General features: G+C 38.8%; 1 protein-coding gene across 4 annotated transcripts; it reads left to right on the forward strand.

The window, feature by feature from the left end:
- Nucleotides 1-712: 712 nt before the first annotated feature.
- On the forward strand, nucleotides 713-74,496 carry ENPP1 (ectonucleotide pyrophosphatase/phosphodiesterase 1). Of its 4 annotated transcripts, none has more exons than XM_047860107.1 (25): nucleotides 713-955; nucleotides 32,886-32,958; nucleotides 35,913-36,029; nucleotides 36,850-36,975; nucleotides 38,115-38,175; nucleotides 40,709-40,806; nucleotides 43,536-43,615; nucleotides 44,519-44,638; nucleotides 45,696-45,805; nucleotides 46,874-46,939; nucleotides 47,247-47,319; nucleotides 50,126-50,234; nucleotides 51,171-51,302; nucleotides 52,844-52,875; nucleotides 53,838-53,965; nucleotides 55,129-55,198; nucleotides 56,127-56,214; nucleotides 57,649-57,818; nucleotides 59,269-59,320; nucleotides 60,854-61,008; nucleotides 62,532-62,661; nucleotides 63,758-63,838; nucleotides 64,695-64,827; nucleotides 66,933-67,095; nucleotides 70,402-74,496. In XM_047860107.1, exons 1-25 carry the CDS (start codon nucleotides 716-718, stop codon nucleotides 70,570-70,572), a joined length of 2,778 nt encoding a protein of 925 aa, XP_047716063.1. In that variant the 5' UTR covers nucleotides 713-715; the 3' UTR covers nucleotides 70,573-74,496. The 4 variants fall into 4 exon arrangements, with proteins under 4 accessions (XP_047716063.1, XP_047716064.1, XP_047716066.1 ...); XM_047860110.1 differs by lacking the exon at nucleotides 713-955 and adding an exon at nucleotides 10,979-10,999; XM_047860109.1 differs by lacking the exon at nucleotides 713-955 and adding an exon at nucleotides 30,875-30,934.
- Nucleotides 74,497-115,962: the final 41,466 nt, after the last annotated feature.

A 115,962-nucleotide genomic window follows, 5' to 3' on the forward strand; every position in this document is an offset into this window, starting at 1 on the left:
ACAGAAAGTCTAAAGGAACTAGTAAGTAAATATATTAAAGCCGGATCAGCGATAAAAACCCAGAAACAACACAACACCGTGAAAAACTAAGTATCCATTATATATGAGCACTTTTGTCAACTAGACATGTTAAGGTTGGCTATTCCTGTCTCAGAGTAGAGTCGTAGTGGGTAGCGGGGCTTTGAGGGAATCCTCGCTCGCTTCTACGCAGGAGAAAAAGGTGGCCCTGTCCCACCCTCGACCCTCCAGCCGATTTGCACGTCCACGTAGAAACACAGGTCGGCCCGACTCCACTCCCCCGGCGTTAAGAAGCGGCACCAGCCCGGGCTGCATCCTTCTCCTCCTCCCGCTCTATTTTGGGGCCCCATGATCTCATGCCCTCTGCAGACCACATTCGGCAATTCCAGTCCAGGGCGATTGCTGCAAGTGTTCGGAAGGTGCCCGGGGCGCGGCGAGGGGAAAGCTCTGGGGGAAGTTAAAGACGCGCCCACGTAAAGGACCCAAAATAACCGACACGCAGAGTGCCCGAAATCAGACAGGAAGCCAAATAATCCGGGGCGTTGAGTTGCTTTCCCCTCACTTCTAGCGCGGGGCGGCGGGCGCGGCGCCAAGGGTCTGGCGGCGAGGGGCGGGCGCGGCGGCGGGCGGGGCGGGGCCGGCGCGGAGCCTATTAAAGGCGCAGCGAGGCGGCGGGGCCGAAGCGCCGGGGGCCACGATGGAGCGCGGCGGCTGCTCGGGGGGCGGGAGCAGCGGCGGCGAGGGCGGCCGCGGTTCCCGGGAGGGCCCGGCGGGGAACGGCCACGACCCGAGCCACGGCCGCGCGGCCCAGGCACCCGGGGAAGGGCAGGCGGCCGCGTCCTTACTGGCCCCCATGGACCTGGGGGAGGAGCCGCTGGAGAAGGCGGCGCACGCCCGCACGGCCAAGGACCCCAACACCTACAAGGTGCTCTCGCTGGTAGGTCCGCGGCCCGGCGCCGGGGAGGGCGGGGAGGGCGGGGAGGGCGGCGCCCGGCTCCTCCGCTCCGTGCGCGGTCAGCACCCGGGGCCCGGAGAGAGGCAGCGTTTCTGCCGCTCCTCTTCGCCTGCACGCGCCCCGCACTGTTCTTCTCCTTACTCCGGGGGAGTAGGTCACGTTCACGTGTGCCACCGATGCTTCTAAGGGCCTGCTTAGGAAATCACAGTGTTCATAGTGTGATCTTTGGAGATACCACCTCGCCCCCCACCCCTCCCCATGAGAGTACGAAGTTTTTAGAAGGGAAAAATGACCAGCCCGCCAGCCCGAAAGTTGTGGGTCTTAGGAAGGACCAACTTTTTTTTTTTTTTTTTGCGACTGCAGTATTGATGACTTTCTTTGCATTAACTAATTTCACTTGAAAAGATTTAACAGAGCTCTTCAAGTTTTGTCAGGAACTTTAGGAAAAACCTTTTCTTTTGGCTCTGCTCAGGAATTTCCTTGCAGCTGTTCAGAAATTCATCAATATTCATGTTATGCGAACGTGAAGAAACGTTTACCATTCTTTGTCTACTCTTTTAACCGTAGGTTACACGGTTTTTGTTGCTAACAAAAGTAGCCATTATTCCTCTGCTATTTGTTAGGACAGTTGCAAGATCCACAGTCACTTTTATAAAGTGTTGGGGGAGGGGGTGGGAATTCATTCTAGATGGATGGTAGGAAGTGCTGGATGGAGTCAGAGCCTGGGTTCCTGGTTTAGTTAGTAGTTGCTAAGGCCTTGTATAACTCTCCCAAACCTCAGTTTCTTATTTGGTACAATGAGGATATCGTCTTCATTGCCCACTGCATAGAATTATTGTGAGGATCCAATGGGAACAACGTCTGTGGGGAAGTAAATGGAAACTTGCAAGGAGCCATAATTTTTATTGTATCATGTGGAAGTAACATTATCACTTGCTATGATTGAACAATGCTGTGTAGAGAATATCTTTTCTGATATATGAAATCTACTTTCCTTTCATAAGCATTTCCATTTTCGCTATGTTTTAGGTTACATGGAGAGGTTATAATGCTTTGAGGAACCAACATTCCTAAAAAGATGGTGTCATATGCTTAGTACTTAGAAGTTAAGCCTAAGATTGGAAGGGTTGCAAAGCACATAATGTTTGTATCTCAACATATATTTTTGCATCATATATCACTGTTGGAGTCTAGAACACGTGTTATTGATGAGAACCTAGGTTTTATCTATTGAGTCACCTTTTTTCTTTCTGTTAATGTGAGACTTTTGTTTCTAGAACATGATCACTTAAATGATTTAGTGTCACTATTTTCACGTGTTTAACCCACTACAGGTTATCCAATAATTGTACATTGAATCTGTGCATGAGTCTAATGTGAAATCATTTCTAAATGCCTGTAGTCCTGAAAGGTTGCTAAATTGCCAATTGCTATATTCAGTTTTTAAATCTTTCCTACTCATTTACTTATAGATCCATAAAAGGTATAAGCAAAGTCCTATTTTTGAAACCTGCATTTCAGTCTATGACACGTGCAATCAGCTAAACAGCATTCCATTGTGCTCTGATGGTGCACCTCTAGGGATTGGACATGGAAATGTCTTAGGTCTTCCATAAGTAGTACAATCATGAATGTCACTTACCCCATTAGGCGTGGTCTTTTGCTGTAACACATATTGAATTGGCAGAGAATTCTTACCTCATGACTTTCGATGAAATACTGTGGGACATTAAATATACACCTAAACTCATTGCTGTATTTTTGAAATCTTAATTAGTAACTAAAGTGTATGTGAAACCTTTTACCCATTCTTCTTTCTCTTCCCTACTTCAGTACCCTTCTTTCCCCCCACTCCCTCCTCCCTGAGCTTGCCCAAATGATACACTTCCAAAGGGAAAAGTCTCCAAAAGGATTTTGACAGTTGACATCAAAGAGTTCTGGAACATGTCTTCTAGACAGGAGCTGCACTTATGGGTTCCTTTTTTCCAGTTGAACATCAACACACTTTTCATAAACTTGGGGAAATGGACTAGTTGCATCTGGTGTTGGGATTACTAGAGGCCAATCACTGATATGGTCCTCAGCCTCATGGTTTTTATCTAGCAGGATAATCACAAGAGCTGCCTTCCAGAGAATAATCAGTGGCAACTCTTGCATTTTTCTGAACATACTTCGGCTAAGCTTAAATGATGCAGTAAAGAAGGAAAGATCCGGGGCGCCTGGGTGGCGCAGTCGGTTAAGCGTCCGACTTCAGCCAGGTCACGATCTCGCGGTCCGTGAGTTCGAGCCCCGCGTCGGGCTCTGGGCTGATGGCTCAGAGCCTGGAGCCTGTTTCCGATTCTGTGTCTCCCTCTCTCTCTGCCCCTCCCCCGTTCATGCTCTGTCTCTCTCTGTCCCAAAAATAAAATAAACGTTGAAAAAAAAAATTAAAAAAAAAAAAGAAGGAAAGATCCTGCTCTACCCTCCCTTCTCTTTAAGTATGGTGTTTGATCCCAGGGAAAGAATTGCAGTCTCTGGTGGCTTTTGGCCCTGGGCCCTGGAAAGGCACTGAGCCAGACTGCGGAAAACTAAGAGGGCAAATACAAGTATTATTCTCTATATGCTTCAGTAGATATGTTAAATACTGAATGCCTTTCCCTGGTTCCAAATTAAATTTTGAACTGAAATTTTGACTTCAACTGAGGTCGACTTGAAGATTTGAAAAAAAATTCTTCTTGTTCCTGGTATTTTAAAGAGCAGAAAACTTTCTTTAAAAAAAAAAAATTATTTATTGTGAGGGGGGAGGGGCAGGGAGAGATTGGGGAGGAGGGAGAGAGAATCCCAAGCAGGCTCCACACTGTCTGCACAGAGCCTGACACAGGGCTCAATCTCACAAACCATGAGGTCATGACCTGAGCAGAAATCAAGAGCCGATGCTTAACTGACTGAGTCACCGAGGCACCCCAAGGGCAGAAAACTTTCAGCCACAGTGCAGTACATTTTTCCATTCTCCAGTGAGTTCCTCTACAGCATTACTTTGTGTTTGTGACCTTCTGCTGTGCTTATGAATAATACATACACCTGCATATGTGTACAGGGCTATATGTGTGGGTGGTAGTTATGGGGGACTACTTTCACCTTTCAGTGAAAGAGTTCTTTGTAAGTGGCCGTGGTTGCCCTTGTTTATCAGAAGTTTGGGCATGAAAATTATTACTTTGGTTAGCTTTTCTCCCCTTTTTACAACACATTGTCTTGTCTCTAAAGTACAATGTGGAGAACAATCAAGATGGTTCTCTGCTCTTAATCATATTTGGACTTGGCATTATTCTTTGGTTTGTAAAATTTAACATCCAGCCAGCCATGGTTTTGCATATTTCAATGTGACCAGAGCATCTTAGAGGTCAAAGAAGGCTCCTGTTTGCCTCTTATGGTTTTTGTTTCACACGTTGTGATAAAATGCATCACAGATTTCTAGCAGCCAAGTAAGATGGTTGTGTTTACTACTGGACCTAAGAAGGTGCCTTACACTCAATGTTGGCTTTTAGTTGAATGAGTGAATGCGCTTCATTTTTGCTTAGACCAAGTGACACTTTACCTTGGCAAAGGGCAAGATGGGAAGACAGAATATACAACCACAGACCCACATGACCAATTGAAGGTCAGGAGTCTCAGGAATCTAAATATAGATGCACTAGTAGGTAGGGCGCTTGGGTATAAATTCAGGGATAAGATCAAAACTGGAATATCATTCCATTAGGGCGTTGGGAGATGGAAGAGGCAGTGAATGAGCTATGAACAAGTTTCCAGCCAAGGCCAACCTTAGGACAGGCCAGACAAGGCCTCTGTGATCACTTGCACTCAGACTCAGGATCTCACTACTGGGCATTCTCTCAGGTTCAAATGACCCAAGTGTGGCCATCTGACATGCATAAGGTAGGTCATCCTGCAGGTACAAAGGAAAGTCTACTTCACTTGTATCGAGGCCTCTTCTGTTTTGGTGACTTTGCTATCATACCCCAAATTCAGTCTTTGTGGCTTTTGTGGGGTATTGTTTTCTCCAGCATTGCTTTCTATTACTTCCTTTCTTCTGCTTTGAGTCATATTCTGGTCTCTCTCTGTCACCATTGATACGTCACCTATTTTCACTCCATGGATGCACAGCCATCCTTTGAACATTTTCTTTTTTCCCATCTATTCCACTTGTTCAGTTAACTCTGGACACTCAGTGTTGCTGTCCCCCACCCCCATTATTTCCTAATCATGATTCTGAAGACAATCCCTAGTGGCTGTGTTAAGAGACCTTATACATTGTGTATAATACAGAACTGAGGACCATTGGCTCATAATATTTATAGAAATTCTTACCGTCTTCTCATCTTCCTCCAGCTAGCTTTTTTCTCAGATACTAATATTAAAGGTAAATGAAAATGGTTTTATATTCGGTTTGAGTTTGATAAATTCCACTGCAAAGTATCTGTGTGACTTGTAACTCATAGCAAATGTATTTCATCTGTGTTTATGGGCTTTTTGGACAAGCTAGAGAACTTAATTATGATTCATAATTGGGGGGGGTAGGGAGAGAGACATTTCATGTTTCAAACAACTTAGGAACAAATAAGCTTTTGGAATACAACTTGGAATTAGAGAACTACCTTGGTTAAAATAAACATGCCTTTATCTACCATGAAACCTTTTAGCAAACGAGTTCAAGGCAGAGCATAGATTACTCTTTTAAGCCTAACAAGAACTGATATTCAGAAAACTGACTCAAAATAAAAATCCTTTGACATCAAATCAAATCTAAGTGATGTATTTACCACGGAAAGAAAATATAATAATATATTTGAAAGGGCTTTTCTAAAGTGACCAGAATGTCCAGCTAAATATTAACTAGAACACTCTGTTTCCTGAGTATTTTAGTTATCTGAGGTTTAATTATAAGAATTAAGATAACATCTATAATAATCTTTATTTTATCCTCGCTCACTTTTAGATGTTAGAATAAGATTTGATGGAAATGTAGGTGGTAAAAGTTTATCATTCACAAAGCACTTTGCAGTTTTAGAAAACATTTTCCCAGATCCTCAACACGTCAGCAACTCTGAAACAGTAAAGTATGGTGACAATTAATCCTACTTGATAGATTAGGAAACTGAGGCTCACAGGCATGCAGTCAGGTTTCTCAAACAGCAGAGTGCTTAGGAAACAGCCCAAAACTGTTAAGGACAACAGATTGCTGGGCTCCAATCCCAGTGGTTATGGTTCAGAAAGCTTGAAATTGTTATGGACTAAATGTCTGTGTCCTTCCCACATTTATATGGTGAAGTCATAAGCCCCCAATATAATGATATTTGGAAGTGGGGTCTTTGGGAGTTGATTAGACTCAGATGAGGTTGTGAGGGTAGGCTGTCATGATGGGATTAGTATCTGTACAGGAAGGGGAAGAGAGAGGAGAGCTGAGCCGGCTCCCTCCCTTCCTTCCTTCCCCCATGCCCATCTGACACTGAGGAAAGGTCCTGTGAAGACACAGTGAAAAAAAGAAGCCAGAAAGAAGAGAGTCTTCACCAGAAAGCAGTTTGGCTAGCATCCTGATCTTGGACTTGCCAGCCTCTAGAACTGTGAGAAATTTCTGTTAAATTACCCAGTCTATGACATTTTGTTACAGCAGTTTGAGTGGCACTAAGATAGGAATGGACCCAAAGAATCTTGCATAATTATGACATGTACCTTAAGTTATTCAGGTGTAGTTGGTGTATTTACTCTATTTCTAGAAAGAGTAGGTTAAATTTATAGGCGAAAGTCATCTGCCATCTGTAAGTAGAAAACTATGCAAGGACTCTTAACTACAGATTTTTATTCTGTATTAATGGCAAATGGCATCCCATTCATATGCCTTTTTATCAGTGTGATGTCAATAGTCACATGTTATTCTGAACTTCCAATGTATACAAATTTTGAGGAAAACGATTTTCATCTTCTTAATTTGAGTTTCCTTATTTATTTATTTATTTATTTTAGTTTATTTGTTTTGGGAGAGAGAGAGCATGAGAGTGGCAGAGAGAGAGAGGGAGAGAGGGAGAGAGAGAGAGAGAAAGAGAGAGAGAAAATCCCAAGCAGGCTCTACACTGTCAGTGTAGAGGGAGATATGGGGCGGGAACTCAAGCCGTGAGCTGAAATCAAGAATCGGATGCTTAATCTACTGAGCCACCCAGGCACCCTTGAGTTTCCTTTTTAATACATTTTTAAATGTACCAGAATAGGAAAATAGAGTCATGATAGAAGGGAGTAAATTTTCACAAGCATGTCTCATTTGTGGATCGATCGTTTTCTCCCCATATCATAGGATTTTACACAGATTTAAGGTGGCAAACATTCTATCACAGGCATGGTCTGAGATCCTCAAAGAGCATTCTAGCTTGGTTTTCAGGAAGTATTTCAGAGAAAGTAGCTTGTTTCTAAAGCTGATTTCTTTCCCTTGAAACACTTTTTGACATTAGTAAGCGTCTGGGGCCTACGGTCTGTCGTGGAGAGAGAAATGGAAAGCAACTCAAGTAGTTTTTTATGATGCTGTTGTGCAGCAAAAGAAAATGCAGCCGTCGTTATGACATTTTTCCAGATAGAGTCTCTGTTGCTCCAGAGTACCTTTATTTTGAATAGATATGTTTCTAAGCAAAAGACAACACAAGTAGAACAAAGTTTCAAGAGCCCACATCCACATAGTTTAGACCGCAGCCCTCAACCTGCAGTGGGTGGGTCCCTGGGTGGCCAGGGGGCCATGGGTTGCAAACGATTTTAGCAACAGTAGTCAGATGTCACCTGCCCTTTGCACTGTGCTGACCTTGACACTGAGGGCATGAAAGCAGTGGCAGGGACCACTGCTGTCGCCTTAGCAGGGATCAAGGCAATGAGTCGCACCAGCAGCTGCCGGTAGCCCTGCACTTGCGACTAAAGCACAAAGAAGTCAGTTTCACTTAAAAGAATGTACTGGATGAGGCGGTAAAAATGTCCTTGATGAAGCAGATTTTATTAAAGCTCAACCATAAACTACCTACCTTTTTAATAGGTGGGAAATTGGAAGTACGCACTGCCGCGTCTGAAGTGCTTTTGTTTTCTGGAGGGGAAACTCTGTGATTGAGTTGTGAGCTGGACTGGTTGCTTTTTGTTTTTTTTTTTCCTGGAACACCAGTTTTCATTTTTATTTGAAAGAATGGCTGACACGCACTGGTTATTCGGATTTAGTATTTGGCCCACATTGTCTCAAAATGAATAATGTTAGCTTGTCACTTCAAGGAAAACAAATTAAGGTACCTGTTGCCTATAGTAAAAATCCAGTCTTTTCAGTAAAAATCACAATTTTGGGCAACTTGTACCTGTTATTGTATGATTGGTAGCTTCCCAACTTTTAAAGACTTTTCTGAAGAAATTGATGGAGATAGTAAGGAGTTCGACTTTTTTTTCCCATAAGGTATGATGACTTGTGTCAACATTTGAAAGAACTACGTAACTCAGTGAACCAGTATTTTCCAAGGGACCAATGGATGATTTACAAAACTAGGAATGGGTGTAAGTTTCATTCAAAGGGCAAGAGAGATTAATGGATTTTAATGTAACAGTATTGAACGTTCGTTAATATTGTTTCAAGTTTGTGTCCTAAATACGTGGTCATTTTTCTTGTGGTTATTGAGAAGCTTTAGTGTGACTGAATTTTTTATTTTTCCTTACTCAGGAGACATTCACATCCTTGCTACTCAAGGTGTGGTCTGCAGACCTCAGCCTCACCTCCTTGGCACCTGTACAAAATGCAGAATTTTGGGCCCCACCCCCCCAGACCTTCCAAACCAGAATCTCTGTTTTTGCAGATCCCCAGGGATTGGTCTACACGTTCAAGTTTGAGGAGCAGCACTCCTTAAGGATCATGAACTGGTAGAGAAGGCACACCAGCCTGAATTTCTTGAGCTGGGGCTGCTAATTAGCCTTTGTTCTTCCACAGACCTCATACATGATGCTACGATTAAAAAAAACAAATCCTGACTGTTCCTTAAAGACCTCAACTGTGTTGGCTTTGGGTTGAAATGGCGCTGCTGCTGGTTGCATTTGGCCGCTTTCTTTCCTTGGACCTCAGCGGCGCCTTGCTTAAAGGTGCCCATTCATTGCTCTTGTTGCGTGTACAGGACATGACATACACTGTCTCTTCCCTCCCATCACGTGTGCAGTTTCCATGTAGCAGGAGCTGACCTGCGCTCTCATTTGTTTCTTGTACTTTAACTGCCTTTTCCTCACTCTGTCCTGGCTTGTCCTTTAATTGCTCTTTATTGCTCTCAGCTGTGCCAGCTTCTGCCTTTGCTGTGACCTGATAATATTTGGATGTTCCTTCCAATTCAAACATCCATCTGAATACCCAGCGGGTTTCACTTTTACATCACACCATCAACAGAACTCTTCAGTTCAGACTTTCCACTGCCAGTACCTTCTCAACGATCAACAATATACTTGACACAAAACCAAAACAAAGAAATCTTGGACCAGGGCATTTTCAGGTGGCATTGAGTCAGGTGAAGTGTCCTTGGTGCAGAGTTTATTTCATAATATTTCATCATCCAAACACATAGGCTTCCTATAGAGAGCCATCCAGCATCACTTAGATTAGAATCTCCTGGAAACTAGGAAACAGGTGAATGGAGTCTATTCAGGTGGGAAGGGTGTGGGTTAGGAGCATTATGAATAGACCATGTTGTTCTTGTCTCTCTTTGAATTAACCAAAGAAATAAGTACAGAACAACTCTACCTGTACACTAAAATACCTTACCGATCAGCTCAAAAGAAGTAAATGTGAGGAATGTTGCCATATAAAAGTATTTATACATTTGTCATCTCTTGGAAAGTGTTTTTTGGTAAAAAAAAAAAATGTTTACTTATTTTGAGAGAGAGAGAGAGGTTGTGGGGGAGGGGTGGAGAAAGAGGGTGACGGAGAATCCCAAGCAGGCTCCATGCTGTTAGCACAGAGCCAAATGCAGGGCTCAAACTCAAACCGTGAGATCATGACCTGAGCTGCAGTCAAGAGTCAGACACCTAACTGACTGAGCCACTCAGGCACCCCAGGTCTGGAAACTTTTAAAGGAAAAGGGGACATTGATTTTTCTGGGATGACTCAAGCAAGTTTTAAGAGACAGGGGTCATGTAAAGAGCCTGAAACTTGGAGTTATAGGAAGTAGTTGCTGTGTGACCTTTGAACATTTGCTCTGCTTCTCTGACTTTCAGTTTCTTTGACCATGATACAAGGGGTTTGGAGTAGGTGGCTTTCTTCTAGGTCTAAAATCTTTGTATAGAGAGCTTATAATTTTCCCCATGTTATAAAAATACTACATGTTACAGGTAATGTAAAGTTCAGAAAATGTGAAAAAGTGCAAGAAAATAAAGATTGCATTCTTTTTATCTGCTATTAATCTTTTTTTTTTAACCTCAGGATTTTTCCATGTGTGCATTTCACTTCCTTTTCTAACAAAAATGAGATCACCTTACAGATACTGCTCCATTTCTTTTCATTTGTATTCTACCACGAGATTTTGTCAGTGCTAGACAGTTTTTCAGCCTTTCAAGAATAGGATTTCAAGACTTTTATTTTACTAGTTCATGGGGTAAACTTTGGAGGCGTCTCTACTCATACCTTAGTCCCCAGTAATCAAAACAAATTTTTTTAGAACACATTTTTTGTTTTATTCGTTCATTCATTCATCCATTCAGATTTTTTTTAGAGCACAGTTTTTGTTTTTGTTTTATTCATCGCTCAGCTTTACCTCCACTGCTCAGGCTTCTTTCTTATGGTTCAGTTGTTAGTTTTCCTAAACATAATACACGAGGGGAAGTGTGTGCCCCTAAACTCCGCCTTCTTTTTGCCTGTTTCTCGCTGCTTGAGTACCAGTGTTACCACTTGGGGACTGGGCGTGTCAGCTTCATCCAGTCACAGCGGTCCTGGAGGTCTGTGATGTATATGTGTGGCCATGGGTCAGGCAGTATTTGTCAAGCACTTAAAGTGGACCTTTGTGCATGGTAAGAGCTCTGGAGGTATTTGGCGAATCTATGCATGCCTTAATGGAGTTGACTCTTCGTCAAACTCGATGCGAGGCACTTTTTCTCCTTTGATTGGCAAAGTTGTACGATGTAAGAGGCAGCACACGTGATGGCTGGTAAGTCCGGTCTGGGACCCACCTGTTAGGGGGACTCTGTGTCTCTTCTGTAAGATGGGACATGTGTATGTTATATGCCTAATTTGGATTCAGATGTTTGAAGACTCAGCTTGTTTTCAACTTCTGTTTTTATGCTACTGGGCCAGTTGAGAGAGTCAGACAGGGTCTCAAGATGCCTGCCCCCCGGTGTCCCAGCTCTGCTGAAACATACCTTCTATTATCGTCGGCTCAGATTTGTACTGTTTTCCAAGTACACTTTGTGTTAATGATTTCTGTTTTCTACCCCAGGAATGATTTTTTTTTTCTTTTACGGGAAACATTTTTTGTTTTACGGGAAACATTCCTTAGCTGCTCTTTGTCTCAATATCCCCTGTCCCTGAAGGTCTCAGTTGCTACTTCATCATAGAGAGGTCATGGAGCTTAGTGGTTACGGGCCAGACTGCTGGGATTGAAACCTGTCTTTCCAGTAAGTACTGTGTGCCCTTGGGCAAGTCCTTTAACTTCTCTGTGCCCCAGTTTCCTCATCTGTAAAATGGGGATAATAACAGTAGCTAGCTACCCCAGAGGTTTGTTTTAAGGGTTAAATGAATTAACATATGTACACTAATGAGTAAAGTACCTGAGACAGTATAGATGCTAGATTAGGGTTTATTGTTATTGCTGAGGTTGATAACTTACTAAACAAATATTTAGAGTTCCTACTGTGTGAGCAATCTTGTGTAAGAAGCTGGGGGCTAAATGGAGGCTAGGGGAAGGGAAAGACTTCCTCCCTGTTCTCATGGTCCACCCCCACAGGACCAGAGAGAGTATCAAAGAATCCCACAAGACTGTCTCATGTTGACGCAGTGATACGTGCTGTCTAGAAGCTAGGGGGTGCCCTGAGGGAGAGTCCTGAGGGGGAGGGGACCTAGTCACAGAGGTCGAAGGTGTCCTGGGGGAAGTGACCGGTGAGCCAAGAGGATTCTGCTGTACACAGGCCCTGGGATAGCCAGGAGTAGTGTCCATTCCCGAATTGGAAGGAGACCAGGGTAGGTGGTGTGCACCGGTGTGTGATGGGTGATGAGGCTGGAAAGGGGGTCTGGGGTCAGGTCCAGGCTGGGCCTTGCAGACAGACTATTGGACAGATTTTGCTTTTTAAGAGCAATTGGAAATCACTGAAGTGTTTTCCTGTCTGTTTTTGTTTCTATTTTCATTCTTAATGACAAAATCTGATTTACGTTTTGGAAAGACCATTTTAGTTTCAATGGGAGGAACAAATTAAAAAGGATGGCAGCTGAGTAAAGTTTGCTTTTACTCTCTTTTTACTTGGCTGTTTCATAACTGCTTTCTCTTTTCCTGCTAGATGTAAGTTCCGCATGTAGCTATTTAAGTTAAAATTTATATCAACTAAAGTCCTATGAAATAAAAAGGAACTCAGGTTTTCAGTCACATCAGCCACTTTTCAAGTGCCCAGCGGTGAAGCTATCAAAGGGGGCAATTCAGGCAAATGCCACAGTAGCGTCTTAAAAACTTCTGTGCTAGGACTTGAGGGTTGTAATATTACAGGTTTTGTTGTTGGGTTTTTGTTTGTTTGTTTGTTTGTTTTGTTTTTACTTTTATAGTTCTTCCAGCAAGTAATAATGAAAATGTATATGGAACAGATGTTCTTTGTTCAAGAAACATTTGTTAGAACAAAATAAATTGCTCAAAAGGCTTAATTTTGTGATTGTTCATACAAATGTAATTTTAAGATTTTTTTTTCCCAAATGAATGAGTGTAATGAAGTTGACTTAAGCCTAAATATACACATTAAAAGGTGACACATTTCTAAAATTATGTTCCCTCCTAAATTATAAGCCCTTGTATTCCCTTATAATTTTTAAGTTCTGTCTTTAAGTCTCCACTGTAATTGTGACCGAGTAACTACTGTGTCTCTACTGAAAATAAGTGGTCGTTTGTTATCTCCCTGTTATCCCGTTTTCTGTCCTTGGGGAGAATTACCAGGAATCCTCTGGATAGTTTTTTTTTTTTTTTTTTTTTTTTTGCTGTTTATTTCCCTCCGGGCCCATCTTTCAAGAATAAATGATCTTCTGACCATTATGTTCCAAAATTTATTTTGGAAAAAACACAGGAACAAATCACACAAACCTAACTGAGCACAATGTCCTGTCTCCACCTTTTGTGTTTTATCTCTGATCTACCATCTGTGAAGGCAAGATACCTGCCTAGGCAAGAAAAACAGTGTACGTTGGATAAAATCCATAGTTCCTTACCTTTTAGTCCATCTGTTTTGTCCGCAGCCTGAGGGTATGTCTTATACCATAAAGGAGCTGCTTTTCCCTCTTTTTTCTGTCTCATGAGCTTAACAGACTTAAATTTTTTTTGTCCTAAAATCATTTACGAGTACTTTTATTTAATGACTCCTATCTGTCTTGATCGTAGCTTCAAAAGAAACACCATTTTCAGGATTCTTTTGGCAGACATTTTTTTTTCTTGAAATCCAACTGAAGCAAGATCTAATTAAAAATATATATTTTTGTATCTAGGAGATTGAGAATGAAAAACAAATGAATCTTCAAAATGGAAAGTTCTTTGCCCATATTCATTTTAGTTTAGATTATGCCTTTAGATTATGCCTTGGTGTGTGTGTGTGTGTGTGTGTGTGTGTGTGTGTGTGTGTGTGTGACAGAGAGAGAGAGGGAGAGAGAGAGAGATCACTTGCTCTATTCACCAGGGTCCAATCACAAAAAGGCCATACTTGGTAATTTAATTAAGAGAATTTAGTATAAGAAACAAGTCGGAAAGGTGTTGGGAGGACTGGACTGAAAGCCAGACTGGATAGTGTGGCAATGAGGCGGCCACATGAAGGGGAGCTGGAAGGAACTGCCACCCCCTGGAGGGCAGGAGGGGCAAAGGGAGAAGGTGGTGCAGCCAGAGCCCGGATGATTAACCGCTTGCATTAGTCTGGTGCATTTGTCACAGCTAAAGAACCAATATGGGTATAGCCTTTTGGACTAGAGTCCTTGCTCTATTTGCATCTCCTTAGTTTTTCCCTGATGTCCTTTTCTGTTTGCTGTTCCCGTATCCCATCCAGGAGCACCACGTTACGTTTCGTTGTCTCATCTCTGTAGCTTCCTCGTGGCTGTGTTTCTCAGACTTCCTTGTTTTTGATGCCTCTGACAGTTTTGAGGAGTGCTAGTCATGTATTTTGTGGAATGTCCTGCAATTGCGGTTTGTCCGACGGTTTTCTCATGAGTAGAGTGGGAACGTTCACTTTGGGGAGGCAGACCACTGAGCTAGTGTTTTTCAGCGTTCTTCGCTGTAGAGATAGTCTTTTTTTGTACTTGTCCATCCTGTACTCTTTGAAAGCCCAGCCCACACTTACAGAGTAGAGTATGTTCTACTTCGAAGGTGGTTCATCTACATAAATTATTCAGAATTCTATACTGGAGATTGGTCTGTTCTTATTTATACAGTCATTTATATCAATTTGAACTCATTGATATTTATTTTATGCTTTATATCCAAAAATATGTTATTTGTACTTTTGCTCAAATTGTTCCAGCTTTGACCATTGGGAGTTGGGGCCTGTGTCCCTTTGACACACCCCCATCACTCTGTGTGTGTGTGTGTGTGTGTGTGTGTGTGTGTGTGTGTGTAACACTTCCTTTACTTTCTGTACTACAAGAGGATTCAGACTTTCAGGCTCATCTTGTCCTATTTTTTCCCCCTAAACATTTACTAATATTCTTAATACTATAAACTAGTGAGTATAACCCAGTCTACTTTTCCACTTGAAAGTTAGAAGTGGACTTGCGTAAATGTTTGCGCCTAAATTCTCTGTGCATCTAGCAAAGGGAGTAAAGTACTCATCACATCGCTCACATCCCCGTATCACTGTGTGGAGTATTTTTCAGGCATTTCCCTTCGTCCAGTGAAGTGCTGAGGAACCAGGTCATTACCCTGAATGAAGCTGGCCATTTGTGTATTTAAGCAGAGTCAACTCTTCCATTGCTTCATTGATCATTTTACCTTGGGAATGATTTAGGCACAAAATCTGGGAGACGTGTGTCCTCTCCTATGGTCAGAGAGGCATACTGGTTGGTACTACCAACTTGATTGATAAATTCATCCCTGTCCAGCATCTGGTCATCAGTTGTGCAGATTCAAAACCCTCTTATGGTATTTGATGAATCAGGAATTTGGAAAAAGCTTGGCCGGGCAGGTGCGGCTCAGGGTCTGTCATGTGGTTGCAGTCAGATGGTGGCTGGAGTTGCAGCAGCATGGAGTGGGGCATCTGCTCCACTGGCCAGGCATCCTGCTGGCCAGGCACCCTGCTCCCATGGAGGGACCTCTGCCTGTGGTCTGTATGTATGCATGGGATAGTTTGCACATATGACATGATAGCCTCAGAGTAGACTGCGTACATGGGGGCTGAAGGCTTTAACAGGAAACACACTGGTGATGGATTTACCTAATTTCAAAATAATTGATCAGTGTTTTCTATTGTTTGGGTCTACCATGATGTATTGTATTTATTCAGTTGTTTATTAACAGAAATTTTAGGTTCTTTGCATATTTTTTTGCTGTTATAAATAATGCTGCAATAAAGAAATACCTCTGTATGCATATCCTTATACGCTTATGTGAAAACTTCTAGCAGATGAATTATTAAATTCGGAATGGCAGGAGTGGCGATTCTGTACATTTTGAATTTAGGTAGATTAATCTAAGTGACCTTTTGGAAAGGAACATATGTTTTTATGAAGATAGTGGGAAAGTGCCTGTCTCTTTTTACATACTTGCCAACACTTGTAGTTACTAATCTGTTTAATGATTCTCAATTTCATTGGCTAAGAAAGGGACTCTGATTTATAGTTCTTTGATTTTTAATGAAGGTGAATGTCGTATTTTTATTAGCTGTTTCTCTTTTTTGCCTAGACTAGTTTATTACTTTTGGTATTTTAAAACCGTGGGTTGTCTTTTCCTACTTGGTTTTTATGCACTCATTATCTATCATCGACATTAACCTTCTGTTGTGTGTTGAAAATGTTTTATCCTAGTTCCCCCACTCCAGTTTTTCTTGTGGTTGATGTTCTTTTTCTTTGGCATTACAGACATTTCTTATTTTTATGGATCAAGTACGTTAACTTCTCCATTCTAATTTTTGGAGTTTGTGCCATCCTTGTGATGGTGTTCACCACCCTAAAATTATAAACATTTTGCCCATGGTTTTCTTCTAGTGATTTCACATTAAACCTTTAAATATTTACTCCATCAGTCATTTTATTTTGTTAGAAGGCAAGAGATAGAAATCCAGTTTACTAAACATGCTCCTGAAGATCTTTTCTCAATTGCTTTTCTTAAGAAACCAAAGTAAGTCAGATTACATAAAGAAAAGCCACAAAAATGTAGTTTGCTAAGTGAAGGTAAACAACAGTTAAATAAGCCATCAGACCAAGAAGAGAGTGTTGATATTTAATAATTCTGTCATCACTGGTGGGCATGATCCTTGTGTGGGTGTAAACAGAAGCCCTCATGGCAGGAAGCTGCATCTGAGGAGTTGCCCTCCAGCCTTTTGAAGAGCAACCCCTGCTTTGTTTTGAGGTGTTTTCTGTTCCTGAAAACCTTGTTCATTAGGTGCTTACCTCTCAAGATTCCGTGAGGGCGTACAGGTCATGGAGTGAAGGTTGCCATCCGAGCTAAATCTCTATTGAAACCATCACTTTTTACTACTGAAACAGCCACCAAATGCACCAAATGACTGTTTTACCCTTGACCTTTAACTTCAGAGAGAAATGGTCTGTGAGAGCAATTGGTGAGATCTTAGAGAAGTGATTTGCTGGATATTCTTTCCTTTGAAGTGCTTGGTACTTTTTGAAACAAAAATAAACGGACAAGTTTTTCTTTTTATTGTATCTCTGTGAGATGATGGCTTTTAGCCAAACCGTGGTGATCATTTCACAATATATGTCAATCAAACCATCGTCCTGTGTGTCTTAAACGTATACCGTGATGTATGTCAGTTATTTCTCAAACTGAAAAAAAAATTAAATGAACATAGTAGGAAGGGACACTTGAGAATTCAGCTCTCTGGAGGCCTTGCAGCATCCCAGGAAAAATTGTAACTATGGAGGATATGCTCAGGTGAGTTTCTGATCCCCTTTCTGCTTTGCCTGCAGAAGTAAGGCTCCAGGGGTGGTGTTTCCAGTTCTTTTTATGATAACAGGCCTAATAGTTATTCCACTGGCCTGTGTTCAGCCAAGAATTTTTTTTTTCTTTTTCAAATTTTTATTTAAATTCCACTTAGTTAACATACAGTTTAATATTAGTTTCAGGTGTAGAATTTAGTGATTCATCACTTACATATAATACCCAGTGCTCATCACAGGTGCCCTCCTTAATCCCCATCACCCATTTAACCCATCCCCCCCCACCTCGCTTCCGACAACCCATAGTTTGTTCTTTATAGTTAAGAGCCTGTTTTGTGGATTGCCTTTCTTTTTCTTCTATGTTCATCTGTTGGGTTTCTTAAATTCCGTATATGAGTAAAATCATTATGGTATATGTCTTTCTCTGACTTATTTTGCTTAGCATAATACTCTCTAGCTCCATCCAAGTTGTTGCAAACCTTTTTATGGTCGAGTAATATTCTACTGTGTGTGTGTGTATATGTGTGTATGTATATGCTGCTGTAAACATTGGGACCATGTGTCCTTTCAAATCAGTGTTTTTGTATCCTTTTGGTAAATGCCTCGTAGAGCAATTGCTGGATCATAGGGTAGTTCTATTTTTAACTTTTTGAGGAACCTCCATACTATGTTCCAGAGTCAGCCAAGAATCTCTTTTTTTGTTGATGTTTTTTGTTTTAATGTTTGTTCATTCTTTGAGAGAGAGACAGCGTGGATGGTGGAGGGGCAGAGAAAGAGGGAGACACAAAATCTAAAACAGGCTCCAGGCTCCAAGCTGTCAGCACAGAGCCCAATGCGGAGCTTGAACCCATGAACCATGAGATCATGATGTGAGCCGAAGTCGGTTGCTCAACTGACTGAGCCACCTAGGTGGCCCAAGAATTTTAATACATTTACATATACGGAGTAATATTCCTTAAGAGGGGAGGGTATAGGAGATGGGGTCAGGAGTGATCCAAATAAAGGTAGGATCAATTGTCAGAGAGAAGTAGATTCTTAGGTATTTTAGGTTTATCAGGCACCATAGAAAATATTCCATCCCAATGTGGGGACTATAGATGATGTGGCTTCCTTGGTATCACAAAACTCCAAATGTAATGCACATCCTTATTTGAAAATAAAGGCGTGAGAGTTATTGCTCTTTTTGTGATTAGGGCCACAATTTTGCCATACTTATATCTTTAATTGAAAACAGTTATGATTTTAATGATTTCCTCATGGTTTATGGCAAAGTACTAACATTGTTTCTGTTTTCTTAAGCAAGCCTTTTAATTTTATATTTTATTTTAATCTGCCCTAAAAAGATTATTTTTCAATGATCATCACCAGCCCTATTGGCTATTAATATGAGCTTTCTTTGAGACTTTTCTAAAAATGCTTGCTTAATGAGGATAGGTATGTCATGGAAAATCAGGGAATTGTTGAAATGACTATTTGCTTAAGTATTAAAGATGCCAAAAGCTCTTTTCTGGACTACTAATTCTAGTTAAGGGAAGAATCTCATTGTTTTATCAGCCCAAGAGACTAGTTCAACCAAATGTGAAATTTGTTTATTCAACATAATTGTTTTGAACTGCACATTCTTTTATCAGCAGTGCCCAACATATTTATGTTAGACTGGGGGCATTGTCTTCTCCATCTTTCATATACATACTATGAGACCTGAATGTTATAAAATATCTATTTGCTATTTTCTTTCTTTCTCACCTAGGAAAATGTTAAATACCCAGAGCCCTGGAGTGACAAATGGTAGCATTTAAGAGAGCCAGTATTTAAAATAGTAATAATTTAAGGATTTCTATTTTGTGTCCTACTACACTGCTCTACCTCCTTCTGACTTTATTTCTCTCTCTCTCTCTTTTTTTTTTTTTTTTAATTTTTTTTTTCAACGTTTATTTATTTTTGGGACAGAGAGAGACAGAGCATGAACGGGGGAGGGGCAGAGAGAGAGGGAGACACAGAATCGGAAACAGGCTCCAGGCTCTGAGCCATCAGCCCAGAGCCCGACGCGGGGCTCGAACTCACGGACAGCGAGATCCTGACCTGGCTGAAGTCGGACGCTTAACCGACTGCGCCACCCAGGCGCCCCTCTCTCTCTCTCTTTTAAAGATACTAGAAAAAGAACCTAAATCTTCCAAAGAAGAGTGTGTGGTTTTTCATTGTGAATATACTTCCCCTTACTCACAACAAGAATCTACTTTGATAAAGTCTGTTAAACTAAGCCTGCTCTTGATTTCCCCTACTTACTAAATATGAGAAGTGTTTGCCATTTAAAAAAATGTAACAGATTCATAGCACGATTTCTGACAAATTAGAAGCAAGTACTGTTTGAAATGGTGGCATACATTCAGCAATTCTGTTAATCAGTTTTGTAAAAAAATGTGTTGATGATGGAGTTTTAGAAGGTCAAGCAAAATTTCTGTGATATGTCTTCAAAGATTGTTTTTGTGGACTCCTGTCTTAATACCTCTCACTTTATTTATTTTTTTTTTAAACTTTTTTTTTTTAACGTTTATTTATTTTTGGGACAGAGAGAGACAGAGCATGAACGGGGGAGGGGCAGAGAGAGAGGGAGACACAGAATCGGAAACAGGCTCCAGGCTCTGAGCCATCAGCCCAGAGCCTGACGGGGGCTCGAACTCACGGACCGCGAGATCGTGACCTGGCTGAAGTCAGACGCTTAACCGACTGCGCCACCCAGGCGCCCCTATACCTCTCACTTTAAAATTGATATTTCCCCCTTTATGTTTGTGGAAAGTGCTGTACTGGTATCCATGGAGCAGATTTATTTATTGATTTATTTATATTTATATTTGTTTATATTTATATTTATATTATTTATATTTATATTTATATTTATTTATTTAAATCCACAGTACTAGGAATGTCTCTGAGGGACAGTGCTGTGGCTTATGATCTTAGCTTGCTTGTAATAGAGTGTTCCTAGAAGTGCTTTAGCAGCTGGGTTTGAGCAGGGAGTAGTAACAAGTTGTGCCTCATATGCGGGGATCTTTGTAGATGCAAAGGAACCACAATAGTGTCCCCTCTGTTGGGTTGTCATTAGTCTTCCGATTGGTCCTTCTAGTTACTCTTCGAAGCAGTGGTTTGATAACAATTGGTTTTGTCCACCAAGACCCTAGGGATTTTTTGGGTTTTGTTGTGTGTGTGTGTGTGTGTGTGTGTGTGTGTGTGTGGTTCAATAAATTGCTAGTTATTCCTGAAAGCTTCATAAAATGACTGTTCTATTTCTCTTTTGTTCTAGCACCTGCTCCTCATTCTGTCCTTGTAGTCGTGCACCTATACTAGCTATAAGATGATAAATATTACTATAATGATTTCTGCGACTGTTAATTGAGACCTATTAATGAGATAATAAAAATATCACTATTTCCATAAGTGCCAAAATTGACCTAATTGTGAGGATAAAGGACATTCTACTTAAGACAGTTATCATATTAGATGTCCCCTGATACAGTAAAGGCAAGCATTAATATTTCTTAAACTAATTTGATGAGCTTGACCATTGGTAAGAGAGACAGAAATATAAAAGGTGTATTTCTGGAACATATCATAAATCAGAAATAAAGTTTGGAAGTCATTCTTTAAAGGAGCTGTGCATGCTTATATATCTTATATGCTATGAATTATGTTCTAAATATATTACATTTGTATTATGTTATATGTAGTTAGAACAATCTGTGAAGGACCTAGCTACTGTGTAATTTATGGTATATTTCCCATAAATAAAGATATATGCAAGTTGATCTCACTTTATCTACCTCAAGTTGTGAAGGTGGTCTCAAACTTGAAGTTTCTCTAATGTTTTTTGGCAGGAGCAAATATAAATTCTATCTGGAGGAAAACACTTTTATCCTAGGCTTTAAAAACTCCTGAAAATCTTTAACGTCAATAAACAGAACACAGTTAAAAACAACCAGGCACATGGAGGAAAATGGCACCGTGAGCAAAAGCCAGCAGGAATACCACACAGCAGAAGCAGACAAGCAGTGACTTCAGATGGTAGTGTTATCAGACACAGGTTATAAAAGCCTTGACTATTTTTGAAGAAAATATGGAAGAAATAATATTGAATTGGAAGAAGGGTAATTTCTTGTCATCTTTCTTTTTGTGATATATATCAGATAATGTCTTCTGGACTGTCTTCCAGCTTACAATTCTGTTTTTCACTGTGTCCCTTTTGATGTGAAGCCTCATCACTGAATTAATTTATTTTTTTATTTCTAGACATTTTATAAACATTTTATTTTTTAATGTTTATTCATTTTGAGAGACAGAGAATGAGTGAAAGAAAGAGTGTGAGTGGGGCTGGGGCAGAGAGAGAGAGAGAGACACAGAATCCAAAGCAGACTCTAAGCTCTGACCTGTCAGCACAGAGCCTGATGCAGGGCTTAAACCCATGAACCATGAGATCATGACCTGAGCTAATGTCAGATGCTCAGCCGATGAGCCACCCAGGCGCCCCTATTTCTAGAAATTTTATTTGGTTTTTTAAAGACTTTCTAGGTCACTTTTTGTAGTTTAATATTTTCCTGTTAATATTATCCATTTTTTCCTTTTATTTTGAATACTATCTGAAGAGATGGCAATTTTCTAGAACGGATGAAAGACACCAATCCTCAGATTTAAGTAGCACATTGAATCTTAAGCAGAATAAATTATATATATATATATATATACATACATACATATATACATAAACAAATGACAGAATAACATTGCAGAATGCAAAAGTAAAAGTAAGCATTTTTAAAGGTATTAAAAAAAGACATATTTCCTTCAAAAGTACAATAGACTGACAGCTGAATTCTCAATAGCAATGATTAAAAGCATAAGATAGTGTAATGATATCTTCCCTGTGCTGAAAGAAAATAATTGCCAAATTGCAATTATATATCCAGAAAAGAAATGCCTTTCAAGAATGAGAACAAAATAAAGACACGTATAAACTAACAAATACTGAGAGAATCTGCCATCAGGAAAATTCCAAAAGATATATTTTAGGTAGAAGAAAATGGGTTCTAGACGACTCCAGATGAAAGGTGCAAAGGAAAACGCATTAAAATGCATAAGGTCATAAATATTTGGATAAATCTAAATGAACTTATAAAACAACAATGACTTAAGGGGTTTAAAAATTAGAATAAAAGTAATATTAAAAAAGAAAAAAGTCTATAAAGCTATAACCTAAGTGTCTATATCTATAACTTATTAAAAGAAAAACAGAGTAAAATTAAACCTAGGCTACAAAAGGAAAGAAAAAAATAAAGACAAGACCAAAAATCAGTAAAACAAAAAATAAACATATCAAAGAGAAGATTGACAAAGCAAAGAGTAGATTCTTTAAAATAGAGTATTATTTCTGGTGAGCCTAATTAAGCCAAGAAAGAAAGAAGGCACATTATATCAGGGAGGAACGAAGGATCACAAATACAAAATGTACAAACACTGAAAAAATAACAAAGGGCTACTATAAATCACTTTATACTAATGTATTTGAAAATGTAGGTGAAGTGAAAAATTCCAAGAAGAAATACAACTTACCAAAACCGACTCAAGAAAAAATTAGAGCATCTAGATAATTCTATAAACCCATGAAGGGATTGAACCAGAAATTAATAAGCTTACTACACAGATCTTTCTAGGCCCACAGAGCTTTACCGGTGAGTTCTACTAAACCTCTAAAGAAAAACTAACTCCAATCTTATACATCTTTATTGTTTTGTTTTATTTTGTTTTGTTTTGTTTTTTAAATGAAGTTGGCGTAGCTTTTCCTTTAAGGTCTTTTTGTCATTGGTGTTCTGGAATTTGAAAATCATGTAAGTATGAGCCTTCTTTGATATATCATCTTGGATATTTGACATTAGGACTTTTGGATTTGAGGATTTGCACAAATCTTGAATCCCACTGAGAATACTAATTATATGTTTGTTTTTAATATTTTTCTCTCTTCCTCTCCCTTTTTTTTCCTTTGTGTTGATATTACACTTTTTGTTTATCTTATATTGTAGGCTTACCTCAGATGAGTGGTGAATCATGGCTGTTGACTGATATTTAAGAATGAGGGAGGGGTGCCTGGGTGGCTCAGTTGGTTAAGCATGAGACTTCGGCTCAGGTCATGATTTCACAGTCTGTGAGTTCAAGCCCGGTGTCGGGCTCTGTGCTGTCAGTTCAGAGCCTGGAGCCTGCTTCGGATTCTGTGTCTCCCTGTCTCTCTGCCCCTACCCCACTCACTCTCTGTCTCTCAAAATATAAATAAACATTAAAAAAATTAAAAAAGAAAGAATGAGGGATATTTAAGAATGAGGTTGAATGCAACGCCTGGTGATTCAGTCGGTTAAGCATCTGACTCTTGATTTTAGCTCACGTCATGATCTCCCGGTTCATGGGTTCAAGCCCCACATCAGGCCCTGCGCTGGTGGTGCTGAGCCTGCTTGGGATCTTGGGATTCCTTCCCTTTCTCTCTCTGCCCCTCCTCTGCTAGCTCTCACTGTCTCTTAAAAAAAAAAAAAAAAAAAAAAAAAAAAAAAAGGTTGAATGGAATCAGAATTTGTTGATTGGAGTTTGCTTAGAGTATGTAGGCAGGGAGGAGTTGCCTTTTATGCTGAAAGATCCCTAAAATGACAAAATGGGAAATCTTTACTCTGGGTCACTAATACCCATCTACTAGCCCCCTTAGTTCTCCTGCATATGGGTTCACTGTGGAAACTTTGGAAAATAAAGGTAAGTACCAAGAAGGAAAAAAAAAAATCACATGAGCCCATCAGGCAGATATAAGACTATTTATAAAAAATATACATGTATAGCAGAAAATTAGGACTAGACTGCCATTTTATTTTATAATTTATAGTTTATAGTCAATAATGTGTCTTTCCCCATGCTATTAAATTTCTTCTATGTCATCATTATTGGCTGTATAGTATTCAATTACATAAGTATTTCATATTTAGCCATTTTCAATTGCTGGAGATTGCGTATGTGTCTATTTTTTTTCTTGTAAGTAATGCTACATGTAAATATTTGTAATACATATTTATAGATAATTTTTTATCTTAAACTGCAAGAAGTGTAATTTTTGAGTCAAACAATATGAATATTTTAAGGTGTTTCAGAATTTTTCTATAGCTTCTTATTCCCACAGCGTTTGAATCAGTCTAAGCATACTTTGTTACATGTGCAAACGTGGATCTGAAGTATTCTTTAATATGCAGATTGGTGTTTATATGGGTCCCTTTTTCTTTTTTATAAAATTTTTTTTTTCAACGTTTATTTATTTTTGGGACAGAGAGAGACAGAGCATGAACGGGCAAGGGGCAGAGAGAGAGGGAGACACAGAATCGGAAACAGGCTCCAGGCTCTGAGCCATCAGCCCAGAGCCTGACGCGGGGCTCGAACTCACGGACCTGTGAGATCGTGACCTGGCTGAAGTCGGACGCTTAACCGACTGCGCCATATATGGGTCCCTTTTTCATTAGCATGGTTTGGAGAGCTGTTGTATAGATATAACTCAAATTACTGCTACCACCATCCCCTACAAAATACTACTTTGCCTTTTTTCTGTTTCGGTTGCATCCTTTGGATAGGGTTCTTTTTAACCACTGCATGGTCTTCAACAACTGTTGAAAACAGATTAGTGCAGAATTAGAAACAACAACAAAAAAGAAAGAAGAAGGAGAAGGAGAAGGAGAAGGAGAAGAAGAAGAAGAAGAAGAAGAAGAAGAAGAAGAAAGCGTTAATATAGTAATTTATGGCATTTCTTTTAACAGCATATAAAAAAGAATACCCTGTAGTTTACTTAACCATTGGTTATATTGTGGCTGTGTTAGAATCTATAGGGTGCTCTTAGTGAGTTGTTCCTAGTAGGAACGGTCATTTATTGAGCACCTCTGTGCCCCCGTCACCAATCCGGACACTTTCTGTACATTATGCTCAAAGCTTGTGCCTACTTTGTAAGGTAGGTATTGTCACCATTAGAAATGTTTCTAATGTTTAAAACATTAGAAATGTTTTAAAAATGAGGTTTAGTTCGGATATGAAGCATTCCCTTATCACACGTTTCGTGGTTGTCTAGAAGTCACTGGAATGTAAGCTCTATGTAAGCGCTGAAATCATTTTGTTCACTGGTGTATTCCCAGCATTAGTTCAGTCTTGACATGTAGGCTCTCAAGAAATGTTTGTTGAATGCTGACAAAAATGAATTGAGAGAGGTAGGATTTGAACCCTAGCCATTCTGAACCTGAAACTCTACCAGGAAGAAGCCAGCTTCTTCAGAGGTTTAATATTTTACTCAGAGATTGAGTTTGGTTTGCCCCAAAGTGATAGACTTGTTCAGTGCTTGGTGTCTTTTTTCCTCATTTTCATTTGATCATTTATATAAATTACATAAAATATCACTGCCATTTGGGAAAACCTTCAATTAAGTCAAACATAACTAAAATGATAGAGAGGGTATAAGGGCCAAGCAAAAGTGAGAACTCTTTCCTTAAAAAGTTATTTAATCCACTCAAGCAGTTGTTCTAACGTGTACTTTAAACTTTGTAATACTTAAAAGCTCTTCAAGAGTACGGCATTTCCTTTGAACCTCCCTTTGAATCTCCTGTGGAAGTTTCTGAGTATCTAATCCTCATCTTCTGGGGGAAAAAAAAGAAATCCCTGCAGACTCAGCACTGTGTCGATCTGAGTTTTTACAGAGTTGTTTTCAGAAGGCATGCAGCTTTGGCCAGAGGCCAGAGGAGTGATAGGCAGTGTGGTCAGCTAATTCATCTTCATCGGATAGGCGTTTATATGACACCTGTCACATTTGAATACCAAATCCAGCAATATACCGTTTCCTAAAAAAAGGTTTTCATGGCTACGTATTGTAGGCATCCTTTATATAAAGCAGATATGAAGGTACTTAAACTGGCTGACTTTGTGAAGTCATATGAAGAAAAGGGGGAGGATTATGGTTTCCCCCAAATTATGTTTAATGAAGTCACAGTTTGCTGATTTTCAGCTCAACAGTTATTTGTCGAATGTCTGCAATGTGCTAGGCACCATGCTAGACATGGAAAATAGAGAAATAAGTAAATCACCTCCCCTGGAACTCACAGTCTGGTCAGCGACATAGATCTCCTAGAACATGGTGAGGGCCGTAGTGGTTGGGATGAGGAAAGACGGAGGAGGACAGAGCGTCTCCTGAGAAAGGAGAGGCAGGTAAGACCAAGCGCTCATTTCACTCTTGGACTCATACCAGAGCTTTCCATAATGTTGCCAAAGACTCTTTTTAGAATTTGTAAATCCAGGGACACCTGGGTGGCTCAGTCGGTTAAGTGTCCGACTCTTGGTTTCTACTCAGGTCATGATCTCACAGTTGGTAAGTTTGAGCCTTGCATTGAGCTCCGTGCTGATAGCGCAGATTGGGGTTCTCTCTCTCCCCTCCTCTGTTTGCCCCTCCCCCCGCTCGCTCTCACTGTCTCTCTCTCAAAAGAGAGAAACTTAAAAAAAAAAAAAGAATTTGTAAATCCAGTCATGTCAGTTTCATATTTTAATGCCCCAGCAGCTCCCTGCTGACTGCTCCCAAGACACAGCCCTCTTTCAGGCACTCCCCTCTCCCCCTATTGCCCCACTGCTTACAGCCTGATTGCCTAAATTCGGATCTTGCCCCTGCCACTGGTCAGCAATCTGCAGCTCCATTTTCTTAAACCGGGTTAATCTCAGTAATCTGTGTCATAATGTGAAGATTAAACGATTTGATGCAAAACTCTGAGAAAAGTGCCTAGCACGTAGTACTGTAGAAGCCATGCTTAATGTTGTTACCACTCTCCTCCTTTCTCCCAGACCGCGGTGGTTTTCTGTACCTCCCTGCCTTTGTACAAAGTGCCATTGCACGGATTGTCACTACCCCGTGATTTAATTCTTAGGCTGCTTCTCACCATTTCCTGTCTTTGTCATTAACAAATTCTAAAGTCATCACCCTGATTGGATGGTAAACTCTGAGATTAGGGATTTCACCACAAATTCTTTTTTTTTGTTTTATTTTTGGACCCCTCCCTCCTCCTCAGAATTTAAGTACAGTGCATATTGCAGACACTCAAACATTTGTTTATTGACTGAAGGGGAAATCCCTTTGTCTCCAAATCTGTCTTTGTGAAGTTCTTTTAATCACCATTCTTTCCTTTTTTTCTCTCCACTGTGCTATTAGCGTGTTAACATTTTTTAAAAATGTTTTACTTATTTCTGAGAGAGACAGACAGAGCGTGAGTGGGGGAGGAGTAGAGAGAGAGGGAGACCTAGAATCTGAAGCAGGCTCCAGACTCTGAGCTGTCAGAACAGAGCCCGACACAGGGCTTGAACTCGTGAACCATGAGATCATGACCTGAGCCAAAGTCAGACTCTTAACCTACTGAGCCACCCAGGCCCTCCAGCATGTTAAAATTTTTTTACATATATCTGCTGTAGCTCCATTGTAATCATTAATTTTCATGACCTCCACCACCCTCCCCCCCCCCCCCCCCCCCCCGCCCCCGCCCCCAGCTTCATTTCTCTGTCAGGGTGTGAGTTGCTTTCATTTGTCTCTCTGGCCTTTAGCAAAGGGTCTGTGTAAGTAGGCACTCATATTTAAATGAATGCTCAATAAAGAATAATACATGTTGTATTAATACGTTTTAGGGAATCTGTGAGAAAAAAAATGGAGTCATTTCTTTATATCTATTTCTTTTGGTTCATTAAATGTCCAAGAAAGGCCAAACGATTTAGGTACTCTAAACAAGCAGGAAACTCCCAAATCAATAGTCTTCTAACGTAGAGGCAAAATATTCTGCCAATTTACTTGTATGTCTGGTGGCTCTATGTGGTCTAAGGTAAAATGTCTCATCTTTAGTTTCTAAGAGAGTATCAAAATATGAAAACTACCTAAATTGTTATAGAGGTAAAAAATGAATAGTGGATTTTGACATTGCTGTTTTAATCTACTTTGAGAAGAAATTAAAATTGAATTAGATTTCACAGCTCTGAAATTTCCTACTAAAAACTATCCTGAGTGGGAGTTGGGTAACACAGTAGTAGGTGATGTAAGTTTCATCTTTTATAGGCGTGATTATAGATGAGAATTGATTGTTCCTCTTGTCATACTTCTGTTTCATTTCCATGCTCTGCATTATCTTATAAAAGTTAAATCTAGGGGCGCCTGGGTGGCTTGGTCGGTTAAGCATCCGACTTCGGCTCAGGTCATGATCTCACGGTCCGTGAGTTCGAGCCCCGCGTCGGGCTCTGTGCTGACAGCTCAGAGCCTGGAGCCTGTTTCAGATTCTGTGTCTCCCTCTCTCTCTGCTCCTCCCCTGTTCATGCTCTGTCTCTCTCTGTCTCAAAAATAAAATAAACGTTAAAAAAATTTTAAAAAGAAATAAAATAAAAGTTAAATCTAAGTAACATTTTTTTAGCAATGAAGAGGTAATAAAAAAAATAATCATGCCCCTGTTGCAGTTTAATGAGAGGAGAGACCTATATATACTGGGTGTGTTTTAAACGCATGCTTACGATTTAAAAGACATTTTTTCCCAATGTTTATTTATTTATTTTGAGAGAGAGACACAGAGCATGAGCGGGGGAGGGGCAGAGAGAGAGGGAGACACAGAATCCGAAGCAGGCTCCAGGCCCTGAGCTGTCAGCACAGAGCCCAATGCGGGGCTTGAACTCTCAAACCATGAGATCATGACCTGAGCCAAAGTCGGATGCTTGACCCACTGAGCCACCCAGGGTACCCCCGCGTGCTTATGATTTAAATGCTTGCTTACCACCAAATCTTCCCATAGTTTTCATCAAGGTGAGACTTAATTGTAACAGAACTGTTGGCAAGTTCTTTTTTATATTTGGGAAGGACAGTACAGTTGTGGGTAATACAGCTCCATGACTGAATTTCTTACAGCAGTGAGGGAGTATGTCTTTTAAGGCAATACATTTCTGAATGTAAACAAGTTCTCTCACTGTGATTTGTATTTGTTGGTGTAAACTTAACTCTGATTACTAGTGCAAGTACTTGGACTTTTGGGCCATCTTGCTTCCAAGGAGTGTTTTCTGCCGATTTCAGGTTTCTCCCTTTGGTTTCACCTCCATTCCAAACTGTCCCACTTCAGAGCGCTCAGACTCTGAAATTGCTTTCAGGCTCGTAACTTCCATCCCTCCTCCTTCCTTGCTCCCTCCCTTGTTCCCATTTCCACATGCACCGGATCCCCTGTCTTCTCCCAGTTCTCGAACCTCCACGTGCACATGGTCTCAACCCTGTTCAGCCTTTGCAGCCACCTTTTGACTTTATCAGCTTTTCTGCTCTGTTTCCCCTGCTTCCCATCCCCCATGCCATGTTATCTTTTTGTCCCATCTCCCTATTCCCAGCCCTGGAATTCCAGGCCACTTGGGTCCATTATAATCCACGTATTGGGGTTCAGCTGGGCTCCCAGAGCTTGAAGGTCTTTATGCTTTTGTTGACTCTGTCTCCCTTGTTACCACATATTTGCAGCCATCCCCACTTAGGATGTCCTGCACCCCCTCCTTACTACAGAGCCCAAGGTAGACTTCTTCACTCTCTGGAGATATTCTTACTTGCCCAAGGAGATTGAGGGGGTGCCTCCTCAGCTTCTGGCTTCTTCTGACTCTATCTCAGTTTTGTTGCTGTTATCGTTGTCTTTATCTTCCTCTCTGACTTCTGACATGCCTATCTCTGAGGCTGACCTCCTGAGATTGTGTTGATGAAACTGACTTTTTAAGCCAGTTTCTTAACGTGATGAACGTGGGTTATAGTTCTTGTTTTTTTGTTTGTTTTCGTGTCTGTTCATTGTGGATACAAGCGGTTTTGAAATGAGCATCTTTGGACAGCTGTATTGCCCACTTGTACGAGTACAGGCAGCCCAGGTTTGCAGGACTCTGGCATGCTCAGTTTCGGTCACCACAGTTTAATTAAATAACACCCGTCCCCAAACAACATGGTTCAAATTTCAGTTCCAAGATTTATTAACTGGGGGGAGTTGCGTAGAGTGCAGCCTTTGCTGCTAGCTTTTTCAGTCCCCAGATCACTGCGTACATAACACATGCGTATGGTGGTCAGTGACCAATGTGGCTCCTTTTAAAGCCTGTCAGTGATTGGTTACTGTCTGCTTCTGTTGCTCAGCAGCTCACAGACAGCAGGGCAAGTGGTGGGTTGCTTCTGTGTCTCCTGGTGGTGAACATACGTGACAGTTTATAAAATGGATAATTGAAAGAGAATTGGCCGATAAAGATGCAAACTAAGTAAAGTGATAATGCCAGAAGTGAAATTCAGTTCAATAGTAAATGGGGTTATGGAAGGAAAAGCAAACTGCGGGAATGTTCACACTGCCTCTGTTCAGCGGCCTCCAGCTCTGCGGCCAGAGGAACTCGGGGATGGCGAGGTTATCCCCCTGGTGAGGAGTGTGGTTGTGATGAAAAGGATGCAGATGTCCCAGAGGAAATGACACTGGCACAAGAATTCATATTAATCGAACTCCTGCAGATACGTGACGATATTGAAAGTGCAAAGGTTACAACGTGGGGAACTGATCTAAGCTTGTGAAGGAATGTGGTGGTCTGTGAAGGCACGGAAAAGTTTCTCACTATGGAGTGTAAGTAATGTGACGAGAAGAAGAGAAAGACTGTTCAGACTATTCTTGATAAGTTTGTTACTAAGAAAACTTTAACCCTCCATGTTTTAAATTACAGTGTAGGAAATACAGATGAGGTTTGCAATTTTTTCATTTCCTTGTATGTTTATAATTGACCGTAAGAGTTCTTAATGTTTTTGATAGAAACGTAAAAATTACCTCTCATGGAGCGCCTGGGTGGCTCAGGTGGTTAAGCCTCTGACTCTTGATACCGGCTCAGATCATGATCTCACAGTTCCTGAGTTTGAGCCCCATGTCCGGCTCTGTGCTGACAGTGCAGGGCCTGCTTGGGATTCTCTGTCTCTCTCTCTCTCTCTCTCTCTCTCTCTGCCCCCGCCCCCACTTGCACTCTTGCTCTCTCTCAAAATAAATAAGCATTAATTTTTTTTTAAATTACCTTTCATATGTTTATGTTAGTTTATACCTCAAAAGGTTTAGGAGAACCCCTTAGTGTTCTGGTACTTTGTTCGATTTGTCATTATTTGCATATTTGTTCGAGCTTTTCCTCGGATGACTCTCTATTTGAATGGACGTGTGTACGCTTAGGTTTTTTTTATTTCCTTAAAAAAAGGTTTCACCTAGACCCAGTTGTGTTTGAGACCCACTTCACTCTTGCTTTCCCTTCCCTTACCCCATTTCCTTCTGCAATAAGTTAGACCTGCTGATTCAATTTACTTAGGGTTTACTTTCTCTTTAGTTTTTACAGTCACTTGACATTAGGCACCTTGAGGACAAAGGTCGTGTCTGTTTTTTTACTGAGTATTCAGTACCTAAGCCTGGGGACTGGTATATATGGTCAGTACTTGATATGTTTTATTTGAGGGAGTGAGTTCCTAAAAGCCTGCACCCAACACCCACCCTGCCCCATTCACCCATTTCTCTTGTGGAGCCTTCTCTGATCTCCCTGTCCCCAACCACCCCAACCTTTCTCCTTCTTTAAACAACTATGTAACTGCAGGTGCCTCCTAGAGCCTGCCAAATATGAGCCATTTATGCTGTTATTTTTACCCTTGCCCACACAAATAGCAGCTCCCTGAGGTATGTCTTTCCTGTGCATAACATAGTCATTACACATAGTTGGTACTGAATGTGTATTTTGTTGGATTTTCCTGCAAAGTGAGATTCCAGAGAGCTGTCAAGGAAACTCCATCCCACTAAAAAAATTAAGGGTTGTTCTACAAATCTACGTATTCCACCCGCCCTTTCTTTTCTAATTCTCAAACAAAAATTCTGTCTGGTGTATATACTTATTTTAAAATCAAAGGCCACAAGAGTGGGGAATTGAGAAAGTGGCAAAATGTTAGAGCTGGAAAGATTTTTAGAGATCCATATAGTCTCACCCTTTAATTTTATAGGTGAATAATTTGATGTCTGGAACACTTAAGTGATCTTCCCCAAATCACACAACTAGTTTGTGGTAACATTTGGGGCCACAGTGCAGTTGCCTAACCCTGTCCAGTGCCCGTTCCCATAGACTGCCATGGGGCATACGAGAATATTGTTCAGGTTTGTGTAGTTGACCTGTTCAGAGAGGCAGCTAATATTCTCATATTGCGTTTTGTGGATTAGCAAGTAGGAAATTGAATCTGTAAATTGATTTTCCTCTCTCCATCCCTTAATTATTTCAAGTTCTCTGACTAGATTCATTTGCATTAACTGGGAAATTCTGGAAACATTCGTCCTGGATGGTACAGATTTGTTTGCTGACATGTAAGCAAACTTTTTCTTGAAGTATAACATACATGCTGAAAAGTGCACAAAGCGTAGGCGTGGGGTTTGAATTTTCACAAAGCACGCACATCCACGTGACCTGTACCCACAGCAGGAGACAGAACGGCCCCAGCACGTTGAGAAACATTTGAAGAACTAGAAGGGTTTTGAAGCTATATAATTTTCTTTTTTCTCCCCGCAGGTATTGTCAGTCTGTGTGTTAACAACAATCCTTGGTTGTATATTTGGGCTGAAACCAAGCTGTGCCAAAGAAGGTAATTACTACAGTATAAATACTGTGTGTGTGTGTGTGTGTGTGTGTGCGTGCACACATGGGTGTGTGTGGCTACTTAGTCCTCTTCAGAATGTGACTGAGAAAAGTGTCCTGTCCTAATCTGTGCGTACTCCATAGTTATTGCAAATGTGATAATGGTTTGAGTCTTCTTAAAACTCTTTTATTATTTTAGCCATGTAATGTTTTATTTAGTTGTAAAACTTCATCCTAAAACAATGAGGAGGGGCTATCACCAAAAAATCAACCAAAGAACAAACCCCCAAAACAACAAAAAATAAATCAAGAGCAGTGAAACATACAAGCCAACATGGCCTAAATGTTTTGGTGCTGCACCCTGGAGCCCTTCTCCCTGGACTCTCTCCAGGAACTCTGAGGACACTTTTTTTTTTTTTTTTTTCCCAAGGAGTTAGTTGCTGAAGCAGCCTGGAAAGATTACTTGGTAACCAGTTAGCATCGCTGGGCAACCAGAAATTTATCGTTATGTGCCCTAACAGCTTTTAAAATTACGAGCATTTGTGGTTTCAAAGCTATAGTGAAATGACAGTTTTAGGCTTCTACATATTTTTTTTCTTTATATTGAGTGCAGAAATCTATCCAGCATTGATGAGATTACTGTAACTAACAAAACTCTGAATCATAGTACATTGCAGTAGTCCTTATTTTGGCTCTGAGGTAGGTTTCTCCCCCATGTGAAATCACTGATGGTCTTCCTAGGGAATTCAGTTTAAAAAAATTTTTTTTAATGTTTTTATTTCTTTTTGAGCCAGAGAGAGACAAAGCATGAGCAGGGGAGGAGCAGAGAGAGGGGGAGACACAGAATCTGAAGTGGGCTCCAGGCTCTGAGCTGTCAACACAGAGCCTGATGCGAGGCTCGAACTCACGGAGTGTGAGATCATGACCTGAGCTGAAGTTGGATGCTCAACCAACTGAGCCACCCAGGCGCCCCGGGAATTCAGTTTTGAAAATTGAAAAATTATTTTCCTGTTCAACTCTTCTGTGATTGTAATATTGGTCATTTAAACAAGTGTACTGATTTTTAAGTTTTCACTTATTGCTTAAATTAAATGTAGTAATTAAATGTAGTAATTTCATGTGTTTGGTCAGCTGTCTATCCAGAGCAAAAGTGTCTTAAGTTTAACAAGATGAAATAGCTACAGACTTTAATGTTCATCTAGGCATAGGTATGAAGTAGTTTAGTTTGAGTTTAAACTTTGAGTTTAGTTTAACACATAAAAATAAAACTGAAGGTTTAAAAAAAGTAATTTTAATCTAAACCTAACATAGTATGTGCAGTATTTTACAAACTACTAGGTGCTTAATAATGAGCCTCAAGTAGTAGCTATTATTCTAACAGCTTTCCCTGGCCCTGCCCAGGTCAGGAATGTTAGTATTCCTGACCTTAGAAATTACTGTTGTCATTTCATGTCTTTAAAATTGCCAATTTTCCCAGTGTCATGAGGGTTAAATTCTATGGCAGTGTCTTCTTGGGTTAGGAGATCCCTAAAGTCAGGAGCTAGGATTCTTTTTTTTTTTTTTTTTTTCTGTTGGACTTTCATTATTTTACAAGTGGGTTTTTTTTTTTCCTCACCATCCTGATGTTTTAGTAATCTGATGAGAACCTAGCTTTTTCCAGGTATATAGTAAATACAACATAAAATTATTGTATTTAATTAAAAGTTTTCCTTCCATATCCGCCATTTATCCATTTAACAAAAACTTACTGGTACCAGCTATAGTCAAGCATCTTGCTGGGCACTAGGGATGCGGTGTGCTGGGTACAATGCAGGTGTGGACTTTGCTCTCAAGAAGTTGGTAGTCCAGGGATGATGCCTGAATGGCTCAGTTGGTTAAGCGTCTGACTCTTGATTTCAGTTTAGGTCATGATCTCACAGTTTGTGGGTTTGAGCCCCACATCTGGCTCTGTGCTGACAGTGCTGAGCCTGCTTGGGGTTCTCTCTCTCTCTCTCTCTCTCTCTCTCTCTGCCCTAACCCTGCTTGCACTCTCTCTCTCTCTCTCTAAATGAATGAATGAATGAATGAATGAATGAATGGAAGTTGGTAGTTCAGTGTGAGACTGGGATATTAACCAAATATTCTAGTTCAAATGGAATTAGTGACTGAGGGGAAGGACAAGGTTTTACAAAAGCTTAAACAAAGGAAATTGGACCTTGACTGGGGAGTGTAGGAACCAGATCTGAAGGTGAAATGCGTACTTTAGGTGATGGTGGGAGGGACAGTCCTGCAGAATGTCCTGCATAAGCACATTACTTCTTTGATACACCCAGAGTGAGAGTACGGTGGGGCAGGTATTCTTTCTCCTCCTGAAATATTCAGATAATCACTTTTAAAGTCTTTTCTCACAGTTTGGAATTTTAGAGAATGTTATATAAGCATAAAACTTTCAGAACAAGTCCTCCTTATTCAGAGGGGTGCCTGGGTGGCTCAGTCTGTTAAGCGTCTGACTCGATTTCTGCTCAGGTCATGATCTCATGATTCCTGAGTTCGAGACGTGCATTAAACTCTGCTGACAATGTGGAGCCTGCTTGGGATTCTCTCTCCCTCTCTCTGCCCCTCCTCTGCTCGCTCTCTCGCTCTCTCTGTCTCTCAAAATAAATAAATAAACTTAAAAAAAAATAAAAAGAACAAGTCCTTATTCTGACTTTTCTTTACCATGCCATAAGTATTGAAGTCTTATCAGACCCGGTAAGGTTCGTAATAAATTTTAAAACTTCTTTTTTTCCCCCCTATGACAAGAGATAGAATTTTCTTTTTGTGCCACTTCCTATGTGTATTTGTGAAAAGATTCTTGGGTAACTTCATTACCCCATCTGTATTTTCTAAGGTAGGATTTGAATCTAACTTATGTATACTAGTTGATGTTTGCTTCTTGATTCTGTGATTAGAAACTTCTAACTCATTATTCGATATTTTCAGTTAAAAGTTGCAAAGGTCGCTGTTTTGAGAGAACATTTGGAAACTGCCGCTGCGATGTTGCTTGTGTTGACCTTGGAAACTGCTGTCTGGATTACCAGGAGACGTGTATAGAACCAGGTAAATAAAAATACGCAGGGGAAAAGATGATGTCATGGGCACTAGTCAAAGATCAAAAAAAAAAAAAAAGTTCTGCATTTTTTAGAAATGTGATTTATTGAACTCACTTGAGGCTTTTTTAAAAAAATTGGCCTTTGCATTTCCTTAGAGAAGAAATTTCATGTATTTTGCCTTTGTTAAACACTTTATGGATAGCAAAACTGTGCTTGTGTTTAACGTATGCCGAGAGCCTGCGTGATCGAACTTGCACTTACACTTCAAAAAGTCTTCTTGAAACATACGAGTACTTTCAGTGTGGGCTCGCTAAAGCAAGAGTTCTTAGACATCCACTTCTTTTTACTGAAGTGTAGCTGGCACAGAATGTCACGTTCATTCCAGGTGTACTTAGAAACCTGCTTAACACTTTGAAATAAAACCGTCAGAATGTGTATATTTTCTGTTCCATTCGGGTTTGTCTACATAGGACATGTTTCCTATTTAAGTGGGAGTAAGCCAGTTTCAGATTAAATGTTGAGAACCCTGAAAATGGCTGGTGGAGAAAGCCAAGATCTGTATGTGAATTGTATAATAACCATGTTTGCCCATGTTTTCAAATGATGAAATTCTGTTTTCTTTAGTGAAACAATAACAGCTGTTGCTTGCATGCTTTCTGTCTGTTAGTTCAGGTCGACCCCTGTGGTGGCAGATTCTGTGAGTAACTGAGTTATGAAATAGTTCGTTGTCCCTCCTGGATCATGTTCCAGAAGAGAACAGTTCTGTGTCTACTTCGGATGTGTTAAATTGGGACCATAACACGTCTTTTGTTGTTATTTGTTTCTAGAACACATATGGACTTGCAGCAAGTTCAGGTGTGGTGAGAAAAGATTGCCCAGAAGCCTTTGCTCCTGTTCTGATGACTGCAGGGACAAGGGTGACTGCTGTGTCAACTATAGCTCTGTGTGCCGAGGTCAGGTTCCCATGCACCCATCGGGCTCTGCAGCAGCCCGACATCCTTCTAGGTGTTAGCTGGGTTTTGCACAGGTGTCATTTTTTACATTAGGAGTCATATTTGTTGACCAACTGTCTTAGCTGAAAAAATACTTAAAAAACATCTTATTAGAGTAAAATTCAAATAAAGAAAGTATGTAATGAATCTCGTACTCATCAGTCGTTTAAGAATCACTATTTACACATGGCACATCTTGTTCTGTCTATAGTAGTTCACTCTCCTGCTGCCACCCCTTCATGTTATTTTGATATTAGCTACATTTTTAAAATTTTTTTTTAATTTTTAAAACAAAATTTTTTTTAATGTTTATTTATTTTTGAGACAGAGACAGACAGAGCATGAATGGGGGAAGGTCAGAGAGAGAGGGAGACACAGAATCGAAGCAGGCTCCAGGCTCTGAGTTGTCAGCACAGAGCCTGATGCGGGGCTCGAATCCACAGACCGCGAGATCGTGACCTGAGCTGAAGTTGGACGCTCAACCGACTGAGCCACCCAGGCGCCCCGATATTAGCTACGTTTTTAATGCTGCTTTGTGGAAAGATCACTTTTTGTAGTCCTGGCTATCTTTACGTTCCAGGTTCCCTCGTAATGTAAATGAGGGCAATGTATGCCATGTGTTGAAGGAGTAGATGTGAAATTACTGCCCAAGGTTACATAGGGTATTATGTAAACTGATGCTATTGTGAGGTTTCATCCAGTTGCAGGGTTCTTTGAAACTGATAAGAGGAACTAAGACATCAAGGATTTAATACTAGAAGATGTTAGTGGATAAAAGGAGGGTTGTAAATGTTGGCTGAAAATATGAACAACTTGAAAATGGAAAAGATGCCTTTAAGTTCTCACAGATACAGTCACATGTTTGAGTCTTGCATTTAGTTTTCCGTTCATTGTTTTTCTTCCTGATATCAACTGGCGGTTATTTTGAAACACAAAGACTTACTGTATTTATTGTATTTCCCTAGAACCATGACCCATATTACGTATATATGTGTTAACATGTTTTGTTTTTGGAATCTGTCCTAAGATGTCTCACAGCATCACAGTTATTGTCACTATTCAATATGTTCACTTTGTTTTATTTCTTGAAAATATTTTAGGAGAGAAGAGTTGGGTAGAAGAAACATGTGAGAACATTAATGAGCCAAAGTGTCCAGCAGGGTAAGATGATATTCTGAGATACTATTTTGTTAAGGTACTATTTTTTTTTTCTCTTTCCAAATTGAAAAGATAAAAGTAATAATTAGTCATTGGTTCATTAAATGTTATTTTTAGTCAGGCCCTGTGGTGGGCACTTGTGGCATACGGTTGATTATGGAATGTTCCCCACTCTGGAAGCTAATGGAAAAAAGAGAGGCCACGACTATTTAGTCTTTAGTATTCATGAGGGTCGCTGGAAGTGTGTTGTCTTTCTCCTTAAGAAGAAAGGCCCTTTACTTAGTTTTGAGAATCAAACCTGTAGCAAGTTACTTTACAGCTTCCTTTTTATTTTTTATATTTTGGTTCACTTATAAATTCGGGGGATAAGCAATGTGTCTGTGAGAGAATGTTGCATAAGTTTTATAATTCATCTTTGTTCTTTTTGTCCTTAAAGTATTTTGCCCAGTACCTTGTGTATACTAGGCCATCAAAAAATCTTGTGTGGAATTCAAAGGGGGAGATTTTGTGAAGATGTAACGTAAATTTTCTTTGCTCCACTTGAGAGCTACTATTTCATATAATTTGACTTATTCATCTTCAGAAACATATTTTTACCTTTTTAAAGTAATGAGTTTTTCCCCAAACCATTCAACATTTTAAAGCTGTACGTTAGCTTATTTTGTTTGTGTATATAATTTAGTTTTGCTTTATAAGATGGGCGTTTTTTTTTTCTTTTGGATGAAACAGTACTTTTTTTTTTGTTTTGTTTAAAAGAACAGTAATAGCAGCAGCAAAAACTAAACCCAAACCAAAAAATTCCAACAGAAGAGACTTTTTTCAAAGGGTGCGCTCCTGTGCCTTGAGCTGTCTTTTAAGTTCAAGATATCTGGGAAAATTTAGACTTAGTGAATTTTTAATCTTTCTTTTCCTTCTACATATTGATCATTACTTTTCAGTTGTAATGTTGATCCTTGTAGTGGATATGTAACTCTTCCTTTCTTTACAATAAGATCATAAGTTAGAACATGTATCATTCTACTGGAAGTTATACCAGTTTATTTACCTGATGGCACAATAAACTGTTTATGTTTTATGTTGATTGAATACAAATAATTTTATACAGTGATGGACCATTGAGACCCTAGGCATTGGTTCTGGAATCTTCCAACTGAGCTATGATGCAAATACTAGTTAGTGGAAATCACATACCAATATATATATTTTTTTCTTCTTCCTTTTGTGTTTGCATGTGAGAGTAAGCTGAGGAGGAGGTAGAATTGAAAAAGGCAAGAAGAGTTTAGCATTTGCTCTCAAATTTTAAATTACTGAGTAAGCTTTAAGTGGAAAGTTTTTTTACAGTTATCCTGCAGTGTTCAACTCCCTACAGTCTCCCAATTATCATTAGAAGTTCAAAATTTCTGAACCATGCCCATTTTGGTTTGGCCATGTAACAGTTTTCCATAGTTATTCACTTTGACTGAGCACATCATTGTACGTGTTTTTTTTTTTTTTTTTTTTTGCCTCCTTTGGATTAGTGCACCACATACATCGTGTGTGTGTGTGTGTGTGTGTGTGTGTGTGTGTGTGCGCGCGCGCACGTGCATGCACACGCACATGCTCTCATTGTTCATTTCTAGCTTTGGATCATTTGTTGTTTATTTATTTAAATGTAGTAAATACATCTCAAACTCCTCAACTAAATAGTAACATCTTTCAAATACAGTAAACTTAAAAACCAAATGTTATGGGGGCGCCTGGGTGGCTCAGTCGGTTGAGCGTCTGACTTCGGCTCAGGTCGTGATTTCGCTGTCTGTGAGTTTGAGCCCCGCATCGGACTCTGTGCCAACAGCTCAGAGCCTGCAGCCTGTTTCAGATTCTGTGTCTCCCTCTCTCTCTGACCCTCCCCTGTTCATGCTCTGTCTCTCTCTGTCTCAAAAAAAAAAAAAAAAAGGAATAAACGTTAGAAAAAAAGTTTTAAAAACCACAAATATTATGTATAATTTTTGTGATATGGGGTACCATCTATTAGATTCATGTAGACAATATCAAAAGGTGGTTGTTCAGGAAAAATCTTAATGGAAATAAAAACATAATTTAGAAAATGCTGTTGCTAACATTTATTCTCCTGGAGATTGGGAAAATATTATTACATTTTAGTAGCATTTGGTCCAGCTTTTGGAATAGCAGGAACCATGAATGATGTTCTCCATATGGTGGCTCAAAATGGTGTAAATGCTTGAAAATACTATTAGACGATATATGTGTGTATATATATATATATATATATATATATATATATATGTGTGTGTGTGTGTGTGTGTGTGTGTATGACATATATATATAGTGAAATATAAAAGCATATATATGAATATAAATGTAATATCTCCTTTATAAGAATGCTTGTTGAACTTGTTAATTTACTTTAGATTACATACTGACCTCAGTGAAAAATTTTCATTTTTCATTTTTCCCTGTGCCAGGGAAAAATCTTCATGGGATGTGTATCCTCCTTCTGCTTCTTTAAACATTGTTTTTCTTCTTTCTCATTACCCAGGTTTGAAGCGCCTCCTACCCTCTTATTTTCTTTGGATGGCTTCAGGGCAGAATATTTACACACTTGGGGTGGCCTTCTTCCTGTTATTAGTAGACTAAGTAAGTAACTTCGGAGTTCACTGTTGAGGTGTCACAGTTTCAGTGAGATAGACTAGGGAGGCAGTCTTTTTTTGGAAAAATACTGGTAGAATGTGTTTTACCAAACCTCTCTATGGCAAAGTAGTTGAACCTGATGATAAGGAACTAGTCTTCAATATTGCAATTACTTTGAAGCTGCCTTTTAAATACTTCTAAGATAATAGTTATACACACACACACACACACACACACACACACACACACACACGTGCGTACAGCATGTGTATATATACAGTTATATATAAATATATACACACGCATATAAATCTGTATGTATTAGAATTTTGGATTCCTTTTGTGGAAAAATCATTTAATAATTATTACATCATAAAATAGAATTTCAAAAACTGAAGGTATTTCTGATATGCTTCTAGTACTGTAGACATTGAATATTTGCTAGTTATCCTATAGTACCATGTAGCATCCTTCCAATTTCTTTGCTTCACTCAAGGCCTTAATTGGATGATTATTCTGTAATCAGAATTGATTACAATTGATGCAATAGTAGAATAGTTTGCAATTATTGATGCAATAGTAGAATAGTCTTTTCTTAATATTAATGCCAGAGTTTTAAATCACATTAACCCCTAGTTATATGGGTATTACTTGTATCATCGTTACTGAAAAAGGAAAAAAAAATAGTTTATGGGTATAAAAATTAGAGAACTTTGCTCATTATCAGTGATCAATAATTAAGTAGTTCCAGTGGAATGCTAAACTGAAATGGAAGTAAATACAACTATGTTGGAGTTTTTGTTTTTTTTTTTTTTTTTTTTTTTTCCAACGTTTATTTTTTGGGGGACAGAGAGAGACAGAGCATGAACGGGGGAGGGGCAGAGAGAGAGGGAGACACAGAATCGGAAACAGGCTCCAGGCTCTGAGCCATCAGCCCAGAGCCCGACGCGGGGCTCGAACTCCCGGACCGCGAGATCGTGACCTGGCTGAAGTCGGACGCTCAACCGACTGCGCCACCCAGGCGCCCCTGGAGTTCTGAATTGTAAAATATTATTTATTAGGCTTGAGTGTATGAGATTAGTTTAAACATTAAAATCACTCTCAGTAAATACATGTGCACATTTATTATACTTCTTTTATGACAAACCAAAATAATTTGGGAGTATCTTTTTAAAATTTCAGTTTTTCTAAATGTTTATTTATTTTGAGAGAGAGAGAGAGAGAGAGAGAGAGAGAGAGAGAGAGGGAGAGAAAGGAGAGTGTGAGCAGGGGAGGGGCAGAGAGAGAGGGAGACACAGAATCGGAAGCAGGCTCCAGGCTCTGAGCTGTCAGCACAGAGCCTGATGCGGGACTTGAACTCATGGACTGCGAGATCATGACCTGAGCCAAAGTGGGATGCTTAACTGACTGAGCCACCCAGGTGCCCAAAATTTCAGTTTTTAATTTCTACCTAAAAGAAAATCGTTTTTGTAAATAATTATTTGACTTGGAAAAAAAAAGTCTTTAGCAAAAAGCATGCAAGAGCAGGGAAGGCTTTATTCTTACCTGTTAGGCCCATGATGGGCTTTGAAGCTTGAATCTGGCCCTTTGTTGCCATTAAAAGGAAAGTTTGTTTCAGTGGCACCAAACATTGCATCCTGAGTTCAGAATTAAATAGCTGTAGCTACCTGTATGTGACGTTTAAAAGAAATCAGTACACCATTTGCCTAAGCCCCAGCTTTGGATAATTGAGGAACATACTCTGTAATTCTGCACTGTTTGGAAGGCATTGAGATAGACACATGCCAACCTGAGGGGCATTTTTTTGGCAATGACTTATTGAGATGCTAGAATCATTAGGTTTATGTATTTTTTTTTTTTTTTTTTAATAGTAGAGGCGGGAGAAAAGGAGCGTGACACCAGGGCTAAATCTGGAACAGTCTGACTTCTGTGCCTTTCTCTAACTTGAAGCCAGAAGATGCCTTTTTGTCTTTAGAGCAGTGTTGAGTATGTCCAGACTGAGCTGATTCTGGATTTTCAGACTGAGACACTGCCACCCCAGCTACTGCTTCACCGTTGTTTTAATTTTGCAGATTTTGCTACTCGTGCAGTTTGTTTTTTCTCTCCTTTATTTTCTAATCAGTGATTCATCACTTACATATGACGCCCAGTGCTCATGCCAACAAGTGCCCTCCCTTCATGTCCATCACCCATTTAGTCCATCCCTTCACCCAACACCCCTCCAACAACCCTCAGTTTGTTCTCTGTATTTAAGAGTTTCTTATGGTTTGCCTCCCTCTCTGTTTTTATTTTATTTTTCCTTCTCTTCCCCTGTGGGCATCTGTTGAGTTTCTCAAATTCCACATATGAGTGAAATCATAGGATGCACTTTGCTTTTTTTAAATTATCTCTTGTAATTTAGGTATGTGACCACCAAATAATATCAGACAAAGATCTAGTAGGCATCATTATTACAAATGGTCTACCCGGAACTTAATGTTTTTGATAAGTATGGGATAATTATTTCATAGACTTAATTATTTTGTTTAACATTTATCTGAGGAAAACTAACTTGAACACTGAATTTGAATCTGCAGTGTTGCTTTATAATTAACCCTAAATTTTCATATGGTTATAAATCCCTCCTGGGTTAGTTTTTTTTAATACTATTTAGACTTACTTCGTACCAAAGCTAGATGAATTAAACAGATTATTGATTGCATTTAACAACAATCTTTGATTTTTTTCCCTTATAGAAAACTGTGGAACATATACCAGAAACATGAGACCAGTATATCCAACAAAAACTTTTCCCAATCACTACAGCATTGTCACTGTAAGCTCCACATTTCAATTTTTATATGTTCACAGAAGTGAGATGTAAAGGTTACATTTTTCGAGGGAATAATTAGACATCAGATCAGAAAAGAATAACTTTTTTCCAAAATGTAGTTAAGCAAGGAAACCTAGGTTTTGGTCTTTGCCTCTGCCACCAACTAGGTGTAGTTCGGGGAGGATCCCTTTCATTCTGGTCTCAATTTTTCCATCTTGAAAAGAGGTGACTGAAGACTCTAAGAACTGAGTTCTTGGTTTCCTTTCAGCTTTAAGATTCTCCAATTTTTGTGTCTTGTTTCTTCTTATGGTTTTGTAGCTTGCTTTGTTGGTACAAATCTGTCCTACACTCATGGATTCTCAACCTGTTCCAGTCATCTTGATGTGTGAATTTAAGCAAGCCACTTTGCCTGACTCTAGATAGGATTACAGCCCTGTTTTTGTTTCAAAGTTTGCCAATTTAATTGGAGTCCAAGAGAAAAGTCAAATTCATTAGGTGTTAGGGTTCAAGCCAGAAAATGAATTCTTTAGCTTGTATTAATGCAAGCTCTTCTCAGACTGAACCAGAACATAGTTTGTTCTACAGAAATTCCTTACTCAGCAATGCAGTGGGAAAATAGGGCACTTTTTTAGAAATTGAGGAAGCTGCCTATTAATATAGGCCCTTATCCATAGCATTCCTACTTACTTTCTCCTGTTAAATAAAGTACAAATACTATATAAAATCTTGAGTGGTTGGTTGTATTTTAAAAATCCCAAAGTTTTGTTCTTCCCTCCTTAACTCTGCTGAGTTCCCTGTAGCTTCAGTTACATGTTTCTCTTTGATGATTTTGTTTTGTGATTTTATTTAACATGAAAACAAAAAATACCTCACAACTTGCATAAAACCTGTTTTTATATTTTTTAGGGACTTTATCCAGAATCCCATGGCATAATTGACAATAAAATATATGATCCCAAGATGAATGCTTACTTTGCACTTAAAAGTAAAGAGAAATTTAATCCTGAGTGGTACAAAGGAGAACCAGTGAGTTGTTTGTTTGTTTTGGCTACTAAGATTTTTTTTTTTTTAAATTCTCTTCTATTTCAATCAGAGTAAACTACCAGATTCTCTGGAGCTTTTAATAACCTACTTCATTTATTGTGTCGTGGCCATCCTTTTGTAAATGGAGACAGATGCTGATCATCCTGAACACAGCTTGTATCATTGCGTAATGAGAGTAGTTTATTTCATAACTGGGTTTGGGTAATTCTGAACCATTTTTCTTTTGTGCTTCATTCCACCTTCTATACACTAGGAGTATATAGAAGTCGTCGGGGCAATCTTTTGATCCACATAACACTAATGGTTTCTGAAGGAGGTAAACTTTGACTTCATTTGCACTGGCTAACACAAAGATTCTTTCTGGCCATGATTTAGATGTGTTTCTTTGTATTTTTCAGAAATTTCCACAAAAATCCCATGGGGTCTTTTTAGATAGTCTTGATATTCTTCTTAGAAAGAAAAAGAGCATGATGGGTAATTTACAGGGTATAAATTCAAATTTTAGTGCTGACACTTAAAGCTATGTGACTTTGGGCAAATTATTCTTTCTCTGCCTCCATTTTCTCATGTTTATACTGTAGATAATACTGTTAACCTTACGGGGTTATTGTGAGGATTATCTAAATTAATAATTGGGATGCTTAGGGGGATGCTATTTAGAACTGAAATTGGCAATAAGTGCTTAATAAATGTTAGTTACGTAACAAAAATGTCAGCAAATTAAGCACATGTATATTTGGGGTTTTTTTCTTCTTTCCAGGGGAAACCCCATTAAGTAGGGGTGTGGCTCTGAAAGTTGCAGAGATTTCTGAAAACGGACTGTCTATATTTTTTAGGTTAATTTAAGTTCTAATTATTTCATTTTGCTGCTGTTCAGAGTCATATTAAGTGATTATTTTATAGTCTCACTGCTGGAGCTCATTAACCTCAAACATAGTCTAGCACTTGAGAGAAATACACTGATGTTACATGAGTGTATACTTTGCTAAGAAGTGAACAGTTGTGTAATTTTCTGACTTGCCTTCATTCTCTTCTCCAGATTTGGATCACCGCTAAATATCAAGGCCTGAAAAGTGGTACATTTTTCTGGCCAGGATCAGACGTGGAAATTAATGGAATTTTCCCAGACATCTATAAAATATATAATAAGTAGGTATAGATGCACTTTTTCAGAATTGCTAATTTATTTATTTTTTAATCTCAGCTTCTCCTTTTTATCAAGTTCTAAGTTCTAGCATTTGCATAGTGCGTTAGCTGAAAAATGAGAATGGCCAGAATAAGAACTCTATCTCAGATAGCTTTTAGGTGGAGGGTAGGTGAGTTTTGAAGGGATGGATGGACAGTGAAACTAGACAAAGTTTTTTCTGGAGGTTTTCTAGAAAGTGCTGGTTACATGTTGCAGTTTGCATTCAGATCTTTGGGCAGGAATAAAAAATGAAGTCATAGTGACTGACTCCAACTTTTTAAGAGTCACGAGCAAATGAGTTCTCCATCAGGTACCTTTTGTGAAATGTATGGTGGACACATGGATTATTCATGTGGTAGCAATTGCTATTCTCAGATACAGGCATAATATCATCAGGTAGATGTCAGAAGCACATTTTTATTTTTTATTTTTTATTTTTTATTTTTTATTTATTTATTTTTTTTCAACGTTTATTTATTTTTGGGACAGAGAGAGACAGAGCATGAACGGGGGAGGGGCAGAGAGAGAGGGAGACACAGAATCGGAAACAGGCTCCAGGCTCTGAGCCATCAGCCCAGAGCCCGACGCGGGGCTCGAACTCCCGGACTGCGAGATCGTGACCTGGCTGAAGTCGGATGCTTAACCAACGGCGCCACCCAGGAGGCCCCAGAAGCACATTTTTAAACCTAGTTGCAGCTTTCATTGGGATGCTTATGGGGACACCATTTAGAACTGTAATTGGCAATAAATGCTTAATAAATATTAGTTACATAACAAAAATGTCAGCAAATTAAACACTTGCCTTCATTCTCTTCCCCAGATGGAAGCTTCCCCAATGTGAGCCTTAACTTTTGGTCCTTTATTGGGAAAACAAGTTAGAGTTTTCAAATAAAACTTTTACATTGTTTCAAACACAATTAATGCATGTAATTGCTTTAGTCTTTCAGTGTGCTTGTCAATAAGAAACACACTGATATTTTAAACTCAAACGATGTCACAGACTATTTAATTTTGTTTATCCTTAATTTTAGTTCAGTACCATTTGAAGAAAGGATTTTAGCTGTTCTTAAGTGGTTGCAGCTTCCTAAAGATGAAAGGTATGTAGATGACTAATTTGTATGGTAACTACTCCTTTGTTTTATAGATATCACAGAATATTTAAAAATAAGCAGCAAGAAAACTTTGCAGTTGGCTCTGGCATTTTATATCCAAATAAACTCTTTAGGGAGCTCTTATGGCTACCATTTTGAAGAACTCCAAATCTGCAAATTATTTCTCAGAAAGATTAGAAATGTTACCCCAGTGTTGTAGACTTTTTAATCACTATCAATTGTTAAATTATTGTTTCCATTCTGTTCTACAATGTGTTTATAAAATATTACATTTTGATGCTGTTTGATTTAGACCACACTTTTACACTCTGTATTTAGAAGAACCAGATTCTTCAGGTCATTCATATGGACCAGTCAGCAGTGAGGTAAGTACCTTTTTATCAGTGATTACTTCATGAAACCTGGTGTCATGTAACTAAACCTGCTTTGAAGCAGGTTTCTAGACCATTCTAGCAAGATTCCATGATTCTGGGAAGAGTAGTAAGCATAGTTTTAACTAAACCAAAGGATGCACTCTAGTAAAAATAACAGTAGTCTTTTCTATACTTTCCACAGTGCTCAGTTGAACTGATGGTAAATTAAATTCCATATTCTCATTTCCAAAGCCTTTATCCACTACATTTATCCCTACATTGGCTTAAAAACTAAGGGTCTTTGGAAGTTTTGTAAATGGGTAAGACTCCAATTTTCTTTTTTTTTTTTCTTTCTTTCTTTTTTTTTTTTAAATCTTGACTTATTTTATTCTGTGTTTGAGAAACAAGAGTGTGGATAGCAAAGGTTCAGGTAGCCAGGGTTCTGGCCTGTCCATAGACTGGTTTCTTTTTTTTCTTTTTTTTTTTAGTTCTTGTTTTGATGTTTATTTGTTTATTTATTTATTTATTTTGAGAGAGAGAGGCAGAGTACGAACAAGGGAGGGGGGCAGAGAGAGGGAGACACTGAATCCGAAGCAGGCTCCACGCTCTGAGCCGTCAGCACAGAGCCCAACGTGGGGCTTGAACTCACGAACTGTGAGATCATGACCTGAGCCGAAGTTGGACGCTTAACTGACTGAGCCACCCAGGCACCCCTAAGTTTTGTTTTTTTTTCTTCTTAATTCAAGTTAGTTAACATACAGTGTAGTCTTGGCTTCAGAGGTAGAACCCAGTGATTCCTCTCTTACATATGGCATCCAGTGCTCAATTTTCTATGTAAATAGAGGAGAATTAGTCAAATAACACAAGAAGCCTACTATGATCTCTCCACCTTAGGAGATCTAGCTCTGACCTCTGAGATCATGCTTACAACAGAGCTTGGGCATTAAAGAATAGGAGATTTTTGTCAACACTATAGAAAATTTCAAATAACCATGGTTTTATTGAACAGTTACTAGGAAGTTAGAGATGGGGAAATGGCTCATGTACTAAGGCTGTCAACATGAGATCTTACGTGACCTGACACCCTTTTAGGAACTTAGCCCAACCCTGGCTAGGTTTGTAATCGGTATAGTGCTTTGAAAGATCAAATACTGCTTTCAGTTTTTGTGCGGCCATAGAATTTTTATATCTTGGAGCAGAGGAAGCATTGGAACAGAAAACGATTTGAGCTTCTTTCCTTGTACTTCTAAGCTGACTTCCCTTATGCCGTATATTTTATCTGTGACCCAAGATCTGAAAAGAAACAGGGAGTAAGGATCTAGGAATATTGGTGGTCATGGTGAAAGGAAGAAGAGGTATAGCCAGGGTCCCTAATCTCAGAATCCTTGTTATCTTTTCCCCCATGTGACTGTAAGAGATAAAAGACTAGGAATAGCTAGAATTTCACCCTAGTCTGCATAGTTTGTGAGCCTCAAAGTCTCTTTAGCACAGAGTCCAGACCAGAGCCTACCATAACATGTCTATTAGCTCCTAACACCTCCAGCAGCTCTAATATAGTTAGTAATTCCGTGTGCCCTTGCTTTGCTCTTTAGAGGTGGGGTAAGGAAGACACATGGTCAATAAGGTGACTGGGTCATAATTGGTGACAGGGAAAAGTTTTGTGTCAGTGTTATCTTGGTTTGACAATTGACCAGATGCTAGTGTAATTTTTATTCTTTCACTAAATTCACTGACATAACTCATGTCTAGGTCAGTCTGGCTACAAGGAAGTCTGAGGATCATTTTGCAATTGTTTGGTTATCAGCTCATATAAATTATGAAATCGGTGCTGCCTTTTCTAATTTCACTGAAGATTTTCCAAAGGACTATTTTTGTGATTCATCTTCATTCAAGATTGAGCCCCTTGCTTTTTGTATCATAGTCACCAGCTTGTAAACTCTGTTAAATTCTAAAATTACTGGCACATCAAAACCCACTTGATTTTAATACTTGAAAACTCCAACTTGCATTACTTGGGTGGCTTTGAATGAAAGACCATATTGAAGGAGGTTGTTTCATTATTACAGTGGAATAAATTGACTATAGAGATAAGACTGATTTGATACATTACAGAAAGCACATGTAGAGCTGCAAAGAATTTTCCTGGTTTTGCAAGGAGAGCCGAAAAGAGAAATGTCAAAAGCAAGTTACTAAAACTATTTGCTAGTCTGTCCTCGTGATAGATGTGTGCAAAGTACATGCAGTTTGCAAGGAAATAATGGGTTCCTAGGAGTTCTAATTTAAAACATTTTTGTCAATGTTTATTTATTTTTGAGAGAGAGACACACACACAGAGTGTGAGTGGGGATGGGCAGAGAGAGGGAGACACAGAATCGGAAGCAGGCTCCAAGCTCTGAGCTGTCAACACAGAGCCCGATATGGGGCTCGAACCTACGAACCGTGAGATCATGACCTGAGCCAAAGTTGGAGGCTTAACTGACTGAGCCACCCAGGCACAGCCTAGGAGTTCTAGTTTTAAAAATCAAACATAATGAACTATAAAATATTTCATGAATAATTTTAACATTTTTGGCAATTTAGACGATCAGGTCGGCTAGTGACATTTCCAGTACTTAGGATTGAGCATGTACGGGATTTGGGCCCTTCTTTTTATTAATGGGCATTGTCTTACCTGGCTTGTCTTAGCCTAATGCAAATCATATGTAGTTCATCATAGTAGCTGCATCCACTGAACTTTTCCTTTATGAACAGAGAGAGCTTTACATAGAAATAGCCGTTAATATGGAATCCATCACATGAAATTGCTTCCCTTTCTTAGGTCATCAGAGCTTTGCAGAGGGTTGACAACATGGTTGGCATGCTGATGGACGGTCTAAAGGAGCTGAACTTGCATCAGTGCCTGAACCTCATCCTTGTTTCAGATCATGGTAACCTGAATTTTCATCATTTACCCTTCAGGTTAAATGGTGCCCCAAAAAAGGGTTCCTTGACTGGTTATTGTTTCATTATTTCTTCTGATTGTTATAGCTAATTCTTTTTTTTTTTTAATGTAGTTTGTTGTGGAAAATGTTTAGGAAAAAATTATATAAAATATAAAGTACAAGTAAAGCACAGAATTCACAGCTATCAATGATAATGCACCCATTTCCTGATTTGAGGAAGGTTTGTACCAGGAATTTTGAAAAGTTAAAAAAATTTTTAATGTTTAATTTTGGTAAATGTAGTGTAATAATTTTAGATTTAATACATTATTATGTACGTCTTCTATTTAGCATAAAAATCTGATTTTAGAAGCAGTATGTATTAATTTTAGCACTATGTTAATTTCACTTTTTACTTATTTGGCCTTTAGAACATGTTTGTGTAACAGCCTTGAGAGTGCAGAGGCAATGAATGTACAAGAAAATAGAAAACACGCCCTTTTCGTTTTTTTTTTCTTGTTGTTATTGTTTGTGTCAGAAATAATTGCTAAAAGCTATTTCTAGAAATAGCTGTAAGAAGTTTTGTTCCAAAGAAAATGCAGTTCTGGAATGAGACTGAGAATTTTATAATACCAGTTACTATTCTAGGTGATCTTATGAAAACAACTAAGCTTTGCTATTTGGTCTGAAGCTGTGATAATTCCTCCTCACCTACCTAAATTAGAAGAAACAATAAAATAATTGTGGATGAAGGGGAAAAGATTTTTTTTAAGTGAAATGGTGGATACAGCTGAAGTTCTGTGTCTTACCTACTAGATGTTTAACTCACATGAGCACTGAGCACATATTTGTTGAATTAAATTCTGGAAGTGAAGGAAATTCTCTTCTATGTGTGAAATTCTTTATTGAAGTTGTAACATATTTGGGAATTTTTTCTCCTAGGCATGGAACAAGGCAGTTGCAAGAAATATGTGTATCTGAATAAATATTTGGGAGATGTTAAAAATATTAAAATTGTATATGGACCTGCCGCTCGCTTGAGACCCTCTGATGTCCCGGATAAGTACTTTTCATGTAAGTATATATGGACGCTAACTTTGAATGTGATTACATTCTGAATACATTCCTCTAAATTATTGTATCTCCACACTAAAGTGCATCAAGTTAATTTCCTTTGCATGATTAAATCTCCAATGCAGGTCTTCTGCACCCAAAGGGATTTTATTCAAGACATAGATCTAACCACTTATTTTTGTTTTTTGTTGCTAAGCATATTATGTGTGTGTGGTCAGTACATTTTTATGTCGTAGTGTGTGTTTTACTTGTATTGGGTTCGAGATTACTTGTACTAAAAATAAAAACAAAAACAAAAAACAAAACAAAACTTAAAAGAAGAGTTCATCTGCATTTATTCAAGTTTCATTAATGACATTCCATTGAAATAACTTAGAGCTCTTATAAAATAATATTCTGTCACAAGGAGGAATGCAGGAAATTCTGTAATTCTTATAATTCCATAAACAGCTGGTTTCTGTCCTCAGAAATGACTTTCTTTTACCATTCTAAAACACAGTGAGAATGTGTTTTGTAAACAGAGAAGAAGAAATTTCAATTCTGTGTTGACCACATGTGCAACCCAAATTGCCAAGGAAGTTTTTTAAATGTTAATTCTTTTGCAAGTCAAGTGCATTTCCTAACTGTTTGCACCTCTGTTATAGCCTGCTTAAAAGTCATATACAATTGTTATAAAACCTGTTATAAAACCATATAGGCGGAGGCAGTGCCCAGAGATGTTTAGTATGGGATGACTAAGCTTTAACTTTCTCTCATTAGGCCTCTGTTTCCCAAATTAAGGCAAAAATATCTATATTTATTTATCAATATACATACATGAAATATATATACAAAACATTTATTGTATCTGAAATTTTTTTTCAAACTTTTATAAAGTATGGCTAGAAGAATCTTTGGAAATCTAGACATATATTGATTTGTAGCACAGAAGACACTAAGTAAATCTGTGTGGTCTTGCTATGCAAATTCAGTTACAAAACTATCTACTTGCTCTCTCTTCTACGTTCTCCAGTGTCCTTTTTATTTGGAAATTCTGGAGTTACCAAATATCAAAATATATAAAATAAAAAGTAACGGTTTCCTTAAATCTCCCTAATTCACACCTCATTTCCTCTCTCTAGAGATTAAACACTGTTAGGCTTGGAATGTCTTCCCAGATATCTGCTATGCGTATATAAAACACTATTTTTTTTTTAATTTTTACACATGAAATCATACTAGATCTAGATGCATGGTCATATTTATGGATGGCCAGGTGAATGGACACACATATGGATGAACAGATGGATGGATAGATAGATACTCTTTAACTTGTCTCTTCATTTAACAGTATGACATGATTTCACAGGCATGGGGTGGTTCCTAAAGATCTGTCTCATTCCTACCAACCACTGATATATAATGGTTTAAATAAGCTGTTTGGAACCTGCTTTGATATTTAGATACAGAGTTTGAGTCTGACATTCAACATTTTTGTTTTATTTTTATTTCTAATTGTAGCATAACATCCATGATTAATTCTTATCTTTGTCCCCCTTCAGTTGATTATGAAGACCTTGCCAGAAATCTGTCCGTGAGTGTATTTATTTTTCCATTATTTACTTATTGTTAGTTTTAATATATATTTAGAAAAAAAGTTCAGTATCTGTTCTTGGGATTTTTTAGCATTAGAATTTTTGAGCTATGTGGGCCAACATTTAAATGCCCTATAATTTTTAAAGATTTTTAAGGACACACCCCAATAAACCAGCATTGAAAGTTTTTAAGAATTCATTTATTGTCATCAATTAATTTTTATAACAGTAAAGAAATAATTGGAAAAAATAGAAGGGAAAAAGTCTATAGCTATCTCAGCATAGGTACTGTTGGCATTGTTATATACCAATCCTGCCAATTGTTCCTGCCAATCCTTTTATGCCCATTTAAAAAATAAATTCTTGACTTGGTGATGAGTTATCTATAGTACTTTTTTTTTACTTGATATGTTTTATTTATTTATTTATTAAAGTTTATTTATTTGTTTTGAGAGAGAGAGAGAGCACACAAGCAGTGGAGGGACAGAGAGAGGGAGAGAGAGAATCCCAAGCAGTCTCTGCACAGTGTGAATGGGGCTCCAGCTCACAAAACTGTGAGATCATGACCTGAGCCGAAACCAAGAGTCAGACACTTAACTGACTGAGCCACCCAGGGGCCCCGAAGTGTTTTAAATATTGAAGAAAATGATTACCATTGCAGTTATAAGAATGTTTGGAAATGGTATCATCGATAGTAACCCAAATATTAATGAATGACATAGTCTAAGAATTTTAGTTTTTTTTTTTTATGTAGCAATTATGATTTCCTGTAAAAAATATGAATATTGAATCGTTGGGAATAGAGGGACTCCGTTATTTTTGCATCTGTGACTTACTGAGCAGACTGGTAAAATTTTTAACAGAAAAAAAAATCTTACGGAATTAGAATACAGTCTCAAGAGAAGTTTACACCTAAGAAAATATCAAAATAAGAGTTTTTCTTTACCTTCTGTAATATCAGTGCCGGGAGCCAAACCAGCACTTCAAACCTTACCTCAAGCATTTCTTACCGAAGCGTTTGCACTTTGCCAAAAACGACAGGATTGAGCCCTTGACATTCTATTTGGATCCTCAGTGGCAACTTGCATTGTAAGTTCTGATGGTTTCCAGGTAAACCTCACCTGATATGTTCGTCATTCAGTGTAACCATTGGGCCCTTTTCAACAGTGTTGTTGTATGAAAACTGTGCACAGATGATTCTCTTCACTCTGTCCTGGGGCTTCTCAACCCGGGATTGACCTTTTGGGGTCAGACCATTCTTTGTTGTGGAGGGCTGTCCTATGCATTGTGGGATGTTTGAAAGCATCCCTGGCTTCTACCCACTAGATGAAAAAGCACCCTTTCCATAGTTGAGCCAACCAAAAATGTCCGCAGACATTGCTATAGGTTCCCTGGGGGGGGCCATCCACCCCCAGCTGGGAGCCACTCCTCTGCCCACATCCATATTGATTATTTATGTTCCACGTTGGTGTTACCACTTGCTGCTCTTATCTCTTCTGCACATTACAGTTATCCTAATAATACCTTCAGATCCAGCGAATAATTGGTAAAACCTCTTTACGATAATGAGCAATTGCTTTCTTCATTTTACAAAGTTGTTTTTTCAGCTCAGTTTATTGATGTGTTGGAGAATTATTTGGATGGTTAATATTGTTAATATCTCAAAACCTGATAATTAACTCTTTGGATGGTTGCCGGGAAGCCAGGGACAATAAATACCCCTGTCAAACAAAACCTAAGCAGTGAACCAGGATTCACTTTAAGAGTTTCACTGTCTCTACTTTTACTAGAGGGCTGTGCTTTTCGTGTTTGGAAGAAAAACATTGAAAGAAGGGATGGTCCTTGCCTTCATGGGAGAACCAATATTTTACGAACATCTATATTCCAAAGATTGCTTTAGGCTAAGCCATTTAATTTGTACAGACAACCCAATACAACAAGACTGAAACGAAGATAACTACATGGCCAGTGTCACAGCTAACAAATAGCATAGTCAGGGTTCAAAACTAGTTTTGTGTCAGTGCTAGTGGCTTTTTTCCTCTATGCCATCCTGCATTTATGGTTGATTTGTCTGCAAAATAAAAGATAAGGGTGGCCTCTTACTGCTTTGCAAAGCCAGGTGGTTTTGTTTACCGTTTTTTGGTTTGTTTAACAAAATAGTTACTTATTCTTGATTAACAGAAATAATGTGACTTTAAATTTTGCACTATGAATAGACTTCACATCATTAATTCATACTATGTCAAAATTAGGAATCCTGCAGAAAGGAAGCATTGTGGAATTGGATTCCATGGTTCTGACAATATATTTTCAAATATGCAAGTAAGTAAATCTGATATACTTAAAAAAAATAGTAGTTTGTATCTGAAGAAAAACTAATATACAAAGTTTAGATTTATTTATTTATGTATTTATTTATTTATTTAAATATGAAATTTATTGTCACGTTGGTTTCCATACAACACCCAGTGCTCGGTCGAAGAGGACGACCTTCCCCGATAGAGGAGGACCATTCTTTGGTCAAGGGTATACGAGTAGCTGCGCTCCCCTGCTAGAACCTCCAAACAAGCTCTCAAAGTTTAGATTTAGAAGCACGGATTGTGCTTACATGTCTTGGATGAGAATTAATGAAGCATATGATTGCATATAGTCATTTTATTTTGAGCATGGTATTAATAGAATTTGTTAAAATATTCATGTTTCAGGCATGTATGATGTATTATATGACTTATACCTCATACTAAATTTCTAATAATCATTTTGCATATGTTTGTGTTCCGTTAAGAATATTGCTTTCACAGTAAATGAAAGCTGGTGATTTAAGAGGAGAAAAGATATCATACTTGTTCTAAATGAAGGTAATGCCTTACATTCATCTAGCAATTTAAAAGTTCAAAATATACGCACAACAGTTATTTAATTTGATCCCTACAGCACTGTGTAGGGTGGGCAGAGTGACATTTATATCCCATTTCACAGTTGAGAAACAATTTCATCATCTGTTCTCTTCTGACTGTCAAGTCAGGAATCACAGTAAAGCTGAGAGAAGTATCCTACATGTCCTTAGATTACATGTGCAACAGGGGTTAACACCATATCCTATGAAGCCTGTGGGCACGGTATTTTCCTGATATCTTAACATAACCAGTTTATATATGTACAATATGGATAATATAAAATAATTTTTTTCACCAGCTGCATACATAGCTGATATGAACTGATAAACTGTTAACTTTTCTGGCCAATCTAGGCTCTCTTTATCGGCTATGGACCTGGCTTCAAGCACAGCATCGAAGTCGACTCTTTTGAAAGTATTGAAGTCTATAATTTAATGTGTGGTAAGTGTGAACAGGCTTCTTTCATTTCTTCTGAAAACAGAGCTGGAATAGGATTATGAAAAGTAAGTCACACGGTGGGCATCTCTGTAGAGATGATGATGATGTGAGACAGATCACATTTTTACCTTTCACCTTCCTGACCCAGAGTCATTGAAAAAAATATGTGGATCATTGCCATCTGATTACTGGTGTCTCTTCCACGGGTTTGCACACAGGTAAACTGCAATACCCCGAGCTGTGAGGTCTATACATCCCGAATGCCTAGCAGTTTGCCAGGCCTTCGGCTTAATGATACGACGATTGACTCAGGCGTCAGGTGGAAGCCGGGGGAAAGAGTTTGGAGTCTGTGAAGGGAACACAAAAGAGGCAGAACCTCTGGTAGCAATAATAGTTGAATGGATGACGATGTCACAGTTGTAGAAATGGAGGAGGACCCATTAGATATATTACTGACTTACTCTGTACTTTCTTAATTAATACCTTTATGGTTGGATATTATGTTTTAAGTATTACTTCCTTTTTCTGATAATGATACTAGACATTTGCAAAACCTTAAATATGTCCTGAGTATGATTCTTTCATTGGGGGCCTATACACTCAAATGAATTAATATATACTAAAGCACTTAAAACAGTGCCAGGCATATCCTAAGTGCTTTACTGTTTAAGTGTTTGCTATTGTTATTATCAAGAGCATGAGTTTTGTTTTATTTTATTTAAAAAAAATTTTTTTTAACGTTTATTTATTTTTGGGACAGAGAGAGACAGAGCATGAACGGGGGAGGGGCAGATAGAGAGGGAGACACAGAATTGGAAGCAGGCTCCAGGCTCTGAGCCATCAGCCCAGAGCCCGAGGCGGGGCTCGAACTCACGGACCGCGAGATCGTGACCTGAGCTGAAGTCGGATGCTCAACCAACTGAGCCACCCAGGCGCCCCAAGAGCAGGAGTTTTAGACTCAGACAAAGCTGGTTTTGAAGCATAGGTCTTACTACATTAGTAGCTTTGAGGCCTTGAGCAAAGCACTGTGATTATTCATCTACCAAATGTTGACAATAACTTATTAAATTGTTTTGAGGATTAATTAAGAAAAATATATTGGCACAGTGATTGGCATTAGTATGCAATGGTGGTAACTATAGTTATTATACACTTTAAACTTCAGAAGTTTCATTAGAGACATACAGCAGAATATCAGTAATTCCATTAAGAATAGCATAGTCATGTGCTTGCTTCGGCAGCATATATACTAAAAAAAACCAATAGCATAGTCATAAATGCTCTCAAATTCAAGAGAGTTTTATAGTTTTATTTTAGGTAGAGAGTGAAGAAGCCTTACATACATTTAGTTCTAAAAAGATAAAAATAGTGTAAGTCTACCATTTATTTGATTTTGAAACCTCAAGGTAACCATTTACCATTCTTGGCATTATGCAGATTTACTGAATTTGTCACCTGCTCCTAATAATGGAACTCACGGAAGTCTTAACCACCTTCTAAAGAATCCTGTTTACACCCCAACGCATCCCAAAGAAGCCCACCCCCTGGCACAGTGCCCCTTCACAAGAACGCCCAGACATAACCTTGACTGTTCATGTGATCCCTCCGTAAGTATTGACAAAGAGTGTAGCCCAGTTTGTGTGATTCTGCAGCACCCTCTGCATAGCATGTGCTATAGAAACACTTCATGATCAAATTAAAATGTATAAGTGAGCATAAATATATATTTATGTTTAATTCCAAGTAAGCACGCACGTGCAGCCCTTTTATTATTTATTTTTCCTCTTCCTGGTTTTTGCATTTTCACATACTTTTTAATTTTTATTTATTTATTTTTGAGAGAGAGAGAAAGTGCAGGCGGGGGAGGGGCAGAGAGGAAGGGAGACGGAGAATCCGAAGCAGGCTCCACACTGTCAATGCACAGCCTGTCATAGCACTCAAACCCACGAACCGTGAGATGTGACCTGAGCTGAAGTCGGATGCTTAACTTTGCCCAGGCAGCCCTCACTTCTGTTTTTATCCCTTGGTGCTGTGACTTGACTTGGGTGCAGGTTGGGAGAAGTCCAGCTAAGTTCTGGAGCATCCTGAATCATGGAATCTGTGCTACTGTCCTAGCAGTGAGGTCTTGATTATAAACCAGTCACAGTATTCTTTTCCTAAAATATATCTCAGTTTATTTTAAAGTATTTTTTAATGTTTATTTATTTTGAGAGAGAGAGAGTGAACTGGGGAGGGGAGAGAGAGAGTTCCAAGCAGGCCCTGCACTGACAATGCAGGGCTCAATCTAGGAACCTGTGAGATTATGACTTGAACCAAAATCAAGAGTCCAATGTTTAACTGACTGAGCCACCCAGGCACCCCTCCGTTCATCTTAAATTTAGAGGCAAAATAACATTTTTTGGCAAGAAATGGATATATGGCACTTGACTTTTTAAGTTTATTTATTTTGAGAGAGACAGAAACAGTGCAAATGGGGGAGGGGCAGAGAGAGAGAAAGAATCCCAAGCAAGCTTCAAGTTGTCAATGCAGAGCCTGATGCAGGGCTCGGTCTCATGAACCATGAGATCATGACCTGAGCCAAAACCAAGAGTCAGACGCTTAATGGACTGAGCCACCAGGCGCCCTGGCACTGTTTTCTTTTTACTCCTATCTTAATATATAGTTTTAAGAAGATAAAAATTTGTGATAACAAGTGAACAAAATTGATAGTGTCCATGAAGATAGAGATTTGGGGAACAGTTGATTTTATGCCTTCCATTTTGTTTTAGGCTCGTAGAAAGACTGTCAGAGTAGGGATAAAAATTATAAAACAGCAATTCTTATTTTTCATTGATGGTGTTGTGCTTATGTAACAATTTTGTCTTCTTGCGGCTGTCATCCGAATTTTTATCTTCTTCATCAAAAAAAATAACTTTCACTTGTACAAGATGGTTTTATCATTGTCCCACGATGGAACAATGAGGCTGTAGAAATTGTTACAAAATTAAAACACATCTCAAAACAAACAAACAAAAAAACATGTCTCTCATCGCTTAAAATAGTATTATTAACTTTTAGGTTTTGCCGGTTGTGGATTTTGAGATACAGTTGAATTTGACTGTGGCAGAAGGTAAGGAAGGCATCCTTACTCTTGAGCTCGGAATGTGGAAACAGCCTTTTTCTCAACAGTGTCAACCACAGAGAACTGGTCTGGGGACATTAGCTGAGAATAGCCAGTAACATAAAGATAGTAGGGGAGGACGACCTGATGAAACATGGCAATGTCCTTGCTCAACAGTCTAGACTGCTAGTCATAAGGAAGGAAGGGATAGTTACAGCACATCATGCATTTAGTGGAAGCTGAATAACTCTTTATGAACAGAGTTGAGGTGGTTTGAGATTTTGGAGATTTTTATAAGTTTATAAGAGACCCTCAGATTTCCATTGAAAATACTGTTAAATTTCTATCTCACCTGGGTCTTAGTTAATTACAGGAGAGTATAAGTTGATTGAGTTATCTAAAGTTATTTTTTCATGATTTTTTTTTTTTTTTGAGAGAGAGTGTAAGCTAGGAGAGGCAGAGAAAGAGAATGAGAATCTTAATTAGGCTCCATGCTGGGCATAGACTTTGGGGCTCCATGCAGGGTTAGATCCCATGACCTGAGCCAAAATCAAGAGTCAGACGCCTAACTGAGTAAGCCATCCCGGTGCCCCTCTTCATAACTTTTGAGTGAAAATTAAGCATATTTAATACACAGACAACTGAGAACATTTGTCAGCTGGGACTTGGATGCTCAGTGTCACTTTGATATGATCTCTGATACACTTTGATGTAGTCTCTGATCCCTAAGTTACTTGGCTCAGTTTTTTCCTTCTGGAATAAAAAAGTGAAGTCTACATTATTCCCAAATTGAATTTGCCTATATAAAATCTCTGTACATGTTTAGAGAAATCTTTGATGGCCCATGGTGACAAAGCATAGTGAAAGATGACACTTTTGGAATTGAGTAGATCTGTGTTTGAATATGAGCTTAGGAACTGTATGTCCATTGGAAAAGTATTTACTCCCTGTAAACTGCTGTATTCTCATCTGTACAATGGACATATAACCTTAATTCATAGGACTATTTAAGAATTCAATTAGACGATGTCTACAAAGGACTCTACAAAGCACTTGATGCTTGGAAAAAGCGCAGTAAACAGTATATATACTATCACTGTTTCATTCAGCTTTATCTCATAATTTCAGTTCTGAATTTTTGTTTTCCAAGCACATACATCATCCTCAAATGTTTCTTTCTGGAGATTTGCTCTAAAGAATAAGTCATTAAAGTAATGTTAAAGAATTTTAGTAATATTATTTAAGACCTATTTGCTGAAATTTCTAGCAATTTCACAGTGTCCCCTTGTGAGATCTTGATATTACACTGATCTCTCAGAATTTTCATAGGCAAAAACTGTGGTGAATCCCTTTTGTTTTCTAAATCATTTATGGTTCTGCTCTTTGTAATTAGTTTGTGTTTTTTTTTTGTAGTAAAAAATAATTTTTCAATAGAGTCTTAAGGAGAGGAAAGAATTAGATGAATGTTATCATTATATATTATCATATAGTTCACAGTAAGTTTGTTTGAACGGTGGTTTCATTTTTCCCCTATGACCCAAGAGAAGGTTATTAAGCGTGGCACTGTACCGTTTGGAAGACCCAGAATTCTCCAGAGGGACAGCACAGTTTGCCTTCTTTACCAGCACCGGTTTGTGAGTGCTTACAGCCATGACATCCTGATGCCCCTTTGGACATCCTACACTGTCGACAGAAATGCAAGTATTGGTCACCCCTCTAGCTACGTGTGATTATTTCATTAATTATCATTAAGCAGAACATTAAAAGCATGGTTAATTTGGGCCAAACTAATCTTGGCTTCATAATCAGTTCCTAAATTAGGAGATCACTGAATTGGGAGTTGCAGGAATTAAGTTCTGATTCTAGCTCTGTGACTTTGAGACTCCGAGCAAATTTCTTCTTCTGGGAAATGAGGAATGTTCATGAAAGTGTCTCCCTTGCCTTGTGTTTGTTTGTTTGTTTTCATGTTTTATGATTCTAACTTATGTAATCAGTTTTGCAGTCAGTCACAAGTATTCGTCTCTAAATGCATAGATGTATGAGTATAAGGACTTTCCTTGGCTGTACTCACCTTAGGGGGTCCTCACTGATGGGGAAGGCCATTAAAACTCAGTAATTTTTCAGTGTGTAACACCTATGGGAAGATCCTCAAATCAAACTACAGAGAGGCTGGGGATCCCGTCCACCTCCCAGACCACAGGAAGCCCTTGAAAGGAGTTGTGGGTAGGCGTGGTATGGAATATCCCAGAATAAGACGGCCATTCCCCCTCATCCCTGTCCCCTGGCTGCTGTAGTAGAAAGAGAAGCAGAAGATATGCCTTGAAAGAGAGAAGGGGGGAGGGAATGAGATTTAGATTTTGATCAAATTAAAGTTTTAAACTTGTCTGACCAAATTTTCAAAGACCAAATGCCTGGCAAGCTACAGGAAGCCCTTAAGGGACAGAAAGGGGATTTGAGAGAGCTTAGTTGAGTCTAGCAGTTGGATTTAAAAAATAAAACTATTGTTAATACTTACTGAGAAAGGTAAATAAAAAAGGTAGGGATGTGTGCATGTATATATGTAATGTCTATGTTACAAAAATATGTATATATTACACACCCCCACATATTCTCATATTTACATAAAGTTTCAGCCATAAATTTGTTCTAATTTTGACGACTATCTTCAAACACTACGAACATGTTTTGTACTTGACTTTGTAATATATAGGAGTCTAGCCAGTATTGTGTAGGTCCCCATCAGATTTATTGTTTAATGCCTTAATTACGGTGTTCTTTGCTTTGGTTTGAATGTTCTGTTTTGTAATACAATCAAAGCAGCATAAATTCAGTCATCAGTGCTCCCGAGGTTTTCATGCTGCATTGTTAATTCAGTGGCTCCCCCAAGCACCAGCTTTCAAGTCTATGCAGTTGTCTTTGGAAGATAGGCTCAGGTCCCCCCAGCATATAGGCCCATATTGAACCCAGCATAATAGGCCAATATTTGCACATATGACAAATGACTAATATCCTTAATAGTATAAAGAGTTGTTGCCTTTCAGTTAGAAAAAAGATGAATACACTGTTAGAAAAATGGGAAAATGGAGTAGGACCTAAAGGGACAAGTAGGGTGTTGTTCACAGACCTTGTAGGATGTGGTTCACCCTCAACTCTTCATAAAGCCGTCTTCTTTTCTTTTATATGCCTGATACCTCATGGCTCTTTACATTTTGTTTTTCAGGACAGTTTCTCTACAGAAGACTTTTCCAACTGTCTCCACCAGGATCTTCGAATTTCCCTCAATCCTGTCCATAAGTGTTCATTTTATAAAAATAATGCTGAACTGAGTTACGGGTTCCTCTACCCACCACGTAAGTTTCTTCCTCCCTGACCTGCCCTTTCCCTGGTCTTCTTCTCTCTTCCTTCTCCTTTTCTTTCTTTTGGGGCAATGGACACCATCTTTTTATTGTTGATCATCACGAATGAGAAGTATAACTCTTAGGGGAAAATTTCTAAAGCATCTAAAACTTGAATTTTACAAAACCTTTAGCTTTTGTTTGGAGGGTAGTTGATTTAGTGCAGACACTGTAGATAGGACATTCTTCATTTTTTCTACCTTTCTTTGACACAGAATTTGAGAAAACTTGAGTCAGAAGGATACAGCAGGGGTCTTAGGAGGGAGATATCATTTTGTTTGTTAAAAAGAAAAATAATTTGTCAAAGAATTAGAAATAGGCAGAGCCCAAGTGTGCTTGCCCTTTACGGGGACAGAGCCACTAGGGAAGATTTTTCTCTCCCTCTCTTTTTTTTTTTTTTTTTTTTGAGGTTAAGTGTTCTCTTTTTAATGTGGCAAATTTGTATGTTAATGAGAAGACATTTTGAGGCTGGCCTTAAAAGGCAAAAATCAGAAGTCTCCAGGTGCTTAAATACTTTCAGTATCCAGTCCAGTCCCCAGAATAAGTGTCTGAAGTCAGAACTTGGCTATTGCTTTATGAAAATAGAGCAGATCCAAGCTGAAAATCCATACAAAGAAGCCTTGTACAGCATTTCGAGGCAGACGTCCTGTGATGTTTTTTTAGGGCAGTAGGTGTTGTTCTGAAGCCAGATATCCTCTTTTTTCCTTTCACTGTAAAAGAGTTGAAGGAAAGAAGATTGTCCACACAATACATCGTAGTTGAAATAAGGCAAATAAGGTAAAAATTGAAAACGTTTATTTTGGGGCTCTTATTAAGCTTTTGTTTCTTTGCTAAATTCATCTTGAGGAAGAAAACACTTAAATATTTTCCTTTTTTTTAAGGGACTTGACCAAGCACATTGCCCTTTCCCTTGACCCAGTACCTGGGAAACTTTTATGGGTTTAAGGTGATAGCTAATTTTTAAAAATGCTACTCCCATGAAAAAGTATAATGTCTAATGCTACTCATGAAGAATGAAATAGTTGTCTTTTTTATTTTTATTTTTTTGTAGAACTAAATAAAGGTTCAAGTCAACTATATTCTGAAGCATTGCTTAATACTAACATAGTGCCAATGTACCAGAGTTTTCAAGGTAAAAAATTTTAACCCTATATTTCATAATCTCAATGAATTTCTGTGTATTATAGGTATAATTTATATTAATAAGGTTGACCCTCTAAATTAAATGACTCTCTGATATATTCTTATTGGTTTAACTTGGACAACACCAATACACAAAAATTCTACAACTATTAAAATCATGATATATTCCAACACCATTTATTCTACTCTGTATTCAAATCTCTATAAATGACATTTTTTGGTGGAAAAAGTATGTAGTCTTCTTGGAAAGTTATCCAGTTAATATAATCTACAACATTTACATAAACTTTCAGTATGTTTCCTTCTTTAACTTTTGGAAGTTCTTGATAATTGCTTTTGATCTTAAAATGTATGGATTTTACATCACTATTAATTATCGCAGCATTTGGCTCTTACAGGGATAAATATAAATTTATACTTCAAGTGGCATATAGGATTTCACAATATAGAGCATACAGGAGATTTTGACTCCAATTTACATGTAGAGTACTTGTGACTATTTCAAAAGGAATGTTCAGATATTAACAATAAATCTGAATAACCTGCCTCGTTTACTGATGTTCATGGTTTTTTATGCTTTGTGGTGGTCTGTGATCACAAATTCATGGTGATGCACATGATCAGTCATGTCCAAAATAGTCTTGAATTCAACATTTGTTTATTAGTTCTGCCAAAGGCCAAAGTTGAGCAATGGATTTTTGGCCTCACATTAACCCTGAAGCCAAATTTGACTTTGTCTCTGATTACTACAGATGCTGATTTCAAATGAGGTTGTTGAGTTTTTGTAACACAACAGCATGGCACCTTATTCTTTTGAAACTGCACTGACTTCCTTCTTGTTTCAGTTATATGGCACTATTTTCATGGCACCCTACTGCACAGGTATGCAGAAGAAAGAAATGGTGTCAATGTTGTCAGTGGCCCTGTGTTTGACTCTGATTATGATGGATGCTATGATTCCTCAGAGACCCTGAAGCAGTAAGACATATTTCATTTCCTCTTAAAAACAGCTGTCAAGTGGGATTACCATCCAGTTGAGTCACCAGAGCCTTTTCTGTCTGATAGTATTCATATTGATGTACGTGACATTTCCGATTACACTGAGAGCCCCTTGAAATACCTGATTAATTTTGATGTTTTGCTCAGTGTTCAGTAAAATGTTTTTTGGAGGAAAGAAGGAGTGTTTCTCTCCCACGCAGCTTAGATAAGTAATTCTTGAGCTCAGATTAAGCACTGAACTCACTGTATGTTAAGAAGGTAACATCCATGTTTAAAATCTCTATGTGTGGCTGATTGTTAAAATACTGTCTTAATTAACATACTGCTGGCTAGAAGATGAACACGTGCTGTGGCTAGAGGCATCCTGAAAGAACCAACAGGGTTATAAATCTATAGTGTCCAAGCTTAGGCCTTGAGTGAATGTCACAGCTTTTACCCAACTTTGGTTAGAGGGAGATGGAGTGACCATCTTGAAAAAAAAAACCAACAGTGGTTTTTTATAAAGGAGAGGGGGAGAACATCTTATTTTATTTTTATTTTTATTTTTTTTAATTCACATCCAAATTAGTTAACATATAGTGCAACAATGATTTCAGGAGTAGATTCCTTAGCGCCCCTTAAGCATTTAGCCCATCCCCCCTCCCACAATTCCTCCAGGAACCCTCTGTTTATTCTGCATATTTAAGAGTCTCTTCTGTTTTGTCCCCCTCCCTGTTTTGATGTTATTTTTGTTTCCCTTCCCTTATGTTCATCTGTTTTGTCTCTTAAAGTCCTCATATGAGTGAAGTCATATGATTTTTGTCTTTCTCTGACTAATGTCACTTAGCATAATACCCTCCAGTTCCATCCACGTAGTTGCAAATGGCGAGATTTCATTCTTTTTGATTGCCGACTAATACTCCATTGTATGTCTATATATACCACATCTTCTTTATCCATTCATCCATCGATGGACATTTGGGCTCTTTCCATACTTTGGCTATTGTTGATAGTGCTGCTATAAACATGGGGTTGCATGTGTCCCTTCGAAATAGCACACCTGGATCCCTCCATTTGATCTTTCTTAAAAAAATAACATGAGTTTTGGAAGCAATTTTGCTATTAAGGCTCCAGGATAAAGAAATTGAAACATCGGCTGAGATTCACCTCTTCCCTGAGCACTGTTCTTCCAGGCAGGCTCGGAAATTACTCTTCACACACATATATCTGTAGCACATTAGTTTGTAAAATGACAGAGGTTTTTGTTTGTTTGTTTGTTTGTTTTAAACTGTATCCCTTGAGGAATAAGGGTCCTAACATAACTGCCTCAGAGGTCACAGCAGTAGAATGGGTAAAGAAGGGAACTTTATACATTTTGCATTCTACCAGAGCTCTCTGTTTTAATCCATCTTCTATATTATGGCTCCACAGAAGACTAAAATTGAAAACAATGCTCCCACTACCTTAAATTTTGAAAGATGCTGAAAAACAAACAAACCTAGCTTTGAGCCCCAAGGAAATAGAATTACGATGAGGTAAAAGTGTTACTTGGGACCTCTTCGAGAATATACTACAGTTTAAAAGAAGTTATTGGGATGGGAAAGGAAATGCCTTTAAAACAAAGAAGAGTCACAGCTTACATCAAAATGTAAAAACATATGACTTCTCTGGAGGGGATGGAACAGAAAAAAATCCCAAACTAGTTTCCTCTCTGTCTACTATCTGCGCAGTTGCATAGGGTTGAAAATACTTATCAATAATGCTTTAGAATTTTGGCTGTAGGTATTCGAGAATGATACATATTTTTTTTCTTTAGCATCTCCATTCCAATGTGTTAAGGTAGAAGCAAAAAAAAAATCCAAAGTTCAATAAATTCTTATAGAAAACAAAAAGTATTTAGTGTATGTTTATCTGAGTGTCTTCTAATTCATTGTCTCAATCTGGCAGGATATGTTGAGGTATCACAATTACTAACTTCATACTAACATTTAATTATTTGCATTGTATTTTTAGATGCATTGCATTAAAATTATACTTTCCTGAAGTATTCATTAAAAAGAAGATAGTTATTTCTTTCTTAAAGTGAATATTGCCTTATCTTACAGAAACAGCAGACGCATCCGTAATCGAGAAATTCTGATCCCGACTCACTTCTTCATTGTGCTAACAAGTTGTAAAAACACATTCCAGACTCCCTCACAGTGTGGAGATTTAGACACCTTAGCTTTCATTTTGCCTCACAGGACTGACAACAGTGAGAGCTGTGTGGTAAGTAGCCTTTGTTAGCTTACCTGACACGTTGAAAATACAGAGATAAATATATTGGTGTATTGTATCTAACAGTACTCTGGGCAAAAACGGAACTTGAATATGCATATACTTTGAAAGGATGCACTTCACATGAACTTTGCAGGATGGTTTTAAATCTGATGCTCTGAGATGACCTATCTCTGGAGAAGGCCACCCTTGTCTGTTAAAAACACAAACCAGGGGTGCCTGTGTGGCTCAGTCAGTTGAGCGTCTGACTTTGGCTCAGGTCATGATCTCATGGTTTGTGAGATCGAGCCCCACGTTGGGCTCTCTGTTAGCTCAGAGCCTGCTCGGGAACCTCTGCCCCCTCTGTCTTTGCCCTCCCCCCTCCCGCCCCCGCCCCATGCTCACGTGTGTATGTGCTGTGTGTCTCTCTCTCAAAAAAAAATTTTTTTAAAACACAATAAAACATCAAAATGTAAAAACATACGAATGCCTTCATATGGCATAGCCACTAAATTCTAGGTTTATTTGAGCTATGAATTTATTCTTGTTCCCAAACTGGATTTATAATTCCCAGAGTGTTAACATTGTTATAAATTAGTCTTAAAGTTATAGTTCTCTAGTATTCCAGATTAATTTTCTGTATACGACTTTATTATAAAATTCATGTTTGTCTTTAATTATCTTTTCTTATTCTATGGTCATTCAGCATTTAGAAATAATTGTTTTATGTTACCTTATTTGCTCAGAATTTAAAATACCTAAACTCGTATTTGAACATCAAGACTCCATTAAAATTTTAGGAATTTTAAAGTTTTTCCTTATGGTCAGCCAGATTTTTTTTGGTTTTTTTTCAGAACACTTCCCAGATTTCCCAGTAGATTTTTTTTTTCACTTTTTTTTTTTGTCCATTGAACTTACACACTCTAAGTTTAGATCTAAGTTGGCAACAAGATGTGGCTTTCTTACCAGCCTCATTTGAATGGGTGGTGGATATCTGGAGTCCTGTGGTCAAAAGGATGAGTCTGAGCTCAGCAGGAATGAGTGCTATGATTGCTTATTCACTCCTCCCTTTATTTATTCATGTATCCCTTCTTGGATCCAGCCATTCTTTTCTTTAATAACTAGGTGTTGCCAGGGACTCTTAGTACAGAGAACACAGCAGTGAACAAAACAGATTGTGGTTTCTCCTGTGGGCCCAGGAGTGGAAAATAGGGATGTATTGCCCTCCTTGATCTAGGAGTCTATGTATCATTCATTAAGAATTAATGAAGACATTTCACTCTTTAATTGTTTCCCTGATAAACTTTGAGATTGATCAGTTCTCATAGAAGATATTTCTCATTAAGTTATTTTTCCTTATTCTTCAGAATTAAGTACAGAAGAGCAGGATTTTACCTTTTTTACCTATGCCCAACAGGCATCTAAGTGTGCTAACGTTCAATGTTCAACACTGTATGAGTATTCCCTTGTTCATTGATTTCTTTTTTCCCAAGAGATTAAATGATCACTAAAGGTATCAGTTAGTGTTCTGCAGAAAATAAGAGGACCATGTACAGTGACTTGAGCAAGTCCTCATGTAATGGGCCATCCAGAGGTAGATAGTCTTGGGTCAGCAGCACCATTAGGGACCCAGACCTTTCCTGTGTTCCTTTGCTGCTATTATTAGCATGTAGCATATGTGGGCAGAAGATGGTTTCTACTTCTCTAGACATCATGTCTGAATTCTGGGCCCTTTCCCCCCAAAAGAAGGCAGCAACAGACTTACGCTTACATTTCATGACCAAAATAATGTCAGGTGTCATGAGTTAGGCACCGAGTTCCTTTCCTATCTCTATCATTCCAAAAGCTCTTATACAAACATTTTATCAAATTCTATAATAGCAATGTGCCTTGAAGACACTAACTATTGGACTTGAACCAGAGAGAGGATTATTTGAACGTATATCACCCATACTTACTGATTCCTTCTGTTTCGTCTCTGAAGTAGTGACTAAGGATCAACAGGATATTGGCCTGAGAAAACAGATGTCTTACATGTACTTTGCATCTATTCCTGTGTATGTTGGGACAGATGAAAAATATCTACTGGCCAAGTAATGCACTGAGTCAGGGCTATTCCTTTGAGGGCCAGAGTGAAGATTGCTGCAGAGAAAAACTGAGTGGGGCAGCAATTAGTACTGGGTATAGTGATGATTGGAGGCTAATGGGAAAATGGAAACTATTGATCCATTCCCTTTTTATGTGAAAAGTCTATATTTATCCTTTCCAACTAATAGTGTCCCAAGGGTACAGGGATCTTTATTGAAGGATGTCTTTAAAGTACGATCATAGGGGCTCAGTCAGCTAAGTGTCTGACTCTTGATTTCCGTTCAGGTCATGATGTCATGGTTAACGAGTTCGAGCCCCACATCAGGCTCTGTGCTGACAGCACGGAGCTTGCGTGGGATCCTCCGTCTTCCCTGCTCCCTGCCTCTCCCTCACTCTCTGTCCCTCTCTCCAAAAATAAATAACGTTAAAAAAAATAAAGTACAATTATAGACCACCAATCAGTGGATACTTTCTTCACCTGACCCTCTCCAGGAGCCAGATGCAGAAAAATGGTACTTATGCATGAATGTATGATTTCTATCTCTGTTACCTGCCTCAGCTACCACTTCTGCTTCCATGTGCCAGAGCACATGCCTTTACTTCTTGTCTGATCTCATGTTAGCTGAGACTTCGCTACCAAACCAGATGAAATTGTGTTTCACCACTTCCCCCAACGCTCTCTTCATTGCAACTGTGTAGATAACGGATTCTGATAAGAGCTGGTGTTTTTATAGTGTGCACACATCATTACATTTGATCCCCAAAAACAACCTTATAAGGAGGGTGCAGGTAAGAGAATCGGGATTCAGATGTTAACCAACTTGCCTCAGTTTACGTGGTATGAAAATGATGGAACCAGGACTTGAACCCAACTTTCTTGCTACTAATTCCCACATTCTTTCGGCCATGCCACATTGCTTCTGTTTTCCGGCATTTTTTTTTTAACCTCACACTGATCCAGTCTCTTGCACCAATGCAATATATGAGCATCTATTCCAGGTGTACTTTCCTTTCCCCAGATTTGAGACATCTAATTAAACAAGCGTGCATAGTATATGTTAGATAGTGAGCTACTCAAGAGCAGGGATTGTACCTAACAAATCTTGTGGCCTCTGCCACCTGGGAGCCAAAGTGCCATAGCTGATTGAAATGGGAAGACAAAGTGCTTGTAGAGAAAGTGAACGGACTGTTCTCCAGTGACTGTTTGTTTTACATTTCCCACCTTCATAGCATGGGAAGCAGGACTCCTCGTGGGTTGAAGAGTTACTGAAGTTACACAGAGCTCGGATCGCAGATGTCGAACACATCACTGGACTCAGCTTCTATCAAGAGAGAAAAGAGCCAATCTCAGACATTTTAAAGTTGAAAACACAGTTGCCAACTTTTAACGAAGAAGACTGATATTTTTTATTCCAAAAAACACATCATAACTGTTTTTGAAAGAACCTTCTATTTTATACAGCCCTCTGTTCACGCTGTCACGTTGTTTGGAAACTGTCGACCAGAGTTAGAGCTGAGAATCCTCTGTGATACGACCGTCTCAGGGAACCCTGTGGCCTCGGCCTGGCAGTAGGAAAATGTTCTTCTTGAGTCTCGCACATGTTTGAATGTGTCAGAATCGTTCCGATTTGGGAAATAAAGACAGACCATACCTAAAACTGCTCTTCTATATTCTCTTAAGGGCAGAAGTAGCTGTGAACGTTGTCTGGACACCAGACATTTGAATCTTCCTTTCGTTAATAAACTTCTGTGGAACTGGCAAACAGGGCGCTAATGGATAGGATTGGAATAATCCGTGTTGCAGCATTAGTATTTTCGTAAGAATTTAGAAGTGATTCCGGATTCTTTTTAACTTGGAGTTCTATTCATCTGAGTTTTAACCAAAAAATTCAGTGGAAGTAGAAATATCTCTGAGGCCCTCTTTCTGTCTTTTCTGTATACCCTTTCAAAAGCCAAACTATGCAGTCCTGTGGGTTTTTGTTTTTAATTGTGATTTAGCAATTTCAGATTTAATGTCTTTAGCAAGTTAAACTTGAGGCAACATCTGTGAATTATCTAGCATATCGACCTGCTATAAAATTTTACCCTACATTTGTATTTTAAAAAAAGAAAGATATTCCCATCCTGCTCACTGGTAATTAACATAGGTTGAAAATAGCTCTAAAGTAGTTGTTTTAGACTGTTAAAAATGTCTTGATGAAACTTCAGAGAGCTTGTCAATACATGCAAGGTGACATTTTTCATCAAGGTGGTAGGAACATTTTCCTCTGTGCATAAAAATGACCCCACCAGTAGCAGAATCATGCTGAATTGTTCATTTTGAAGTTCCCTAGATTTGAAGAGAATGTGTAGCCATTGCTTTATATCTTCTTGGTGGTCATGATAAATGAACTTGATCCACTATATAGACTATACCTGTTAGTCCCGGCCTGTGGACCTCCAAAGGTTACTTTCATTTTTGGCTACGTGGGTTTGATTTAGGTGTTACATTAGTACACCACAATTTTTATTTGTCGTTCATATGATGATCATTCTTCAACAGACTATGGACCACAAAATCCTTTAGATAATACAATTTATATCTAAAAATTATTTAATAATTTGGAAGATGTCATTGATTTTTGTATTAGTCCCATTGGCCTGGAGCGTTTGTACATTGTATTGTTTTGTTTATTTTTTTTTCTTCCAGTCTGTCTTCTCTCTGTTGTTCCGTTTGGGTCATTTCTATTGTTCTAAGTTCACTGATTATTTTCTCTCTCTAATCCATTTTGTTGTTGAGCCCATCCATTGATGTTTGTATTTCAGTTACTGTTTTTGTTTTTGTTTCTAAAATTTCCATTTGGTTCTTCTTCATATCTTTTATTTCTTTGCTGAGAATTTGTATTTTTTTTTTGGCTGAGACTTTGTATTTTCTCACTTATTCCATGCATATTCATAATATTCACTGAAGCATTTCTGTGATGGCTGCTGTAAAATTCTTTCAAATAATGCCAGCATCTGCATCATCTCAGATGTCGGCATCTTTTGTCTTTTTTTCATTGAAAAAGATTTTCCTGGTTCTTGGCATGATGGATGATTCTTGATGAAAACCTGAATACTTTAGGTATTATGTGGCTAGGGATCTTAGTCAAACCTTCTGTTTTAGCTGACTTTCTCTGTCATCAGCCTAGCGAGGGCACGGGGGCCTAGTGTGGGAATGAAGGACACTGTCTAGTTATTTCCAGGTGTAGCTACAAGTCCAGGTTTTCCATTCAGCTGCCATTGACACTAGGGGCGAGATGGGACCCTTGTCACTGCTGGGCAGGGTGGGAGTGCAGCCCCCCACTGGGTCACCATTGATGCCTCCCTGGCTGGGATGTGTAGGGTGTCTTGTCACTGCTCCCACGTCGTGTCCACTGACACTATTGGCAGGAAAGCTGGGAAGACTTTATTATGACCAGGTGGGGGTGAAATGACCAATTCCCTGCTCAGCCTTCTCAGAAATCACCCTGTCAGGGGAGTGAGGGCACTTCATTATAGCCTGCCAAGAGTGGAAGTCTAGGCTCCCCGCATGGCCTTTGCTGGTGTGGGTGGGGCCGTGGCATTTTCTGTGGGGTTTGCTGGAGTGGTACAATTACTGTTCTCTCTCTTGCTAGGCTGCTTGTCTTCTAGTCCTTTGGCTAGAGAGCAGGACTTTCTTAGGACTTCTTTTTGGCTGCTCTGTTGGCATTTATAGGTTGGGAACTCTTCAGTTCCAAGTCTGGGACATTTGAGCAAAAGAGCAAACTCAGGAGAACTTATCACAGTTTTGTTCCTTGGGTTCCAAGATCCCTAGCCTGCCTGCCTTGTCTCTACCTTTCAGAATCTTCCTATTTTTGTTTTATGTATATCTAAGCTTTTTATCTGCACTTAGCAGAAGGATATATACTTCTTTGTAGAAGTGTCTCATTGATTTTTATATATTCTTCAAAATACATGCAGACACATGATTGCCTCTATGTAAAGCATTCTAGCAGATCTTAATTAAATGGGTAGGTGTCTCTTGCCTTTGCCAGTCACCAGGAATATGAAGAATGACAAGTTATAATCCTTACAGTTTGGGGGAGGGAGAGAAGGCAGCAGAAGTGTATGTGATTCCTAAGGGGGGGGGCAGTAGATTTTTTAATGGAGCCACGGGCAGGGTGCTAGGGAGGACAAAGAACACACTGGGTGGGACTTGACAGGTCTCAGCAGTAACTTCCTAGATGTGGTGGCATTGGGCTAGAACTTGAAGATGAATTGGAGCTCTTCAGGTGAACAGGCAAGGAAAGGACATTCTAACATCCCTTGGATAGATGTGTTTTTGGCATTTTCCCATTTACCACTACTTTTGATATTTTCTACAGGTGTTGCTATGACCAACTTATGATTTACAACTTTTATTTTTCCTACACTGTTATTATAATCTCCTGTTCTTAAAAGTCAGAGTGTAAGTGAATGCTATGCTGACTCTTTAAAGGGCATCCACCTCTGTTCCTATTAGTTTTTTTTTTTTTTCAGTTGCTCTTATGCAGTATTCTTATTCTTATCTTGAAAGAGATCTCTCTTCTTACTATTTCGTCAGTTGAAAACATGTGACTGGCCTACTTCCCCAGTTTGAATGGTAAATTCACACGACTATATTTGAAAATGTCTGTACCCTACTGTGTACAATAAAGGCTATTCTTGGCTTTTCACATGCAAAGCAAAACCTTTACTTATCCCTAACTTTATTGCCCTGCCTCTGATCAGTACTTCCTTAATGAGGTAAATAACTTCCATATAAGATTTCATAGCTAAGTCAGCTCATTCATGGCAGAGCAAACAACCAGGTGGAACTTAAAAATATTTCCAAGTTTCAGAGAAAAGAGGCCAAAACTTAGGGGGAAGAAGGCAAGTGTTCAGGTCCCAGGAGGGCAGGTCAACGTTAGGCTAGTTGGTCTAGTCCTGTTTTAGACCAAATTGGAGCTAAGACCACCTACTTCCCCAGGAGAGGCTGTTACCCCCTGCCCTTTACTTTTTTCTGTCGTTAGCTACAGTAGCTGTACTGCCTTGACCTGTGGGTACGTGCTTATCTATAATAGGAACAGGCATTTGAACTTTGAAACTAAATGTGGTGATTACACTTCATGCTGAAACCTATCACAGGAATTTGGTGTGTGGGTGCTTTCGTAAGCATTAAGTAAAATTTTAACATGGCTACAGTCCAAGGATGTTTTCCTTGTTTTTTGGCAGTCTCAATATTATCAGGGAGAGGGAAGAATCTACAGAATATAAGTCTCTAAACTAAGAAATGTGGATTTACCAATAAAAGTTGTATATACAGAAGCTTGGCTGCTTATGTCTGTGTGTGTGTGTGTGTGTGTGTGTGTGTGTGTGTGTGTGTGTGTGTTTGGAGGGTGGGGGCAGGGAATGGGTGGTGGTGTTTTCTCAGGGATGATACTGAGTACAGGGGTTGTAGACAATTAACCACAGCTGTATTACTGGAAGGAGAAAAAAGTTCCAAAGTTCATTTCAAATTCACAGAGTAAACATCAGCTTCTGACCTATATTCTTGTTTTTGTATTTTAATTATTTGCAATCATACTTCCAGGTGAAAACAAGACAGGCATGTATAAATTTCTTTCCAGTATATAGAACTGTCTGAAACCAGAGGGAAAGCATCCAAATTGTAACTTCCATAGATTTTTTTCAACATGAAATTTTTGTACTTATCCTTTCCATTCTACATAAATAACAATTGAAGGAAAAATAAAGATTTTACTAGAAATGATAGCCATGGAAGAAACTAGAGATATGTAAAATGTGTTTTAGTCTTCTAGAAATGAAAGAAACTCTGGAAAAGGATTTATCTTCATAAGAAGTCAAAAGGAAACAACAGAAAAGATGCACCTTTCATTCCACCCCAGTGTCATTGTTTTAATGTTTATTTTTGAGAGTGTGTGAGTGAGGGGCAGAGAGAGAAGGAGAGAGAGAGAGAGAGAGAGAGAGAGAGAGAGAGAGAATCCCAAGCAGGCTCCATGCTGTCACTGCTGAGCCTGATGTGGGGCTCAAATCCATGAACCCATGAGATCATGACCCAACCTGAAATCAAGAGTCAGACATTTAACAGACTCAGCCACCCAGGTGCCCCCACAATGTCATCATTATAAATTTAACTTCATGCTTGCCCATAAATCCTCAACTCGGGGGGCAGGATTTTAATAAAAATAACACATTCACTTTTAAAACTCTTGTAGGATTTCTGGGTGCCTGGGTGGCTCAGTCAGTTAAGCATCTGACTTTGGCTCAGGTCATGATCTTGTGGTTCATGGGTTCAGGCTTCATGTCGGGGTCTGTGCTCAGAACTCAGAGCCTGGACCCTGCATTGGATTCTGTGTCTCCCTCTCTGCCCCTCCCATGCTCGCATTCTCTCTCTCTCTCAAAAATAAACATTAAAAAAAAAAAACAAAAAATAAAGGTAATAAGTCTTTAAAAAAAACTCTTGTAGGATTTCATTACATATCAAATTCAGATCTCATAATTAGTATACACTTCAGCCTTCACAGAATTGAGATACAAAGCAATATAATAAATATCCAGGAAATGAGGTTTTTCTATCTCTTGATAATTTTGCCCTAGGGCATCCAGGTACTTTTTACTATCAAAATGTTTTATGCCAATGCCTAGATAACATTGTGCTGAATATAATACAAAGATGGTGAAACAAAGATCTCAGGACTGAAAGTTCATAAGTTAATAGAGACTGGAAATGATTTTAAATAAATGAGACCAAAATTTCCTCAGTTCAATGAATAGATCTCATTGCTCGAATGTTTATCATTTAAAAAAATCTCAGATAAAACCTATAATTTTGAATCTTCCATCATAACCCATTCTAGACCTTGACACAATTTCACTGTTTTGAAGAGTCGCTCACTTTTATGAAAGTCCGAACAGAAAGAGTGGTTGATCTGTGAGGCCTTTGTGCCCTTGCGTGTTTTTCAGATCCCACCCCTGTTTAACTCAATAGAACACTTTAACACATTCCACTAGATTAGATTCAATTAGATCAAGACTGACAACAGATTTCAAAGCTGTGTTTACTCTGTGTCAAGGAAATAGGCATTAGGGCTAAATCTGGGGAACAAGACAGATGGGATACCTCCCCCTTGGTGCTTACTTAGCAACAGTCCATCTTGATTTCAAGATCTCGCCCAAGGCCTATATCCTTTTGACACCAGTCTTCTCTGTACCCCTAAGCATGGTCATGTGATCTGTGGTCAGACCCTCCCAGACCTTGTAGGTGACAGAGCACGGGCCCTCAGGCGAGTCATTGTTGGTAATTGCAACCAGCTGTGTGCGTGATGCATTTTATTGCCCTATAATCTGTATACAATGTTGTTAGATGGCCTTGCAACGTCTGTACTCAGCCCCTGATGCTAGATCCAAATGCATGGCTTGCTAATGGTGGATGGTCTGTGACCATAAAAGGGAATAGTTTCAGGGTGGGGTGGTTAGTGGTGTGTGAAGATTGTTAGCTTCCATGTGGGGCTTCCAGGAACCTGGGAGTATCTTATCCTAAAGAGAACACATTCCACAAACCTCATAAGAAAATTAAAAAGTCCCAAGAAGCTGTATTAGCTGAGCATTTCCTAGCCTGTGATCTTCTGTTAAACTTGCTAAGGCTGTACCCTTTGAGTTTTTTCCCCGAAACTGTAACTTCGGTGAGATTTATGTCAAGAGTGCACTGTTCCACAAGGAATACAACTCAATCCTGTGGGATTTTCCCCTGGTTGTTGTAACTCCCATTTAACATTAAGCAGATATTTTTTTAAATTGATAGATTTCTTCTCATGTATTGTCTCCAAAATCATCTGTCACGGAGAACAGAAAAACTCTTTATAGCCGCTGTTTCTAGTATGGTGCCTGGCACATAGTAGTTGGTCAATTAAAAAAAAAATGTCCAGATGAATGAGACTCAATAAGATGATCCTACTAAAACTTCCATTTAAGATAGCTCAGGAATCACAGGTTACAGAAATGTAGCTAGAAGACAATCACATTGACATTAATTATTCTTTGCCTCCCCACCTTTTTTAAGTGCTAGATGGTATTTTCAATGGGGTATTTTTAAAAAGCAGGGCATCTATAGATATCTTCCTAGTACATAAGGCAGAATTTTAAAAATATTATAACACAAATATAAAAATACAATAAATATACAATAAAAAATTCCTTTCAAGGGCCATTCACAGTTTTCATTCACCACATCCTACGTCAACTATCATGCCTGGTGAACTTTTCAGAGTTTTGACATCTCCAATGAAAAACCTCTCTACAAAGCATATGGTGTTATCTCCAGCAACAAACTGCTGTCATAAACATTCACTGACAAAGGTAGAGAAGCACAGGAGCATCTGTTCGTTCTCACTTCCATCAACTTCAGGTAACACTTCTGCTGTGAGGAAAAGCATATCAGCCTGGAAGAAAATAAGTAGGCAGTAGCAACCATGCCGGAGCTTCTAGAACAAATATTTCAGGCAACTTCACTTTACTAAAAAGGAGAGACCTACCCCTTCTTACTATCTTTGAAATTCCGGGCAACAGAATTTAGCACTGGCTGAGATAGTCATGAACTAAGTATTAGTGATGTGAAATCATCTCTCTCCCTCATGGAAGGTTGACAGTAAACAAATTAAATATTTATATACCCTATGAATCAGTCACATTATTATGATAACAAAGACATCTGTGAAACTAGATCAAATATGATGACAATTATAAGAATAGCTACCCTTGGGGCGCCTGGGCGGCTGTGGGTTGAGCGACCGACTTCAGCTTAGGTCATGATCTCACGGTTCATGGGTTCGAGACCCGCGTTGGGCTCTGTGCTAATGGCTCAGAGCCTGGAGCCTGTTTCGGAATCTGTGTCTTCCTCACTTTTTGCCCCTCCCCCACTCGCACTCTGTCTCTCTCTCAAAAATAAATAAACATTAAAAAATTAAAAAAAAATAGATACTCTTCACTGGGTACGTATTTAGTTCCAGACATTGTGCTAAATGATATATATTTTCTCAATTATTTTCTCAACAATTCTGTAATGTGAAACTACTAACCTTTACCCTGGCTAGTAGGTTATCCCTGGCAGGGATCCGAGCCCAGGTCTTGCTAAAACTCATCTATTTAAACAGCATGTCACATTGCCTCCTTGAAAAGCACACTGAAAATGTTCAAATTCATCAAAGTCTATCCCATCAGCAGTTGAATCCCAAGCCAGTTCTTGAATTAATATTCAAGCGTATTAATAGCTTGAAATACCATCATTTAAAAAAAAGCGCTTATAAACAAAATAAAGGGGTGCTTGGGTGGCTCAGTTGGTTAAGCGTCCAACTCTTGATTTCAGCTTAGGTAATGCTGTCATGGTTTGTGGGATAGAGCCCTACACTGTGCTCTGTGCTGACAGTGTGGACCCTGCTTGGGATTCTCTCTCTCTCTCTCTCTCTCTCTCTCTCTCTCTCTTCCCTTTCTCTCTCTGCCCCACCCCTGCTCTTTCTCTCAAAATAAACAAAAACATTAAAAAAAAAAACAAAATAAAAAATGTTAACTCTCCACTGAAAAACTGGCAAAAGTCTGGAATAAAACATTCATAGGAAAGAACTGTAAAAAAACAAATTCACCAGCATGTTTTAGCTCAAAAATTAAATGCAAATGACATTTTTGTGTTTACCACGTGGGAAAGTTTTAAAAGGCGCAGACCCCCAGTGTTGCAAAGTTAATCGGCAGTGCTGGGGTTTGGGGTGGTCCTCCCTTTCTTGTTCCCCTGTAAGTCATTACTTTCATAATCTGGAAAAAAAAGACACTAGTAAAATTTGTTTAGCCAAAAAAATACTCCTCAATCATAAAGTATTTGAAGTGTCTTCACCCTTATCTATTTATGTGGTGATGCACATCCAAACAGCAGAAAAGGTCCCAGTACCTAAGGATATCGCTTAGGTGTTGATTAAGCGGTGAGTGATCCTCCCTCATTTCATTGCTCGTCGCCGTGGTGATGTCAACACAGTTCAAAAGGCCCACTGGGACTTGAATTCCACCATACTACACAAAACCTTTGTCTTTGGTCATCTTCCTTTCCCTTCCAAGCTTCTGGTGTTCACACCTGCCCACCTTCCTTCCAGTCCTTCACGGAGAAAGTGTGATTCTTTTGTTTTTTCAGAGCTGAGTTCTCATTTCCTCCCAGGCTCTGTTTTCTTCGTTATTGACCTTTCTTTCTCATGCACACTTCTGTGATTCCCATCTCTCTGCTGCTGCCGTCTCTCTGCTTTGAGTAGGTACTTGTCCTTCCGTTTCCCAACGGCGTCCACCCTGTTTTGTCTGTCCCTCGAGCTCTCACCGTGAGACTGGACAAAAGGTGCCTGGTTTACATCTCCTCGCTTTATTTCCTTGTTAACTTCTCCCGTTTTTTGAAACTCCGGTGAGTTGGTTAATGACCGCTCCCCTCGCCCCCCTTCCCACAACCTCTCTTTTTTTAAAAAAGAACAATGATTTCCTAATTGACAGATTTCATTTTTATTTTGGAAATGACAAAATGTGCTGCAAATTATAAGGAGAGAAATAACCATCATCCCACGCAGCCTCTCACTGTTAACATCCCAGCTCCCTTATTAGCTTCTTGATTATTGCATTAATCTTTCTTGAATATATTTTCAATCACTGCTACTGTCTCAAACATCCCTCTGTGCCCCTGATTCGAGTTTTCAGCATGTTTGTTCTCTTCTTTACTATTTGTAAGTTATTATTTTTGTATTATTATTTCTTTGGGCCTGCCATCCCCTCTTTTGAAATCTCCTTTTATGGTTTTACCCTATCTTCTTTGAGATTGTTTTTATTTATTGGATTCATGCGTCTGTTTTCTTCTTCTTGTTTGACCTATGTTGTCTTCTAGGTGAAACTGATGGAATGACTTTTCCTTCCTTCCCTCTCACTCTGCCTCCTTCCTTCCTCTCTTCCTCTTCCCCATGCACCTTCCTCCTTTTCTAGCCCATAGTATATTTGCTGAGTTTAATGCCATTTCTTTTCATCTTACTCCTGTTTGACATTCCCTTTTACTCTGAGATGGAGTAGGTAACCATCTTCCAATTGTATCTGCGAGTCGTTTGTTTTTTTTCCTTTAAATTGCAGTTTCAGGGAGGAATATTTTGCTTCCTGTCCACTGTTTTTAAAGCCCAAGGGTAGAGTAGTGGTGGGAGAAAAGACAGTTTGAGATTGTCTTAGACTTTCTATGATATTTGGGCTCCTTCCCTCTTCCGAGATTGTGCCTTGTACAAATGTTCACATCATCTGGAGTGTAAACAATTCCAGTGTTGGACACTCATGGACTTTGGTTCATTTCCTCAATTTAGTTCATGCCCAGGAGATTTCACAACTCTGTCAACCCTTTTTTCTCTTTCCCTGTTTTACTTGTAGTTTCCATTACATTTGCCAGTTCACCACTATAGTAGATTGTTTGTTCTTTTTGTCCTGCATGCTTCTCTGCAGTGTGACTTTGTTCCTCCAACGCACAAAAGCCTTGTGACTTGCTCTGACCATTAGAATGTGGCCAAAGTGACTTTTTTTCACTTATGAGGTTGTCCGTAAGGGTCCTTACACCCTATGCTTTGGGCTCTGAAAGTTCTCCTACCACCAGGTAAGGAAGCCAGGGCTAACCCGCTGAGTGATGAGAGACTGTGTAGAAGAGAGGCTCAGCCCACAGCCGGCTCCAAGGCCCTGTAAGAGAGGGTAAGGCCATTTATGCCCTCCAGGACTAATGGAGCTGCCTGAAGGCTGCAGTGAAAGGTGTGAGTGGCCCTAATGAGACCACCAGAAGAACCACTCAGCTGAGCACAGCCAGAACCATGAGAAATATTGAATCATTCTTTTAAGCTACTATGTCTTGGAATGTTTTTAGGCAACAATACATAATTGCAACCTGAGTAATACTAAGTGCTACTTGAAAGATGTGGCATTGGCTTTGGCATCAGGCAGTGGGCAGAGGCTGGAAAATGGGAGAGTGACATACTGTTGAAGGCAGAGGAAAAGAGGACTACCTTTACGATATGCTGTATAATGTTTGGATCCTTCAAAAATCTATCTCCAGTTGTTTATGAAGGCAGCAAGGCTGAGTTAAAAGTTGAGATCCAAGTCATTCGTGTGTGTGTATGTACTGATTCATATTTAAAAGGCCAGGTTGATGCATACCATGTTTGTGGCGGAACTATTCACAATAGCCAAGAGGCGGAAGCAACTTAAATGTACATTGACAGTTGGATGGATAAGCAAAATATCGTATACGCATACAGGTAAATATTATTCAGCCTTAAAAAGGAAGGAAAATCTATCACGGGCAACAATACAGATGAACCTTGAGGACATGGGGCCGAGTGAAATAAGCCAGACAAAAAGCCAATCTTGTACAGTTCCATTAATATGTGGTATCTAAAGGAGTCAAACGGATAGGAGAGGATGGAGAGGGGAAGGCTATGAGAGCAGTCTAGGTAGAGAGCTTCAACTTGGCAAGATGGAACATTCACAGCAAAATGAATATATTTACCATTGTAGAACTTTACACCTAAAAATGGCTAAGATGGCAAGTGTTATGCTATATGTTTTTTATTTTTACCAGAATTTAAAGAAAAATTGAGAAGGGAGAGGACATGGTGACAGATTAGATAGTAAGTCTTGATTACACATGGGGAATTTGCAGGTTTATGAATATGCTTCACAGCAATAATAAATATAACAGTAGTAAAAATAACAAAAACAGTCATCACTTTAGAAACATCTTTAGCTCTATAAATGTAGGCATTGGATAAAATCAAACATACCATAGCCACAAATACAGGTTTCCCCCACTCTCTGAAAGTAGAGCAGTCCTGTGAACCTTTTCTAAGTAGAAATGGCATAAAGTAAAGAAGCAATTACCATTAACTTCTGGGGGAATTTTTTTGAGCATTCCCAGACTGATACCTTAGGACACATCTTGCTAACAGGAGCACAAACTAAACTGAGAGAAAGCACAGATGTTCACAGACACAGTTCAAAGCTATGGGATCTTGGTGCTGAAATGCTGAGTGCAGTTCTGGGGCCAGGGGCTTGACGGGGTCACTCTCGAGACTGGTGCCTGCTGCCTGGGTCAAGGCTGCAAACACTGCAAAGCAAGTGCTGAACGCTATTTTTGCTCTTCGACATTTTTGTAAAAACAAAAACCCTCTTCGCATTTCTTTTGGTTCGCGAAAACAGGTACTAATGTAGGTTGGTTGGTTTGTTGTAAAAGCAAGGAGGCGTAACGTGCACATCGGAAAAACAGGGGTAACTGTTGAGTAGTTTGGATGCCAACTCTAAACTGAGGAGTAGTTCTCCCCCTGCTGGTCATCTTGGAATTGTTCGGTTTTAGGAAAAACTGGGACTGCTGGAGTGAGAACATGCCCCGTAAGATTCTGCTGTCATTAAAATGTGGACAAAAAACAAACAAAACAAAACAAGACAAAAAAACACAAAACACACACACAAAATAAATAAATTAAAAAAAATTAAAAAAATAAAATGTGGACAACAGATGAACATAGGGGAAGGGAAGGAAAAATAAGATTAAAACAGAGAGAGGCAAGTCATAAAAAACTCTTAAATACAGAGAACAAACTGAGGGTTGCTGGAGGGGAGGTGGGTGGAGGGATGAGCTAAATGGGTGTTGGATATTAAGGAGGGCACTTGGGATGAGCACTGGGTGTCCTACGTAAGAGATGAATCACTGGGTTCTACTCCTGAAGCCAAGACTACACTGTATGTTAACTAACCTGAATATAAATACATAAATTGAAAAATATGTAGACATTTTCATTCACCAAAATATTTCCTGTAAACTCTCATAGCCATTATCTGCAAGTATTCACTCATTCATTCTTCCATTTATTAAAATTAACATCCAGTTTATTTGGATATAGCTCATTGACTGACCCATATATAATCTTAACAGTGTCAGGAACTGTACTAAACACTGAGGTTTCAAAAGGTGACATTGGTGCAGACCTGGGTGTGACATTTAATGGAATAATATACACATGTGAATCATTAAATCAAATGCAGTATAGAGTTATGAGTTGATAGTCACTCATGTACTAGAGTATAATAATTGGGGCATAAATAAGGCAGTAAAGCAATTCAGCAGAACTATAATTAGTTAATTGAATTCTTGCCCTTGGAATTCATTAATAAGAGGTAATCTGGTCATATACAGGTACACAGATATATTAATTGTCAATAAGCATTTTTTTTCTAGTTGGATTTTTTAAAGTAGCTTTTTATTTTGAAATAATTATAATTGACCCTTGAACAATGTGGGGATTAGGGGTACCAACTCCAGTGTTGTAAAAAATCCTCATATAACTTTTGACTCCCCCAAAACTTACCTACAAAAAGGCTACTATTGCCCAGAAGCCTTACCAATAGCATGAACAGTTAATACATATCTTATATATTACACATATTATATACACTGTATTCTTACAATAAAGTAAGCAAGAGAAGAGAGGATGTTACTAATAAAATCATAAGGAAGAGAAAATACACTTACAGTATAGTATAGTTTTATACTGCAAAACTTTACTTTTATAGCATAGTTAAAAAAATTTTTTTTAACATTTATTTGTTGTTGAGGGACAGAGAGCATGGGCAAGAGAGGGGCAGAGAGAGAGGGAGACACAGAATCCAAAGCAGGCTCCTGGCTCTGAGCTGTCAGCACAGAGCCCGGCGCGGGACTCGAACCCACGAACCGTGAAATCATGACCTGAGCCGAAGTTGGACGCTCAACCGACTGAGCCACCCAGGCACCCCAAGGCAGGCTAGCATAATTTTATCCATACTATAAGGTTATGTCATCTGTTTACGAGATAAATCGTCAGTACGTCAGTAAAACATAAATACAGTTTTATATGATACAAAACATGGTAGATGCTACACATATTACTAACACTAGAAATAAAAAATGAAAATTCATATTTATTTATAGGTATAATGATTCATGCATTGATAAGAATCAGCAATATGCTTACTTTATAGCAGTCTAGTACAATCAACATGATTGCTTCACGTAGCAGTCTAGTACAATCAACATGATTGCTTCATGTACAATCAACATGATTGCTTCATGAATGGTCCTTATAAAATTTTATAGCATACAATATTACAGTCGTGTTTATAACACAGCATTAGAAACATTGTTACAGTCTTTATAAAAATCACTTATGTGTGATGATAGAATGATACCCTGTTCCTCCAGTTATGAGAGAAGCATACAATATGGTACTATAATTCTCTAGAAGCAAAGCTATAAACAGTAACAAAACTAACATCTTATTAATTTTATGTTAAAAGTTACTCACCTTACACCTGTGTAAGGATAGGCTGTCCACTTCCATGTAAGTCTTGCAGACAGTATTCTACACAATGAATACTTAGGCGATAAGACTGATGACACAAAAATGTCTCATACAGTTCTTGCCATAGATATTTTCACGTGAAGACATTCACACACACGACAGATAAGTTGATGAACTCTATAGCGTGATGATTATGTACTATTGTTAAGTGGAAGTGGATCATCGTAAAGGAGGAAGGGGGGTGGTCTTGCTTTCTCAGGGGCGGCAGAGGCAGAAGAGAAGGAGGAGGTGGGAGGGGAGCAGGAGAGACAAACAGTTGGTGTAACTTTACACAACTATATCGTAATTTCTGTCAGACATTTTTGGTACACTCCTTGGGATTTTTTATGTAGGCAATTATACCGTCTGCAAATGAAGACAGTTTATTTCTCCCTTTCCAACCTATCATCATTTCATTTCCTTTTCTGCTTGTTTTATTTCACTGACTGGAACTTACAGTATCATGTTAAATAGCAGTGGTGAGTGGAATTTTTACCTTGTTCCCAATTCTACCAGGGAAACGTCTTTCACCCTGAACAGTGATGTTAGCTGTAGTTGTGTGTGTGTGTGTGTGTGTGTGTGTGGCAAATGTTGGTAGTTTCTCTTAACAGACATGTAAATGTTTAATTTATCCATTATTCTAAAGTGCAAGAAATGCCATTTTATTTAATTTTTCTCAAATTAAATCTGAACATCAGTTGCTACATTTATGATGAGTATTCATTGTTTTGTATAAAAACAGGAAGTTTTAAAATAAAAGTTAGAAAAAAAGAATAAATGATACAAAAAACTTGCACTCCTAGTAAAATTTTATAGTCATCGTATGGATATATTCATAAAAAATTTTAAATTTCACCTTGCAGTAATTATGTGAAAAGCAGTGATCACATTCATAGTTAGCTAACCAATTAATTTGAAATACCTTTTGTGTCATCTTTTGGGTGCTTGATTTTCTTTTCATGATGAAGTTCTTATCCTTATGCATTATAGAAAATAAAGTAAGTCAGCAACTTACTGGCCTTAGTTGGCCTTGCAATTATGTTTATGTAGAATTGATAAGGTTTTTTTTTGACATAATGACTTTGACGAAAAAAGACTCATCTTATTGATAGAATAAAGTGGATAATATGAACTTTTAAAAATACTATTAGATCTCAGAGATATATCACCACAGGTATCTTCAGTTTAGGAAGTACTAGGGGCATATGGACTAAATATACAGATGACATAGGAACTCCCTGGGAACCATGGCCTGTTTGAGTATTCATCGAGAGCACTGAACACGAAGAGGAACTATTTACAGGAGCATCATATGTAAGAAGCTCCTTTCCTTGTATCTTGAAAGGTCCCTGAAGTCTGGGCAAATCAGCAGAAATCTTCACCAGGCATGTAGAAGCTCTGGGAACAGCCATCAATGGCTGAAGATGCCACTGGTTATGTTTCTCTGAACTGCATGGACCATCTTTCTTCAATTGGCTTTTACTTTAACAATAACAATGACACCAGGGCCATACAAATAGCCCAGAAGTTGTAGCTTATGCAGATACTTGAGATAATTTGAACTTGAGTGCTGCACCTCTTCACCCAGCAGGTGGCAGTAAGTGATTACGGAAAACACGGTAAAAGACATCAGTGTAAAGGACCTAGGAACCAGGGCTATTTGGAAAGGTCATTCCAAGAGCACATTGGACATGATGCTAATATGAAGTTAATGTTGAATTTGAATATAACCTGCCATACTGTTTCATTTGGACCCTCTAAACTGGTGAAGTGATACTTGCTGTTTAAGCATAAAGCAGATTAACAACAGAGCTGCTTTCTTTGAATAGAGGCACGAAACCCAGAGCTTAACTTCTCAGTGCCACGTTCCCCAAATATAGCAGACCTCTGAGACTTTGAAGACCTTGCTTTGACTCAGCTTCTCACAGGAACAAGCGACTTGTAATTCTTACTGGTCACCTTCATCTAGGTGTCTGCCAATCATTTCAAATTCAACTTGTTCCAGCTAGGCCGTAGTTTACTGGATCCAGCCTCTAGGGGCTCAAGAGAGCCAACTGATAATTTGTCAGAGATTTTGCAAGCTGGTGGACTTTGAGATCGGCTATCATGGAAGCATTTACAGTAGAAAGTTTCTATTGTTGCAAACCAGGACCTTCCACCTCTTCCAGCTGGTTGTTAAATATTCACCAGTATTCCACTGATGCAAGCACAGTTACTTTGTCCCTTAGCAATATCTCTTCTTCTGCTCACATGTCCTGTCAATTCCCAAACCTCTGATTATCTCACTCTGCAAAGCCCAGTTCAAATTCACCTAATATTTGTGACCAGCCAGTGTTTTCCAAGAATATTCAATGGAGAAAAGACAGTCTCTTCAATAAATAGTGCTGGGAAAATTGGATATTCACATCTAAAAAAAAAAATGAAATGACCCCTATTTTATACCACTCACAAAAATAAATTTAAAAGGAATCAAAAACTTACATGTAAAAACTTACCTTAAATTCCAAGAAGAAAATACAGGAAAAAAGCTTCTTGACAGGTCTTGGCAATGATTTTTTGGATAAGACACCTAGAGCACAAAGCAACAAAAGCAAAAATAAACAAGTGAACTATGTCAAACTAAAAAGCTTCTGCACAGCAAAAGAAACGATCAGTAAAATAAAATGACAACCTACATAATAGGAAAAACTATTTGCAAACCATATATCTGATAAAGGATTAATAGCCAAAATATATAAGGAACTCACAAAACTTAACAGCAATAATAATAATAATTCAATTTTAAAATGGGCAAAGGATATGAGTAGACATTTTTCCCAAAGAAGACATTCGACAGATACATGAAAAGGTGCGCAACATCACTAAGCATCAGGGAAATGCAAATCAAAGCGACAGAAAACACAAAACCTTACACTGTTAGAATGGCTATCATCAAAAAGACAAGATAACAAGCATTGGAAAGTGTAGAGAAAAAGGAAGTGTAAGACAGTACAGCCATCATGGAAAACAGTATGGAGTTTCCTCAAAGAATTAAAAATAGACTATCATATGATCCTTCGGGTATATATTCAAAGGAAATGAAATCACTGTCTCAAAGAGATATCTGCATCCCCATGTTTACTGCAGTATGATTTACAATAGCCAAGACATGGAAACAACCTAAGTGTTCATTGATGGGTAAATGGATAAAGAAAAAAATACACACACACACACACACACACACACACACACACACACAGTAAAACCTTGGCTTTTGAGCATAATTCATTCTGGAAACATGCTTGTAATCCAAAGTACTTGTATATCAAAGCAAATTTCAAGAACTATTGGCTCAGTTGTGATCATGTGACATTCAGCATCATGTACTACTTTGTATCACAAGACATCATTGGTTTATCAAGTTAAAATTTATTAGAAATGTTTGCTCATCTTGCAAAACACTCTCAGAACAAGTTACTTGTAATCCAGGGTTTTACTGTATATGCAATGGAATGTTATTCAACCATAAAAAAAGAAACAAAACTTGCCATTTGCAACAACGTGGATGGACAGTATTATGCTGAGTGAGATAAATCATACAGAGAAAGACAAGTACTGTATAATCTCACTTGTATGTGAAATCTAAAAACAAAAAGCAACAACAAAAAAACCCTTAACTTCTAGAAACAGAGAACAGATTGGTGGGGGTAGGGAGTGAAGGTGGTCAAAATGTAAAAGCGAAAGCCAAATTCACCTCCTCTCGCAGTGAACGGAACCTCTGGCTTCCTGAGGCACTTTGTTCATTACGGGTTAAAATAGCCTCGTATAATGTGTGTTTCTCAAGAGTCTAGTGACTAGGCAGTAGGCTGTGAGTTCCTAGAGGGGACTTTGAGGACTGTGCCTGAGACACTGGTGGTAACCTCAGTGGCTATGGTAGAACTTGGCACATAGCAGATACTAAGATGGTTGTGGTTTGGGTCATCACCACAAAATAACTTTGTACTCCTTTTACATTCACCTCTGACACCATCCAACTTACTAACATTATTTTTTGTTCCTCATCTTTATTCGTCCTGTTTAATTTGTTACATTTTACTCACACCGAGGCCCTTGGAGTGCCCATAGCCAACCTCCCATCTTCTCCATCGTTGAGTCTGCTTTTCCGTGCCTCCGTGGAGTGTCCTTCCCCATTTCCTTCAGGCTCTTGCTCAAATGCCACTTTTTTCCATGGAGCTTTTCCCTCCTTACCCTTTCGATTCTACCACTCTAAGTTATCTGATCTCTCAACAGCAAGAGTCTTGAAATCGGTCCACTAACTCCTAAAATTCTGTTAAAATGGGAAACTGAACTAATCCGCTGTGGTTGGCTAGACCGCAAAGAGGAATGCTGGAGGTCATGAGGAATATTCTGAGACTTGCCAAAGTCACTCCCTTGTCCAGACCAAACAGTGCGAATGATGGATAGAGATTTCGGATGTGGGGCACGATGAACGGGAGGAGGGCCGAGTTCTGTCTATTTAAAGTGGCTGCCTGTTTGGCAACCTTCCCTGGAGGCGCAAGGGCTGTTTGTGCTCTCATCCATATCAAAGGTGCCCTTAACACCCCACCGTCCAGGTCTGTTAGCCTTCCTCATAAAACCATGTTTGGAGAGATATCTCTGGGGAGGGAATTTGGGTTTGAAACGGGAAGAAAGCAAGCCTGAAACTTAATTAGGAAACAAGAGATAGATCAAGGGGGAAAAATCAACAATTCTGAAGTGGAAAATATCTTGAGGAGTAAAAATAGTGGCTTTTACGTGGCATCTGAGGCAGTTCTGCTGCTAACCCTTTCATTAGCTGACTTCCTGTGCCCCACTGGGACTGTTCTCTGAGGGCTGATTGCTGCTTTTGATGCTTCTAACCAGCTGGTGTCACCCCTCAGGTCCTGGATTCTACGATTCCAGAAAGATAGGTCTTTGAGCAAAGAGTTAAAGAAGCTTTGTTTCGGGAAAGCTGATCTATCAATCACTTACCAAAACTTTGTTGAACACCTGCTATGTGCCAAGAATAGTGACAGGTGCTGGGGGAGGGGAAGGATGCAAAAATAATTTTTATTTTTTGGATGCTCTGGATAGAGTGAATGGTTCTGGTTTGTCTGGGAAGACGACGTAAAGACTGAAGGGATTGCCTATGTTAAAAATGAGTCAGTCTTCTGACTTGGAACTCTGCCCACTCCTCTTCTTCAATTCAATTTTGCACCCTTTTATTAAAGTTGATGTGCTAAGTACTTTAATAGGCCCAAGGGATACACACTTGAATGAAATATTGTCCATTTTTCTCCAGGAAGCTCATTGCCTAGTGCCGGAGACAGATTCATAAACTTCTAACCTTAGTCCCTAAAATATTATAATAAACAGGTGTACAAAATGTAGTGGGAACACACAGGAGGGAGTAAGTTGAGGAAGGACTTAATATTTCACTGCTACTCCTTTCTCTTTGAGTCACAGACGTTTTCATCACTGTTTGACAGGTCCTGGCATCCCTCATCAGAGAGATAAAATAAACAAAAACTTCCAATTGTAAGAGAACACTATGGATGACAATTAGGCTTTTCCACTGAGCCTGGACTTGGCCTCAGAATCCTCTCAACACAGAGCTCAGGGGAGCAACGCGCTGCTGTTACCATTTGCAGAGTAGAGACCTATTTCTCGCTGCCGCTCTGTCCCAAAATGATGTTCTGCTCCTCTTTTCTGTGAATTCTTAGGGGTCTAAAATTCCTACTTTTGTGCCCTAACATTCCCTCATGAGAGATTACTTTCATACATGTTTTATAGTTTTGAATTGTGAATTCATCTGTATCTATGGAAATTCTCCACAGCCTGGTTTGGGAATATGCATCTCCAAGAAGGTTTCCACTTTGCTTTAGTTGGGCACGCTGGAAATATTAGCATTTTAGAACTAACTTTATATTAATGTCCTAACTTGGGGGTTCCCAGACCACATAAATAGTGTTATTTCAAACCTCAAACTGCTCGTGGGAAGGCCCACAGCAACAAATGCCAGGAGAGATTATTTCCTATTCAGCAGACCAACTTTTCCCTCCTGTGCTAGTTTTTTGTTTGTTTCTTTGTTGTTTGTTGTTTGGTTTTTTTGCCTTCCCCCAAGTCACCCTTCTAAGCGTGCTGGCTTTGGGGGGTGGGAAGAGCATAAGGTAGTGGTCTTATTTTCATCTCTACCTCCTGGGATCAGGGCTTCATAGTCTGTGCTCACGTAGTCGCTAAGACCCCAGACTTCTGGAAACCCTCTCCCCTTCCAAGGTAGCCTCTGTGTTATTTTGCACTCATAGCTTTAGTTTTTAAATTCTGATTATTTGAAGTCCCTATAGGATTCCCTTTTTTCTAGAGAGTTCGACAACGCGTTTTAAAGAATGTTGCTTATATTTTATCCAGCATTTCTAGCTTTGCAGTGGGAGAATGTTCATGTTATCCTCCACTGTCCAAAGCCAGAGATCTTTCCAGCAAATCCTTAATACCAAGTATCATTCAAGTACTCCTGAGCATCCTTCGGCACACAGGACAACAGGGGGTACCTGTGACCGCTGCTCCTTACCTGACTATCGGCATCTCTCCAGGTCTAGGTACGGAACACGGAGTCCTGCTGATTCTCCCCATAGCAGAAACAAACAATATACTTCAGGCATGAGCCAAGTCACCAATGTTTAGTGACAAATATAGTCACTTTTCTTTATTTTTCTGTGTAATCACTTGAAATCCAAACGCCTTTATTGAAAGAGTCCAGTGTCTCTCTCTTGAGGCCTCACTCTCTCCAACAAATCACTCAAGAACTCCTAGGGATTATTTAGTACAAAGGGAGGCAGTCCTCTTCCAAGCGCCGGACAGAGCAAACTGTTCTGTCCCTCAGCACAGCTATTGTCAGTCATGGTCACATGGTGTCACTGTTGAACATGGGTCCTGCTGGGCCCAGAGCCAGTTCTTGACTGCTACAATTTCTTCTTTGCTGGTACCCTCATTTGGACAGAGAGGTTACAGCTCTTTTAGTTCACTCCCAGATTTTCAGCAACTGTTTTCTAAAGCTGTGACAGAATAGGGCCTTTGAGCCTCAGCCAAGCACTGTGCCAAACCGGCTCCTTCTCACCCAGATTCGCCCTCCCTGCTGCTTTGCAGTAGTGTTTAGACTGCATTTATTTTTCCAAGGATATTAAGCTGTCCATTCTTTTCATTTTCAATACTAATATAAATAGTAAGTGTCACTGATGTAGGGCCTTACCATTTCAGAATTCATTGACACTCAAAACCCACTCTCTGCAGGCAGCCCAGAAGTCCAGAGAGGGCACGTGACTTTCCTAAGAGAATTCTACAAATAAATAGAAAAACTGGAACTCCCCTTGTCCTTGTACTGTGTCTTTCAGGCTAACTCTTGCCACCCAGGTGAAAACCAAATATCTCCTGTAAATCTACACACATCATTGCCTATGAGGCTGCTATGAGGCTGCTCTACAGTGTCTGGATTCTAGTAGATTCTCAACGTGTGGTCCCTAGACCAGGAGTATTTAGCATCACCAGGGAACATGTTAGAAATGCCATTCTCTGGGGCGCCTGGGTGGCTTAGTCGGTTGGGCGGCCGACTTCGGCTCAGGTCATGATCTCGCGGTCCGTGAGTTCGAGCCCCGCACCGGGCTCTGTGCTGACAGCTCAGAGCCTGGTGCCTGTTTCGGATTCTGTCTCCCTCTCTCTGACCCTCCCCCATTCATGCTCTGTCTCTCTATCTCAAAAATAAATAAACGTTAAAAAAAATTTTTTAAAGAAATGCCATTCTCAGATCCCACCCCAGACCTCCTGAGTCAAAACCTCTGAAGGTGGGGACCAGCAATCTTTGTTTTAACAAGGCCTGCAGGGATTCTGATGATCACCAAAGTAGGAGAAACCTTTATTAGAACACTTCACTGGCTGGGGCACCTGGGTGGCTCTGTGGGTTAAACATTCAGCTTCAGCTCAGGTCATGATCTCACTGTTTGTGAGTTTGAGCCTCACATCAGGCTTTCTGAGCCTGATTCAGATTCTCTATTCCCTTTACCTCTCTGCGCCTACCCTGATCAGCACTCTCAAAAGTAAATAAGCATAAAAAAAAAAAAGAAAAAAAAAAGAACTCTTTAAGAGTTTTATCTGTTATGTATTCTAAATACAACACTTGCCTAGGGGCAAAAGGTTTTGCAGGCTTATAAAGGGTTTATAATTTGAAAAACAAGTTTTGGGGTGCCTGGGGGGCTCGGTAGGTTAAGCATCAGACTTTGGCTCAGATCATGATCTCAAGGTCTGTGAGTTCCAGCCCCACCCTGGGCTCTGTGCTGACAGCTCAGAACCTGGAGCCTGCTTCACATTGTGTTTCCCTCTCTCTCTACCCCTTCCCCACTCATGCTCTGTCTCTCTCTCTCTCTCTCTCAAAAATAAATAAACATTAAAAAAAAAAGAGAGGAAAAACAAGTTTTATTTCCAGTCAGAAAAAGAAAATACCAAGTTGTAAATCAGACGTAATAAATAGTTCATTAATTGTCTATAACACAAAACAGTATATCCACTAGTCAATTAATTTCAGTTCTTAAGATTATCAATATAATATGTTTAATTAGGAATGTGTATGCATTTGACTATGTTTGATATGTATAACAGAGCCTCCAAAATACGCATATACTTCCATCTTGTTTTGTCGTTTAATTCTTGAATATAGAGACTGAATTCCTCATATGGCATCTCTGCAGATTAAGGTTTAATAAATGGGAATGATAATTGTCAATTTCCAGACATGTATTTAGATGACAACAAGTATCAGTATAATTAACGAAAAGAGCGAATGACTACATTTCAGTGGACTTCCACTAAAATATCTTTTAAAATTAAGTTATTATAAGTAAAATGAGAAAAAAAACTCAAACCGTATATAGTCCTAATATTCTATACTGGCAGAGTGTTGTGCTTTCTTTCAATTTTCTTCCTTTTTTAATGTTTTTATTTATTTTTCAGAGAAAGAGAGAGAGAGCATGAGTGGGGGAAGGGCAGAGAGAGAGGGAGACAGAGGATCTGAAGTGGGCTCGGCGCTGACAGCAGAGAGCCTGATGTGGGGCTCAAACCCACAAACCCTGAGATCCTGACATGAGCTGAAGTCGGATGCTTAACTGCAGGTGCCGTGATTTTAATTTTCTTCTTATCTCTACCCTTTTCCCTGTGTATTCTCTAACCAGATTAGATGTTTAAGTAACATGAGGTGGAGAAAGAAGAATATTTACCGCTTGCTTATTATATATCAGCTACTATATGCCTAGCACATAATAAATACATCCACTGAATGCAATACTCATTTGACATTCATCTTGAAGTACAAGGCATTTATTATTGCTTCTTTTTACAAATGTGGAAACTGAGATCTAAGAAGCTTAAATTCTATTCTAAGGTCATACAACCAGTAATGTGCATCCAGGATTTAAATGCCAGCCTTTGAGACACTAGAAATTCATGATTTTCCCACACTACCATGTACCTTACTGAGAGGTAGAATTAATAGTGACTATTGCTTCTGAACAATTTTTGCTGTGCAAGGAATATTGGTGCCAATAACTATTGCTTTGGCACATGGAAATTTGTGAAGTAATTAAGCCTTTCTATGTCAGTATCTGTAGATTATTCCTTATGGATGAGAAGTCCAGCTTTACTATTTGAATTGAATTTCAGAAGTTGACATTTAAGGGGAAAACTGCTTATAAGAAAATCTATTTTGAGACTTTATTGCTCCCTGTTCTCTTATAAGACTTTAACATAGCAAATCTCATCAATCTGTTTTGTATTGGTTGCTTAGAGGCAGTCTATGACTATTGCATGATTTGTCGATTATACAGTCACCTCCTAAAAATAGTATTATTGCTTGATCATAAGCCTGTGTGAGAGAATAGCCCATAGCTACTGCAGACCGACAATATTCTGTTATTTTTACCTCAGCTAGGGCAAATGTAAAGGTTTAGCTCATAAATGCTCCCTTCAGACATCTGATTCCTGGAAACACAGCTCATTGAATGGTCCAGGGCTCTGCTACCTGTTATATCTCCACCCTCAATATTTTAGGAAAAAGTCTAACTAAGGAATGGAGATTCAGCTCATAAAATCTTCTCAACAATAAATTCATGCCAATAAACAAGTATCTCATTCATTTTAGTCCAGATGAAGGTGCAGATGATATCTGTTCATAGGACAAAATGTTCTTGACATGTTAAGAAGTAAAGAGGTGGGGCGCCTGGGTGGCTCAGTCGGTTGAGTGTCTGACTTCGGCTCAGGTCATGATCTCACAGTCCATGGGTTCGAGCCCCGCGTCAGGCTCTGTGCTGACCGCTCAGAGCCTGGAGCCTGTTTCAGATTCTGTGTCTCCCTCTCTCTCTGCCCCTCCCCCACTTGTACTCTGTCTCTCTCTGTCTCAAAAATAAATAAACATTAAAAAAAAGAAGTGAATGGGGCGCCTGGGTGGCGCAGTCGGTTAAGCGTCCGACTTCAGCCAGGTCATGATCTCGCGGCCCGTGAGTTCGAGCCCCGCGTCAGGCTCTGGGCTGATGGCTCAGAGCCTGGAGCCTGTTTCCGATTCTGTGTCTCCCTCTCTCTCTGCCCCTCCCCCGTTCATGCTCGGTCTCTCTCTGTCCCAAAAAAAATAAATAAATGTTGAAAAAAAAAAAAATAAATAAATAAAAAAAAAATAAAAAAAAGAAGTGAAGAGGTTATTAAATAGTTTATATAGTATTTTACCATTAAAATTAAAATCTTAATCTAGAGGATGTATATGAATATGTAATAGAGGAGCATTGTTCAATAGAAATATGAGTCACATATGTAATTTTTAACTCTCTAGAAGTTAAATTTAAAAAGTAAAAAGAGGGGCACCTGGGTGGCTCAGTCAGTTAAGCATCCAACTTCAGCTCAGGTCATGATCTCACAGTCCATGAGTTCGAGCCCCAGGTCGGGCTCTGTGCTGACCCCTCAGAGTCTGGACCTGCTTCAGATTCTGTGACTCCCTCTCTCTCTGCCCCTCTGCCTCTCACGCTCTGTCTCTCAAAAACAAATAAACATTAAAAAACATTTTTAAGAGGTAAAAAGAAACAAGAAAAATTAATTGTAACAATATATTAATTTATCCTAAAATGTTTTAATTTTACATATATAATTATATATTTTATATAAAATATATGAATGTTTAACATATTTACATTTAAACATATTAGGTTAATATGTAAGTAATACACTTTAACAATAAATCTTTACTTTTTAATTAATTTTAATAATTAATGATATATTTTATTTAGCCCAATATACTATTATTTTAACATGATATTAATATTAAATGATTACTATATTTTCCATTTCTTTCATACTTAGTCTGTGAAATCTAGTGCGTATTTGCACGTGTAGCCCATCTCAGTTGGACACTAAATTTGGGGGAGAAATATTTGATGTGTTTAGATTATGTAAATGTATAGCTATAAAATAGATTCGTTACCCAAGTTGTTCTCATCACGTGAAATTTTCCGACAACGGTACTGAGTAGCAATTTTAAGTTAATCAAAATTAAATACGTTTAAAAATTAGTTCCTCAGTCACCCTAGACACATTTCAAGTGCTCAACAGCTACCATTCTGGACGTCGCAGTAGTAATTTCCATCAAGTCTCAAACTGCATGATCACTTCAGACCTCACAGGGTGGCTTTGCTTGCTCTGAAACCCTGGATGGCCCAGGCTCTGCCCTCTGCTGGCTTGTCCTGCTTCCAACGCCATTTCTCTGTTGTTGGGCTGAGTTCCCTTTGTCAAATCTATAGCGCACAATCACGCAGATGGTGCACTGGGTAATTTTAAGGGACATCACTCACACCGCAGTGCGCGGCGAGTGGCCTTCAGTGATAACGTTGGGTCAGATGCCTCCTCGCCTGAAGCTTGGCATGATGGGGTAAAGCATCCAGAGAACCCTCAATTCCAGGTTCTCCCTTCATCAGCCTCCTTCATGCTCTGTTCCATCTCCTTAACTTCCCTCCGATCCTCCCAGGATTGGGGCAGGCACCCGTGTTGTCTCTGATGATACTTCTCTCCAGAAGAGCTCTTTACCATGGACAGACACCTCCATAATGGCTCCATGGTCAGAGAGAGTTTGAGAAAATATCTTGTCCTCATCCTTCCTGATGAAGAAGGGATGAGATTAGGGCTGGGGGTCCTCATCAACCAGGGTATCATTACTAAAGATGAAAAAAAAATTTTTTGTAAAAAAAAAAGAAACAGCAATTATATTTCAGAAGTTCTTTTGCAAGGATGAGGTAAACAGACACTTGATTTTACCATTAGAGAGAAACTGTGGAAACAATTTTACTGATGGTATATCCATCATCTCTGCTTCAAAGTCAAATGAAAACCTAGTGGTCTTCTTCAGACTGAAAACATGAAGTCAGTGGGAAATGGGAAAAGTCAGAGGGCTGAGCTGTTCCATCATAGTCAGAGAAACCCTTTAATCATTGAGGCCACATGGCTCCATGAGTAACGGTTAGTGTTAAGTATAAGGGAGTGAGAATGGACGTGGATGGAAATCACTTTGAATCTTGGAAGCAAGAGTCAGCTGCACCCACAGAAGGAATCTGCCTCAACAACTGAACAGTTTCCATTAGACAAGTCCAATCAAGAAGAAAGAAACATATCAGAAAAGATATAGGCTTTTCCGGGATCAAGTCGACAGCTCTCCGTTCAAAGTTCAGGACACCAAAGGTCCAAGGGAGGAATCTCAGGGAAGGGAGTCCCTCCTGTAAGGAGCCCGGAAGGAAAGCTACAGCTCTTAGAAAACTGGGAAGGGTAAGAACAGTATCAGTGTAGGAGTTCTGTACTCCAGGGGAGCAGTCATTTGGGGCAAGAATGTGAAGGTACATTTTTTGTCCCAGGTCAACCATAAAAACATGCTGCTTCTTAGCGGCCCCTACCTCCGCAGAGGCCATGGAGGCACCAGTACCTGCAGTGATCTCACTGCTTAAGAACCCCCTTTCCCCTCCCTCCCATTCCTCCTATTCTTCAGGTTTAATCTCAAATTTATTGCTTTAGTCCTGCTGTCTCACACATAGATTCTACTCTTTGATCTTTGGACAATATTTGACTTTTTATTGTAGTTTCTTCTCAAGGCTCTGTCTCAGGCCCCATGTTTTAAGGATGCATTTTTCCTCACCCAGAATAGTTCTGGGATAAATCATCTTCAGGGCTATTTAATCCATCGGGCGGCATAGGCACAAATCTAGGAGCCTAGGAGGTTTTCAGAGACCAGGAAGCATGTTTGAGTCCTGAAAAAAAATACATATGGGCTTCAAATAAGGTAAAGAAACTAAAAAACTGAAAGTGATAACTGGTTAATTAAAATCTACAAATATAACAGTAGTCAACTGTCTTGTCAATTTTAGTATTTACATAAATTTCATTGCATTTGGATATAATTTTGGAAGTTGAAGTACATTACATTGAAATACTTCCAAAGTATAAATAGTAATAGCTAACAAATCATAGCCAGTCACAAAGTAAATGCTACCTGTAGCCAAATAGTTTTAAAAGTAAAAACATCCTTTCAAAAAAAAATTTACAGCCGAGAATTATATTTAGTGTGGGATGAAGGTTTGTTTTGATACGTTTTATATGATGCACAGTGGAGCCTCCATAGTAAAAGAATTCAGAGCCTACCAAGGCCTTAAAATGAACCTGGAAACCACTCTCCACCAAGTCCATACACAGCTTTTCCCTTTCCTGGATGAGGCAGTTTCACATCGTAGCAGTCAGTGAAATTTACATCCTGGACATATCAATTTCCAGCAGCGAGAAATTTGGCAATTTTGTTAGCCTCTCAGACTTCCACTTATGTGAATATGCAGAGGATTCCATAAGATGACAAGTGGGTCCAGTACCTAGTACTAGGCTGGCAGGAGTACCTAGTAGGTTGGTAGCAGAGTCTACAGAAAAGAGATGGGTTCAATCCTTGTGTCCTATGGGAGAGCAGAATTGAACAGAATTCAGAATTCAAGAATGGAATTCAAGATCAAGGATGTAAGGAGTTAAACTGTAGGAGGCTTCAGAACCTCAAACCTTATAAAATTCAGCATAGTCTATTAGGGGGAAGGATAGACTTAGGATGAATGTGCTCCTGGCTCCTCGGGTAGGTTGCACTGTTGTCTCCACCGACACCCTCCCTTCCCCGTGGGGTGATTATCCATTCTCACCCATTGCCATGTCTGTTGCAGAGCCACCATATGGGTAGAATACGCTTCCTGCACCATAGCAGCTTGGCCACGTGACTTACCTCAGCCAATGGAAGTACAAAGGCCACGTGCAAGCAACAGCTTTAAGGGCAGTTGTGTGATTTGGCTCTGTCTCTTGTATTTTACCCTCGGCTTAATAATGATGTTGTGTACCAGAAAGGGGCTGCTTTTTTAGCCTGGCTCTTGGCATGAGAAGGCACGCGGGAGCAAAGCCACAGCTGCTGAGGTACAGCTGCTAACGTGGAATCGTGCAAGAAATAAAACTTTTCTTGGTATAAGCCACTGGGGTTGGGGACCGGTTTGTCACTACAGGAAAACCAATTAATATGGGTGTTCAGAAAGAAAGATCCCCAAAGAGAGAGGGCTATTCTCATTGTCCCTTTATGGGTCTCATTTGAAAAAAAAAAAAAAAAAAGAAAGATTTTTGCATTAATCAGCAAAAAAGAAAATCAGCACGTTCCACTGCCTCCGTAATTATGTTGTGCATGCTTTACAGCAATTAGCACTTTAACAGAATTAGAAAGGTAACATTAAAGTTAATCCCTGTGCCACCCACGTCACACAGCCACAAGGGTCCATGTCAGGATGCTGGGAGTAAAGTCATGGAGCTGTTTCCACGGGCAATGAAGTTACTAGTCTGTCCCTAATGACACCTTTTGGGATTTACGGACATAGGCATTTTACGATTTTCAATTACAAGTGTGAAATATTGTTTGTTGCCAATTTCGTTAGCATTAGCAATTCTTTGCAAAATTCTTTCTGCGCTCCTTAGAAAATCAGCATTAATTAAATCAGCTCATTTCCCAATGGCTTAATTTAGCACAGTACTTATTTCTCTATGGTGCAAAGCTGTTCTCTGTCTGAACTCTAGATAAATGAAGTACCTTGATGAAGAAGAGCATAAACTTTCATCAGTCATAGCGAAGTAGCAACTACTAAGATTTTATTGTTGTTCTGGTTTATTTTTACTTATTGAGCAGATGCTACTTTTAAATTTTCTTAGTATAGCCATCTGACCAGGCACTGAAACTTGAAACCGGGAGATTGTCTTTCTTTTGGAACCTTGGAATTACGGCACTAATCTGAACATTTTTGCATTATCCCATCGTCTACATATCCGCGCTCCTTAGTCTTACTGTATTTGTTTTATTCATTCATTCTGAAAATATTTATTGGCTATGTCAAGTACTGTTCTGTACCTTAGATATGCTGAAGAATAAGAGAAAGAACACATCACTCTACTAGATTTAGAAATTCGTAAGAAAAGATCTGCCTAGGTGGGGGGAATAGAAAGCTCAAAACCATGACATAAGGCTGAGCTCAGAGCATTTGAGGGATTTCCGGAAGACAGTGTTGCTAGAAAGGTTGAGAAAGTCTAGACCTTCAGGGCCTTGTGAACTATTCTAAGGAGTTTGGATTTTATTCTAATGGCAAGCCATGGGAAGATTTATATTTGAGAAACATCACTCTGGCTGCTGAATAGAGAAAGAGTATTAGAGGAGCAATCAGGAAGGAGACCCATGAGAAGGCTCTTGGAGAAACATACAGGATGGTCAGTAGTGACATCGACTGGAGTTGTAGCAGTGAAGGTAGGAAGAGGTGGTCAGATTCAGTATGTAATTTGGATGTAGAACTTGCTGACCGGCTGGCTGTGCAGTGTGAGCAGAAAAATGTCAAGGATGACACTTCAGCTTTTGACCTGGATGATTGGGTAAAAGGCAGTACCATTACCTGTTATGGGCAAGATTAGGAAAGAAGCATATTATTTTGGGTAGGCCAAGGGGGAGATATTACATGTCTTCCCATATGAAAGTGTTATATGTAGGGGGAAATTATGTGTTGCTGAGCTGCCTACAGGCTTGTTACTATGATGGCTGTCACTTCTCCTCCTGGGTTCTAAGATTTGCAAAAGCCACCTGGACATCTGGTAGACCATTTTAACTTGAAGCCAGGTAAACTTGCAAGAAAGTTGCAAGAAAGCCTCCTAAAAGTCATCTGTTAAGATTCTCATTATAAAGGAGGAGATGATTCAAAGACCCAGAAAAGCAGGCATATCTGTACTACATTATGCATGTAGCAGACGTCTGCTCATATTTGTTTTCGTTGCCTGACTTCCATCCCAGTAATTGTACTCAGTTTCTCTCTAGTGCATGAGCTGGAAAACTATGGCCTGTAGACAAAATCTGGCCCGTCTCCTTATTTGATAAATAAAGCTTTATTGGTACATAGCCATTCCTATTTGTTGCTGCAGTGTCCGCGACTACTTTTAAGCTACAATGGCAGAGTTGAACAGACAGAACCTGTGTGGCCCACAAAGGGTAAAATGTTTATTATTGGTCCTTTTACAGAAAAACATGGCTGATTCCTGCATTGGTGGGACCATCATCCCCCAGCCTTCAGCCCATGTGTTTTGGGTAAAGCTGCACTCACAGACCCCATGGTTCACCTGGGCTAAACCAAACTCCACATTCCCTCTTACTGGCAGGAGTGATCCCTTTAGGGGTAAGTGTTGACTCCAGCTTGTCTAATCCATGAGAGCTCAAAATTTTGCCTGGAATTCTAGGACAAAGACTTTAGCTTTTTGGGCTGCTTGTGAGTCTAGAGGATGAAGCCCTGGGAGTGCTGGGAGCTACTTGGGACAGCCTTTTGGGGACCTATAGTAACACAAGACAGAAAAGAAGAGGTCTAGAGAGAGAGAGAGAGAGAGAGGGAGAGAGAGGGAAGCCTAAATTCTGGTCACGTGTCTTGAGTTCCTTCATCAAGTCCTGTCTGAAGCCAGTGCTAGGACTTTCCTGTCAAATTCCTTTTTCTTAATAAATTCCTTTTTGCTTAAGCCAAGCTAGATTGATTTTTTTGTCATTTGCAACTGAAAAAAACTAATGTATATAAATAGATATAATGCTGGATTGTAATGTATGTGATTTGATAATGAGATGAAATTTAAAAATGTATGCCTTTTAACATTATATCTTTCCTATAAAATCCAGCTCAAATTCTTTCTTTGCCATAAAGTCTCAGCTGAAAGTGCATTTTCATTCCTTTACCTTCTCATAAGATTTTTTTCCTATGCAATTTTTGGAATATTTAAAATGTTCTACTTTATTCCATGGTTATTTGAAGGCAATTGTGTCTTCTGTACATGTGTTAAGGTCTGTGAGAGCAGAAGCCACATCTTACCTTTGCATTTCCCCTAATACCTAATACAATGCACAGCACTCCCGTAGTAAGGACTAAAGAGATGACAAATTATTGAGTGTGCCTCAGTTTTGCACACTACCAATTAAAGATGAGGCAAAATGAGAGGGAGAAGGTTGAATGAAAGAGAAGATTAGTCCTGTTGCTTCCCCACCACCTCTGCAAACTTTGCCCCCCACTTCTCTGAACTGGGAGGAGAGAATATTTAAATTAGATGCTAGATTAAAGTGTTGAACTTTTAAAAGTACTTGAATGATAAAAAGCGTATAATAACCCAAATAACCCTAAAGCTCTGGGATCTACCCAAATGTTGCAAAGAAATAGGATCATCAGATCTATCAAAACATATTTAAGGGCTTGATGTTGGGGGTGGGTGACAAAGAAAACCTTTTTCTAAGTGTACTCTACTGAATTCAGTCCATTCCATACTCTATTTATAAATTCTGTGCCTGGTTGTTTTGTCTTGCATTTTTGGCTTTGGAATTTAAATGCCAGACATCAAATCTTTAAATATTTAAATTCTTTATCTACAATGAAACATTAGACTTTACAGAGTAATTTATTTTTAAAGATATATTCCATATCATGTAATGCATCATTATGTATTATGTATTCACATTAGCTACTCATCAAATGGTATAATTAAATAACCAATTTAATTTAGCACGTGTTTATCGAGACTATTTCATGTCCAAGACGAGTTTCTGAGCTCAAGAACTCTGGAGCTGATAGGGAGAGAAATAAAACAAATCTATACACAACTAGAGCAGTGCTTTCAAGTATAGCTTCCTGTGATGATGAAAGTGTTTTACCTTCACATCATCCCACGTAGAAGCCACTGGCCACATGTTGTTCCTGAGCGTTTGATATATTCCTAGTGCTACAAAAAATTGAATTTCACATTTTATTTAATTTTAATTCCCTCAAATTTAATGGCCACATTTGTCTGTGGCTACCATCTGGACAGAAAAGAACCAGGATATGACATAAGTGACATAATACGGTTATAAACAGAATGTTTAGTAGAGCATTTAAAGGAAAAAGGGGCTGTTGCTGGTGAGAGGACCCATACAAACGACTTCTGGGAAGAGCATACAAGGTGGGTAGGATTGATTTATATATAAATGTACGCAGGGGGGATGGGTTCAATGGGTGGTGGGTGTTGAGGGCACATGTTGTGATGAGCACCGGGTGTTGTATGTAAGTGATGAATCCCTAAATCCTACAATTGAAACTAATGTCACACTGTATGGTAACCAACTGGAATTTAAACGAAAACTTTGAATACAAAAATGAGTGCATAATTGTATGCACACACACGTTATGGAAGGAGCAGAGAAAGAATGTTCTAGACAGAGGGACTAGGGTGAGTCAAGGCAAAACTATTTGGGAAATATGAGTAAGTCCACTTTTGGTTTTGGCATAAAGAAGCGTACAGGAGTACTTGGAGATTATGCTGACTTGGTCCTTTGGTACCAATTTGCAGATCTTGAATGCCATGCTGGCTGAAAGGGTAGTGTTTACCTTGACAATAGTTTTTGCTTCCAATTTTGGAGCATCAAACTTATGTGACCAGAGATACTAATCTGGTGGCAGTAATTAGGGAGACTTGTGGAGGAACAGGAAAACTAATTAGCAGTCCCATCCAAATATCACTGGCAAAAATCATGAGATCTGTAATAAGAATGGAAATAATGATGGAAATGGAAAGTTGGAGATGGTTTAGAATTTTTTTCAGTTTGGAGGCATGTGAATAGAGATTGGTGCCTACTTTTTTGTCTAGGGATTTGTGAAGATAGGATAGTTTGCAGAAGTAGCTTTCACCATTACGGTGAAACCTGGGAATACGCTGGAGGAGAGTCCAACCCAATGTCAGCTTATGAAGACTTCAGAGAGAGGAAAGAAGGAAGACCTCAGCGGTCTCTGCTGTTAATTGAAGCATCTAAAGAAGGGGCAGAAGTGACAGAGCTTCTGGTGACTACTTGGATTCTTCAGGAAGCTCTGCTGAGGCAGTCATTTAGTTAAAAATATTTTAAAATTTCTCTTGAGATTTTTCCTTTGGTCCATGTGTTATTGAGAAGTGTGTTGTTTAATTTATGGGTAGTTGGGGGGTTTTCTAGCTAGCTTTGTATTACTGATTTCTAGTTTAGTTCCATTGTAGTCTGAGAGAGCAGACATTGTATGGTTTCTATTATCTTAAACTTGTTAAGGTATATTTGATGGCCCAGAATATAGTCTATTTTGGTGACTGTTCTACGTGAGCCTAAGAAGAGTGTGCAATCTGCCGTTGTTGGATGAAATAACCTATATATGTCAATTATATCCAGTTATTTGATGGTGCTACTCAATTCAACTCTGTCCTTCCTTGCTGCTTGCTGGATTTTTCTATTTCTGATAGGGAGGTGTCAAAGTCTCCAGGCGTAATGGTGGATTCCTTTATTTCTCCTTGTAGTTCTATCAGTTTTCGCATCATATATTTTGATCCTCACATGTTGTTAGGTGTATGCACATTCAGGATTGTTATGTCTTTTTGGAGTAGTGGCCCCCTTATCATTATGCAATGCCCTTCTGTATCCCTAGCATTCCTTTCTCTAAAGTCAGCTCGGTGTGAAATTAATGCAGCTACTCCTACTTTCCTTTGACTGCTGTTGGCATGATATATCTTTCTTCACTCCTTTATTTTTTTTTTAATTGAAGTATAATTGATGCACTATGTTACATTGGTTTCAGGTGTATTCCACCCCTTTAAAGTGGGTTTATTGTAGACACTGGGTAGTTGGGTCTTGTTTTTTGATCCATTCTGGCAATGGCTGTCTTTTAATTGGTATGTTTCAAACACTGACATTTAATGTGATTATTAACATAGTTGGATCGATAATCTTGTATAATTCCATTCTCTCTCCTTTCTTGGAATATCAGTTATGTGCCTCTTTTAAAATTTTTTTAGTAGTTGCCTAGCGTTTGCATGATACGTTTACAACTAATCCCAGTCCACTTTCAAATAACACCATATCACTTTTCAGGTAGTGCAAGTATTTTATAATAATAAAATAATCCTATTTCCTCCCTCCAATCTTTTGTATCATTGTTGTCATTCATTTCACTTACATATAAACATACATAACTGAATACATTTTTGCTATTATTATTTTGAACAAATTGCTTTTTTAGATGATCTAAAAACTGAAGTTTTTATTTTACCTTACTTATTCCTTCTCTGATGCTCTTTCTTTATGTAGTTTCACAAGGTAGAGAATTCTACATTGATTTTTTTCTCTCATTTATTATTTCATACACTCTGTTCTTTCTTGCATAGTTTATGAGAAAAAGTCAATAGAATTCCTATTTCTGCTCCTCTGTAGATAAGGTATTTTCTCTCTCCCTCTGACTCCTTCGAAGAATTTTTCTTTATCTTTGGTTTTCTCAAGTTGAGTATGACATACCTAGGCGTAGCTTTTTGTAGCTTGATGTTCTTTGAGTTTCCTAGATCTGTATGGCATTAATTTAGGGGAAAATCTCAGTCATTATTGCTTCAAATATTTTTTCTGTTATCTTCTCTTTCTTCTCCTTCTGGTATTCTCATAATGTGTATGTTATGCCTTTTGTCATTGTTTCAGAGTCTTTGGATATTCTGGGTTTTTTAAATCTTTTTTTCCTCTTTGCTTTTCAGTTTTGGAAGTAGCTAATGTCATATCAAGTTTAGCTATATCCAGTTTACTAATGGGCCCATAAAATACATTCTTCATTTGTTACAGTGTTTTTTTTTTATCTTTAGCATTTTGTTTTGATTGTTAGAATTGTCGTCTCTCTGCTTATGCTATCTCTTCATTCTTGCGTGTTGTCTACTTTTTGCATTAAACTCCTTAGCATATTAATTATGTATATATTTAAATTCCTAGTCTGATTATTTCAACATTTTTGCCATCTCTGGCTCTGGTTCTGATGCATGTTCAGTCTCTTCAAACTGTGTTTTGTACCCTTTTAGTGTGCTTTGTAGTTTTTTGTTGAAAGGTGCACAGAATGTACTGAATAAAAGAAACGAAAGAGGACTTTAGTAATGCAGTAGTAAAGTGTGGGGGCAGGGGGAGGACTCTACAATTTTATGATTAGGCCTCAGTCCTTTGGTGAGCCTGTGCCCCTATGAACTTCATCAGTACTTCTCAGTTTTCCTTTCCTTAGGTGTGACCACATAGCTAGAGGAAACTGGAGTTAGGTATTTCCCTTTCTCCAGGTAGGTTAGGTTCTGACAAAACCCTAATAGATTAGGCTTTGGTAAAATAATTTATCCTGAGGGCTGGCCTTGCTAAGAAGAACAAAGTGCTTTGGTGTATTTAAAAACTGTTAGGGGCGCCTGGGTGGCTCAGTTGGTTAAGCATCTGACTCTCGGTTTCAGTTCAGGTCATGGTCTCAGGTCGTGGGATTGGGCCCCATGTTGGGCTCCATGCTGGGGATTCTCTCTCTCCCTCTCTGTCTCTCTGTCTCTCTCTCTCTCTCTGCCTCTCTCCTGCTCACACTCTCTTTCTCAAAATAAATAAATGAACACACAAAAAACGGTTAATTTTCCCTTTCCTCTGAACGAAGCGAGAGGGGATTTTCCTTCAATATTCATAGACCTCCCGGAGGTAAAACTCACAAAAGCATGGAGCCCTTTGTGATTGGCTCTGGGACCACTTTCCCTACAAATGAATTTATAAATAGGAGTTAAAATATTTGAGCATGGGTAAAAGGGAAGTGGAGGATTCCATGATCATGGGGTGTTTCCACCTGGGTAATAAAGAGATTAATAGTGCTATTAATAGAAATGCAGGATCACACGGAGAAGCTGATTTTGAGGGAAATTATGATGCCTTTAGTGTGGAGCACAATAAGATCGATAGTACTTCTTTCTTCCCCCTAACATCAAGAATGATTCAGCTAAGCATGTTTAAACAAAACAAACAGCCTCCTCGCCCTAACTCAGGTAGATGATCCCAGACACAGTTCTCTATTAGTGACACCCATTGGTGCTTCCAGTCAACATCTCTCACCCGTTGTTCTTGGCAATGACAGTTTCCACTGGCCACTACTTCCAACAGTGGTTAGCATGAGTTGCCATAGTAACAGCTTCCAGTGGCCGCCCACATTGTCACAGGTCCTAAGCAGCAACACCTCCTAGCAGATCTTCCTGCTGGTGAGCACTGCTCCAAGTGATTGCCAGCAGCTCCTGACTTCTATTTTCTTGGGATCCCACTAACATTTTAAAAAGTTAAATTTTAAAGGACCTGAACTCCAAAGACCTCAAGAAAGCTCCTGGTTTCCCTCAGTAGCTACTGGCAGCATTAGACTTCCAGCATCATCCCTCAAGGCCAGCTCTCAATAGGCTCCCTATAAAGCCATTCATTAGGAGCAGTTATAGTGCCCCACTGTTCTTTCCAAGTTCTTTGTATCTCCACTGGCTACTCCACATAGCTCTGGTAGAAAAATCCCACAGCTGGAGATGTTGAGCTTCCGGCTTGAAAGACCAATATGTGCTTTCTCACTGTGGGGTCCCCTATGTATTCCAGCTCATGGAACAATCTGTGTGTGTAGGAGGTCACGAGACAACCATACCATGTTTGGAATAGTGAGACACAAAGACTACCACAACAGAGTGTAGAATATTGACAGAGACTCAGACCCAAAACAATGAAAGCCACCAATGTTGTATGAGTGAACTAACAGTGTGTATAGTAGCCCCCAGGACCCTGTTTCTCTTGCCTTTCCCACTTTCTTTTGCTGGGTGTCGAGGCAGAACACATGAACTGATTTTCCCCGAGTTCCAGCAGAGCCCCCGTCATCCCTAGAAGGCTGTCTCCCAAAGGTCACACTATTAAGTCCGTGACGCCCTCCCAAAGTCCATGGAACTACATTGTCTGGCTCATGCCTCACACGCATCCCTTCTCCCACCACACCTCCACATTGAGACGTCTATGCAAACACAGTCTTGGGAATTGCCCCAGACCTTTGAGAGCTTCTTAATGTAAATATACAAACTTGCCTAATAACCCTGAGTTAAAAATTATGAATGACCTGAAATAATCTTCAACTGGGATTCATCAGCCCAAATTATGGGTGAAGTTTAAAAATCAACAAATAAATAAAGTGCAAAAAGGAGCAGTCGTGTTGTAGAGAAATTTTCCCAAATCCTTGCATTTAATGTCATTTTCAGTACCTCCTAATACCTCACTAAAGAGAGCATAAGAAATACTGATCACAGATCAGAAAAAAATTAGCTACAGAGGAATTCAGACTGGGGAGAAAAAAAGGGAATTGTGTTTATTCTCATTAAAAAAAAATCCCCTAGAATGATAAAAAAGAACAAAAGAGATAAAAAGAATAATAGTTTATCTTTTATTATTGTTAATGCTAAGGGTTTTCATTTTAAAGGATGTCAATCCCAAATGGAATAAGTCAGTATAAATTGGATTGAAAAACAGAATAGTCAACACTATTAACAGTGAACAAAGATGTATAAATTCAAAGATTTTTTTCATATAGATAACTGCATTCAAAATTTTCATCCCAATTTTCTAATTCAAATTACTCTACTGAATTTTGGATTATATATGGTTTTGTGTTAAATCTGTGTTTCCTAAATTCTATCTTTTTTGTATGGCACCCATCACATCAGCAGTTAGATCTGGATACTTCATGTGCTTTGTATATTATTTTAATGAAGATGATGATGATTGACTGGAGGTTACTTGAAAAATGCACGATAATGACTACAAGATACTTCTCAACCAATTAGATTCATGGGCCTCATTATTATTCTCTTTGTCTTTATTACATCTTAGACTAAAAAGGTAATTACTGTCGTATTTCTTTTATAGCCCAACCTTTTCAGGGAAAGGACCCAGATGCTCTAAAGGACATTCATAAAGTCTGGTTCCTTGTATGAAACTGAGTCTATACAGAATAATGGTTTTTAAAATATCAGACAGCTGTACTTGTTTTGAAATTTTATTTATTCATATATGAGTAAAACTTGCTGAGAGTATTATTTCGTCCCCACCCCCCTTCTCTTGGCTTCTCCTGCTCTGCCCCATGATGCTTCATGAATTGGTGTCACCAGTGCTGTTGTTTGTTTGTTTGTTTGTTTGTTTGTTTGTTTGTTTTAATTTGATAAGGGCAGTATGGATAGGAGCAGTTTTTGTTTGCCATAAAAGTAGTATTTTATGTCCATTTGCCTGCTTGTATCCTGCTGAAATGCACATACTCATAAAGTAATGTATTGATAACTCTTATTGCCAAAGAGAAACTTAACGTGGTGAGATGTTACTTTTCACGTGAGGGTTCCAGATACCTTAAAATCTTGTTGTGCCCTATAATTAAATAATGTTTATTAAGTCCCATTAACTATACATCAAACATATAGTTTCATGGTTTCTATTCATTAGTTTCATTTTGGAATTATGTTTCAATGAATGAGTCTGCTGATAAGCTAGTAAAAAATAAATGTTGGAAGAGGTCAACCTGTCCTCTGAGATTTAAATAAAAATTAATGTGAGTCCATCTGATATTAAAAGAGAAATCCAATGCCTCCCTAAAATATTTGTGCATTTGGAGGACTTTCTTCTTATAAATATTTATAGCTTTGAGCTTCTACCCCCATTAAATTCTCACTCTCATTTTCCATACTTATGATGCTATAATAGTTTCATTGTGTGCGAAACTTGTTACATGCACTATGTGTTATTTTTCAGAAGTTCATCATCTGAAACATCAAAAATAAGTTAACTATTTTCTGTTTATAAAGTAATAATTATTCTTTGTTAAAAGTTTATTTATTTTTGAGGGAGAAAGAGAGAGAGAGGGAGGGAGAGAGTGGGAGAGGGGCAGAGAGAGGGAGACAGAGAATCCCAAGTAGGCTCTGCATCATCAGCACAGAACCCTCCTCGGGGCTCGAACCCACGAACCATGAGATCATGATCTGAGTTGAAATCAAGAGTCAGATGCTTTACTGACTGAGCCACCCAGGCACTCCAATAATTAATTCTTTGTAAACAATTTTGAAAATCTAGAATACTATATAGGTGGAAAAAATAACCCCCAGATAATCTTTATTAATGTTTTGGCAATATTTTTTTAAAATTAAAAATGTGCTTGAATTTATTTACTTCATTTCAAAATATTTCAGTTGAAATATAATATACATTAATAAACATATAACACATTTTCTTATGCCCCACTCCAAAGTAACCACTATTCTGAATTCTATCACTGTCAATTAGTTTTGCCTATTCTTCGATGTCATATAGATGAAATCTTACAGCGTATACACTTTTGTATCTGGCTTCTTTCATTCAGCATAATGTCCATGGTTCTTTTTTTATTGATGTATATTATACCACTGTATCAATATTCTACATTCTATCCATTCTATTGCTGATATACATTTGAGTTGTTTTCAGTTTGGGGATGGATAGAAGTGCTTCAAGAATTTTGTTTGTGTATTTTTTTAAATTTCTCTTGGATCTATACGTAAGAGTAGAAGTTTACTTGCTGTGTCATAGGTAGTTCTGTATTTAGCTTGAACGGATACTGCCATCTAGTTTTCCAGTTACTATATTTGTCTAAATTACATATGTTAACTGTGTTGACAAAAATTGTGTTAGAATTTGTTGAACTAATGCAAGTCTTAATATGTTTTACGTTCTTGAGATATAAATTTTAATCAATAATTAAGGAATTAAAAGTTCTTACTAACTCTTTTTTCACTATCTTTAAACATCTGATAGAGGATACAGATCTTCATGTTTATTACTTTGGATCCTGTATTTGGATATGGAATCTGACTTAGTATTTGAAGGGCATATTTTACATTGTTTATTCTTAGTCTTAGCAATAGTGTGTATATAATCAGTATGATTCATGAGGTAAAGAATAGCTATTAAAAAACTTATGAAGGGAAAAAACTTATGAAGGAAAAGCTTTCATGGTTTCATTTATGGCATGGGAGAATGAGGTAAGAAAATACACTGAATATATATGAATATATGTGAATTCCCTAGAGGGCACATGTGTTTTACACATGCTTCTAGGCACATGGCTAATTAAGGAATAGTGGCTTGAATAGCTAAGCTATTTATTTATTTACATGTTATGAACAGTTCAGATAAATCCAAAATCATGAAAACTTCAAACACATTTTGGCATATTCTCTGCTATTTTATAGTGAGGAGGTGAAAGACTTATTTTAAAAATCTTTCTGATTAGGGGCGCCTGGGTGGCTCAGTAAGTTAAGTGTTTGACTTCGGCTCAGGTCATGATCTCACTGTTCATGAGTTCAAGTCCCGCGTTGGGCTCTGTGCTGACAGCTCAGAGCCTGGAGCCTGCTTCGGATTCTGTGTCTCCCTCTCTCTCTGCCCCTTCCCCACTCATGGTCTGCCTCTCTCTGTCCCAAAAATAAATAAAAAACGTTGAAAAAGAAATTTAAAAAAAAAAAGAAAAAGAAAAGGTAGTCCCTGAATAAATGTGTTTATCTTACACATTTCTTGTGCTAGACCTGGAATAAGCCTTAGTTTCTTTTAGTGGAAAATAATATTTGAAGAGCACAGTATTGGCCTATGGATGGTTATTCCTCTTGAGTGTCTTTGTATCTAAGCCTTTTTAGTGAGCTGATGTAGGAAAAATTGTACGTATGTGTATGTGTGTGTTAAAAGATAAAATAGAGGGGCGCCTGGGTGGCGCAGTCGGTTGAGCGTCCGACTTCAGCCAGGTCACGATCTCGCGGTCCGGGAGTTCGAGCCCCGCGTCAGGCTCTGGGCTGATGGCTCAGAGCCTGGAGCCTGTTTCCGATTCTGTGTCTCCCTCTCTCTCTGCCCCTCCCCCGTTCATGCTCTGTCTCTCTCTGTCCCAAAAATAAATAAACGTTGAAAAAAAAAATTTAAAAAAAAAAAAAAAAAAAAAGATAAAAGATAAAATAGATCATAAGTTTATGCTGATTATTTCTAGTTCAAATTCAGAACTACAGAATTTAACTTAACCACTTTTATGTTACGTCTGTATTTTGAAACGTCCTCACTAAGAATCCCAGTACTCACCAACACTGGTGATAGAATTAGAATATTCATAATGGCTCACTTGCTTTATCCCACATTATACAACCAATAGTCTCAGAATAACAATACCAGCACCACCAATAAAAGCAGTTAAATATTTAGGGAGAGGCATCTATGTCCATTCTCTTAAAAATAGCTGCAGTCTGGGGCGCCTGGGTGGCGCAGTCGGTTAAGCGTCCGACTTCAGCCAGGTCACGATCTCGCGGTCCGTGGGTTTGAGCCCCGCGTCAGGCTCTGGGCTGATGGCTCAGAGCCTGGAGCCTGTTTCCGATTCTGTGTCTCCCTCTCTCTCTGCCCCTCCCCCGTTCATGCTCTGTCTCTCTCTGTCCCAAAAATAAATAAATGTTGAAAAAAAAAAATTAAAAATAGCTGCAGTCTACACTATCAGAGCATGCTGTATAGCCGCTATACCGTGTACATTCTCCTCTGTAACCTTCATTAATTTTAGTTCTAAAATTATATTTAATTATATAATATATAATATATATAATTATAATATATATATTATATAATATATATAATATATTATATATATTATATAATATATAATATATTATAAATATATAATATATATAAATAATATATAAAATTATATTTAATGTTCATATACCAGTTCTTATATTAATATCTCTCAGATATTTTTGTTCTCTGAGCTTTCTATCTAGTAGGTTTTTCAGAAAGGGCCCATAGGAACAATACACTGTAAATTCTTCCCTATTTTTGGCAGTTTGTCTGTGTCTTTTATTCTTGAATGTTAGTTCTGTAGGATAAAAATTCCTTAATTTATATTTTCTTTCTTTGAGTATCCTAAATGTTATTCCAATTTTTTGGTATGAAGTGTTGCTGTCAAAAAGTCTGATACTGAGTTAATTTTCTTTTACTTATAAGGTTCATGTTCTTTTTGCCTAGATGTTCTGATGGTTTTTCCTTGTCTTTATATTTCAGCAATTTTGCTAGACTATGTCTTGATGTTGGTTGATTTTATCAGGTACATGGCATGCTCTTTCTTTAAAAAAAATTTTTTTTAAATGTTTATTTGTTTTTGAGAGACAGCACAAGTAGGGGAGGGGCAGAGAGAGGGAGACACAGAATCAAAGCAGGTTCCAGGCTTTGGGCTGTCAGCACAGAGCCTGACGTGGGGCTTGAACTCATGAACCACAAGATCATGACCTGAGCTGAGGTCAGACGCTTAACCGACTGAGCCACCTAGGCACCCCCATGGCATGCTCTTTCAATATATGCTTTCAAGTCACTTTTTATCTCAGTAAAGTTTTCTTGATTTATACTTTTTGTTTTTTTTCTTCTCCAGGACCTCCTACTATCCATATGTTAGATCTTCTTTGCCTCTCTACAATATTTATCAATTTTTCTTGAAACATTTTCATTTCTTTTAATTTAAAAGATTTCCTTCCTCACCATCTATTTTTTTTGTTTTTTTTAATGTTTATTTAATTTTGAGAGAGAGGGCATGAGTGGGGGAGAGGCAAAGAGAAAGGGAGACAGAAAAGCTCAAGCAGGCTCTGCATTGTCAGCACAGAGCCCAACACAAGGCTTGAACCCATGAGCCATGAGATCATGACCTGAGCTGAAACCATGAATCAGATGCATAACCAACTGAGCCATTCAGGCACCCTTCTTGTGTTCGTTCTTGTTTGATACATTTCTTTTATTTCTAATTCCTTCCTGAGTTTTATCAACACATTTCTATGTTTTGCTACCTCTGATTTATATTGCTATTTTATGTCATTAGTTGTTTCCTTTGTATAATTTATGTCTAATCTTATTTTCTTAATGTTCTTTTGAAATAATATAGTTTTGATGTGTTTCTGGGCATGTATTTCTGACATGCTTTTATTACCTGTAAAGATTTATTCTGCCCTTTATTATTTTCATATAATAACTTTGTATGGGATTTGGCTATGATAATTTTGTTTTCCAATTTGTTATGTGAAAATAGTTTTCTTGAACTTGGTTCAGTAAGGACGCTTGGTTTAGACCGCTTTTCGAATTTCACGGAGATACTCTTTTATTGTCTTCATGCGTTTAAAACAATATGGCAGTTTACTTTCCTCAGATTTCCAATCTTTGTTCTCTCCTCATTTTTATCTAGACCTTCTCTTTCAACATCTTTGTTGTCTCTGACCTGCTCAATTTTGATTCCATTCCCATGAGCATGGAGTCCTCCCTTGGGAGAGAGCCCTGGTTTGTAAGATTTATTTGAGTGGGCACAAGCTTTACCCTCAAATTGGTCTCCCGTATTTCACTGTTGGCAATTTTGGATCTCTGTTCTCAGAAGCCTCAGATATCCTGTTGCAACTCTTTGCTTGTTCCCGCACATATGCTGACATAGGGCACGTCTTGTGGTGGTTAATGATTTTCTCCCCCTAACATTTGGGACTGAAGGGATGCCTTGCCACCTAGTTTTGTTATAAATATTGTTCCTGGGATTTTGATTTTGCAGTGCAGTTACTCGGTTTTTATGTGGAAAATGGAACTATCTAAAATCTATGCTTCCGTTACTACTTCTATTTTCCCAGAATTCTCAAATTCCTTTTAAAACACTCTGGGTCACTTACCATGGCCCTTCATCTTTGCATCTAGGAGTAAATTGACGGAAAAAACATGTGAACGAGACAGTGTACCCTGTACGTGTATGTACATGTGGGTTTATTTGGGGAAGTGAGGTACAGCTGCTGACAATGTGGCAATATATGTATATAGGTGCATCCTAAAAGTTCAATGTTTTGACTTTGCACATTTTGACCATGGGAAGTTTTCCCTTTGGTTTGTGGCATCGCACTCTTTGTAGAACCAGTCTTTATTTTCGAATGTATTTTTGTCTCTTGGAATGACACTGACACTACAACATTGCTAATTACCCTGTGAGGGGTTAGTTTGTCTACAACTATTTTGTTCCCCCCTAGAATCCACAGCTCTACAGATTCTGGGGAATATTATGCTTTAAGCTGTCTTTGGAATATTTTTGTTGGCCACATACTTCAGTTCACTTTTTGGTACGGGCCCACATAGGCCTAGTATCATTTCCAGGCTTCTTGAACAATTTCCTTTTGTCACTTACCAACCTCTTGGTAAGCTATTGATCTTGAAATCTAATAGTCAAAAGCTTGGGACAATAGAAGAGTTGCTTTTAATTGAAGACAAATTTCTATTAATGTTAGTAGAAATTATCCTCCTTTTCTACTTATGCCATCATCTATTTGTGATTGGTTATCATGGCAACTGAAAACTGAATTATACAAAAATGCAACTTATTAATGGTTCCATCAGGATGCAGATTTTATACTTTTCAAATTTAACAGTAAAATTTTTGAAGTTCAAAAACAGATACGGTAGAGCATACAAACTCAAAAAATAGTTAAAACATTTTCTATGTGTAAGGTATAGACTATAGTTTGTGATATGAAGGGTTGGAAATTAAATGCCTACAATGGTCAGAGAGGTATTAAATGTAGACAAGACCAAGTGTAATCAACAGGGGTTGTTGGAGACTAAAGTTACCTAGAGAGAATTTAATTTTTCAGTGTTATTATTTATTTTTGAGAGAGAGCAAGAGAGTGCACACGCGCAAGCCGGGGAGGGGGCAGATGATCCAAAGCAGGCTTGCTCTGACAGCAGGGAGCCGAGCCCAGGCTGATGCTGCATGCAGGTCTCAAACTCATGAACTGTGAGGTCATGACCTGAGTCAAAGTTGGATGCTCAACAAACTGAGCCACCCAGGTGCCCCTAGAGAGAATTGAATTTAAATGTTTATAAGGTACTGTGAATGTAACAAAAAAAAAAAAAATGCCTATG

This window comes from Prionailurus viverrinus, chromosome B2 (genome assembly GCF_022837055.1).
Source record: "Prionailurus viverrinus isolate Anna chromosome B2, UM_Priviv_1.0, whole genome shotgun sequence".
In the NCBI taxonomy this organism is placed as follows: Eukaryota; Metazoa; Chordata; class Mammalia; order Carnivora; family Felidae; genus Prionailurus; species Prionailurus viverrinus.

Bases quoted from the DNA above. Each gene is read 5' to 3' on its own strand.
- ENPP1 (XM_047860107.1), top strand. From the start codon at position 716: ATGGAGCGCGGCGGCTGCTCGGGGGGCGGGAGCAGCGGCGGCGAGGGC. The intron at 38,176-40,708 runs GTAAGATGATAT...CTCATTACCCAG, and splicing joins GAGCCAAAGTGTCCAGCAGG to GTTTGAAGCGCCTCCTACCC. The intron at 52,876-53,837 runs GTGAGTGTATTT...CTGTAATATCAG, and splicing joins ACCTTGCCAGAAATCTGTCC to TGCCGGGAGCCAAACCAGCA.